The sequence below is a fragment of the Mirounga leonina genome, unplaced genomic scaffold (assembly GCF_011800145.1).
Source record: "Mirounga leonina isolate KUSES-001 unplaced genomic scaffold, KU_Mleo_1.0 Mir_101664, whole genome shotgun sequence".
Classification (NCBI taxonomy): Eukaryota; Metazoa; Chordata; class Mammalia; order Carnivora; family Phocidae; genus Mirounga; species Mirounga leonina.
The window spans coordinates 4,295,580-4,439,758 of record NW_023270175.1 but is presented as its reverse complement, the minus strand read 5'-3'; the positions used below and the strand labels follow the sequence as shown (position 1 = coordinate 4,439,758).

The window sequence follows — 144,179 nt, the reverse complement described above, 5'->3', positions numbered from 1 at the left end:
CTGAACGGAGATCAAGAGTTGTGCCCCCAGTTCATATATCTTTACTTCAGATTGTACAAGAGCCTTGGTCTATATAATCATTCTGCCCAAGACTATTAGAGTGGGAATGATACATGGAGATCACTTAGTCTCATTTTGAAGAGAGCAAAGCACAAATAATGATAAAGTACCTAAATCAGTCACACCAGAGCCAGAATTCAGGCGCTAGACTCCAGATTCAGTGCTCTTTAGTCAGAATGGCAATATAGAAGTAAAAAAAAAATATGGTGTGTTTGACTTAAATGTCCAAACAGACTTTATTATCTTGCCCCAATACTGTTCTTCCTCCTAAAATCATAATCAACATTAGAAGAGTTAATGGTGGGATGCCTGGGTGGCACAGTCAGTTAAGAGTCCGATGCTTGGTTTTGGTTCAGGTCATGATCTCAGGGTTGTGAGATCGAGCCCTGTGTCTGGCTCCGCGCTCAGCGGAGAGTCTGCTTGAGATTCTCTCTCTCCACCTGCCTCTCCCCCATCTCTCTCTCTCGAAATAAATAAATAAATATTTTTAAAAAAATTAAAAGAAGAATAAAAGAGTTATTGGTGGGTGGCATCTACCCAGTCACTCAAGACAGAAACTCAAAGTGAGTTTTAATTCTGACCTCTCCTTTATCCACTACATAAAATATGTCATGTGGTCTCATGGTCTACCTTCTTAGTTTGTCACTCTCTTCTCCATTTGGACTGCCCTCATGTAAGCCTCCGTCTTTTTTAGCCTGTGTTATTTCAATAGCCTCCTAAGTGTTTTAGCAGCCTCTTGCTTTTTGCTTACCCTTTTGCTTACTTTTTGCCCAAAAGCCTTTTGCTTACCCTTCTTTCCTTCATTCACTGGAATAAGTCTTTGTTGAATGCTGACATATCCCAGGCAGTATGCTAGATACAGAGAATTAAAAGAGAAGCAGACATAGTCTATGCATTATAGGACTCAAAATCTAGAAAGAGACGAATTTGTAAACAAATGTGGAATTCTGGTTCTTCCAAAATATCACCAAAGCAACCTGTTGATGAGACAAAGCTGAGTTTATGTTCTCCACAGTAAAAGAGAGAACTAGCTCAGAGACTTAGTAGTATCCATAAGCCGTGAAGGCGAAGTCAGGATATTTATGATCTTTCAATGGAAAAGGGTCTTGGTTATGATTGGATAAGAATCATGATCAAACAGTTTAAGATTAGTGGACCTTGCAGGTGAGGATTTTGAGGAGGGGATTCAAAGAGTCTTTGGGTATAAACTCTTGATTGTTTTCTGTTGAGGAGTATATGGTTCTCTCAGTAAGTTCCTGGAATGTACAATAAGGTTTATTTGCAACTTTCATCTTTCCAGGCAAGAATTTCCTGGAATGGTGATGTTGATGTAGATAACAAACAGTGTGGTGGTAGATAGGTTCATTTCTCACAAGGAAAACATAATAGACACATGTGTGAGGTACTGTGAGAACATGAAGGAGAGAGTGTTCAGTGATCCCTGGAGTCAGAGTAGGCAAGAATTAAATAAGGTTTTACGAACTTGAACTGTCTTTTAAAAGATGAATAATATTCCATTTATGGATGTACCACATTTTGTTACTCATTTACCAGTTGACAGACTTTTAGGTTGTTTCGACTTTTTGGCTATTGCGAGTAATGCTGCTATGAACATTCCTGTACACATATTTTTTGTGAACATAGATTTTCCTTTCTCTTGGGCATATACCCAGGAATGGAATTGTTGGATCATATGGTAATTCTATGTTTAACTTTTTGAGGAACTGCCATACCGTTTTCCAAAGAGGGTACACCATTTTATATTTCTACCAGCAATGTATAAGTGTTCAAATTCCTCCATATTCTTGCCAGCACTTGCTATTTTTCCATGTTTTTTTTAAAATTATAGCCAGTGGTGTAAAGTGGTATCTCATTGTAGCTTTGATTTGCATTTCCCTAATAAACTAGTGATGTTGAGCACTTTTTCATGTTCTTGTTAGCCATTTCTAGATCTTCTTTGGGGAAATGTCTTTTCAAATCCTTTGCTCATTGGGTTTTTAATTGGGTTATTTGTCTTTTAATTGTTAGGTTATAAAGTTAATTACTCAGGATACAAGTCCTTGATCAGGTATATGATTTGCAAATATTTTCTCCAACGTTGTGGGTTGTCTTTTTACTTTTTTGTTGGTATCTTCTGAAGCACAGAAGATTTAAATTTTTTATATTGATATGAAAAGTCACATAACATAAAATTAACCATTTCAGGGGCGTCTGGGTGGCTCAGTTGTTAAGCGTCTGCCTTCGGCCCAGGTCATGATCCCGGGGTCCTGGGATCAAGCCCTGCATTGGGCTCCCTGCTCAGCGGAAAGCCTTCTTCTCCCTCTCCCACTCCCCCTGCTTGTGTTCCCTCTCTCGCTGTGTGTCTCTCTCTGTCAAATAAATAAATAAAATCTTTAAAATAAAATTAAATTAAATTAACCATTTTAAAGTGAACAACTCAGGGACATTTGGTACATTTAATTTCTTTTCTTGACTAATTGACTGGACTTGAACTTCAACATTTTGAATAGCAGTAGTGAAAGCAGTCATCTTGTTCCTGATCTTAGGGGAATATTTTCAGTCTTTCATGATTACACAATTAGCTGTAAGCTTTTTATAAGTGCCCATTATCATGCTAAGAAAGTTCCCTTCTATTCTTATTTAGTTGAGAATTTTTATCGAGATAGGGTAGTTGGATTCCATCAGTTGCTTCTTCTGCCTTAATTAAAATCATCATGTGATTTTAATCCTCCTTTCTGTTAATGTGATGTATTATACTGATTAACTTTCTTATGCTAAACAACCCTTGCTTTGCTGGGATGAATCCTACTTGCTCTGGTCCTTTTAATATGCTGATAGATTCAGTCTGCTAGTATTTCGTTGAGAATGTTTGAATCTATATTCTTATAGGATATTTGTCTGTAGTTTTGTTTTCTTGTGATGCTTTTGTGTGGCTTTTGTATTGGAGTAAAACTGTCCTTGTAGAATGAGTTAGAGTATGTCCCCTCCTATTCTATTTTTGGGAAGAGTTTGAGAAGGATTGGTGTTTATTTTTCTCTAAATGTTTGGTAGAATTCACCAGTGAAGGCATCTGGTCCTAGACTTTTCTTTGTTGATAGATTTTTTTATTACTGATTCAATCTTTCTGTTATAGATCTGTTCAGATTTTCTATTTACTCTTTTAGTCAGTTTTGGTAATTTGTGGATTTCTAGGAATTCACCCATTTGATCTAGGTTATCTAATTCCTTGGCTAAAAAAGTTTTAAATACTTACGAAGTTCAATTTCTCTACTTTTTCTTTTGTTCCTTATGCTTTTATCATATTTTCAGGATTTTTGCCTAATTCAAGGCAATGAAGATTTACTCCTATGTTTTCTTCTAAGATTTTTATAGTTTCAGCTCCTACATTTAAGTCTATGATCAAAGTTAATTTTTGTATATGGTATGAGATAAGCATTAATGCTTATTTATTTCTGCATGTGGCTATCCAGTTGTTACTGCAACCATTTTTGAAACAAATAGGATTTTGTTGCCCATTGGCCTTGTGTCCATTGGTTCCCCAAACTTGATGTAGATGTTAACATCAGGGTAAGGATGTTGCAGGGAGTTTTAGTTTGGTGTCAGGTTGGAGGAGAGGGGAGCACAGTCCTCAGAGAAAGGCCCTACTCACTGGGCAATTGAGAACAAGGAAGGACATGTGGACATCTTCCTCAGGCCTCGGCCCTAAGCCAGTGCTGAAGGCTGGCACTTGGCTAACACTTATCTAACATGCATCAGGCCTGAGGCTGAGGCCTTGAGTGCTTCTGGCCCCAAGCATAGAGCTTTTCCTTCTCTTCTCATTCTCTCAAGATTCCACCCTCTGCCTCCCGAAGTGGCTCCAAGATCCCATTGGTGGTGGTGATGGTGTTGGTAGTAACAGTAGGAGGAGGAGGAGGAGAAGGAGGAGGAGGGTGAGGCAGGGAAGAGAGAGCACTCAGATGCATTAATAGAAAGGAAATAAATTTTTAAAAGCCAACTCTCAGCTCATGGGAAAGGACATTGAAGAAGTCTGAACACAAGTGAGAAACATTGTTCAAACTCTCCTGGGATCTGAGCTCGATTTCTTGGATCTACTAGAAGACCGAAGCTGCCGTGATACTCTTGGTTCTGTGTAAAGGCTGAGAAAGGTGTAATTTGCCCTTGCCCAGATAACATGCAATTAATTAGGCACTGTGACAGGCCTGAGAAAGATAATTGGAGAAGAGGGCCCATGTCCATTGCACTATTGAAATTGCACTCTGGGGGGCAGTGTGGTAGAGTTGAAAGATCCCAAGGGTTGGGGCCAGACAGACAAGGGTCCAAATCTTAGCTCTGCCACTTTACTCCTTATGTGCCTCTGGACAAGTCACCTAACCTCTCTGAGTCTTGATTTTTCTCTCCCCAAAATGCAGTTTTGTCTGTACCTCCGGGAGTTTTTGTGATAATGAAGTGAGAGAATGTTGGCCAAGCACCTAACACAATGTCTGTGTACTACATTGGGGCCCAGTATGTGCGAGTTCCTTGCCCCCAGTCTCTTCTACAAACTGTAGCTGTCTGCTGTTTCCAAAGGTTTCCATCCCATCATCTTACTTCTGATATTCGATCATGAGGAAGGTGGGGTGGGGCAAGGAAGAGAGAGCACCCAGATGCATTAATAGAATATTCTGTAATATTCTATTACACAAAGTGAATTATGGAGCAGTAGGCAATAGGAAATCTGCTGTTTCCAAAGGTTTCCATCCCATCATCCTACTTCTGATATTCGATCATGAGGAAACTCCCCAAGAAACAGAAAACACTTCATGGCCAAGGACGTTCGTTGTGTTTGTAAAAACGAACAAAAGAACAAACAAAACCCTGAAAACTCCAAATGTCTAATAGTAAAGGAATGCTATTATTAAAAATGACATCCACGAAGACTTTCAATAACATAACAAAGTGCTTACATTATAGTCTTAGGGGGGAAAAATCCACATAAACAAGTCTATACACAAGTATATTCAATATGTCGAACCCATGAAACAATACTGAAATGAAATACTCAAAACTATTAATGATGATTGCCTTAGAGTGGAGGGTTATGAGTAACTTTTTCAAAAACTGTTCTACCTTGCCCATGACATTGTTTTCCTCCTGAAAAACACAAAATTGATCTTAATTGCAGAATAATTTTTTTAAAGATTTTATTTATTTATTTGAGAGAGAGAATGAGATAGAGAGCATGAGAGGGGGGAGGGTCAGAGAGAGAGGCAGACTCCCTGCCGAGCAGGGAGCCCGATGTGGGACTCGATCCCGGGACTCCAGGATCATGACCTGAGCCGAAGGCAGTCGCTTAACCAACTGAGCCACCCAGGCGCCTACAGAATAATTTTTAAAAGGCTCTTGAGGAATGCTCCACAGCAACGAGAATGAGCCACAACTACATGTGACAATATGGGTCAATTTCACGAGCATCCTTTTGAGCAAAAGAAGCCAGCTGCCAAAGAGTACACAGTGCGTAATTCACTTTGTGTAAAGTACAAAATGAGCAAAACTAATCTATGCCAGTGGTAATTGGGATAAGGGTAACCCGTGGAGGAAGAGCAGATAGTAACTCGCACATGGCCCCTTTTGCTTGGACATTACATTTGTGAGATCCATTGTCCTTGGGGAGGGAAGTGACTGGAAATGGGGCTTCTGGGATCTGGTAATGTTCTGTTTCATGATCTGGGTGCTAGTTGGCCTCAGTTTGTGAAAATTCATCGCCCTTATGAATGGTGTTATACTTTAATAAAAAATAAAGGATGGATGGATGGATGAACAGATAGGTAGGTAGGTAGGTAGAAATGTACTGAGTGAATGCAAATCATCATTGGTGCCTTATCAAAAGGAAAAAGTCATCTTTAGAACAAAAAGAAAACCCAAATTTGGCCACAAGATGGCGTTATTAGTTGCTTGGAACTCAAATTCCAAGGTGCTCTTCAGCAGTTTCAAAACCAAATATTTGGTGTATTGTCTTAAAAGAAGAAAAGTTAGAAATTTTACAGTCTGGCCCTCTCTAATTTTCCAGATGAAAGAAATAAGGCTGTAGAAGGATGACTTGCCCAAGATCACACTGTCGGTCAGAAGACCTGGGCTGAAAACCCAGGTGTCTGGGCTATCAGCTTGCTCTGCCACGCTCAAAAACCCCTATTTTCAGCTCTGTTTCCCTCCTACCGTGGTCTGGAATAAGACATTTATGGAGAAGAAGTACCCTTCTTTTTATAACTCCAGAAAACAGAAGTTTCAAACGGAATAGAAAATTCCTGACTAGAATTGGCAGTATTGACAGGCTGCAGTGTGAAATTTCCATATATGGACATTTGAAAACATCATATGGCCAATCCTGCCTGAGCTGGCTTAGGTTTCTACTTCCTTAGATGTGAAGGAGAGACCAGATACCCTCTGTCTGATTTTTTCCCCCTCTCTGCCTCTCTTTGTTTCTTTCAGTCCACCTTCCCCTCCCTCCTTCCCCTCCCTTTCTTCCTCCTTCCTTCCTTCCACCCTGGTCTCTTATCTTTATTTAAACCACAGGAGCCACCAATGCCTCTCAGAATCAAGAGGCCAGAACCAAATGCAATGGCTTTATTAAACAGACCAGACCTTGGCTCCCTGTGTTGTGATTCATTTGTCACTGTTGCAGAGGACTTGCAGGAGAAAAGTCCATGTGGCAAATGAAAGTGTCAAGCTGAGACGAAAGATCTCTGTCCTTGTATCCTGGAACTATGAAGAGGCCCCTTAATGGATGAGGACAAGCCCATCCAGCAGAGGCAGAAGACCATCAGCAGGCTCCAAGGTGTGCACTGCCATCTTTTCTGATAACTTCTAATTAAAAGGTGGGCTCTTTATATGGGGACCAAATGGATTGGAACAAGCTGGGGGTGATCCGTCCCCTGGGAACATGTGGCCATGTCTGGAGGTATTTTTGGTTGTTACAACTGGGAGGAAGGTGCTGCTGGAATCTATTGGGTGAAGGCCAGGGATGCTGCTAAACATCCTACAATGCACAGGACAGCCCCCACAACAAAGAATTATCCAGCTCCAAATGTCAGTAATTCTGAGGTTAAGAAACCTTACTCTAGGGGCGCCTGGGTGGCTCAGTCAGTTAAGCACGTGACTCTTGATTTCGGCTCAGGTTGTGATCTCAGGGTTGTGATACTGAGCCCCGTGTCGAGTTCCACGCTGGGTGTGGAGCCTGATTAAGATTCTCTCTCTCCCTCTCTTGCTGCCCTTCCCGCTTTCTCTCTCTCTCTCTCTCAAAAAAAAAAAAAAAGAAAGAAAGAAAGAAAAGAAAAGAAAAGAAAGAAAAAGAAAAAGAAAGAAACTCTGATCTATGGGGTGCCTGGCTGGCTCAGTCAGTATCTTGGAGTCGTGAGTTCAAAGCCCCATGTTGGGTATAAAGCTTACTTTATTTTTTTTAAAGATTTTATTTATTTATTTGTCAGAGAGAGAGAGCACAAGCAGGGAGAGTGGCAGGTAGAGCAGGCAGAGGGGAAGCAGGCTCTCTGCGGAGCAAGGAGCCTAATGCCAGACTCAGTCCCAGGACCCTGGGATCATGACCTGAGCTGAAGGCAGATGCTTAACCGACTGAGCCACCCAGGTGTCCTTAGAGCTTACTTTAAAAAGTAAATAAAATAAATAAAGATTAGCTGGACCTTAAAAAGAGAAGAAACCCTGCTCAGTATAAAATTAGACCCTAGTGAAATAGTGTGGCACCTTAGAAGGGTCTTTCTGTTTTCTCAGGCAAGCCAGATACAAAAGAAGGAGGAGGAGGAGGAAGGAAGAGGAAGAGGGGAAAAAACCCCAAAATAAAAGAGGCAGTATCTAATTCCAGTAGCTGTCTCCTAAAGACAAATGATGCAGCTAGATTAGGGCTAATCCACACTTTATTATATATTTTTCTTTTTAATTTCTTCTTAGACCAGAAACATTCAAGTCAGTTCTTAAAACACTAAGCACCTGTATGAACAAGGAAGGCATAGTACTGGTTTACCAAGGGCACTCCAGAAGGTCTAAGTTATAAAGTGAGGAAGTCAACCTTAGCCTGATATTTCCCCTCCTCGGTTCGCTTTCTAAAATGGTGACAGGGGAATTTGAATCTAAATCTCCTTTGAAAGAGCTGCTAAACGTTTCCTAGCATCACTCCTATCTTATACACTACCTGAGGTTATTCCTGACCCCTAACAGGACAGGATTGTCATCCCACTCTATGGCCCATAGGATACAGACTCCAGCTGTCCCTGGTCCTACCTCTTTCCCCCATGCTTGCTTCTGGTCCCCAGTAAGCGTAAAAGACACAAGCAGAAGAGCTTATCAGAGAGAGAAGCCTCAGGTTACCAGAACTCTTGGTGGTTGAGAGAAGGTTTCCAGTTTATTTACTTTTCTGGGTAAGTAAAGGATAACCAGAAAAGGCATTGCTTCAATCCTCGTGGCTGAAAATCTTTCTCATAGGCGCGTTTCTTTTCTATGTTAGGAAGGGAGAGCACCTGGAGGTCAAGGTTGAGGCAGATATTTTCATGGCCTTAGTCATTGTCTTGCTCACTAGTGACAACGGTCTAGGACTGGAGATAGTACTTGGAATCTAAGAACTTTAGAAGTAGTCCCGCTCTTCATTTCATAAATGAGGGAACTGAGTTCCAGAGAGAAGAGTGGACGATGTAAGGTCACGGGGGTCACAGAGCTGGAAAGGAAGAGAACCAACTTCAGTGTGAGCTTATAGTTTCCAAAATTGGGAAGGAAAATAATCTTGCTTCAATCGAAGTTCCTGGCTAGCATAAACAGAAGGCATGAGTTCCCTGTTCTTCATCCACTTCTCTAAGTACCAGCCAGAACTTGATGGACAAAATAAAGGATTGAAGCAATTCTCTGAATCATTTGGACTGAAACCCTGTTGCATAGCTTTAGCCTTTAAATACATGTGGTGTGGCTGTAAAGCAACGTGACCAGTTTCCACAAACCACACAAGAAAACTGGGCACACTATTATATATTCATACTGCATGCTCTGGATTTTCCATGAATACAGGGGATAGGAAATCCAGAAATAACCCCCAAACTTGTTTTGAAGCCAGTTTCTACCTCCACCTTCAACAAATCTTCTGCAAAAAGCCACCACGGAGAAGCAAAATCGACTTAGCCATGCCATCACCTTTCTTCTTATCTTTTCTCTTTGTGCCATGTTGCATTCATTGTCTCCTGGTGCTGATACCAAGGCATGCAGCCAGAAGGTCAAAAAAGAAGGGGAATCATAAGGAGATGGCAAAGGAAAGTCTACTTGTGGAGCAAAAGCCATGAATGACAGAACACAGGCTGTGACTCTCACATTTCAAGAAGAGGAGGATTTGTTGACCTCTCTCATGAATTATGCCCAATAGCCTTGCTGCTCAAGGGGGGGTCCAAGGACCAGCAAGATTGGCATCACTTGAGAGCATGTTACAAGTAAACTGGAATTCCACTGTGATCATTCCTACTCCCTTGTGTTTGTTCACTCAGTTCTCCTTTCCTCCCACTATGATCTCTAGTGCTTGTACTGGCCAAGCTACCACATAATGGCATCCTTATAACAGGGACCCATTATTTCATGTATCAGCTTTGACTTCTCGACTATACTGTTGTGATCATGTGATTTGTAATGAGAAATCTATATTTGAGTTTTTGTCCCCGTGTCTGGCACAGAGCCCCTAAAACCCTTGGAATGTCCTAAGTGAGGAAAATGATAAAAAGTGTCTTTTGTTATGTTAATGGGCTGCTCTTGGACCCTCACTTCAGGATCAGGCTGGTTGCCAGAAGAATCCAGCTTGTGATTAGTGAGTTGCAACTTTTAGTCCCACCACTCTGACCTCTGGAGAAGGGAGAAGGGCTGAGGGTTGAATCCATCACCAATGGCCAATGTTTTAATCTATCATGCTGATATAATGAAGCTTCCATAAAAACCCAACAGGACAGTGTTCCAAGAGCTTCTGGGTTGGTGAACATGTAGAGATTCAGGAAGAGTGGTGCCCGTAAAGAGTCCATTCTCCTTATCAAAGGGGGCTACGTTTGGCTTTACCTCTTAAATGTCACTGTTCTTTTCCCATCTTTGTATCCATCTTATTCTTCCTTGTGCCTTCTAAAAAAAAATTCATTCTGTGTCCCATCCCCACAAAGCTTGATCAATTTGGGGGCAGTGGTGATGAGAGTGACTACTCTCGGATGGGTTCTGTCTCCAAAATCCACGGCTGCAGATTGATCAAGCTATGTTCCTTTCCCTCCTCGGTCCACAATCAAAGATACTCTCGATTTATGATCTCTTATTTCTTCAATCCTGTGGTTCTCATGTGAAATGTGAAAATTAGTCATGAGAAATCTCACTAAAATGGAGTCAGGAGGTTTGGGCAGGGGGAGCTCTCACGCTCTACCACTCTTAGTCAACTGCAGATCCAACAAGAAGAGATGTCCTTGACCTTACACGGACTTGACCTTGCACGTAGATATACTACTCTACTACTCCAGCCAGAGGAAGAGACGCTTTCCTCATCCCCCTGCTCTGGGCAACAGCTCAGCCAACGAAAACCCACCACACTTCAGACTCCCAGTTTACTCCAGTGGATTTTTAGTTCGTAACAGCCTTTCCAACTTACCCCTTTTCTATTTAAGGAAAGTATACCTCTCCTTCGTTCCCAGGACTTGCCTGCAGATTTGCTGCAGCTTTTTGTCCCAGGTTGCACTTCTTTTTTATTCCTGAAGAAACCCATCTTTTGCTGGTAAAATAACTAGCAGTTTAACCTTTAGGGTTAACAGAAATAACATTGGCTGCCACACTGAAGGACTGAGAGACTGGGGCAATGGAACATAAATCAGGTCCAGGAGGATGGAATAGCTGTACTTTCCCCTCTTCCTCCACTAAAGCCTGGTCAAAACCTCGGAACGTTATATACAAAACAAATGTACAAAAATTCTAAAAGGTAAGGCAAAGAAGGCAAACTGGTCAGGGACCTCAGGACCCAAAGAATGACACACTGGTGAGTTCCCTTAGTTTTCTTTTTATTTCTTAGTTCCCAGATGTGAAGCTGAAGGAAGCCAGCAGCCTGGAAACACCAGTGGCTATGGAAAAAAATAGAAAAGCTCAACACAAGCCTGCTCTCTCTAGGCAAAGGGCCAGGAAAGGGGACAGAGTAACATGATAGAAAACATTCATAAAATAATTGTTCTACTCCAGTCAAACACCACTGAAAAAACCATGACCTCACCTCCACCCACACCAGCAAAAGTTAAGTGGGGAGTATAGACTTTCGCCCTTGTGAACCTGTACAGAACATCCCTTCCAGAAAATGTCAATGTTGAGGGCTGAGACTTTCATCCCCGCCAGGCAGTAATGAGCTCTCCTTCCACTATGATGTCGGGGACACCATCTGGGGGGTGGGGGCTGGATGTCTATGCTCATGCAGCAGTAGCAAGGTCCCTCACGTTCTGTACTGGGGTGGTGTCAAAGATAGCCAGGTCAAGAGTAATGAAACCATGCCTCACGTTATGTCAACTGAAGCTGCGTGGAGAGCTAGAAGTCCCATCCCCGCATAGCAAAAACGAGGAGCTCCTTCCTAACTAGGATATCAACAGAGGCCAAGTGGAGAACTTGGACTTCTATCTCCATTCATGGGGTGGCACTCTCTCCTTCCCCTGCTGGAATGGTGTCAGATAAAGTCAACTAAAACAGAAGGTTTAAATAAGATCCCGAGACTCAGGACATAATGTGAAGAAAATGTACAGGTTTTAATAAAAAAAGTGTTCATCATGGGGCGCCTGGGTGGCTCAGTTGGTTAAGCGACTGCCTTCAGCTCAGGTCATGATCCTGGAGTCGCAGGATTGAGTCCCGCATCGGGCTCCCTGCTCGGCAGGGAGTCTGCTTCTCCCTCTGACCCTCCTCCCTCTCATGCTCTCTATCTCATTCTCTCTCTCTCAAATAAATAAATAAAATCTTTTTTTTTTAAAGATTTTATTTATTCATTTGAGACACAGAGATACAGAGAGAGAGAGAGAGCATGAGCAGTGGGAGAGGCAGAGGGAGAGGGAGAAGCAGACTCCCGGCTGAGCCAGGAGCCCCATGTGGGGCTTGATCCCAGGACCCTGGGATCATGACCTGAGCTGAAGGCAGACGCTTAACCATCTGAGCCACCCAGGCGCCCCAATAAATAAAATCTTTAAAAAAAAAAAAAGTGTTCATCATCGCAAGGACCAGGAAGATGTCGGAGTGAAAAAAGATGGTCAATAGATCTCAATACTGAGATGACAGAGATGTCAGGATTATTTGACAAAGATTTTAAAGCAGCCATTATGAAATTCTCCAAAACATAATTATGACCACTCTTGAGTCAAATAATAAAAAAAAGGAATGCTTCAGTAGTGAAATAGAAAATCTCAGCAAAAAAAGCAAATGGATATTTTGGAATTGAAAAATACTGTGACTGAAATTAACAGCTCCAGCGGATAAGCTCAACAGCCGAATGGTGTGGATAGAAGAAAAACTCAGTGAATTGGGAAGTAACACAATAGCAATTACTGTCTGAACAAGGGAGAGAAGATGGACTGAAAAAAAGAGCCTCAGGGACATGTGGGACTATAACAAATGATCTTAACATTCGTGTCACTGGAGTACCAGAAAGAAGGCAAGGTTGGAAAAGTATTTTAAAAAATAATGGCTGAGAACTTCTCAATTTTAGCAAAAAACGTTGGCCTATTGATTCAAGAAGTGAACCCCAAACAGGATAAACTGAAAGTAATCTATGCCGGGATGCATAATAATTAAACTAAAAATTATAGAAACAGATAGCAGATTAATGATTGTCAGAGGTTAAGTGGGTAGGTATATGAAGGAAGTGGATGAGGCTATAAATGAGCAATGTGAGGAGTTCTTGCAACGGATTCTTGCACTGACCGAACTGTTCTCTATCTTGATTGTATCAATGTCAATATCCCAGTGGTGATAACTGTACTTTAGTTTTGCAGCATGTTACCATGGGGGAAATCTGGGTAATGGTTACATGGAAACTTTCAGTATTGTTTCTTATTGAAACAATCGCATGTGAATTTCCAATTATCTCAAAATAAAAATACAATTTAGAAAATCAGAATGCACATTTAGAAAAAAAGTTATGAATGGAAATATACTATCTCTGGGTGATCAGATCATTGCTGGCTTCCCTCCTCCCCTTTTGGGCTTTAAAAGATTTTTGAGTTTGTCTAATATGAACTGCAGTATTTGTGCATTTATTTGTGTAGTTTTGCAGATGTGTGGGGAATCATCAAAATGGTCTTTCCTTCCTCCCTCTTCTCTTCCCCATCCCTACCAGGCTCCCATCCCTCCCTACCCCACCGCATCCCCATCTGCATTTAAATCTTGTATTTTTGCTGTAGCCTTTCCCGCACCTAGCTGGGATCAAAGCCTTACCTTAAGGCTAGGATCTGTAAGTGGATTTTGGATTTCAGTCTAGGGAAGAGGACAAGAATAGGATTTGAAGGGTTCAGAAAGGGAACAGAAGGGCCTTTGCTATATCCCTGATAATATACGCAGTACATAACTTAGGAAATGAGAGAAGGACTCGTGGGATATTGTTGTGCTTGTTTTTCTGCTCTTTTTTCTTTGCACTCGCCCGCCCATGCAGCTTTACAAATGAATCAGGAAATAGGCACTGGCTCCCTTTCCTTTTCTAGAAATGCTGATTCTTGTCTTCTGAGGAATGAGTGCCCCCCCCAAACAATAAATCAAAGCCCTGAAACTCATTTGAAAGGCACCAAGGTTTACCCTTGATTAATTTCCTATTTCACCTTGCTCTTACCCAATGCTGAAAGCATGTGGTGCATTTCAGTTTTAAAGGAAAGCTGCTGGCTTGGACTCATGAAGGATCTTCTTTGTTTCTCTCTCTCTCTCTGAGGGGAAGATTCCGGTTAAAATTTTTTCAGCATTTGATTATGAAGCTTTCAAAGATACAGAGAAGTTGAAAGAATGTTTCAGTGAACACCTGTATACTCACCACCTATATTCTACAATTTACATTTTATTGAACTCGCATTATAATACACCTTTCCATCTAGCCATCTTATCTATACATTCATCAAAGTAAATTGCAGACTTTGTTACACTTCCCCTAAGCATTTCAGTATGCATGCCATTAGCTAGAGTTCCATAATTGTCTAACGTTCTTTTTTTTTCTTTTGATGTGAAATTTACATATGGCAAAATGTACGCATCTTAAGTGGTACATTTGCTGAGTTTTGACATATACATACAAATGAATAATCCAAGCCCCTGTCAAGATACAGAATGTGATCATCAGAAGTTTCCCTCATGCCCCTTCACAGTCCTTATTCACCCACAACATGCTTTATAGGTAACTAGTGTTCTGGAATCCTACAGAATGTACCCTTTATGGAAGGCTTCTTTCACCCAGAATAATGCATTTGAGAGTCATCCATGTTGGTATGTATCAGTAGTTCACCTATTTTTATTGCTGAGTAGTATTTCATTGTTTGAGTATACCACCATTAATCCATTCTTCTACCTGCCCTGTTTCATTTTTTTGCTATTACCAATAAAGCTTGCTGTCCTTGCTTTTTTTGTGTTAATAAATGTGTTTCATTTGAGGAAATACCCTATGGTATCTCCATTGCAGGAATCAGGGTGAGGAATGTCTCCCATACGGTGGCTTGGTGAACTGTACCATAGCTTAGTGGTTGGTTCCCTGAGATGGCATTGGACTCTGTAGTCTCCCTTCAGCCCAGAACAAAGGGATACCCCTGTCCCTGGCTGGATTTCCTCTCAATTTCTTCTTTTTTTTTTAAAGATTTTGTTTATTTATTTTGAGAGAGAGAGAGAGCGCATGCGAGCGCGCACAAGAAGAGGGCAGGGGCAGAGGCAGAGGGAGAAGCAGCCCCGCCCCCAACCCCGCTGAGCAGGAAGCCGGACATGGGGCTCGATCCCAGGACCCCGGGATCATGATCCGAGTGGAAGGCAGACGCTTCACCGACTGAGCCAACCAGGCGCCCCTCTTCTCAACTCCTAAATTGCTCTGCTAGATTAGGCGGGGCTGCATTCCAAAAAATGGCTTTCAATGTGTGACTTAACTGTCAGAAACACAGCAGTCGGTTTTTCTCATTGTCCACAGGCTCCACCCTAATATTAGCTTCCACCATGTTTAGTAGGCTCTTTTGGGGGCTCCATTTTCATTCTGGTCACCTTTTATCACAAAGTCACCATGGAACAATTCTAATTTTTTAAAAAGCACGAGCTGGAGCAATTCTAATTTAAAAAAAAAATTTTAAATGAGCACAAAGTAAAACTGACTTGGGAAGTGTACAGTTCTGTGAATTTTAACATATTGTAGAAAAAAATGTGAATTTTAATGGAAAACCATGCATTATCTATAGCACACTCTTCCAGGCTATCTGATTCAGGCCTATTCATGGTCTTTGAGCAATTTTGCAAAGAGAGAAATTGTTTTGTAAATTGTAGGTAATTGCTAGATATGCAAACTCTGTCTTATCTAGTTGAGTTTTGATTGGCTTCCCTCCTTTCTGTGGGGAAACCAATTTTGCCTGTATTTGCAATTGGATTCTTTCATACAAATTTGTGCTTTTTTCACTTTTCCTTTACACCAGTTATAACATCAGCCTGTGTCCCTCCTTTGAGTAAAATAAATCTTCTTTTAAAAAAAATTTTTTTTAAAGATTTTATTTCTTTATTTGAGAGAGAGAGAGCACATGAGCACAGGGGAGGGAGGGGTGGAGGGAGAAGCAGACTCCCCACTGAGCAGGGAGCCCGATGCGGGGCTCCATCCCAGGACCCTGAGATCGTGACCTGAGCCAAAGGCAGACACTTAACCGCCTCAGCCACCCAGGTGCCTCTAAATCTTCGTTTTTAATCTGAAGAAGAGTTGACATACAATGTTGTATCAGTTTCAGGTGTACAGCATAGTGACTGGATATTTATATACATCACAAAATGATCACCATGATAAGTCTAGTTACCATCTGTCACTGCATAAGGCGGTTTCAATATTACTGACCATATTCCTATGCTGTAGGTTGTATCCTTGTGCTTTATTTATTTTATAACTGAAATATTATACCTCTTAATCCCCTTCACCTATTTGGTGCATTTCCCTGCCTCTGGCAACCACCAGTTTGTTCTGTTACTGAATGTGTTTCAGTTTTGTTTTGTTCATTTGTTTTGTTTTTCAGATTGCATACGTAAGTGAAATCATATGATATTTGTCTTTCTCTGACTTTTCTGACTCAGCATAATACCCTCTAGGTTTATCCATGTTGTTGCAAATGGCCGGAATTCATTCTTTTTTTTTAAATATATTTTTTAAAGATTTTATTTATCTATTTTTGAGAGAGAAAAAGAGAGAGAGAGCACGCTCACGCTCACGCACGAGCAAGGAGAGGGGCAGAGGGAGAAGCAGACTACCCACTGAGCAGGGACCCCAAGGCAGAACTTGATCCCAGGACCCGGGAATTATGACCTGAGCCGAAGGCAGATGCTTAACCGACTGAGCCACCCAGGTGCCCTCTGAATTCATTCTTTATTATGGCCGGATAATAGTCCACTGTAGATATATGTTGCATCTTCTTTATCCATTCATCTATTGATGGACATTTAGGTTGCTTCCATATCTTGGCTAGTGTCCATAAATATTGCAATGACCATAGGAGTGCATACATCTTTTCAAATTAGCGTTTTCCGTTTCTTCAGATAAATACCTAGAAGTGGAATTGCTGGATCATATAGTAATTCTATGTTTGATTTTTTGCGGAAACTCCATACCGATTTCCAGAGTGGCTGCACCAATTGACAATCCCACCAACAGTACACGAGGGGCTCCCTTTTCTCCACATCCTCACCAATACTCGTTATTTCTTGTCTTTTTGATAAAAGCCATTCTGACAGATGGGAGGTGATAGCTCATTGTGGTTTTGCTTTGCATTTCCCTGATGGTTAGTGATGTTGAGCATCTTTTCAAGTGTCTGTTGGCCATCTGTATATCTTTGGAAAAATGCCTATTGAGATCCTCTGCCCATTTTTAATCGGATTATTTATTTTTGTGATGTGGAGTTGTATGGGTTCTTTATAGATTTTGGATGTTAATCCCTTATCAGATATATCATGTGCACACCTCTCTTCCCGTTCAGTAGGTTGCCTTTTCGTTTTGTTGATGGTTGCCTTTACTATGCAAAAGATTTTCAGTCTGGTGCAGTCCCATTTGTTTATTTTTGCTTTTGTTTCCCTTGCCTGGAGGAAACTGATCCAAAAAATATAGTTAAGACCAATGTCAAAGCGCTTACTGCCTATGTTTTCTTTGAGGAGTTTTAGGGTTTCAGATCTTACATTTAAGTCTTTAATCCGTTTTGAGTTTATATTTGTATATGGTGTAAGGAAGTAATCCAGTTTTATTCTTTCTCACATAGCTGTCCAGTTTTCCCAGCACCACGTATTGAGGAGACTGTCTTTTCCCCATTTTATATTCTTGCCTCCTTTGCTGTAGATTAATTGACCATATAATCATAGGTTTATTTCTGGGCTCTCGGTTCTGTTCTATTGATCTGTGTGTCTGTTTTTGTGCCAGTACCATACTGTTTTGATGACCCTAGCTACGTAGTTTAGTTTGAAATCCGGGAGCATGGCACTTCCAGCTTTGTTCTTCTTTCTCAAGACGGCTTTGGCTATTCAGAGTCTTTTGTGGTTCCAAACAAATTTTCGAATTATTTGTTCTAGTTCTGTGAAAAATGCCATTGGTATTTTGATAGGGATTGCATTGAGTCTGTAGGTTGCTTTGGATAGTATGGACGTGAGTAAAACTAATCTTTAACATATGTTCATTTTTATATCTGTATGAGAACCATGATTTTATTTTTTTCTGAAAATTGTGGCGTTTTTTTCCTCATTCTTAAACTGAAATATAGTTCACATACCATAAGGTTGATCTTCTTAAAGTGTGCAGTTTAGTGACTTTTGTGTATGTTTAGATATTCACAAAGTGCAGCAACCATCCCTAATTCTAGAACATTGACATTTATGTTTTAACATACCACTGAGGTTTATCAAAGTTGTTGTATGTATCCATAGTTCATTCTTTTATACTGCTGAGCAGTCTTCCATTGTATAGATGTACCAGTTAATTTATCCATCACTTGTTGGAGGACATTTGTGTTGTTTCCAGTTTTTGGCATTTATGAATAGCGCTGCCATAAACATTCATGAACAGGATTTTTTTCATGTATTGTTATTTAATATTTTATCTCTGTCTTAGTTTTAACATCCCACATTGTAAGTTTTTTGTGGGATGACTATTTAGATTTATACATCAATTAACTTCTTCATTCCCTGTGGCAGATCACATTTTCCAAAGATAGAGGCAACCATATCTCCAGTTGCACATGTTCTGCAGTGAGAACTTACCACACCCCCTTTAAGAGGTAGGGCCTAATTCTTCTCATCTTGAATCTGAGATGGCCTTAGCGACTCATATTCCTCAACAGAAGGTGGTGGGAGTGACACTGTGTGACTTCTGAGATGAGATGAGAAAAGGCCACACAGCGGCCGCCTGGTTCTCTCGGAACGCTCACTCTCTGCACACTCCAATGGAGTGGCCATTTGTAGGTGCTCTAACTAACTATAGTCTCCTCTAAGCAGTCTTTGACGTATCCCAGCTCACATGCCAGATATATAGGGGAAGAAACGGCTAGATGCTTCCAGTCCTCAGGCATCTGAGTCATACGCAGACTTTCCATTCTTGCTGTGTACACGGGTTTTTGCGTGGACAGAAGTTTTCATTTCTCTAGGGTAAATATCTGTAAGTGGGATTCTTCAGTCACATAGTAAGTGTACGTTTAAATTTATAAGAAGCCACCAAACTGTTTTCGAGGGTGGCTGCACAGTTTTGCATTCCCACTAGTAATATATGAGATTTCCAGTTGCTTGCAATCTTCACCAGCTTTTGGGCTTGTCATCATTTTTTATTTTAGCCATTCTAATAAGGGTGCAGTGATATCTCCTTGTGGCTTTAATTTGCATTTCCCTAATGGAAAATGATGCAGAGCATTTTTTTCACGTTCTTATTTGCCATCTGCATATCCTTTTTAGTAAAATGCTCAAGATTTCTGCTGGTTTTTTTTTTTCTTTAATCAGTTGCTTCAGACTGACATTTAAAAAAAAATCAACTCTGATAATATCCCATGTCTCTTCTTCCCTCCAACATCACCCTTATTTCTCATTTTATTTTCCGATTAGTTTTTCTTCTTGGTGCGCCTTCAGCGAGGTTTGACAAATGCCTTTACCTGTGGAAGCTAAACTCCTACGAAGTGATACAGTATAATCATCACCCCAGAAACTTCCCTCCTGCCCCTTCCAATTATTCCCTGCCCCCCTCCCCACCCAAAGTAATCAGTGCTCTGCTTTTTTGCCCACCACTGATTTTGCATGATATAAATGGAATCATGCAAAATGTATTCTTTTTAACCCTTCTTTATTTAACATGGTTTGGAGATTCATCCATCTTGCATGGATCAGGACTTCCTTCCTGTTTATTGCTGGGTAGTATTCCATTGTCTGAATAGGACCACGGTTTATTAATCTGTTCCTCTATGGATGAACACCTGGGCTCTTTCCAGTTTGGGCTATTATGAATAAAGCTGCTGTGAACCATCATGTACAAGTCTTTTGCTGGATATACATTTGCATTGGTCTCGGATAACCACCCAGTCGTTCCACTGCTGGGTCATAAAGACAGATATATACGTAACTGTATAAGCAACTGCCGTATCTTTTTCCAAATGTAGAGAAATCTTTTTTTTTTATTTTTTTTTAAAGATTTTATTTATTTATTTGAGAGAGAGAGAATGAGAGACAGAGAGCACGAGAGGGAAGAGGGTCAGAGGGAGAAGCAGACCCCCGCTGAGCAGGGAGCCCGATGCGGGACTCGATCCCGGGACTCCGGGATCATGACCTGAGCCGAAGGCAGTCGCTTAACCAACTGAGCCACCCAGGCGCCCCCAAATGTAGAGAAATCTTTCTGTGGAAGATGCCTTGGGCGCCTCCGACTCCTGGGTTTCCCAGGAATAGAAGTGCCCTTTGTTGTGGAAATTGTGGGGGTGGAATATTCCCACCCCCTTCCTGGATCCGAGTTGATTCAAGAATATATGTGCCTCTCGTAGCAGCTCTGCTCTCACAGCTGTCAGCCCTGGTCAGGGGGAGGGGGGGGGAGGTTTAATTATAATGCTTCTGACAGTTTCTGAGCAGAAAGCCCAGTGCCTGCTGCACCAACAGCTGAGCTCAGCCTGAAGCTGCCGGGCTGAAAACTCACCTCCCCGTATCTGGCTCTTCTTCAATAGGGCTGCTTAATGGGCCAAGAATTTCGTGTTTCCACATGCTCTGTGTGCCGGTCAGGTGCAGGTTGCAGGCGCTCTCCAGCCCAAGAGGCTCAGATCACTTTCCTCCTCTTACCATTGGCTTAGCTGCCGTGCAGACTACAGCTCAACACAACTCAAGTTCTCAGAGCTCATCACATATGAACAGGCATCTCCTGGCTGGCTCTGCTCATGTGCCTCTGGGATCCACTTATACGTCCCCGGACATCTTTCTCCCATGGCCGATTGGGAGAGCAGGAGCACCAAGATGCTCGGGGGGGGGGGGGGGGGAGCACTTTTGTTTTTCCCCTTCCAGAAATTCTTTTTACTTCCTCTCAGAGCACTTCAGCGGTGTCTTCTTTATGGCACTGACCTCTTTGGACCCTGTATCATCACATCTTTGAAGTCATTTGTTCACTTAATGCCCCACCGTGTTCCAGAAAGAATCTGAACTGATTTTGTAAGAAGAAATCAAATACAATAGATATAAATTAAAAGTGGAGTAGGAAGAAAAATGAGGGTGGGAACATAAATGGAACCTGGAATGCTATTTTTATATGGTTCTTAACCTTCCTGGCAAATAGTGCCATAAGGAAAGTACTATTTTATTCATCTTTGTATTTCTTTTTTTAAAGATTTATTTATTTATTTGAGAGAGAGAGCATGGGGGGGGGAGTGGCAGAGGGAGAGGGAGAAGTAAACTCCCCGCTGAGCAGAGCCTGACATGGGACTGGATCCCACAACCCTGAGATCATGACTTGAGATGAAACCAAGAGTCAGCTTCCCAACTGACTGAGCCACCCAGGTACCCCTCATCTTTGTATTTCTAACAAGGCCTGGCCCATTCTTTTTTTAAAAAAACAACTTCATTGAGATATAATTTGTGTAATAAAATTTACCCATTTAAATGTAAAATTCGACAGATCTTAGTATATTCACAGAGCTGTGAAATCATCATCCCAATCCATTTTGGAAGATTTTAACCACCCCACAAAGAAACCCCATACCCATTAGCAGTCACTTCCCATTCCCCCTACCCCTGAACCCTGACCATTAATTTGTTTTCTGTCTCTATGGATTTGCCCATTCTGGATTTTTCACGTAAATGGACTCATACAACCTATGGCCTTTTGTGTCCTCCCCCACTTAGCATAATATTTTCTTGGTTCATCCATGTTGTAACACATATCAGTACTTGATTTCTTTTGTGAATATTATGTGTGGCCACATAATATTCCATTGTAGGGATATAACACATGCGGTTTATCCATTCATCTGTTGATAAGAATTTAGGTTTTCTCTACCATTTGGCTATTATGAATAATGCTGCTATGCACATTTGTGTACAAGTGTCTCTGTGTATGTATGTTTTCATTTTTCTTGGGCATAGACCTCACAATGGAATTGCTGGATTAACTAGTAACTCTTAACTGTTTAGTTATTTGAGGAACTGCCAGACTGTTTTCCATGGTGGCTGCACCATTTTACATCACCAGGGCATGAGGGTTCCAATTTCTCTACATTCTGGCCAATACTTGTCATTATCTGTCTTTATGATTCTGCCATCCTAGTAGGTATGAAGCAGTATCTCAATTTGGTTTTGATTTGCATTTCCCTAATGACCAATGATGCTGAACCTCTTTTCATGTGCTTATTGGCCATTACACTATCTTATTTGGAGAAAAGTCTATCATATCCTTTGCTCATTTTTAATTGGGTTATTTGTTGATTTCCTTTGAGTTGCAGGAGTCTTTATATATCCTATCATACAAGTCTCTTGTCAGCTATATGATTTGCCAATGTTTTCTCCTATTCTGCAGGTTGTCTTTTTACTTTCTCTTCAAATGATGCTGTCATTTGAAGCTCAAATGTTTTTAATTTTGATAAAGTCCAAGGTATCTATTTTTTCCTTTGTCATTTCTGCTTTCGATGTTGTTTGTAAGAAGGTTTTGCTTAGGGCGCCTGCGTGGCTCAGTCAGTTAAGCGGCCAACTCTTGATTTCAGGCTCAGGTCATGATCTCGGGGTGCTGAGATGGATGGAGCCCCTCATCAGGCTCCATGCTCAGCGGGGAGTTGGAGGGAGCCTGCCTGAAATTCTCTCCCTCTCCTTCTGCCCTGCCCTCTGCTTGTGTGTGCTCTCTTTCTAAAATAAATAAATAAATAAATCTCTTAAAAAAGATTTTGTTTAACCGAGGTTCACGAATCATCCAGCCCTTTCTTGCACAGGCCAGACGTGCAACTGTTTATTTACAACAACAGCTACCATTTGTTGCGTGCTTGCTTTATGCTCGGCAATATGCCAGGCGCTGTCCGGGGTGATGGCAACAGTAGTAGCTGATTTTATTGAGCTCTTATATGAACCGTGTCATTTATTCCTCGCACCAAATCTTTGAGGTAAATAGAAATATGCCTGTTTTACAGATTGAGAAACTGAGGATCATAGACATTATTTGCATATGATGCCTAGAGTTGCTGTATCCATCTTCTGGCCATGAATCCAGCCATTGACATCAAGCTGTGAGGGACAGAAGGAGAATATGGAAAGGACCAGCTGTTGATGAGATACTGAATTAAAAACCAAATAATAAGATCAACCACCACATTAACAGCTGACATTTACTGAGCACTTAACAAGAGCTATCTTGTTTAGTATCACAGCAGTTCTGGGGCACCTGGGGGGCTCGGTCGGTTAAGCATCTGCCTTCGGCTCAGGTCATGATCCCAGGGTCCTGGGATCAAGTCCCGCATTGGGCTCCCTGCTCGGCGGGAAGCCTGCTTCTCCCTCTGCCCCTCTCCCCTGCTCATGATCGCTTTCTCTCAAATAGATAAATGAAATCTTTTTAAAAAAAAATCATGATCATGATTTTTTCTCCCCTGCTCATGATCGCTTTCTCTCAAATAGATAAATGAAATCTTTTTTAAAAAAAAAATCACAGCATTTCTTTGAGGAAAAAGGTACTATGACCCCACAGTGAGGCTCAGGAATGTTAAGTACTAAAGCAGACTTTATTGGTCCTTTCCACTCTTCCTCAATAATAGAACCTCGATTTTTTCACCTTCTTTAGGGTAGTCATGATTATTTTGGGGGGAGGGGGGTGGAACTCCTTCCAATCCTGAGGAGATGAATCATGATTAATTTTAGCCAACCAGGGATCTCATTCCCCTTGCCAATAATTGATTTCTGCATGGAAATGGAACTAATCCTAGCCAATGGGACTTGAATGGAGGTCTGCTGAGGGATTTCTAGGAGAGATTTTCACTGAGAATAAAAAGACACTCATGGAAAGAAAGGTCTTTCCTGTTACTTAAAATGGATGGTTCTGCGCATGATGCCTAGAACATGTGTAACCTCGTGGCTCAAACAAGCGGACACTGATGACAAACTGGGGAGGGCAGAGGGAATACATGGAAAGCACCAGTTTCCTGATGAGCCACTGAATTGAGAACCCTGTAATTGTCCCCAGATTTGTTGTTTAAGCCACTTTTCATCAATTGTTCTTTCACTGGCAGCTATATTCATCCTGTGTATTTATCCAAATACGTAGGTAGTAAATGGCAACACCAGGAATCAAACCAAGGTCTGTCTGACTCCAAAGTTCATGAGCTTACTCACTATATAACATGTCTCTGTTTGAATTGGTGAACTTGCAATGCAGGATTAACAGCTGGTGATATGATATCATATAAGATCCTGTAGGATAGAAATCATTTTGTATTGGCAAAGAGTATATGTATAAATTTAGAAAAGAATCTTAGAATCTTAGATGTCCTGATCCAAACTCCCACTTGGTGTAGGACTTCCCTCTTTAGCATCTCTAACTGACGATCCTTCCAGTCTACTTAATTATTTCCAGTGGAGAGGCAATAATTGTAACAGAGAAAAGTTAGACTTTGGAATCTGAGCTGGATCCGAATCCTGACGACTACTACCTTGGCCTTTCGGAGTCTAAATTTGTAAAATGGGCACCATAATAGTCCATCAAGGTTGTGGTGATGGTTACTACAATAAATATAAAATTTCTGAATAGATGAAATAGATTGTAGAGAGTCATTATCTCATAAGGAAGTCATTCTTCTGTTGAATGTATAGTGATTTCTTTCTCTCTCTTTTTAAAGATTTTTTATTTATTTGTTTAATTTATTTATTTGACAGAGAGAGACACAGCGAAAGAGGGAACACAAGCAGGGGGAGTGGGAGAGGGAGAAGCAGGCTTCCCGCCGAGCAGGGAGCCCTATCCGGGGCTCGGTCCCAGGACCCTGGGATCATGACCTGAGCCAAAGGCAGACGCTTAACGACTGAGCCACCCAGGCACTCCGAATGTGTAGTCATTTCTAATGAAAAGAAGTTGAGCTCCCACCCAAACACCTGGGAAGACTGGATAACAAAATTCTCCTTTTTGAGGGCTAAAGAATTTTGAAGGGTGCTAGTCGATACTAAGAATAGCAATTATACCATTCTATAGGCAGAGGAAACCTTGGGATCCCATCTGACATTTGCTCTTTTAACTCCCAAATTTGGATTATATGGAAAATTGTATTTTCCCACAAAACCACAACAGTATGTCTCACCTCATGTGTTCTTTTTTTTTTTTTAAAGATTTTTATTTATTTATTTGAGACAGAGAGAATGAGAGACAGAGAGCACATGAGAGGGGGGAGGGTCAGAGGGAGAAGCAGGCTCCCTGCTGAGCAGGGAGCCCGATGCGGGACTCGATCCCGGGACTCCAGGATCATGACCTGAGCCGAAGGCAGTCGCCCAACCAACTGAGCCACCCAGGCGCCCCGCACCTCATGTGTTCTTAAACTATGATCTCGATATTCCTCCCACTGATGGGGTGGGCTTTATGTTTCTTTCCCTCAAGTCTGGGTTATGGCTTATGACTGCTGCAATCACTTACATGCAGTAGAAGTGAGGTTATCTTATTTCTGAAGCTAGTTCGTCATAAAGACACAGCTTCTTTGACGCAGCCACCAGGCTCAACTACCCCACGTAGGGAGACCACATAGACAGGCTCAGTATGGAGGGGACCCGAGGCCCTCAGGTGACAGGCAGCATCAACCACCAGACATGTGATCTAGCCTCGAGGTGGCTCCAGCCGCCAGCCTCTGAGTATTCCAGGCGAGGCCCCAGACATTATGGAGCATCCCTGCTGTGCCCTGTCCAAATTCCTGACCCACAGAATCCATGGCCATAATAAGTGGTTGATTTACGCTTCTAAGTTTTCAGGTAATTAGTTATGTAGCCGTGGCAACTGCACTAGGTGACATACACACAAAAATTCAATAACATACCTGTACGGTAATTTTTAACCGTAGCTCTATAAATCATAGTTAGTATTAATTATCATCACCTACGGGCTCTGAACTTTGTATCCATTATTTCATTTAATTCTTGCACAATTCCTACAGGGTTGGCCCTATTCGTATTTACATTTTGTAGCTGAGTAAACGGAAGCTCAGTGAGATTCAATAACTTGTTTGGAGTCATGCAGCTAATTCCGATATGTCACATGGCTTCTTAAGAGAGAACTATATTTTAAATATGCAACAAAAGATAGAATCTCTAGGGTTTGATTACAGAAACCTTACTCAGATTTCCCATGCTTGTCCCTCCCAGCTTCCATAAAGCCACTTTCACTAAATGCCTGTAATTACTGCATTAGCTTCTAGTTGGTTTCTTTGCTTTCAGATTTCCGGGGTACAGAGTCCTCCTGTACTTTCTACCCCATTGAGCTTCCTAAAATGCCAATGTGGGTCTGTCTCTCGCCCATGTCTTTAACTTACTAGCTTCGTCTGAAAGCCCCCTTCTTTTCCAAACGACTCCATCAGGAATGCCAATTCTTCAAAGACAAGGATCTTCCACTTCCTCTTTTTCTTTTCTTTTTTTAAAAAATATTTTATTTATTTACTTGAGAGAGAGAGAGAGCACACAAGCAGGGGGAGGGGCAGAGGGAGAGGGAACAGCAGACTCCCCACTGAGCAGGGAGCCCGATGCGGGACTCGATCCCAAGACCCTGAGATCATGATCCGAAGGTAGACGCTCAACCAAGTGAGCCACCCAGGCGCCCCACTCTTCCTCTTCTCATCATTGCTCCCTTCAGTGCCTGCCCAGAGCCTGGCAGAGCAGAGGCTCAGGAAATACTCTGTGAAATGAAATCTCTTGAGAACACTATCGTATAGGTCAGTTTTCTGCCTTCTTTCATTTTGTTCCACACAAGGATATTTTAGACCAGGAATGGATCTCTTTCTAGAATTTGTTTCCTGGGATTTAAACTAGGCCAGTGACCAGAGACATCCCTCATGCCCTTCTAAACTTCTGGAAAAATGACCTAAGCATTCACATTCCCTTTGTTGATGTAGAGTGAGAACAGAATGTTTTGCTTGGTTTGAGCAAAAATTTTTTTGTTTAAAAATTTTATTTTATTTATTTGTCAGAGAGAGAGAGAAAGAGAGCACTCACAAGAAGGGCAAGCGGCAGACAGAGGGATTAGCAGGGTCCCCACTGAGCAGGGAACTCGATCCCAGGACCCCGGGATCGTGACCTGAGCCAAAGGCAGGCGCTCAACCAACTGAGTCACCCAGGCATCCCAGTTTGAGCCAAATTTATGGGTAATACCTTTCACTGAACTGACACTTGCAAACCTTCTCCCAGGTTGGAAATAGGTTGCATCTCATATTTTTTACAATTAATTTTTAATTCTGTAAATAGTACACAAATGATTTCTCATTGTTTCTTTGACACCATTACTTTCCACAAATTATGTTTCTTTTTGCCGAAGTATATTCTCTAATAATGATTTCTAAGAGTTTCTGTGGTTGGTAAGGATTCTGGGTTCACCTCTGTCCAAAATGGCTTTATTTCTCTCTCCCACTTCTATAATAGTTTGACTTGGTAATTAAATCCGAGGTTCAACATTATTTTCACTCAACAATTTGAAGAAATGCTCCATTGCTTTCATGTCTGATGTTGCTAATGGCAGGTCTGATGTCAAACTTCTTGTTCCATTGTAGGTGATCTTTACTTATCTTTCAACGTTTTTAGTGTTTTCCCATTATGTTTGATGCACCAAAATTACACTGTGATGTGTCTAGGTTTAAAGTTTTTTTTTTTTAATTACCATTCTTGTTTTTATAAGTCCTCCTCCTTGTCACTTAAAGGGTCCTTTCAATCTGAATATTCATGACTTCAATTCTAGGAAGTGTTTTTGTTTTGGTTTTTTGTTTTGCTATTTATTCTTCAGATATTGATCCCCATCTATTCTCTTAATTTTTATTCAGTAGAACTCCTATTAGACAAATGTGGAAATTTCTTGATTGGTCTGTCCTTCATGCATCTCACCTTTTCTTTACTACTTTCCACCATTCTATCCTTTATCCTATGCTTTGGGAGAATGCATCAGCGCAATTTTCCAGCTCGATTTGATCTCTACTTGTATCCATTACAAATCTTTTTTCAGTCCATTTACTTACATTTTATATTTTTATTTTTTTAAAGATTTTATTTATTTATTTGAGAGAGAGAGAGCATGAGGGGGAGAGGGTCAGAGGGAGAAGCAGACTCCTCGCTGAGCAAGGAGCCCGATGCGGGACTCGATCCCGGGACTCCAGGATCATGACCTGAGCCGAAGGCAGTCGCTTAACCAACTGAGCCACCCAGGCGCCCAAAGATTTTATTTATTTATTCATGAGAGACAGAGAGAGAGACAGAGGCAGAGGGAGAAGCAGGCTCCCCACGGAGCAGGGAGCCCGATGCGGGACTCGATCCCAGGACCCTGGGATCATGACCTGAGCCAAAGTCAGATGCTTAACCGACTGAGCCACCCAGGCGTCCCCCATTTACTTACATTTTAATTTTATCCATGGTATTTATTTTTAAAAATTTCTTATTTTTTTCATATTTACCTGTTACTGTTTCAAAACTACTTGTTCTTTCATAGATGTGATCTCTTATCATTCTAAAATTATTATGATCATTTTATACTTATGTTCTGAGAAATTTTTCTCTCAAGACCATTTGTCTGATGAAAGTCTTTTTATTTGTTGAGTTTTTTGTCCGTATTTCATGTTATTTTCTTTGTTTAAATGTTTGATGATTCTCTTATTATATACTTCTCTCTGTGGTTGAGATTTCTTTTTAGACTATCTGTTCTGTCTGTTTGGGCAACCTGTTTCGGAGAATAGAGGGAATAGGTAGAGCTGCTGTTTCCAATCAGAGCGGGTGAGCTGGAGAACATGCCATGAGAAGGGCACCTTGATAAATCTGTGTGCCTCTCTATTTTTCATAAATGCTGCTTGGCCATTGCCCATCACCCAACATACTAGACTATCTCACTGCCTTAAGCTCCCATACTTATTGCTTTCACTTCAAGAGAGATCCCTCTGTTACTGTATGTAGTGACAAAAGGGATGGGCAAAATTTGAGTCTTCTGGCTTTTCCTCCTGGGATACTGAGTAGTTGCCTCTAAGGCAGCTCCTTCGTCTTAGTTTTTACCTTTTGGCATGGAGAACTCCTGTGGTGCTTTCGTCATCTGTAAGAATACTCTACTGTGCTCTCCCATGTGTGTCCCAAGCTGTGGTTTCCTTCTTTAATCAGAACCCATCTACTCCTTGTCTTTCACATGTCCCTCTCAAGAGCCTGTCAAGAGTGATTTCAAGCATGACTATGTATTGAATCATTTTTGTTGTTGTTGTTGTTGTATCAGGCATAATAGAGAAAGGGAAGAAACTGTAAACAGTGGTGGCTCAAGAAGATATAAGCTTATTTCTCTATTACATAAACAAAGTTTGTAAAGAAGTTTCTCAGGGATGATATGGTTGCCCCATGATCACCAGGCTTCAGTCTATCTTGTCATTCTGCCATTCTCAAAACCTGCCTTCCACTTCCAGGTGCAACAGGCTGCTTGCACACAAATCATATCATTCACGTTTCAGCCAGTAGGGAGAAGGAAAGGCAAAGAAGGGGGCCATCCCTCCCTCTATGGGTACTTCTTATATGTTGTACGTGATACTTCTATATTCTGGGAGTCTGTATTTTTACAGATAATACATATAAAAAAATAAATAAATACATATAAATGTATTTTTATACACACCATGCATACTGCAAGGAAATTTACATATGATGTTTCGTTTATTCCTTAAAACAACCCTTATATTATCCCTATTTTATAGATAAACTCCACTAATTTGCTCAAGGTCATACAAGGAATAACTGGGATCCCCAGTCAGATCTGACTCCAAAGTTTACCTTATTAGATTCTTTCCACTATGCCTTTGGCTATACATTAGAATGACTAGGGTAGCTTTAAAAAGTATTAATGCTTGGGAACTACACCAGATCAATTAAATCACAGTCAAGAATAGTTTGTAAAAGCCTCCCATTTGATTCTATTGTGAAGGCAGAGTTGAGTACTACTGCACTTTCTAGCTAGTTTTTTTCTCTCTTCTTTTCTTTGCCTGTGTATGCTTTATATCAAATATTTTGATTACCTGATTGCTAACTCTGCTTATGTTTTCACATGTCTGTGTAATTTTTCATTATTTTGAAGAAATACTGACAATTCATATTTGATTCAAACTAAATAAGTCATTGAGAAATATATCAGACATGCAAAAGTATACAGATTTTGAAAATCTATGTACTCAATCATATTAACAGATTACAGAAGAAAAAAATCACATGATCAAATCAATACATGCAGAAAAAACATTTGACAAAATTCAACATCCATTCATTATTTTTTTGAAAGCCCTCAGAAAACTCTAGGAAAACTCCATTTGATAAAGAACATCTACCCCCCCCCAAAAAAGAAGAAGAACTTACAGTTAGTATCATACTTAATGATGAGAGGGCTAAATGTTTTCCAGCTAAAGACTGGGAACAAGTTAAGGATGTCCATTCTCACCACTGCTCTTCAATATAGAACAATAAGAAGATTTGGCCTCAGGCAATAAGGCAAAAAATGAAATAAAAGGTATTCTGATTGGAAAGGAATAAAGCCATCTCTTTTTGCAGATGACGTGATCTACATAGAAAATCACAAGACAATTACAAAAAAACTTGTGGAGCTAATAAGTGAATTCAGCACATTTGCAAAGTGTCAGGTCAATATACAAAAATCAATTGCATTTCTATTTACTAACAACGAACATGCAGAAAGCAAAATTTTAAGTATAATACCATATACAATCCTTTAAAAAAATCTTAGGGATATATCTAACAAGACATGTATAGGATGTGTATGCTGAAAATTATAAAACATTGAGGAAAGAAATCAAAGAAGATATAAATAAATGGAGAGACATGTCACGTACATGGATTGGAAGACACAATATAGAAAGACGTCAATTCTCTTCTAACTGGTAGATAGGTTTAACCCAATTCCTATCAAAAATCTTGCTGAGATATTTGATAGATACAGACAAGATTATAAAATTTCTATGGAAAGGCAAAGGACCTAGAATAGCCAAAACAATTTTGAAAAAGAGTAAAATGGGAGAAATCAGTTTACCTGATTTCAAAAGCTTTTTTATAGTTACAGTAATCAGGATGGTTTGATATTGGAGGAGGGATAGACACAGAAATCCATGGGCTAGAATAGAGAACACAGAAATAGACTCACATAAATATATTCAATTGACTTTTGATGAAGGTGAAAAAATAACTCAATGGAGGAAAGATAATCTTTTTAACAAATGGTGCTGGAGCAACTACATAGCCATAGACAAAAAATATGAACTACAACCTAAACTTCACAGCTTAAACAAAAATGAACTCAAAATGGATCTTAGATTTAAATGTAAAGCATACATCTATAAAACTTTTAGAATATAACATAGGAGAAAACTTCAGGACCTAGGCTTTATGAAGAGTTCTAGACACAACACCAAAAGCACAATCCATAAACAACAAAAGACTGCCAATAGCCAAAGCCATCTTGAGAAATTGTTAGAGATAAGAATAAAGCTGGAGATAACATGCTCCTGGGTTTCAAACTATACCACATAGCTAGAGTAATCAAAACAGTATAGTACTGACACAAAAACACACAGACCAATGGAACAAAACAGAGAGCCCAGAAAGAAACCCAAACTTATATGGTCAATTAATCTATGACAAAGGAGGCAAGAATATACAATGGGGAAAAGACAGTTTCTTCAGTAAATGGTGCTGGGAAAACAGACAGCTACATGTAAAGGAATGAAACTGGACCACCTTCTAACACCACACACAAAAGTAAACTCAAAATGGATTGAAGATCTAAATGTGAGATCTGAACCATAAAAGTCCTAGAAGAAAACACAGGTAGTAACTTCTCTGACATTAGCAACGTTTTTCTAGATAGGTCTCCTAAAGGCAAGGGAAACAAAAGCAAAAATAAACAAATGAGACTACATCAAAATAAAAAAGCTTCTGCACAGCAAGGGAAACCATCAGCAAGACAAAAAGGCAATCTAATGAATGGGAGAAGATATTTGCAAACGATCTATCCAGTAAGGGGTTAATATCCAAAATATATAAAGAATTTATGCAACTCAACACCAAAAAAACCCCCAAACAATCCTATTTAAAAAATGGGCAGAGGACGTGAATAGACATTTTTCCAAAGAAGACATCCAGATGGCCAATAGACACATGAAAAGATGCTCAACGTCACTAACTGTCAGGGAAATTCAAAGCAAAACCACAATGAGGTATCACCTTACACCTGTCAGAAGGCTAGAATAATAATAATAAAAAAATAAATGACAAGCTTTGGCGAGGATGTGGAGAAAAAGGAACCCTTGTGCACTCTTGGTGGGAATGTAAGTTAGTGCAGCCCCTGTGGGAAACAGTGTGGAAGGGCACCTGGGTGGCTCAGTGGGTTAAGCGTCTGCCTTCGGCTCAGGTCATGATCCCAGACTCCCGGGATCGAGTCCTGGAATCCAGCCCCAAATCAGGCTCCCTGCTCAGTGGGGAGTCTGCTTCTCCCTCTGCCCCTCACCCTGCTTGTGTTCTCTCTTTCTCACTCTTGCTCTCGTGCTCTCTCTCAAATAAATAAATAAATAGTAAAATCTTTTAAAAAGAAAACAGTATAGAGTTGCCTCAAAAAGTTAAAAATAGATAGACCATATAATCCAATAATTCCACTACTTGGTATTTACACAAAGAAAATGAAAAAATTTATCTGAAAAGACAGAGGCACCCTTAGGTTTATTGCAGCATTATTTATAATAGCCAAGACATGGAAACAGCCCAAGTGTCCATTGATAGGTGAATGGATAAGGAAGATGTGGTACACACACGCACACACACACACACACACCTATAAAAAAAGATGAGATCTTGCCATTTGCAACAACATGGATGGACCTAGAGGGCGTTATGCTAAGTGAAATAAGTCAGACTGAGAAAGACAAATAGCATGTGATTTCACTCATATGTTGACTCTAAAAAACGAAACAAATGAATACACAAACGAAAAGCAGAATCAGATCTATAAACACAGAGAACAAACTGATGGGGAGATGGGCAAAATGGGTAAAGGAGAACGGGAGATACAGGCTTCCAGTTACGGAATGAATTAGTCACGGGAATAAAAGTTACAGCGTAGAGAATATAGTCAATGCCATTGTAATAGTGTTGTATGGTGACAGATGGGAGCTACACTTGTGGTGAGCAGAGTAGAACGTATAGAGGTGTTGGATCACTATATTGTACACCTGAAACTAACGTAACCTTGTGTGTCAACTATACTCAAATAAAAAATCTTTTTAAAAAGCACAATCCTTAAAAAATAAATTAAGACTTGCGCTCTATGGAAGACCATGTCAAGAGGATGAAAAAACAAGCAACAGTCTGAGAGAATATATTTGCAAACCACATATCTGACAAAGGACATATCTAGAATATATAATAAACTCTCAAAACTCAACATTAAAAATGGGGGTGCCTGGCTGGCTCTGTTGGTGGAGCCGGAGACTCTTGATCTCAAAGGTTCTAAGTCTGAGTCCCATGTTGAGTGTAGAGATTACATAAAAATAAAATCTTTAAACAAACAAACCAACCCGGCAATTCAATTAGGAAATGAGCAAAAGGCACAGAGTCATCTCCCTGAAGAAGATACACAGTTGGAAAATAAGCGCATGAAAGATATTCAACACTATGACACATTAGGGAAATGCAAATTAAAACCATAAAGGGATATCGCGACACATCTATTAGAATGGCTAAAATAAAAATCTCAAATGCTGGTGAGGATGCACTGGAACTGGGTCTCTCATACATTGCTGGTGAGAAAGTAAAATTTTAAGTCACTCTGGAAGAAAGTTTAGCAGTTTCTTATAAAATTAAACATGCAAGTATCATATGACTCTGCAATTGCTCTCCTGGGCATTTCATTACCAGAGAAATGAAAACTTATGGCTGCGCAGAAATCTGTGCATCACCACTTACACTTAACGCTCATTTATTCTATTTTACTGTGTATAACATTCCACGTATGAATAACCACTGATCAAATTAGTATGCCGATGATGGGCATTTGGGTTGTTTTCATTTTTCCACATTTCAAATAATACTTTTATAAATGTCCTTGTAATGGTCTCTTTGAACCCGTGTGTGAGCATTCCTCTTGCATGGGTATCTAGGAATGAAATTTCTGGGTCCTAGATTGATACCTACTTTCAAATCTACTAGCTACTGCCCAAAACTGCTCTCCAAAATTGTACCAATTTATGTTTCCTTCAACACTGTATGAGTTCCAGCTGTTTTTTTGTCTTCGCCATATTTATAAAATTTCTACCAATCTCACGGTTGCAAAATACGTAATTTCTGTTTTAACTTGGATTTCCCTAGTTATGTGTGAGGTTGAGCATATTTTCACATGTTTATTGGCCATTCCAGGTTTCCTCTCCTATGAACAACCTGGACTAATCCTTCGCTCATTTATTTTTTCTATTGGAGCTTTGCCTTTGCCTTATTGATACAACTTTATATTATATATTTCAGGACATTAATCCTTGTTTGTTATATAAAATTCAAATATCTTTTCTCAATTTGTTACTTATCTTTTAATGCTTGAATGCTGTCTTTCACCTTCAGATGCTTTAAATTTTCATGTAATCAAATTTACAAATATTTTCCTATGAGATTTCTGCTTTTTCGTCTTGGTTAAAAAAAGTCTTTTTTTTTTAAACCACAAAGATTTAAAGAGAATCTCCCATATTTTAGTCTAATAATTGTAAAGTTCTGTTCTTTATATTCAGGACTTTAAGACATCTGGAGTTTATTTTATGTATGGTGTGAGGTGTGGATCTAATTTAATTTTTTTCCATATGAAAGTTAATTGTCCCAAACCATCTATTGAATATTCCATGCTTCCCTTACTGAATCCAATTTAAAAATCCCCAAACCTACTATGTGTTAGACATTGTTCTTGGCATTTTGAATACAGTATTAAAAACAAACAAGGGTGCCTGTGTGGTTCAGTCAGTTAAGGGTCCGACTCTTGATTTCAGCTTAGGTCATGATCTCAGGGTCATGAGATCAAGCCCCATAGGGTTCTGCACTCAGTGAGGAGTCTGCTTGAGACTCTCTCCCTCTGCCTCTGCCCTTCTTCCCTCTCATACACACACACACACACACACACACACACTCCCTCTCTCTCTCAAATAAATAAATAAACCCTAAAAAATAAAAACAAACAAAAATATTACTATCGGTATGGTGAATTGTATTTTATTAAAGCTGTTAGAATATTCCTGCCCTTGTGGAGCTTATATTCTACTTGGCAAGATATATAATAAACATAATAAATAGGTATATTATGTAGTATGCTGGAAGACGATAATTGTTATGGAAAAAACAGAGCAGGATAAAGTAAATTGGGACTGCTTCCTTGAGCGGGAAAGTTGTAACTTTAAATAGGGTGGTCTATGTTGGCCTTGTCAAGAAGTTGCTATTGGGGCAAAGATTTGAAAGAAGTGAAGCAGATGCCCTGTGAGTATTTGAGGGAAAATAAAAACTAATACTTTTACCATATATACTATGTGCCAGGGTTTGTTCCAAGCACTTTACATATATTTACTCAATTAACCCTTATAATAACAGATATTTCACAGCAACTGATATTTATGAATTTCACAAAAATTTCTGTTGGGGTTTTTATTGGATTTCCTTCATATATATAGATTACTTTGGGGAGGGTTGATACCCTTACAACATTGCCTCTTGCCATCCATAAGCATGGTCTGGTTCTACATTTATTCACAGTTTCTTTTATGTTCCTCAATCATTTTATGATTTTCTCAATAAAGGTTCTGTACACATTTGTTAGATTTATTCCTATGTACTTTATTGTTTTGTGGTCCCCGTAAACAGTTTGTATATATTTTCAACTTCGCTTCCTGTTGCTTACCCTGCTCCACCCCAGATCCTACTCTCTGTGGTTTTTTTTTTAGGTAATGTACTCTAGTGATTGTGTGTGTGTGTGTGTGTGTGTGTGTGTGTGATGAATGGTCTTGCTACCTGAGCCTGCTCTTTAAGCTGAGTTTGATTAACCCAGACAGACCACAACATATCAAGAACGATCTAAGCCCTTCCCCTTCATGATTTTTGCAAGATACATATTCTTGTCCTGTCTCCTCAATGAGTCTTTAAGCTCCCTGGGGGCAGTGAGTGTGAGCACATGGGAATGCCTCAAAAAGGTCTTACTGCTACTTTTCCCACAATGGGGTTGCTGTACTTTTTCTTCAATTTCTTCACTCCATTGAGCCCTCAACCATGACTCTCCCTTGATCTTCGAAGTTGACTTCCATACATAAAGATGCTCCCTGGACTCACGCCTGAGCTCTTCTTTTCTGTCAGTGATTCCTCTCCTTTCAGGAAGTGAAAGAAAAATGTTGATGAGTAGCTGAGAGCTCTTTGAGAGAAAATATGTTTGTGAGATGATCTAGCCCAGTTTTTGCAAAAGGTTGATCCACAAAACATTAGTTTATGAGATGCCCTGGAAAAAGAGGTTCTGAGCTTTTTAAAAATTTTTATTTATTTATTTGAGAGATTGAGAGAGAGAAAGAGAGAGCACAGCAGGGGGAGTGTAGAGGGAGAGAGAAGCAGGCTCCCCGCTGAGCAGGGAGCCGGAAGCTGGGCTCCATCCCAGGACCCTGGATCCTGACCTGAGCCGAAGGCAGACGCTTAACGACTGAGCCATCCAGGTGCCCCTGAGTTGTTGCTGTTGTTGTTTTTAAAGCAGGAAGCCCTTTATACTAAATTGCTTTTTTGGAGACAAATGCCATATTTTATGCATATTAAAGGAGAAGTTTTATGGTAAAGAAAACAAATTTTGTTTATCCCCCCACTTTTAAAAAATTTTTGACCAAAGAACCATTTTTGTTTGTTTGTTTTTAAAGACCACTTGTTAACATCCACATACCTCACACAGGGAAACCTTGATCTTGTTCACCCATCTGCTCTTTGATGGATATAAACAAATGAAATCATCTACCCCAGACATTTTGCGGCTTCCACAGTAGTGTTGCAAAGCCTATATCATGAGGAAATCCTTCTAAAATCTATTCTAAATCCTTTATGTTTTTTTATCATCCCATCTATTCTTCTATCCTCCCCAGAAAATAAAAAAAAAATTGAGTCCCGATACAAAACCGATCACCGTATATTTATGAAATGCTTATGATGTGCAATAAAAATATTAAGACATTCAGGGACGCCTGGGTGGCTCAGTCGGTTAAGCATCTGCCTTCAGCTCAGGTCGTGATCCCGGGGTCCTGGGATCGAGTCCCGCATCGGGCTCCTTGCTCAGCAGGAAGCCTGCTTCTCCCTCTGCCTGTCGCTCCCCCTGCTTGTGATCGCTTGCTCTCTCTCTGACAAATAAATAAAATCATTAAAAAAAAATTAAGAGGGTGCCTGGGTGGCTCAGATGGTTAAGCGTCTGCCTTCGGCTCAGGTCGTGATCCCAGGATCCTGGGATCGAGTCCCGCATCGGGCTTCCCGCTCCTTGGGAGCCTGCTTCTCCCTCTGTTTCTCTCTGTCTCTCATGAATAAATAAATAAAATCTTTAAAAAAATAAAATAAAATAAAAAATAAAAAAAAATTAAGACATTCACCTTGCTGGACAAGGAAGCTACAACCATTGTCCGGAATTTCCATATTTCCCTGCCCTTATTCCTTGATATGTGTCTGCCCTTGACCTGAATAACCCTGATCTTTCCAAAGATGGCCACAGTGTAAGGCAGAAACAAATGGAAGAGAACACACTGGCCACAGGCGACCCTCTGAGGTTGTTATTTAGAAGCCAGAAGAACAGCAGCAAAGTGGGCAGCCTTGACTAGGCAGGTTGCACACGGAGGCTGTCTACCTCACTAACACAGCGATCTTAGACTTGCTTTGCCAACACCTTCCCAAAAAGGAATGTCATTTTTTTAATCCCACTTTGAGGCATCTTACAGTAAAACACATGCACCAAAAAATGCTTCACCTATTCAACAGCTATATCTAAAAAGGAGGGTTAATTGTATTGGGAATCAGATAGAAGATCATTAAGGAGCCTGCTATTAGCTCTGAGCTTTCTGGAAGCCAAGTGACAATGGAGTCATGGTAGGTCAAGACTCTACCTGTTAATACATGTAGTCTCAGTTGTGAAGATGGTAGCCCGCCCCTCCTTTACTCTCTCACCTTTCTCTTCTTTTGTCTTATAGTTTGATCTGATTTAATAAATTTAATGTGGTTGCTTCCTTCCCTTTTCTAACATATTTGATATAAAGAAGACATTTTGTAACCAATAGGAAATTTGAGGAGCCATTAATATTCATCTTGTAGCCATCAGACTCACTTCACATGGAAACGTCTCTGGGTTGGATTCAAACTCACAAACTCTCATAGGTAAACGCCACAGATCCCATTAACCAGATTATTACAGCAAGCTAAAAGGTCTTTGGGGTCCTTTTTCCGACATCATCCCCCATGAAATTCTGGAACTCTTTTCCCTTGTCTTGTCCTTTTTGTTCTTCCTCGTAGTCTACTCCACTGACCTTAATTCAAAAACGACCGGTTGTTGGATGCATGAACTAAGGATGCCTTCAAGAACGTTCAGGTTTGATTGTTTTGTCTCAAGAAGGTGAGAGGAAGAGAGCTACAATTTCTAAGAAGCCTGGTTTGACTACCTGAGTCTGATCCCCAGGCAGATTAGGCCAAGGTTTTGGCCAAGTGAAATTGCCAATTTCCTTTAAAAAGGGGGTGTGGGGGGGCTAGCACATTGCTCATTAGAACATTCTGCACTTGCCTCTGCAATCTTTTTGCTACCCTGCAATTTCCTGTCGGTTATAAATTAAACCTTCCTAGCTGTTAATGCAGCCTGAGAATTGAAAAAAAAAAAGCATGTAATTAATCTTAGGAGTTGGGGGGATTCACTAAGCCTGAGTTATAGGGGAGAAGCTGGACAAGGCACTAGGACCTAGAAGGCATCTATCCACCCTGGCAGGAATTTCTTGCTTGGAGCTCAGACAACAAAGGCATAGAGAGATTGGTTTTCTTTCTCTCAGCATCTCCACCCAACCAGCAGAAAACCGGTGAGTGGGGCTTTCGGTGATTTTCAGGCAGAATGTAACAGATGCCAAGCGGGAAAAGCACAAGGCAACACACTTGCTCTAACCCTCTCTCCCTTTCTCTCCTTCTCCTTTTTTTTTCTTAAATTTTATTTTGCCTTATTCTATCGGATTTTTTCCTAAGCCTCTACCTGGGATTTTCCTTTGGAAAAGTGAGTTTGATGTTCATTTGTTTTCACTGTGTTGTTGATTTAGAATAATACCACCCGTGATCCTAAAGCAAAGCCAAATGTTACTGGCATGCCTGGGGAAATGCTTGCTACTCGTCTTGAGGAAGTGGGGTCTCTCACCCCTGCAGGTTGCCTGACGGAGACAATGCTGAGCTCAGCACAGGTCATGGTGACATTGGAGGAAAAGGGGGATAGAGCCTGGCAAGCCTCCTAGGCACCAGTCTTCCTTTATCTCCTGTCCTCCTGGTCCCTTGCAAATATCTCGATGTGGCAGTGTGTAGCAGCTGAGCCCTGCTGGCTCTGAGTCTTTTTATCCCCATCTGTGAGATGCATGTTAATAGTTGGGTTCCTAGGCTGTGGTCACTACCTTTGCTAATGCTCGAGGCTTCTGTTGTGTTTGGTTTCATGTTTTGATTTCTCTCCTTTTTTCCTCCCTCCCTTCCTTCCTCCCTTCTTCTTTCCTTCCTTCCTCTTCCTTCCTTCCTTCCTTCCTTCCTTCCTTCCTTCCTTCCTTCCTTCCTTCCTTCCTTCCTTTCTTTCTTTCTTTCTTGTTCAGCAGAAGAGGAAAAAACAAATCTGACAAATGACCCATCTTTTGCCTCAGCTAATGCACCTGGGCAATAGACAAGTTTGGGGGTGAATTGCTGTTGTGAGGGGCAAAATGCCCCTTCGGTCAGGGTAGAAATCCAGAACAATGAAAGGTGTGCTTGTTTCGAAAGGTCCCATATGCTTTCCAGGGACTCATTGGGGAATCTTTCAACAATTAAATTATTCCATTAAGGGGTGGGGCTGCCTCGTTGGGGAGGGATAAAGCACATATTAAAAAAAAAAAGAAGAAAGAAAGAAAAGGATTTTGTGACCAAATGGTACCAGGGGGAAAGCAGAGCTAATAACTTGTTAAATAACTGATTTTTCTAATCCTTTTTTTTCCAGCTTATTTCTTATGATTGTCGGATAGCTGCACCAGCTTGGTGGGGAAAGGGTTTGATGAATAGCACAAAGACACTAGCTATTCTCTGGAGGCTGTCCCTTTAAAGGAGAATTCTGGTTTATTGGGGGGGGAGGGGAGGCACACATTAGAGTAGGAAAGGGGGTTTGGAATAAAATGGAAAACCTTCCCCTCCCGTCGTCATTTTACTGAAGCACAAAGATTGCCTCCTAAACTGGAGATGCTAACCTCAGCCAGCGCCTTCTATTCTCTTCAAGGGGATTCTGTCAGGCTAAGGATTCATTTACAACTGTTAGTCATGTGGGCACATGTGTGAGGAAACAGATGCCAGTTTTAATGTATTTAGCCCGAAGTTACAATTTGATAGGAGCCACTGTCAAGAAGTCCCAGGATTTCAAGCGATTTCAAAATCCCTCCCTCTCCCCTGTTTGGAACAGTGCCCAGAGTGCCTCCCTCCCTATCTCTTACCCCACCCCCGCCAACACCAGCACCCCCCCCAGCCCCTCCTTCTTCTCTATTAAGATCAATATTCCTGCAGGTCAGGGGCAAGCAGCAGATGGGTCACGGGCTTTTTTCAACCAGTTCTTTCTACAAGCAGCAGATTGAAGAACTGGATCTGGCTAATATTTGAATTCCTTTCTTTTTTTTTTTCCTTCCTCCCTCCCCCTTTTTCTTTGCCTCTTTCCACCCCCGCCCCTTGTCCCACACTCAGGTCTCTGAGGTTCCACCAAAATATGGAACTTGATTTTGGACATTTTGACGAAAGAGATAAGACATCCAGGAACATGCGAGGCTCACGAATGAATGGGCTGCCCAGCCCCACTCACAGTGCCCATTGTAGCTTCTACCGAACCAGAACCTTGCAGGCACTGAGCAATGAGAAGAAAGCCAAGAAGGTACGTTTCTACCGCAATGGGGACCGCTACTTCAAGGGGATTGTGTACGCTGTGTCCTCTGACCGTTTTCGCAGCTTCGACGCCTTGCTGGCTGACCTGACTCGATCTCTGTCTGACAACATCAACCTGCCTCAGGGAGTGCGTTACATTTACACCATTGATGGATCCAGGAAAATCGGAAGCATGGATGAACTGGAGGAAGGTAATGCAAGGGTGGTGGCTCTTGGTGGGAGGTGGCATCCTTGGCCGTGCTTACATCTCTTGGAGTACCCTGAAAAAAAGATTCGGGAATGGATTTGTCAGAACGCCAGGTTGATGCTGCGACTGCTGAGTCCATAGGCATTGACGGGGCCATTAGCCATTATCCTACTCGGCCTTTAGCCTCTGCTGGCGTTGAAGCGTGGATGGTGGGGACAATGCATTGTGCTTATCTGCCAGGGTATACAAAGGAAAATCTCAATTGTGTCATTTACTCTAGATCTTGTTCATAATTAATTCTAAGTAGCATTATTGAGGCAGACCACGAACTCATTAGGACTGTAAAATGAGGAAGGAACTTCGGTCGGGTTCACAGAAAGATAGCCAAATATCCTTTGGACTGCTTGTGCATTGCAACGCATGGAAATACGCCCCCTAAAAGCAGGACTTCCTGGTCCTATTCACAAAGGATTATACTTTTAGGTAAGTGGTCACTGCTCAGCTGTCGCTTCTAAAAAGCCCACTCCAGGGTGTGTCCCTAAGGCTGAGGTCATTGTGAGAAATACCAAAGAAAGCTGGAGGTATGTCTGGTATTTTAATAAAGACTCTTCCTATTAGAATAGGAACTGACTCACTGTACCTAAATCCCTTTAAAGCCTCTCTAGACTTCGGTTTTACAATTGAATGTTGTGATGAGGTTGCTGAGAACCCAACAACCTGTGTACCCACTAAAAAATAAGGGAAGTCTCAGCTCTTACCAAAGCCTGCTCATCCACGACGCATTTTGTGTGTGTGTGTGTGTGTGGTTATTTAGAAAATAGATCTTGGGACAGGTGCTTAATATTTTACTGTGTCGAGTCACTCATGTTGTGGATGCCTCCCTATGCCCATCTTTAAATGGCTATAACATGTAACCAACTGATAATACAAATGGCCCTCCCCCTGGCCTCTCCCCAACTCTCTAGCCCTCCCTCCTCCCCCCTTCCATTCCCTGAGCACAGGTGAGTTTAGAGCAGGCAAATCTCTCGGGAAACCAAATTATGAAACAGCCAACAGGGAATGGGAATCAGCACATTAAATGACTTGGTGTGGGAGGGCCCCGCCTCCGCTTCGCTGCTTCTAGGTTTCTTGTGCTCTTAGACAAAGGAGCATGAGGGCTTCCCTTGCACGAGACCATGTTCTTGCACATTGCTGCTGTTTCTCAAGTCAGGTCAACTGATTTGGGGCCAGTTCCTTATAAGCGACAGTGTCCCTACGGCTACTGGATCTGGGTCTCAGGGTTCAAGTCTGAGGTTTTTCCACATAGCTGACCTTGAAAAGCAACGCTGAGAAGGCTTAGACTATTGGATCATGTGCTGGATGGCCAGGCAGAGGTTAATCCTAGGCTTTTTCTGCACATTGAAGGATTGACTATCCTAGCCCATGTCTTGAAGGAGAGTAAGGGCAAACTGGAAGGACTTGGAGTGAGGTTGAGGGAGCTGTCCAACAGAGTAATTGATACGGTGTGTGTCTTTTGTCACCGTGCAATCCATATCTCGGGTGAATTTGAGGGGTGTCTCTGGAATAATTGTCACAAACAAAGCACCTTGAATCACCCAGTGTGTCCTCATTTCCCCTAGCTGTGATTTTTTAAAGACCGTGACAGATGCCAGGGCAGAATTCTGAACCCAGGGACATTGTATTCAGAGTAGGAATTAAAATGTTCTTGTGTCTGATATAAGAGAAGTATCATGCACACATTTCCCCCCACAAATCCATTTTTTTAACACACCTTGCTCAAGGACAAGCCCTTGATATTGATTTTTCTTCCTGGATATGTGTGTGTGTGTGTGTGTGTGTGTATGTTTTGTGATAATCTCAGTTCAAAATAGATAATAAATATAATTTTGAAGACTGCACCCTCTCTCCTGACCCTTTTGAGTCCTGCTAGATTGGATTCCTCCCCTGGGTGCATGGTAGTTCTTCCTGGGTATGTAGAATGTAAATAAGGTTCAGTTGCATTTATTCATATATCATCTACAACCACAAGCTGCAGTGGGCCTCAACCCCCTCCCAGTCTTGAGTACTGTCTCTGCAGTCAAGGAAATTCTGGGGTATCTCAGGCTAGTGCTGAGAAATGTGTCCAGTTTTCCCACTGCTGCAGAGTCAGATGGGAAAGGGCACTGGGATAAGGAAGATAAAGAGGAAAAAGTCTTTTCTCTCCTGTTTTGTCCTCTGAAACTACTCTTCTAGGAATGGAGGACAGAAGGCCCTCACTTCGTTCACCATTGGAAGAGGTTGAATGAAAGATTAAAAACATTCATACACATTGCTCCCCAAGAGACTTCACACTGGAAAAGTTTGGAAAGATCCCTGATGAAGAATGAGAGGCAGTGGGTTCTAGTCTTAGAGGCAGAAAGTTATCACAGGAAAAGAAGTCTTTGGAATCAGATTTGTTGCCAATCCAAGATCTGCCACCTGCTAGCTCGTGTGACCTTGGGGAAACCAGTTAGACTCCCCAAGCCTCAGTTTTTCATCTGTAAAGTGGGAATAACTGCTTTGAGGATTAAATAAGACAATGGATATGAGGTGGTTACTATTATGCCTGGCATACAGTAACACTCAGTAAAGGGTATCTACGACGGTTGAGTCGTCCTAGTTTATAGCCGGTTAGCTACATGACCATAGGTCTATCCTTATCATCACTGTGAATTACTTTCTCTTTTTTAAAACAGCATTTTTGAAAAAAACAACCATTTAAAGGTATAATTTGCATAACATAAAAATCACCCACTTAAGTGTACAATTCAATGATTTTTAGAAAATTTACCAAGTGGTACAACCATCATCATAATCTAATTTTAGATCATTTTATTCACCCCAAAAAGGAACCCTGTACCAATTAGCTGTCACTGCCCATTTCCCTCATTGTCTCCAACCCTAGGCAACAACTTACCTACTTTATGTCTATACATATTTGCCTATTATGGACATTTTATATAAACTGAATCATACACTGTGATGTCTTTTGTGACTGGCTTCTTTCCCTTAGAAAAATGTTTTCAAGGGTTATCTGTGTTGTACTTTGTCTCAGCACTTTGTTCCTTTTCATGGAGGGATAACGTTCCATTGCATGTATGGACCACATCTTGTGTCTCTGTTGTAATATTCTTATCTGTAGAAAGAGACTAGTAACACCTGCCTTCTTTATCTATCAGGGTGGTTGAGAGGATATAATGAGATAATAGATAGAAAAACACATTGACAAGGTAAAACTACAGCTACACGGTATTATTGTTAATGATGTAAAAAAAGTAGTAATAATAATGATGATGCTAGTGAGGGGTTGGGATGGCCAGAGGTTCCCAAACCTGGCTGCCTTTCAGAAACTTTCAGAGATTTGGAAAAATATCAATTCCTGGGTCACACTCCAGATCTATTGAATCATAATCTCTAGGGCTAGGGCCCTAGAATCTGTCTTTTTATATATCTTCTCAGGTGATTCTTATGAGCACTTAAACTTGAGAAATACTAGATTAGGTGATCTTGATGGTCCCTTTCAGATAACTACAGTGGTGGGAGTTCCTGGGGGTGTAGAAGGCCTTGTTTTTTGTTTTTGCTTTTTCGCTTTGTAGATCTTAAAGGAATGATGGAGCACAGAACATACTATTTCCAAATGGCCACTTTGTTAAATATTTAGACTAAAATAAAATGAAATAAAAAACAATGGGTTAATAATCACTCTGGCCTGTGATACTCCTTGTCTAATACCTCTAGTCTATGGTCTGCTAGATACTGAAAGTCACAAGAGGAATGTTTTGGGCCCAAATCAGGTTATTTATGTCAGCTTTCCACAGATCCTTGGGTACACAAAGAGTCTTAGTGAAGCCATGAAGGCTGTGGTCATATATGTATTAGTCATATTCCCAATGGGTCAATGAATGAAACCCACCAGTGACTTTTCCTTTTGTCTTGCTTAGTCTTCCATCACTAAGTCATTCTCCTTCCCTTCCTGCCCAGTTCTTTCCCCACTTCCTTGTTTGTGAGTACCCAGATCAATCTTAGGAGTATTGTTTTGAGCATTATTACATGGACCACAGGACAGAATATTTCCAACTGGGACAGTCTTGTTGGAAAATCTGAGTTGAATGGCAGCCCTAGTTATGATCCAGTTCCTTTGCCATAGCTCATTTGAGATGAGATGAGATGAGACCACCTTCTCACTAATTTATCCCCCAGCTACTAAAGCAGGCACATCGCCAAAGAGAAGGATTTAAAGATACCTGGGAGAGAGATGCATCATTAATAGATATGATGATACAATAAAGTATCATTTAATATTTTCCTTCTTGAGTGAGGAAGTCCTGGCAAAGCGGAGAAAGCCCAGACAGAAGTGTTTCTGCGCCGAGGAAACATGAATGCATGTAATGTTTTTGAAAATGGGGCCCTCCTGAAAGTGAAGGGAGGTGGACATTAGATCGTCTTGAACCCACAGCTTGCTCCCTTCCTGCTCTTTCAGCTGTGCTTCCATGACTTCATTTCCTTACCCCCTCATCCTGAAGCAGATTGTCAGCCCCAGCAAATCGTTGCCTTGCTTGGCTCTGAAGCTAGCTTGCCTTCTAGGCTCTCAATGGGTGGGCAATGGCCCCTGGAAGCTGCGACAGGATGGGAACACAGCTGTGTAAAGGTGCAACACACCTCATCCAGCTCCAAGTGCCAGGCAGCTGGGCGTGCAGGAAGCACCGAGCTCTCTGGCAGCAGACGTTGCAGACGTTTGCAAAATCTGAACAAGGAAGCCTTGGTCTAGAGAAGCAGCGCGTTTGATGTCTTTCCAGTAGTACAAGTGGCGAGTCCTCAGTAGTGGGCACCTATTTCTTTAACATTTAATGACCGTAACGACTCTACCTCCTACAGCCTTCTGGGGATGGAAAAGAGAAGAAAATTCCTTCTTATAGACCCTTAGGGCTGGAAGGGGACTGAGATGTTGCCTAGTGTAATACCTTCAATTTATAGATGGAAAAGCTGAGACTCCGAGATTAAGTAATTTGCCTGAGGTCACACCACTCATAAAGGCCTGATTGGGACTGAATTCAGGTCTGTCTGACTCCGCAAGCTGCCGCCCTCAACCGCCATAAATGTCCTGCCCTCCGGTAGGGGATGTTTGTTTACTCGGGAGGCTATGTCCATGTGGAGACAGGGGTCGTGTGGGAAATGTCTGTACCTTCCCCTTAATTTTGCTGTTAGGTGAACCTAAAACTGCTCCCCCCAAAATAAAGCCTTACGAAACATCCTGCCCTCAGTGTGCATCAGCAGTGGCAGCAAGTGGCTTCACGCGTGGCATTTTCAGCAACTGGACACTTCCTCTTAACCAGCAGGAAATCGTTATCTTCGAGGCATGAGACCTGGGCGGTGGTCATGTGATGTAATGATCGTAGCTCAGTTCCCAGATGGCTGCCCTTGCTTCTTTCTTTTTTCTTCCCTTGGGCCTTTGCTCTTCCTCTTTTCATCTCCTTTCTCTCAGCCCTCTCTTCCTCCTTTCCTCTTTGCTCTTTCTTTCTTGTTCTCTCTCTATTCCTTCAGATTAGGGCTTTAATGATAACGAGAGGTAGAATTTATCAAATGCTTACCAAGCATCAGGCTCTGGGCTCAGCACTTTATATCCACCATCTGATTTGTGCCTCGCTCCCACCTTATGAGGTAGGTACTGTTATTATCATTCCCACTTTGCAGACAAGCAACTGAAGCCGGGGGAGGTTAGGTAACTTACCCAAGGACACACAACTAGGTATTGGAGACCCCATTCTGACTGACATCACATCAGCTGTTCTTTTTCCATTACTCCGTATTGGGGCCAAAAGGAGAGAGTGGAGAGACTAAAATGTACTGTTGGAAGGTGCTCAACATAGATTTGGCCAAGAGCTGGGCCCTCTGGAAAGTTCTTGGTGCCATATGATACTATAGCTGTCTGCCATCATGTTCATTTTCATCTGGGGGTGGTTAATCATACTCATAGTTCAGAGGCTTAAGAGGTTTAAGAGATGGGAGCAAAATAAGTCCAGAGTCCTAATAGGGCTACACAGCTGACTCTCCAGAGGAGACTGTAGATGAGTGAAATCATAAATATACAGCCTCACACATTTCTACACCACCAGTTGTCAGAGTTTTAAAGTACTTGACAAGTTATGGAAAACATCTGACTCAAAGGCACTAACCTCTTGGAAGGTACCCGTGAATCTGGTGGAGTGCTAAGGCGAGGGGCCATCTCTAGGGCGTGGGGGATATTGGCTGTAAATAGATGGGGGAATTGAAAGGGCTCCTTCACCCTTTTAAGTCACAAACTAAAGACCCTAGCCTCTAATCACTTGGGTTAGGTTGGATTAGCCAGCAAGGGAGCCAGAGAAATTAGGGTTTCTTTTGGCTGAGTTCTTTGACTACTCCATCCTGGGTGTGTGTGTGTGTGTGTGTGTGTGTGCACCGAGTGGGAGAGAATGCCCATGTTCACCTACAAACCATCCCTTGGTCCCCCTGTCAAGACAGAAGACTAACAGCCTCTGGGACTCAGGGCAGTGTTGGAAGCCCCTCACCCTTCCCCTTCACACATACACATAAATGTCCTCAAAAGTGCCCTAGAGATTTTGACTGAATCTTCTCTCCGCACTAACTGAGAAATTTATTAATTAACACGACTTAAAAGATTTGGTGCTACAGCAAAGCAATCGATATTTGCAAAAGGAGTGAATTATCAACTGGGTGTTTCTGAATGTCCCTGCGTGGTTCGCCTGCTAAGACCAAAGGAAGAGCCATCAGACTATAATTGTGTTTAATGCTTTCTTTGCCCTGGCCAGGGTTGACTTATTCATTGAGAGTTATTACTGATGAGTTAAGCCTGATTAACTCACTAGTTTTCTGCAGCTTGACCTCTGGATGAACTTCTGTATACCTTGAGGCTAATGTGTTTTACGCAACAAATGCAACCTTTTCCAACACTCTCTTCCCAACCGGGCTGAGGCTACCTCTCTTCCTCTTTTCTCCAGCTTCTAATCCCAGGTGTCTAATCTCCACGCCCCCTTGCCTCTGGCCCCTGTGTTTCTTCCGCTGTATTAGTCATTTCCTCTAGCCCAAGGTAAATGTGAAAATTATGCTAGATTCCTCCGATCCATAAATCTGGTTGTATAATGTATTCTCACATCTCCACCTCATTACTTGTGGCAGCCAAGGGTGAGCCCTTGTGAGGATGACCTTGAACACACAGATCGAGTGTGTAGCATTTAGGAAAATGGAAAGATGAGGGGTGGGTGGTGGAAACAGGGGAAAGTATTTCTCAAGCAACGGCTAGATTTGCAAACACGAGCCATGGTATGTGTGCATGTGCATGGGTGTGCATGTAGTTATTTAGACAGTTTTTCCACTTGGGTGTGGGGGTGAGTGGTTGAGGACACAATTATACACATACATATATATATTCACCACACACACACATTCCACATTTCAGTATTCTACTACTTAGCCATATATTCCGTGCAAAGGACGGTCTGGTTTCTTGGTAAGTATGTACTCTATGCCCAATATGCAAGGACACTTGGGTCACTTTAACTTGGAATAAACTGTATTCATTTTGAAAGTTCTCCTTGGTTTATACTATAACCACGGAAGGGGGCTGTGAGTTCAGAAACAGGACAGGAACATTAAGAAATAGACATGTTAAAAACACTCCAGTAATGCCCCCTAGATATTAACAAACATCCAAGAAATTGACGTAAGCATTTCAATTGCAGTAAAATCCTGTGAAGCTTGAGAACCCGGCTTGTTAGATTATATTTAGATGTGTTCGTTGTCCTTGAAACCCTTCGCTTTATAGGATTTGTCAACTTAGCTATGCCATTATAATGAAGAATGCTTAGTTGATGACTTGCTCTTGAATTTGAATGAGCCAAGTTGTTAGAGAGCCCAATTAGAAATTGTGCCTACAGTTGGTTATTATCACCATATTTCCAAAAGTCCAACCCCAAGGTCAGCGTGCATTAGTTTGGTTAGAAGAGTCCATATATCTGCTATTCAACTGATTATCGCTTATTTCTTCCCTTAGGGGAAAGCTATGTTTGTTCCTCAGACAACTTCTTTAAAAAGGTGGAGTACACCAAGAACGTCAATCCCAACTGGTCTGTCAACGTGAAGACATCTGCCAATATGAAAGCCCCCCAGTCCCTGGCTAGCAGCAATAGTGCCCAGGCCAGAGAGAACAAGGACTTTGTGCGTCCCAAGCTGGTGACCATCATCCGCAGCGGAGTGAAGCCTCGGAAGGCCGTACGTGTGCTTCTGAACAAGAAGACAGCCCACTCTTTTGAGCAAGTCCTCACCGATATCACTGAAGCCATCAAGCTGGAGACCGGGGTTGTCAAAAAACTCTACACTCTGGATGGAAAACAGGTAATTACTTTTTTTTTTCAAAGTACTCTTCTTCTCAGTTGTTCCAAATACCTGGCTGCCCACCCTGTGCCTCAGGCATCATTTCGGGTTGGGGGACTCTTCCTCCACCTCTCATCATCCCTACCTGATATTTTAGGTCTCACTGGGAAGAAAGGTCTTTTCGGCAGACCAAGCAATGGACCAGACATCTGAGGCTTTGAAATGTATTCTGCTTCCATCTTATCAAGTTGAATGGTCACTTAGCCTCAGCTTTCTGGTCTGGTAAGCAGAGGACCTAGAACCTAGGTCCTACACATTCTTATGAATATGAATGTAGCTATTACATGATGCAACCTTGATCATTCGATGCATGCGACTTGAAATGAGATTTGCGGGCTCCTTTCTTCTTAGGCAGCCTCATGATGGTGTTCGGCGCCCATTCTGGTGAAAAAAGGTTGAAGTAACCATTCATAGTCTATGAAAGGACCCAGATACAGGGGGAGCACTGAAGTGTCGGGTTCGTTGTCTTTGCCTCACACTAGACCACGTTTTTTCTTTCTTCCTTTTCCATGTGACATAGCTGTCTTAATTTGGTTCCACTGATGGTTTTGTGTGAGAAAGGGACTATTTCAGGATCCTAAAATTAGTCCAAGAAGGATGCTACCATCTGTTCCTCTCCAAATCAGGTTCTTCATGTCATTGGTTATGCTACTAAAGTGCCACCTATATTAATATCTGGGAAAGAATGCAGCCAGGCGTCTCCGTCAGACAGATGCACCATTCTCTTGAGCATAGGGAGCTGTAAATGTTATGAAAAAATACGTTCCAAAGGAACTGGTACAGTGGCTGGTTCTGTTGGCTTTAAAGGGAATCCTGGTCCCCCATCAGAGAAGACAACTGTGGATTATTATCAGTCCCTACTTTCTACCCCTTAACATACCTTTGGTGTTTGAACAACTAGATAGATTCTAAAGAAGCAGACTCACTATACATCAGAGTGACTGATGAGTGTTCAAATGCAGAACTATGGCCCCTCCTACAATTTCTGACATATACTGTATGTTTCAAGATTTTAAATTTCTGGTGAAACTCAAACTCATGTGTGTGGGAACTTTTCTAAATTTGGGACCTCTATCTGTTCCTCATTTTGTGATCTGAGCAACACCTGGAGGTATTGGTGTTACGTGATTTGTGTTTGTTGTACCGAAGCAATGAGTTTACCTGCAGAGGGAAAAGTGCCAACTCCCAATCATCTCTCAAAGAGTATCTCTCTCCTGAGGACCAAGTATATAATAAACAGGAGCTTCCCAGGAACAGGCTTAATCACTGGAAACCTCATCTTGGAGAAATAGAACCTAGGAATTTTAGGATCGTTGGATTTTAGCATTGACAGGGACCTGAGAAGCCATGATATTTAATCTCCCGCCTATGGCAAGGATATACTCTACAACCATTTCGATTTCATTAAGACAGCTTATTCCACTGTTGAAAAGCTGTGAGTTTTAGAAAGATTCTCCTCAAACTGGGCATAAGAGTCCACTTCTCTATACGGTCAGCCTCTTGAAGTAATGCATCACAAACACAAATCGAGGACATAAGACTGGGAATCAGAAGACTTGCTTTCTAGTCTTAATATTGCAACTTACTATGTGACCTTGGGCTAATCACTTAACTATCCTTTTCTGTACAAAGGGGCTGATCACACCTGCCCTACTCATGCTCACAGGATTCTCCTGAAGATCAAAAGACATAATGGATATGAAAGCACTTCGTAAATTAAAACACAAGATGTAAATATGTATGCATACATCATTAAATGAGACAAAATACGTAAATTGCCAGACAATTTACATATATATCAATAAATGATAGCTCTTTCCCCTCTGCTTTACCTCCATCATTCTTAGCATGAATTTCCAACATTTTGTGGAGATACACCACACCTTGGCATTCTGGGATTGCTCTTAATGCTAAATGAAGCAACACCCCTACCTCCCAGGTGAGCGAGCTCCAGTCCAGTGATGGGTGGATTTTCATCCTACAGCAGGCCACGAAGAACAGCACGTTTTTTCCAACTCCTTCAAGCATTGGCTCCCATTTCTTTGGGGGAACACAGTATAAAATGCCAGCGTATGACATAGTGCGTATACAGAAACTTCGCAGAACAGTGCCTCAGGGGAGCAGAACAATGCCTTGGCAGGCATCCGAGCCTCTCTATACAGTTCATTCTCTCTAAAATGTCTCCCTCTGGGGGCCCCTGGGTGGCTCAGTCGGTTAAGAGTCTGACTCCTGATTTTGGCTTGGGTCATGATCTCAGATGGAGCCCTATGTCAGGCTGTGCGCTGGGCATGGAGCCTGCTTAAGATTCTCCCTCTTCCTCTCCCTCTGCCCCCAAGCCCCCCTAAAAAAATAAAATGTCTCCCCTCTGCCTACTTGGACCCCTGGGGGTTATCTTTTAAGGCCTGTTTCAAATATCATATTATCTCTGGAAACTTCTCTGTCTTCACCGTGCAAAGCTAAAGCAATCTTAACCTTTTTTTTTTTTTAAATGTTCAGTTCCTGATATGTTGTGGAATCTCTATAAATGATTGTTGATTGAATGGACTGACATAAAGAGATTCTCACATGGTTCAGGTAGATGTTCTGAGATGTCCTGAGAAGCCCTCTGCTCTCGGTGCCCCAAACACTATCTTTAGTCTATCAGAAAAAGATAGGAGGCTTCCAAAGGAGTGTGTATTCCACCTGGGGAGCTCCTTCCTATTTGTTATTTACTTGGAGGTCCTGGAGGGCAGACTTTTAAGACAACATTTCCCAAAGTATATTCTAAAAATTGTCCCCATCTCCTGCTCCCCAGCAGCTTTTCATAAAAGGGTTCTGTAGTCAAATAATGTGGTGAAGTGCTGCAAATTATATGCCTTTCTTAGAGATTCACAGTGCTCGTTGGCACATTAAATGTTCTGAGAAGTCCTGCAGGAAGGAAACCCATTTAATTTAGACCCAGGATTTCCCAATTTTATTTAACCACAAACATTTTTTATGGAATATACATATATATATTCTGCAGAGCGCATGAGAAAATGCTGTTTACAGAAGATGCTGAATGATTAGGCACTAACTACCCTAACCTCACTGGTAAGGTTGGTATGCATGGGGTAACCCACAAATCAAACATTGTTGTGCGGTTACAGCAAGGACATTAAATAACAAAATTTGGGGGTACAGGGACAAATCTACTAATTACAAAATAGGTGCTGAGTATACTGAAAGTCAGCCAAACTCAAAATTTTGGAGCCCAGCCCATTCCCCAATTCTGGTGATGATAGCTCTGATGTTAACACCTGTCAGTCACTTTGATTACTGGTGGGTGTTCTTACTGCTTGGGAATATGATCTTCCTCCATGAAGGCTGAAGGCACATGTGTTGCGATGGCTTGGACCTGCTTGGATATTCCATGTCTGTCTTTGGCTAAATGTGGCACCAGGCAGAAAGGACAATGCATGGTCAAGGCTCTTTGTTATGGAACATTTTAATCATGAAATCAAGACCATCACTTGGTTTTGGCCTTGCTCTGACTGGATCTCCAATAGATAAAAACCACGTGGTTTTCTCCCACATTGTTTGAATAATGATCAGTTAAAACAGCCCAGTTGATGATTCCAGATTTACTGTTGCTTCTGTCCTTGTGTGTACCATTTGATTGACTGGCTTACTCGGATTGACAGGAAATCTGCAGACAAGGCTGTCATCTCTCTCTGGTTTTATTTTGTTTGGATGGCTTTTGGAGTGCTTGATCTTTTTAGGGCTTAAGTTTTGCCAGTATGGAAGAAAGATTTCCTCACCCATTGCCTCTGAGAGACTTGTGGTCTGTGTAGACAGGGAAACTAACCATCATTAGTACAAAGGGGTCCCAATTTATTCCTCACCTCAGTAAGAAGTTGCTAATGAAATAAGGAGTGGCTGGCAGGGCCCTTGCTACTCTGGTGGGCTGTAATGAATTTGTAGGAGATCAGGGAAGATATGAAGGGTTAGATGATGATGCATATTAGTTAACTCTCCAGTGAGATTGTTCTCTTGATTCTTTAGCACCTGGAGTGGTTGTTGCAGTGTGTTGACAAAATCATCCAAATATTAATTTCTATAAGCAAGCCACACATTTATGCTTAAAGATCATTGGGTGCCTAAAAACTAGAACCCAAATTTCTGGTTCACTTGGTAGGAGTAGCTCCATAGTCTAAACTTAAATTCATTTCTATAAAGCACAGAGCATGGTGCTTGCATTAGAGATGCAGAGCCTTAATAATAGACTCGGAGCTTTTTGGCATCTTAAACAGGGGTGCAGCTGGTCCACACACCATCCATATTCATGCCACACTTATTGGCATCTCTGGTCTCAGTTTTGTCCACATCCAAGGTCTGTGCAGTCAAAGATTTATCATTGCCTCAAGACACATGCCTAAGGGATAAGTATGGCTATTAGTATGTGTGTTAGCTTTGTTAGGCCAGTTTTCAATTGGTTGAATTTATTTCATTTCTCTGTCTCTGTCTTTGTAGTACCAACTACTTGGGCTGGGAATTGTAGGTCTCAGAATAGCATGAAAGGGTTTTAAGCTGATTCCAAGATTACCCATAGCCTTGGAAGCTAGAACAGGAGTTTTAAGAAATGCTTGAACCACAAGTTGATGAAATAGGAAAAATGAGAGCACAGAGGATGTTTGAGCGGCTGTTAAGTATTCCAGAAAAAACTTGCTCCATCTTGCTCTACTAAATAACTGGGTGCTGCAAGCACAAAGGCAATCACAGGAAATACAGGAAGACAAGTTGGATTTAACCTTGAAAATGTTGAGTGCATTTACCAAGGTGAATGTGTCTTTACTTTGCCTGTGTAGGCAGTTTTTCTCTCCCCTGCCCCCCCCCGCCCCCGCCAGTCATCTCTGCCCCCTCCAGCCACATCTGGTCTTACTTATATTCCCTGGCCTCCAGCTCTCCCACAGCCAACCTCTCCCTCCCTCCTAGTGTTATGCCCTATTCAGCCAACATTGGGCTCAATAGAAAAGGCCACGTGGCCATAAATTATGCCCCATGAGGGAGGTCATTTACCATTGATCTTCTCTTGAGCCAATCAAGGCTGGAAAGGTGATGTTTGTCTTACCAAAAGATCCCCCCTTCCCCAATCTTCCAGAGATTCAATTCCTGGAGACAGGCTTTGAGAAGATTGGCTTGAGCATGAAGTGGAAAAGAGCAAAGATGGGAAGCCAGGCCCGGGCTCTTTGAAAGGAGACAGTTTGCAAACTACCTTGCCATATGTAGTGCATACTTCAAGTTGCCTCACACTGAAGTAGATTCCGTACTTTAAAAGAGGGCCTGTGATGGAAGTAGCCAAACATCAAATATGCCATCCTTCGGGAAAGAAAGGACTAAGCGTAGCCTGGCAATTGGTTATTTCTTCAGTAATTTATCCTCTTAGAGTTTTATTGATGAGATGCTCTTGGCTCTGAGCAGTGAAGAGGTGGAGCTTGGCCATTTCCTTCAAAAGCTTTGGCATAAAATTCCAGTCTCCCACACTGACTAGTCTGTTGATATCCAACATTCGGCCTATGGAAAGAGCCCTAAACTGAGATTCAGAGACCTGAGTTCTAGCAGTCACTCAGTTTCCCACTATGTGATATGGGGCCAATCACATCTCTTCTCCGGGCCTTAGGTTTTGAGATAATACACGACCTTTAAGAGTACTTCTAGCTCCATTAGAACAGAGTATTTAACTCACGGTGTTGTTTCCATCTAGATATTTTTCACCAAGCCACTAGGCTTCTCAATGCCCTCCAATTCTTTGTGCTCCCAGGATCTCCAATGTGATGTGGTACTCACCTGGGTGGGTATGTTGTTTCCTAGGATGTTCCCTATAGAATTTGCCCTGTTCTTATGTTCCAATCTTTCTTGCGATTTCTGTGATGGCATGACCAAGGAATATTTTCAAACTTATAATTTTGCTTTGACCTCTTTTTCTTTCCAGTGGATGACATGAGGAGTAGAGTGTGGAGGAATCATAAAACAAAACAAGCTAAAAGCCAGCCTGCCAAAATTGTGACAGGCATTTGACAGTCCCATTATTAAGGTGTCTCCACCACCGTGGTGCCATTTTCAATGCTGGGAAGGATCTCTGCCAATAGGGAAAGTTAGCGTCAGAGCTATTTCTTGAATAAACTGAAGAGGATCATCAAGTGGGGATTGATCCAGGGATGCAGACTGTTCTATGACCAGCCATTGAAGTAACTAGCCTCTTGTCCTTCACTCTTTTCATCCTTCTCATTGTTGTCATTCCCTCAAAGTGGCAAGAAAAGCATTGTCACAAAATATAGCATTGAAAATAGGCTTACTGAGATATAATTCCAATATCGTATAATTTATGCATTTTAAGTGTATAATCCAGTGGCTTTTTAGCATATTCACAGAGTTAAGCATCCATCATCACAGTCAATTTTAGAACAGTTTCATCTCATCACCACACACACACACACACACACACACACTGTGGACATCATGCTCCAATCCCCAATTGTCCCATCCCTAGTCAATCTCTTATCTACTTTCTATCTCTGCAGATTGCTCATTCTGGACATTTAATATAAATGGAATCATACAATTAAGTGATTTATTGTGGTTTACTTCTCAGCATTTTTTCAAGTTTCATTATGTCATATCATAGCAGTACTCCATTCCTTGTTATGGCTGAATAATATTCCATTGTATGAATATATCCCATGGTATTTATTAATTCATTAGTTGATGGCCATTTGGGTTGTTTCCACTTCTGGTTATTATGAATAATGCTGCTGTGAACATTCATGTTCAGCTTTTTATGTGGCCTTCATTTATCTTTGGTAAATACCTAGGAGTGTTATTACTGGGTTGTATGTTTAAAATTTTAAGAAACTGCCAAAATGTTTTCTAAAGTAGCATCACCATTTTACATCCCTATCAGCAATGAATGAGAATTCCAGTTTCTCCACATCCTTGCCAACAACACTGGTTATTGTCTGCCTCTTTACTAGGGTCATCCTAGTGGGTGTGAAGGGGTATCTCATTGTGGTTTTCATTTGAATTTCCCTAATAACTAATGATATCAAATATGTTTTCACATGCTTATTGGACATTTGTATGTCTTCTTTGGAAAAATGTCTATTTAGATCTTTTGCCCATTTTTAAGTTGAGTTATCTGTTTCCTTATTATTGAGTTATAAGAATTCTTCATATATTCTGGATACAAGTCCTTTATCACATATGCAATTTGTAAATGTGTTCTCCCAGTCTGTAGTATGTCTTTTTATCTTTTGAATGACTCTCTTAACTTATCAAGAGCATTTGTTTCATTTTGATGAAGTCTAATTTATTAATTTTTCTTTTGTGTAGTATGCATTGGTATCATAGCTAATAACTCATTATCTAACACAGGGCCCTCAAAATTTTCTCCCAGGTTTTCTTCTAGAAGTTTTATGGTTTTATCTCTTATATTTAAGTATCTGATCCATTTTGAGTTCAGTTTTGTGTATGGTGTGAGGTAAGGGTCAAGGTTCATTTTTGGTGTGTATGTTAGGAGCAAATGTATATCTAATTTTTCCAGCACCATTTGTTGAAAAGAGAAGACAGTTTTTTTAAATTTGAATTTAATATGATGCCTAGAAATAGCAGTGGCCCATATTCTCATATCAGGGGGGTACCCTGCATCAAAAGTTAGCAGCCAAATACTCTGAAGTTTTCTAGAACTTCCAAGAACTGTGGATGTAAACTAACGGCATGGAAGTTTCTCCTATATAGATGCTCTGAAATACTAACTCACTTCAAGGCCACTGCTGTAGCAATGAGGCTGGCTAAGCCTCACTAAGTAGAAAAAAACCCAAGAAGTTAAAAGGAACCATTGTTCCTTGGCAGTGCCTCCCGCCATGCTCTAGACTACTGATGTTATCATCCCAGACCCAACCAGACTTGCTTGTCCCATGTCCTATTTCTTTAGGATGGTGCTAAGCACAACTGGGGCAGCGGATGTAGGGAAAGGCCCTGAATTGCTTGGGTTACTAGCTTAATTGAGATATAATTTACATACCATAGACTTCACCCATTCAAAGTGTACAATTCATGATTTTTAATATATTCATAGATATGTACAACCAACACCAGTTAATTTTAAAACATTTTTATCATCTAAAAAAAATCCTGTACCTTATAGCTACCACCGCCTATCCCATATCCCCCCCTAGCCCTAAGCAACCTCTAATCTATTTTCTATATCTCTAGATTTTCCTCTTCTGGACATTTAATATAAATAAGTCATGCAATATGTAGTTTTTTTGTGACTGGCTTCTTTCACTCAGCATATGTTTTCAGGGCCCAGCCATGTTGTAGCATGTATCCGGACTTCATTCCTTTTTATGAATGAATAATATTCCATTGTATGGATTTACTGCATTTTATTTATCCGTTCACTTGTTGATGGATATTTGAGGTGTTTCCATCTTTGGGCTATTATTAATAATGCTGCTATGAACATTTGTGTATAACTTTTTGTGTGGACATATATGTTCATTTCTCTCAAATATATACCTAGTAATGGAATTATTAGGTGTTGGGGTTTCTCCTGTCCCCTAACCACCAAGCCCATGTTCCTAAAACATGTTCCTCAAGGGATGCTTCAAACAAATTCACTCTTCTTTCTGTGTAATGATTTGGCCCACACTTCTTGCCTAAACAATATAGAAGGAACCATGAACGTCTCTTTCATAAGTTTTCTTAAAGTTAGAGTAAATACAAAGAAGTCATTTCCTTTTACTTTTTATCTTAGTCCCTTCCTGGCCGTTCTAATTCTCCAGAATCAAAGATGTCTTCTAAACAGAAGGGACTCCTAGTACCAAGAGTCACAGACTACCCCCAAACCACCAAAGTTACTTAACTTTAAAAAGGTATATCACATGGGATTCCAGAATGCCAGTCTATCTATTTTTCCTAGATTTAGAATACTTTTATTCTTGATACCATAAACCTTACCCTTGCCAGATATTGTGATATTAGCTCCTGAAAAAAGCCCGCTTGAGTGTAGGGAACCACAGCAGGTCCCTCATGGTCTTCAACCAGGGCAGTTTTCTCCACAGGGGGCATTTGGCAATGTCTAGAGACATTTTTGGATGTCATGAATTGGGGTGGGGTGTTAGCGACAACTAGTTCGTAGGGGCCAGGGATGTTGCTAAGTATCTTACAGTGTACAGAACAGCTCTCCATAACAAAGAATGATCTGACCCAAAAGGTCAGTAGTGCTATGGTTGAGAAACCCTGTGTTACAGAATAAAGAGCAAGGCATATGTGGCAGAAGATACAGCTGAGAGGAAAGCAAGGGTAAGATCCAGGAACAACCTTGGAAACTATGTTATGGAGCTTGGATGTTATCCTGTAGGGCTAGAAGCCACTGAAGGATTTTATTTATTTATTTATTTATTCATTCATTTATTCATTCATTCATTCATTCATTCATTTTATTGATTTATTTGAGAGAGAGAGAGAACACGAGTGGGGGGAAAGGGCAGAGGGAGAGGGAGAAGCAGACTCCCTGCTGAGTGGGAACCAGACCCTGGGCTCAATCCCAGGGCCCTGAGATCATGACCTGAGCCAGAAGTCAGACACTTAACTAGCTGAGCCACCCAGGCACCCCGCCACTGAAGGATTTTAAGCAGAAGAATAACATAATCAGATTTGCAGTTTGGGTAAGTCACTCTGTTGTTTTGGATTTGAGGAAGACAAGGCCAGTAGGGAGGCCAAGTAGGAGGCTGTGTGGTATAGTACAGGAAGGAGAATGGAAGGATCCAAACTCAGGCAGTAGTAATGGACATAGAAAGAGAGAGAACAGATTCAAGAAATATTTGGGAGGTAGAAACTGGAGAGCTTTGTGATTAATTGAATTTGGGTACATATTAGTTTTCTACTGCTATGTAATAAATTATCACAAACATAGTAGCTTAGAACAGCATCCATTTATTATCTCACAGTTCTGTAGGTCAGAGTTAAAGCAGACTTGACTGGGTTCTCTGATTAGGGTCTCACAAAACTGAAATCAAGGTATCAGACAGGCTAAGCTTTTATCTGGAGGTTCTGGGGTGAATCCAGTTCCAGGTTCATTCAGGTTTTTGTCAGAATTAAGCTCCTTAGATCTGTTGGTCTGAGGTCCCCATTTCCTTGCTGGTTGTCAGCTGGGAGCCATTTCCAGCCTCTAGAAGCTACTCACATCCTTCTCACATAGTTCTCTCCATCTTCAAGCCAACAAGGGTATAGCAAATCCTTCTCATGCTTAGAATCTAACTTCCCCTTTTGCACCAGAGCAAACTTTCTGCTTTTAAAGGGCTCATGTGATTAAATTGCTCTCACCCGGATGATTTTTCTTTTGATTGACCCAAAGTCGACTGATTACTAACCTTAATTACATCTGAAAAGTCCCTTTTGCCATGTAACATAACATAATTATAGGAATGATATACTCACAGGTTCCTACCACAGTCAAGGGGAGGAGATTATACAAAGGCAAGGATTGTTCTTAGAATTCTGCTTACCACAAGCAAGGGAGGGGGAGGATTTACGCGACACTGAGGTTTATGACTGACATGTATGGGTGAATGATAGGGCCATTCACTGAGGTGGGGAAATCCAGGGTAAGAAGCAGAGTTTAGATATATTGAAGTTGGAATGCCTTGCTACATCTAAGTGGAGTCTCCAGAAGGTAGTGGTATACATGAGTCTAAAACTCAGGAGACAGGTCTGGGATGGAGATACTAGATTTGAGAGTAATTTGCAAACAATGGAAGTAAAATTCACGCAAGTAGATGAGCTCACCAAGGGTTCATATGTGAAGTTGCTACAGGAGAAGACGAGGGGGGATATTTGCTTTAAAGGGATGGGTAGGAGGAGAAGCCCAGGAACTGTTAGAGCCATGGAGAGCTAGATAAAGATAGGTCCAGAGAGGTTAGGAGAACAGTTTGAGGCAGGAATGTGCAGCTGTTTCAAATGTGGCAGACAAGGTCTATTTCAGGTGAATATTTAGGCTATGAAGCCAATCAAATCCAGGTTATTTGATTGCCTGTCATTATTTCCAGAAATAGATCAGAAGGCAGGGGCTGGCTCAGGAGGACCCTCAGAGGCAACCAAACAGATAGTCATGACTGGGTCAGGCTGTGGGATTTGATGTCTCTTGGCCACTCCCCATGCTCCAGATCTATCATAACTTGCCTGTCCAGTGTCCCATCTTCCTAGGGCCTTACTCTCCACTAGCTCTTGTGTTAGACATGGTTGCTAAAATGCCTTTCTGAAATAGCTTATGTCATATATGCATTTTACTATGCAGAGCTAGTCATTTGTCCAATTGTGCTCCATCCTACATTACAACTTAAAGCTTCATACCCAGATAAATCAGTTCTTTTTTGGGGTCTGATTTTCTCAGAGCCTTGATCTCAGCTTACGGATTCAATTGGTAAGGCTCTAACAAATCAATCCTCACTATCATGTTAGATCCTATCAGTTTAGAGCACATTTCCCAAACTGTGTTATATGTAATACTAGTCCAATCAAATGTTCTTTGATCAAATAAGTTTAGTAATATTGCATAGTATATTCCCCGCTTAGGAAAAAAACCTCCCATAAGCCCTCTGTAAAGAAACCCGATTGATTTTTTGTAGTCCAGTGTTCCCCAAACTTGTTTGAACACTAAACCTTTTAAAAAAACAAAAACAAAAACAAAACTGACCATATGGTAGAATGCACTTTGGGAATCATTGCCCTCTGCCTCAGGTTTTTATTTGCATTTTAATTAGAAAATCCTGAAAAGAAAAAAACCCTTCAAGGCCCAAAGGAATAATTAAATGGAAAGAAAACAGGCACCATTACATTTTGACAGGGGTGATAAACTGGGGCAAAAGGGGCTTTGTTGCTAGAGTATCGACAATCACCACCAAGGTAACATCTATTCATCTGTGGTCAGGGTAGGGCTTGAGAGTGTCTATCCTTATACAGACTCTAGAGAGAAAAGGGGAAACTGATCAGGAGGGGAGATTTCTCTAGCAGATGTTTTAAGAGTCCCCCCCCCCAAAAGTTGTAAGAGATTAAGAGAATCCTTTTGCTTACGGGCATTAAAGTTGGGCTTCTCCAACCACAGTGGTAAGGAGGCAGGAACGCGAGATGCATTGCCGGGTTTAGAACCTTCGCAATAGATTTGGTCCTAGAGAAACCAGCACTCCTCCCACTACCCCATGCTGTGCTGTCTCACTGGAGGAATCAGAGACGGGTTTACTAATTAGATTTAACTGCCATAAGTAGTGTTTGCCATAGATGTAGACTGCGTACTTTCTTTTGCACCAAGTCCATGCTTCTCCAGCTGGCAACAATTTGGCAGACCCTAGGGGTCTGAATGGCTCCCCCAGCATGATAATATCCCTTGCAAGAGGTTTTGGGCCAGAGACCAGTACCTACTGAAGTCTCTTTGTGTCCACATATGCACGCCTGTGCCCCTGTTTCTTTTAAGTATTGGCTGTCTCATCTGATGAAGTCGTATATAAATATTTATGTCAGGACATTTCTGGTCTTACTCACCAGAGACATTACAGCCTTGATAAAAAGCTTCCCTCTGGCAGTCTCTGACTCTACAGTTTATTTAATACGGCAGTTGATAGGTGAACTTCCTCTTGCTGTTTGCAAAGAGGATGGAGCCTTGCCTTGCTTGCAGTTCCCAAGTGTTTGGCTTGACGCCTGCTGGGAATTGATATTTGTGCTTTCCCAGGGGCTCCCCTGATTAAAAGAAGTTTGGGTTCACAAATGGGCCATCCTACCCTTTAGATTTTGGATCTTCAGGAATAGTTGATACACTTACAGATGCATCATGACTTTTGTAGGCCCTAGGTACTTTTGCCTTTGTGGACCCTTTCCTCCACTAAAATAATAATATTAATAATAATAATAATAATTTCCAGTGTGTTGGTATAAAGAGGAATATATTAACGTTATACATTTAAACATTTTCTTCAACCTAAAGTGTTTTTTTTCTGATTTTAAAAGAAATGAAGTCATGGGCACCTGGGTGGCTCAGTTGGTTAAGCGACTGCCTTCGGCTCAGGTCATGATTCTGGAGTCCCGGGATCGAGTCCCGCATCGGGCTCCTTGTTCAGCGAGGAGTCTGCTTCTCCCTCGGACCCTCCCCCCCCCTCATGCTCTCTCATTCTCTCTCTCTCAAATAAATAAATAAAATCTTTAAAAAAAAAAAAAAGAAATGAAGTCATTTTCATGGGTCCATAAAGGTACGGTGGGCCCCAGGTCCTCTGCCTCTGTACCTAATGGATAATCTGCAGTGGATATACTGGGCTGTTTCCTGGGCTGGTTGTGAGCTCATGTGAGCCAAGCTGTGAATAAGAATGCTGTGACACAGGATTCAGATCAAGAGAGCAGTAGTTACTTAGACCTCCCAATGACTAGTTGAGAAGTAGCAAGTAGGACCCTGAGTTTGGTTCCAACATATTTCACCCCCGGTAAAAGGCATGATAAAACGCCATCAGTAGTCAGGATTTCCTCTGGCTTGGTGGACTCAGAGTTGGCAAGAGGGACCCGCTTCCTCATCATCTTTGAGGAGAGACTTCTGGGATTGATGAATGGTATCATTCATTTCCAGGCTGAAATTGCAGCTGAGGGAAAGGGGGTGTGGAAGCTGATTAGCAATGAGATAGATTACTGCAGCTCATCCAGAGGAATCAGGGTGGGGGCTGGTTTTAATCCATGTCTATTTTTAGTGACAGGTAATATAGACACCTCTATCTCAACCCCAACCATAATCTTCTTCAGCAAAAGCCACCCACCCCGGAATGGGGTTCAGAATTCACCTGCTGCTGTTATGTTGGCTGCTAAAGAGTCTGTTGACTAAAGGTCTACCACTAAGCCTCACTTGGAAGTTGGTGGTGGCTGGAATTGGGTATGATCTGATGTAGAAAGTAAGAATTTAAAAACTAATGATGTATTGTATGGTGACTAACATAACATAATAAAATTTAAAAAAATAAAAATAAAAATAAAAAAGAATTTAGAGGGTCCCTCTCCTGGGGTTTACTACCCCCGCTTTTGGATTGTCCTCCAACTGGGTCTAAGGGCTAGGACTCTGACTCCAGGGGAAATAGCTGTCAGTCACTGGGCAGGCTAAAACATTCCCAGCCTCCCCCGCCCCACCACTTGGCTTAACAGTCCTGGCTTTGGCTCAGTTCACTGAGTGGTATGGGGTTTGGTTACTCCTCAGGGACCTGGCCGAGACCTTGAGGTCAGATTGAGCAATCTCTGTCCCTCCCTTCTTGTAAAGCAAAAAATCTGTTTAAATCAATATGTTTCCTTCCCCCCAGCTGAATGTGGCTTTCAAGGATGACAACATCTTCTCCATACTGCCCTTGCCCTTGTCAAGTCCTAGCCTGAAGTAGAACAGAACGGTGTGGGGTAGCTGGGTTTGTGTATGTAACACATACACCATAAATGCAAAGATACAGACCCTGGAAATCTTCACACAAAGGCAGAACTAGTGGGGATACAAAGCAAGAGTGAAATATAATTAGAAAGAATTAAGGTTGATCAGAGTTTGCAGTCTCTAAGAAACTTTCCTTTGGAATACAAAGGAGAATTTGATTTTCCATTACTCATAATACAATAGATCAAGGGTCAGAAAACTATGTATAGGTCTAAAAAAGAAGAAGAAAAATATGCAACAGAGACCATTTGGGATCACAAAGCCCTATATATTTATCATATGGCCTGTGTTAGCCAGTGTTCTTCAGAGAAACAGGCAAAAGGACAGATATCTATCATCTCTCTCTCTCTCTCTCTCTCTCTCCCCCCTCTTGGCCCAGGTGATTGTGGGGCCTTGCAAATCTGAACTATGCAGGCAGGTTGGTGGTCAAGAGACCCAGAGAAGAGTTAATGTTTCAGTCTGGAGTCTGAAGGCATGGTCCTTTACAGAAAATGTTTGCTAACCTCTGAGATAGAGGCAGGAATAATGGAGAAGACCCTTGGGCAAGGGACCTAGAGACTCTTGCTCTGCCACTGAGTAGCTGGGTAATGTAGAGTAAACCACTGCCCCTCATTGGATATTGGTTTCTACTTTCATAGAGTAGATTAAGAGTTCCTTTCCACAAAGCAAACATTGTATGCACTTTAGTGCTGTGTATATGTAAAGTTCTATGATTCCATAACTCAAATCTGGAAGATCCCAAATAGGCTAGCTTAAACTGCTTCCTGTTGATGTCTAGAAATGACTCCCCACTGGCAAGAATCCCAGATATCAGTAAGTTTTCATTATAACATACAGAATAAACAAAATGCCCAATCTTTATAATTTATCAGTGTTTTTCTTAATAGTAGTTTCTGTTAAGGATAACTGATTGTGAGAGTTCTCTATAATCACTAGAGACATCTGTTATTGGTATTATACAAGGCACTTTGGGGTACTTTAAATAAGTACCAGGAAAAAGAGTATCTAGTCTTGAGGTGCTTATAATCTAGTTAGGAAGACATATGCCATACCTAGAATAAATTCTTTAATCTTGTAGAGTAACATGCAAACATCTGTTGGGGGCAGAGGCATTGCTTGTTCATGGACGTGTCCTCAGGACCTAGAACAGTGCCTAGAATATGGTATGCATCCAATACATAGGTTGGATGAATGAATGAGTGGAGGATGGCTTAGTGAGTAGTAAGTACTAAAGGAAGGCATGCATACTTAGATCAGGGCTATGTGGATGCTAATTTGGGAAAGTCTTCTAATGGAGGAGAGGGTATAGTGAACTCAACAGAAGAAGCTCAAGAATGATATTTCTGAAATGCTGGATTTCTGTACATAAAAGATACACAGGGCAAAGTCAGGGTTAAGGACCATACAGGTTTTGGACATTAAGCAGACTCAAAGTTGTCTGAAACAGAGGTCTGAGCTTTGGAGTAGAAAGACATAGGCTCTATCTACTACCTTACAACTGACTTGTACATTTCCTTTGGAATACAAAGGAAATTAAGTCATTAAGCTCTCTGTGCCTCAGTTCCCTCATCCATAAAGTGCAAATGACATCTAGATTCAGAATCTAAGAGATGGGAGAGACCTTACACCTCATTTGGTCTGCTGGGTTTCAGTCCTGGATACCCATTAGAAACACTTGGAGAACTTTCAGAGGCCCAGTGTTCAGGCCTATTCCCATACCGATTACGTGAAAAATCTTTGGAACTGGGCCCAGGCATCTGTTTCAGTATTTTCAAAATCTCCCTAGGCAAGTCAGTGTTCAGCCAAAGTTGAAAACCATTGTTTTAGCACAGCCCTTTCATTTTATAGACAGATAAACTGAGGCCCAGAGCAGGTTGAGGAACTTTGTTCAACCTACCTCACGGGACCATTAGAAGGATAATATAAGACTATAGCATTTTAGAGCTAAAGGGACCTTAGGTATCAAAATATCTGTGAAAGTGCTCTGTATAATATAAAACATCATTCATTTGTAAGAGATTATCATATCAACAGAAAAAGAAAGTATTAATTGGCAACCAGGCAAAACAGTCTCTTCATTATGAAATTACACTAGAAGGACAATGGATGAAACTTGCATCCTTTTTTATTTTCCAAGTCTCCCTGAGTTAGCAAATGAGTAAATGTCCCATTCCGAAAGCTAAGATATGGATTATTGGTTTGCCTTCTTGGTAAATAAAGGTGGCCTACATTGCCCTAAAAATTCACATTTTCTCAAGAAGAAACATAAGCATTTTGTAAATGTAGGAGCACATGGAGCCTTAGCAGGAAGTGTTGTTTAGCATAGTTCTAGCATATTTCTAGCCCATGTCATCTGTTTGGGGTGTGGTCATGCCTGGAGGCAGAGGGATTAGGTTTGGTAATTTTAGCGTGCTATCAGGCATTTTTGCTTAGAAGAGCCTTCTTGCTCTTTGCTTGAGGGACTTTGGCTTGCATTGAACTTGAAGATGCTTCGCTTTGTAGAGGATGAAAAGCCAGGGTGATTTCCATTCAAGATCCATTTCCCCATTCCTGCCCTTTCCTTATTTATCAGATCCACTCTTTGTCATTGGTCCTTCCAAACAAGACTGTGAAGTTGGGTGTAAAGAGCATGTTCTAGTTCCCCCATTTAGCCCCTGTTTTTGACATATGTTTATTCTTTATCTAAGAGACTATTGTATTATTTCCTGAGAAAAAAGTGATAAAAATGCAAGATCATTTGTTATGCAGGCCCACTGCCCTCCTGTTTAGGGAAGCTTTCTGGACTACTCCAATTCACTTACCTTGTTTCAATATCTATTATACTGAGAATGCCAGAGAGTTTATCCATCACTGTTTTGTAATTATTTTAATGTGTTAGGTCTATCTCCCCAGTAGATCCTGTCTTACACTCCTTTGATCTTTCGGCTTACCCCAGGATCTAGAATATTATTTTTTTCAAAAGCAATGCTTAAGCCATGTATCTGAGCAACTACCCATTGCTAAAGGCCTTTTGGAAGCTAGTAAAATGCTTCTCTGCTGGAGTCATTTACCCCTTGGGGAAATCGCTGGGAGAATAAGATGTGGGGGTGAGGGTAGAGAAGGTGGGGCAGTTGAAATAAAAATATGTTGGGATGGGGCGCCTGGATGGTCAGTCGGTTTAGCATCTGAGTCTTGATTTCGGCTCAGGTTGTGATCTGGGGGTTGTGAAATCGAGCCCCATGTTGGGCCCGTGCTGGGTGTGAAGCCTGCATGGGATTCTCTCTCTCTCTCTATCCCTCTCTCTCTGCCCCACCCCCCGCCCCTCTCTAAAAAAAAATATGTTGGGATATGACTAGTCCAGAGCAATGTTTTGTTTCCCAAAATGGGCCATGCATCAGACTCACCTGGGAACTGGAATTTCCCGGGGAGAAACCTGAGACTATATATATTTTGAAGCTCCCCCAAATGATTCTGATGAACAGCCAGGTCACGAAAACTCCAGACTCATTGTTCTGTGGTGCTCCTCAAACTTTAATTTATACAAGATTTTGCATTTCTAACAAGTTCCCAAGTGGTGCTGATGCTGCTGGTCAGAAGACCAAACCAAGCTACAAGGTAGTGGTTCTCAGCATGTGGTCCCTGGGCCAGCAATATCAGTGTCACCTGGGGACTTGATAGAAATACAGATTCTTGGTTCACACTCTGTCTACTGAATCCAAAGCAATCTGGGTCCCAACAATCCTTGTGGGTGATGTTTGTCAGAGTCTGAGAACCACAGCTATACATAACACTAGTAATAAGGTTCAGGAGAGCGGTGCAGTGGATTTGAAAAAGTTCAAATCTCAGCTCTGTCTCTGGACCTTAGTTTTTTCAACTATAAAATGGGAATAGAAATCATATACAACAATTCAACAAACATTTGTTTTGCCGGGCATTTCATTAGGTGTTGGGAATATATTAAGATGAGTAAGATACATTCTGTGTCCTTGAGGAATTCACTGTTGCTTTGCCTAATGAACAAGGCTGTTACAGATCTTAAATGAGGTAGTGTGTGTGAAAGTGCTCTGTGAACTATGAGGTACATTGCAAATATGAGTTACGGTTCTGATCAAATCTGCCCCCCCCCCTTTTTTAACATCTTGCATTCATAAAAGTTCTCAATGGTCCTTGAGCTTTAGCAGACATTCCACTGGTGAAAGCTGAAAGAAGTGAGTGGAGTAGTAATAAAAATATTTGATTAGAAGAAAAGATTTGTTTTCTAATATTTAATTTTTAATATTTCAATTTATTTAAATAAAATATTTTACATATGCACTTCATGCTTTTAGAAATTCTTTCACTTCTTTTTTTTAAAGATTTTATTTGAGAGAGAGAGAATGAGCAGGGGAGGGACAGAGGGAGAGGGAGAAGCAGACTCCATGCTCAGCATGGAGCTCGATGCGGGGCTCAATCCCAGCACTCCAGGATCATGAACTGAGCTGGAGGCAGACACCTAACCGACTGAGCCACCCAGGCACCCTGAGAAGTTCTTTCACTTCTATTACCCGTTTTGATTGTCACCACAACCCTGTAAGATAACCTAGGTGGATGTGATTATCTCCATATGACAGATGCAGAATCTGGTGTCCAGGGAAGTGAAGGGACTCACCCAACGTCACAGGACTGATCAGTGGCAGGGGCATAAATAGAATACAGATCTTTTAACTCCCAGGTCAATGCTCTCTCTCCCATTCCATGCTGACTGATCAAGTAAAGGTCCTTTCAGATATTCCTTACGTGCTAATAAGGTTACTGCAAGCACAGATGTGAAACCAACTGAAGCCCTCTTTCAAAATCTTAAAACCTGTCTGGCTTTGACTCATCTGCTTGAGTTAAAACATACAGCCCATCAGAGAGACATAGCTAAATTCTGTTTTGAATTTCTATCTATCAGGAGCCTTATCAACTGCTGGCAGGCAGTTGGATTACATGTACATTTCAAGAATCAAAGGCTTGCATTAGATAGTTACATTAGGAAACCAGAATAATATTCTTGCATTGCCAAAAGTCCTTTAGAATGGATTATAAATAAGAACTTATATCTTTTAGTGCAAGCTGAAACTGGAGGCCTCTTCTCTGCTGTTGAATTTTGTTTTTTTTGACACATAGCCTAATTTTTAGAGTTAAGTAGATGTTGGGGAGTTTCACCTTTGGACTACCACAGTTACTAGGACTTACCTCTAAACATAGACATTTCCTATTTGCAAATCAATAGCTAGAGCATGAAATATTTTCCTTGAGCAGACAAAACTGAAGGATCAAATATGCTTGTTTTCTTTTTTTTATTATGTTCAGTTAGTTCATTATGTTCATCATTAGTTTTTGATGTAGTATTCAATGACTCATTAGTTGCGTATAACACCCAGTGTTCATCACAACACATGCCCTCCTTAATACCCACCACCTTGTTACCCCAACTCCCCCCACCCCCTCTCTTCTGTAACCCTCAGTTTGTTTCCTGGAATCCAGAGGGGAAAACTGAGTGGTAAGAAATCAGAGAGGGAGATGAACATGAGAGACTCTGGACTCTGGGAAATAAGCTTGTTTTCTAAAGGAGATGTTTTTGAGATATGTTCTGGACAGAGTTGTCTTCTTTTTTTTTTTTTTTTAAGATTTTATTTATTTATTTGAGAGAGAGAGAATGAGAGACAGAGAGCATGAGAAGGAGGAAGGTCAGAGGGAGAAGCAGACTCCCTGCTGAGCAGGGAGCCCGATGCGGGACTCGATCCCGGGACTCCAGGATCATGACCTGAGCCGAAGGCAGTCGCTTAACCAACTGAGCCACCCAGGCGCCCCTGGACAGAGTTGTCTTCTTCATATAAGAGACAGAACGAATGGCTGCCTGCTGGTGTCTCGAGGGCATTTCTGCATTCTTCCCTAACACCCCTGTAAAAACCTTACTAAAAGGATGGGGTTTCTTTTGGGGGTGATGAGAATGTCCTAAAATTGCTGTGGTGAAAGTTGCACACTTCTGTGAATATACTAAAAACCCAATGAATTGGACACTTTAAATGGATGAATTATATGATATGTGAATTATAGCTATGCAAAGCTCTTATCTTTTTTAAGTTTCTATTTTTAAATTTTTTAAAATGTTTTTTAGAGGGAGAGAGAGGGTGGGGGGGGCAGAGGGAGAGGGAGCGAAAGAATCCCAAGCAGGCTCCAAGCCCAGCATGGAGCCCGACATGGGGCTTGATCTCCCGACCCCAAAATCATGACCTGAGCCGAGATCAAGAGTCAGATGCTTAACTGACTGAACCACCCAGGCGCCCCTAACGTTTCTATTTTAAAGATATTCAAATTTAGCAATATAGTTCATGTATAAATTACAATGTACACCTATCAACCAAAAAATTGTGTATCACAGCTTGCGATGCTTCCTTGTTTTAAATTTTAAAACAAAATCTCTAAATATAGAATAACAGAATTGAAGTAAAACTATTACATAAGGACTGGAGATCAGAGATAGGAAAAATCGGAAAGTTTTCTCCTGTTTGTGAGGTTGGGTGTAGAGTGCCATGTGAATGTGCCTGTTAGCGGGTGGCTTCTAGGAGCTGAGAGTGGCCCCCGGCTGACAGTCGGCAAGAAAATGAGGACCTCAGTCTTACAAGGAACTGAATTCTGATGGCAACCTGAATGAGCTTGGAAGAGAACCTGGAGCCCAGGTGAGAACTGCGTTATAGCTGATACCTTGATTGCGGCCACATACAACTCTGAGCAGAGGACCCAGGGAAACTGCAGGGACTCCACATCCCTGGAAACCATGAGATGATGATGGCTGTTGTTTTAAGCTGCTAAATTGGTTATATCACAATAGAAAACTACTACACAAACTTGCTGTGAGAATGGGATTGGGCAGCCAAGATGGAGTTAGGGGGTGACCTCTTTGTTTTGCATCTGAATTTGTGCATTTGCTGTAGCTTAAAGGCCTGTGGGCTGAATAACCCAAGTGTAACCAACATGAAGTCTCTAAATGGGCAGTACAGTCAATTCCAACCTCATTTCAAGTCAGTGGACTTGGAGATGGAGACAAAATGGATGCTTACTAGACAGACAACTGTGGATATAGTAGAGCAAGCTAGTAATGCCCCCTGAAGAGGCTCTTCCTGCCCAGAGAAGAAACTGGGCCACTACTTAATTGGGCATATGAAGTTGGAAGACAGTTATCTGTTAGGAGAAACTGGTGGTGTGGTATGAAGAATATTATTTGATTACATAAAAAATTTTAAGAACACTTTATGACAAAAGATACTATCAACCAATATTTTGCAGTGTTGCACATAGACCCCATGCTTATGGGGAGGTTGTTAGAAATGCAGATTTCCTGGACCCCACCCCAAACTTACTAAAACAGATTTGCTAGTGGGTGGGGCTCAGGACTCTGTTAGATGATTCACGTAAGTGCTACTGTTTGAAATCCACTGAGCTAATCTTTCACCTTTTGAAACATTGGGAAGTGCTTAACACCTGGGGCATCAAAAAATACAGATGGTAGGACCCTCCATCTGTATTTTTTAAAAGTGAGAGAAAGAGAAAGAGGGACAGAGATAGATATCTATAGATAGAGAGAGAGAGAGAGAGAGAGAGAAAAGAAGCAGAAGAAGAACCAGGGAGGAAGGAGAAGAGGTAGAGGAGGAGGGGGAGGAGAGAGAGGGAAGGAGGAGCAAAGAAATACCCAATTATTGAAGATGTGTATTGAAGATTAAAGACGAGCTACATTATCAAAGAATAAAAGCCATGTGCATCGCACAGAATATTTGACATCTCTGGGAAGCATCTTCAGTCCCACTCCTCCCTCAACCCTACCATTTTCACACCCAGGGGTGATTGCTAGAGCAGGTGGAGGTGACAGGAAGCTGAGCCCAACCAGCCTGATTTGGCAATTGAATCAAAACAGGCAGGGGGCTTCAATTCCTGCTTATCGTCTCTTACTGGAATATAGTATTAGACCCCAAGACAAAGCTCAGATTGATGCAGTCCCCACCCCACCCTTCTTCTCCTGGCTTCTTTTCTGTAAGTCATGCTTTCAGTGTTTGGAGTCTGGCAGCTGCAAGGCTTGGTTGCTAGGTAACAATTTCCCAGCACAAAGAACTCTCAGCTGGGTAGGTCAGGTCTGTCAGTGTGAAACAGCTGTACAGAATTTTTATTTGTCTTCCTCTTGTTTTGGTTAATCACAGGACATGGAACCAGAATCAAACTTTTCATAGAAATGAGAAATGCTGGAGGATACTAGCTCAGCTGCTGCTGCTTTTTTGCTGCTCTTCAAATCACAGCCTTTCTACTCTGGCTCAATAGAGCCACAACAACAACAAGGCTGGCAGGCTGCAGGTGGAGGAGGGTGGTAAAGGGGTCAGGTGTTTGTTAGCCTCTTTAGCATCTGGGCAGGGGAGGGCATAGTTGAACCATGAGCTAAGAAGTTAACTCCCTTTCTTCACATTGACCAGCAAATTCCTAGGATTAGAATCACCGGATTTAAGTAAAGGACACCCAGTTAAATCTGAGTTGCAGATAAATGATGAGAAATTGAAATGGAACTGGGCATCTGGAATTTGTGTTTGCTAAGTCTGGCAGCCCTACTTAGTTTACAATCAATTTGCTGTGAATTTTGTGTGGGATGGATATGAACAGAGTAGTAGAGATGGGGATGGACCCAATTCTGGCACTGTCATGGAGGATTAAACCTCAGCCCTGGCTTGGTATGCTAGAAGCTCAAGTTGGAGGCAGTTTTGTATAGAGTCACACAAAGAAAAGGCTGACCCCATTTCTGTTGTTGTCACCTTTCCTTATAGTTATCCATCAGATGCTAGTCTAGTGACTAAACCTGGGTGTGGTGCTCTGGGATAGAAACACATGACTGGAAATCAGGAGGCCTGGGATGTAGGACTGGATGGATAGATGGATGGATGGAGTATGGAGTAGGGAGTACTGGACAAGTCATTGCTAGTTTTGGCCCTAGTTGCCTTTTCTATACCCTCAACAGGGTGTATTAGAGCATAATTTTCAAAGTGTGCCCCCTCCTCCATCAGCAGCATCAGCATCACCTGAGATTATGTTAGAGATGCAGATTACCAGGCCCACACACCACACACACCTTCTGAAGCAGAAACTCTGGGGTTAGGGCCTTGCAATCAGTTTTAGCAAGCCCTCCAGGTGAATTTTTTCTTAAAACCCTGTTTCCCAAAGCCCCTCCCCTGCCCCATTCCTGGTTCTTCCTATAGAACAGTATAGAACCCCACCCCACTGTCTTCATAAATATCTGATTACAAAGGGAGGGAAGCAGAATCAAGAGGAGAAACTCAGGGAGCTAATGTGCCCTGTAGCCGGTTTCTCACAATAAGTGGCATCCTGTGGTGTTGTCCATGGTGCTGAATGTGGTTGTTGAGCCTAACCTTGGAAGTCTTTGTGGGAAATGTCCGCAAAAGGAGAGGAAGTTGGATTGTTGTAGTAGTCTGACCTCTGTTTCATCTCCCACTGATAACCTAATGACTATGGTAATCACATTATGCAACTTAGTTAAGGTGACCAGGGCGATTATGTTGTTTTATAGGCTAGTGCCTTTCCTCTGGTGTTTTCCTAGTGGACTAGCAAAGAAAGGTGCTCCTAGCTTGGGTAATTATATTTTATTCTGACGCAGAGGGCAGTATGTAAAGTGTGTGTTTACTTAAAAGCAATGAATCATTCTCCACATGCGACCCTGTAATTATGAATGAGTGGGGAGAATACTAAGATATGATGGATGTCAGTCAAGGGCCTACAGTAGGACTCACAAATCATCTTAAGTGTCAAGCAACCATAGGGGCAAGAAAACCCAAGAGTGCTGCCTAGGCTACTCACAGAAAGCTTTTTAAATCTACTCTGGGCTATGCTCAAGTAGGTGGATAGCAGGACCCAGATAATTAGAACGGATTAGCTTAACTCTGACACTCCTTCCCGCCTTGTATACTGAGCCTCGGTTTTCTTGATCTCCTTTGGGGTTCTCATTATGGCATGAGCTCTACTTTAATAACTTTTGGAGCAAACTTTTATGTGTTCATCTGCATGGGTGCCTACTCTCAAATTTCAGTTACAGATGGCCTCAAATTACAATGGTTTGATTTATGATTTTTTGACTTTACAACTGTAAGTGATATGTGTTCAGTAGAAACTGTACTTCTTGTTTTAAATTTTGATCTTTTCCCAGGCTAGCAATATGTGGTACAATACTCTCTTGTGATGCTCCTAGTCAGCCATATGAAGCATGAGGGTACTACCTATATATTTGCAACTGTTCTGTTTTTCAGTTTTGGTACAGATTCAATCAATTACATGAGATATTCAACACTTTATTATAAAATAATCCTTGTATTAGATGGTTTTGCCTAACTGTAGGCTGATTTAAGAGTTCTGAGCGCAATTAAGGTAGGCTAGGCTAAATTATGATGTTCAGTAGGTTAGATGTATTAACTGCATTTTTTACTTACAATAGATATTTTCAACTTACAATAGGCTTATCAAGACATACATAACACCATTGTACGTCAAGGAAGGTCTGTAATTTTAGGGACTCAACAATCACTTAGAGGATCCAAGTAGGAAAAGGGTAGATGCAGGGAGCCCATAGCTATCGCTCTAAGGAGCCTGGGTTTGCTAGAAGAGAACAAGGGAGGAATATATCCAATTCCAGATCACTTTAAACTGTCACATGTAATTATAAATTGTGACTCATGTAGGTTAATCATCCTCTTTGAGCCTCAGTTTTGTCATCTGTAACAGGGATATAGTGATAGGCACTATTTATCGAGTAGTTACTATATGCCAGACACTCCCTACTTCACAAAGTTCTTGTGATAATTAGATATAGCTGTTATAAAGTGCCTGGTGCAGAGTAGGCATTCAAAAAGGGCATCTAGTAAAATTATTAGTCATTTTTTAAAAAGATTTTACTCCACTTCTGAGGGGACCTGGATTCATTTGGGCCATGCATGGTGGATCAGACTCTTGTTGGCCAGGAGTTGATGCTATGTAATGTTAGGTCTTAGCATATCTGACAGATGTGTCCCAGGAACTGCAATTATTCCTAGAAACAGGAATAAATACAACCAATTCTTCCCATTTCTTGGCTCAGCAAACACCATTTTTTGTGTGTGTGTACCAATAACCCTAAATGAGGACCAGAGCAATCCCTAAGATATTTGACTCCTTAGGTTGAGAGTCAAAGTATCCACACAGGCAAAATCTCCTAAAGGACTGGGCAGGTCATTGCTGGTTAATATTCACACAATTATCTTGTCTCTTCTATGGACTCAGGAACCAGGGAAGGGATTTCACGTGGCTTGAACTTGTTTCCTCTGTTCCTACAGCTCTATACCAAATGGGATGCTCAGACCCTCTGGGGCTAGAAGGATAATGATAGAAAGGCCGGCTTTGCTTTGTTTTGCCCACAAGTCCAGTAGCTGATAGCATTAAATAATAGTAGTGATTACTCTGGGGACATTAACTCCATGGGTGTTGTGATAATGGAACATTGACCTTCCTAACAGAGAAACTCATTTCATCGCATTGTGTTATCAGCTTTCCTCTATTGGAAAGAATCCCTTGATTACTGACTCCATCATAACCCCAGGCCCTTGTTTAGCTGAATTGCCAGCTCGTTCCCTTCCCTGGTGGAAGGGTCCCTAATAGCCTTCACAGGATTTTAAAAAAGCCTGGCAATCTGAGATTCCAAAGGAGTCACTGAGCTTGAAGGCTCAGCAGCCCTCCCCAACTCGTTCCCCCTCTCCTTGCTGCCTGCCTGCTGAACTGAGCTTCCAAAACTTTGAAATTGATTTACCAGTCATTCATAGGTTTCCTCATGGTGATAAAAGAAATACTGTTCTGTTTTCAGCTGTCACCAACACTTCCTCTTAAGGCTCAGCGACAGAGTTTACTTCTAGACACCCATCTGCTGCCCTGCCTAGAGCTTGCCACTCTTTTTCCTTTGCCAACCAACTAGTGTCATCTCTCCTTTGAGGGAAGGCTGTTCGAAATGAGTGGCCCAATAGGGGAGACTGAAGGGTAAGATGGCTCTGTGTGATTCTGCCTTACTTAGGAAGAAAATGAACTCTGATGGGCATAAGCAGCCCCCTCGAATGGGGCGGGGATAATTGTCCAATTTAATGGGATTTTCGTTAGGGGGAAGAGTAACATAATGTAGCTTGAGTGAGCCCTGCCCATTCTCTGGTTCTGTGGAGATGTTAATCATGCTGCTCCCGGCAAATCTGTCAGAGCTGAAGCCGATGATGTAACTGATTTTCCAGCAGGCCCTTTGTCTGAGTGACTGCCACACAGCCGCAGAACGGAGCGCCAGGGAGCTGGATGTGTTAATGGGAAAAACGCGCTTCCCATAGTTCTTTCTTCCAAAGGGATGTTGTCACTGGGAGCTTTGTGTGTTGGTCAGCACGGTGGCTGGTCTTATTTCTGGTGTTTCTCAGTCAGGGCGGAAGAGGCATTGTTAGGAACGCAATAGATATATATGCTCATGCCAAGGTGTAGACCAGCAATGTTGGACGGCTGTGATCTCAGAGCTTTGTGTCAGAGGTCCCATGCCTTCATTCGGACTTTTTAACTGAATAAGTTATAAAAAAAATAGGTATACTAATATATATTACTATATATGTACATATATAATACAACATGCATGTAATAAATTTATGGCATTTTTTAAAGAAACAACAAGTTTTATTTTATTTTTTAGAAAGAGAGGGTGAGGGGAGGGGCAGAGGGAGAGAGAGAATCTTTTTTTTTTTAAAGATTTTATTTATTCATTTGAGACACAGAGATACAGAGAGAGAGAGCATGAGCAGTGGGAGAGGCAGAGGGAGAGGGAGAAGCAGGCTCCCCACTGAGCCAGGAGCTGGTTGTGGGACTCAATCCCAGGACCCTGGGATCATGACCTGAGCCGAAGGCAGACGCTTAACCATCTGAGCCACCCAGGCACCCCAAGAGAGAGAATCTTAAGCAGGCTCCACGCCCAGCTCATGAGCCCGATGTGGGGCTCAATACAACCCCGAGATCATGACTTGAGCTGAAATCAAGAGCCTGACGCTTAACCGACTGAGCCAGGCGCCCCAATATATGACATTTTTGAGCTCTTACTATGTGTGTCAGGCATAGAAAAGGAAGTGTGGTATTTAGCAGTGTGGAAGTGTGATCCTTAGACTCAAACCACTTTGGGATTATATTCTAGTTCTTCCAATTATTAGCTGTGTGATTTGGGGCAAGGTACTTACCCTTTTTAAGCCTCTTTCCCTATCTGTCATGGGGATCATTTTGGTAGGGCAGATTAGATGAGATAACCCATGTGATTAACTTAGTGCCTAGCAAATTGTTAAGCCCTTAATAAATGTTAACTTTATGACTAAGTTATTTATGTCCTCTCATTTAAGTCTCCCAATCAACCTGGTGTGACAGGTACTATTATGATCCCTCTTTTATTGGTGAGGAACCTGGAGTTCATAGACGTTTTAACTTTCCCCAAATTGCTGAATAGCAATTGTTTCAGCTGGACTTGGCCTCAAGGTAGCTGACTCCAGAGCCGTTAGCCAACAAGCTCTACTGTCTCAGTTACAAAGGGCTGGCAAGTTGAAATTCATCTATCTCTCTTTAAGGGGTTCTTCACCCCGGCTGCAAATTGGAATCATCTGGAAAAAATCAGAACAGAACACTGATTGCCTCTCAGGGGGTGGAGGTTGGTGTTTACTGGGAAGATGCATGAAGGGATTTTTTAATATCTTGGTAAGGGTTTGTATTATACAGGTGTATGCACTTGTCAAAACTCATCAAATGATACACTTACAATTTATGCATTTCATTATATGTGTTATCTAAAAAAAGAAACCTTAAACAAGTATTGAACTCTAATTAATGATATGCCTGCAGAAGTGTTTAAAGGTGAAATGTGCAGATGTCTACAACCTATTTTGAAATGTCAAAAAAGAACGTGGGTGGATAGAGGGATAGATAGGTCATAAAGCGATATAGCAAATGTTAATTGTAGAATTTGGGTGATACAGACTTTACTGCATGTTTGAAAATGTTCAGAATAAAATGTTGGGGAAAGAAATTAGAATCAGTTGGGGAGCTTTTTAAAAATACTGAAGCTTGGCATCCCCTCAGAGTTTCAGAAACAAATTAGTCTGGAATAGGGTCCAGGTATGGGTTTTTAAAAAAATCTTTTCAGGTGATTCCAAAGGGTCTTTAAAACAACATAATGTATTCTGGGCTCTCAATGCCAGTTCACAATAAGCATGCCTGGGTCCCAAACTGAAAGTGTCCTGATGACATGTCAGATAATGGTAGGCCATCCCTCCTTCTCAAGCACACGTCTCTACTTCCTACACTCCACCCCTAGCCTCAAACATCTCCTCTAGCTGAAAGCAGCACCGGGAAGAATTGCAATAAACAATGTCAGCTAAATTATAAGTGGAAGCCACCTCCCTCTCCTACCCACTCCCAGCCAACAGTTTATTGCCCCCAGTTCTGCCCCATTCAGGCCTCCACTTTGCAGCTCCTGGTGAGGCACGCACTCATCTTTTGGCTGAGTGGTTGACCAGACAGCTAGAGCTACATACACGGTATGGGATCGTGGAAGAGAGAGCTCAAGGTTGCCTGGATTTTAGTTTTGGTCTTGTTGCCTCTTGTTTATTGGGAGCGGGTTGGGATTGTGTTATCAAACAAGCATTATTTAGGTTTCTCCAAGGGGAGCAGAAGCCCCAGGATCTGAATTTCAGCATATGGGATCTCCTAGGGGCACTTACCATGTATTTTCTGCCAACCCTACTTAGGATTTCATTCTCTCTCTCTCTTTCTCTCTCTCTCTCTCTCTCTCCATTTCTCTCCTTCTCTCCCTCTCTCTCCTCTCTTTCTCTCTCCCTCTCTCTCTCCTGCCCTCCCTCCCTCTCTCTCATCCCTACCAGAGTGCCATAGATCTATAATGGCTCACATGCAGGAAGGAACTCATGCTGTAAATGACCCATAAGTTAAAGTCACATAGAAATGGTTCCTTCTTCAATCAATGCGCCAGGGGTCACAGGCTACTGATTCAGCTGATTCATCATCTTTTTATCATTGATGTAACTCACACAAAGGATTGTTTCTCCCCTGCATTTGGAAGGCAGCTCTGCCAGGAGAAGCAGGGACTCCTTAATTAGACTGACATATGGCCAAAAGAAGGGTTATGTGAAATTTGTGTCAGACTGTAGTGGAATCATTTCGGGAATCAGTGCAGTCACCAGTAGTTCAGACTGAGGGGAATGAAATCAGAGCCATACGCTAGATTAAGTTAAAATGGCTCTTCCTGGAGTCTCCCAAATGCAGGTAGGTGCATTGTCCCAATACCCAAACCTACTAACTTGGCCTGGCCAGAAATGAAGTTGGGTAGAAAAATAAAATTGCTTTTAATGGCTCTATTCTTTTTTTTTAAGATTATTTATTTATTTGAGAGAGAAAGAGAGAGTATGAGTGGGGAGAGGGGCAGAGGAAGAGGGAGAAGCAGACTTCCTGCTGAGGAGGGAGCGCGACACAGGGCTGGATCCCTGGGATGACCTGAGCCTCAGGCAGATGCTTAACCAGCTGAGCCACCCAGGTGCCCCTTAATGGCTCTCTTCTATCTCCAAGCATCACATATTCTGTTAACATTCCTGGCAACCCAGATTCTCTCTGTGGCTTGGGCCTGTCCTGCTCCAGAACTATACTCTGGACCAGGGTTCTCTAAAATGTGGTAGACATTCCACCTGTGGCACGTGATTTTTTAAATGAGCTTCCTAGATAAGTGTTTTAAAGGTTTGTTTCTTTGTGAGAAAGAGAGCAAGGGAGAGGGACAGAGGGAGAGAGAATCCCAAGCAACCTCACGCGGGGCTCGATCTCACAACCCCAAGATCACGACCTGAGTGGAAACCAGGAGTCGGACACTTAAGGGACTGTGCCACTCAGGTGCCCCAAGTGTTTCAAGTTCTAATAGTTATGTTTGCTTTGATGTATTAGGAAAAACTGGCACATCAGTCCTATTATTTCATCAACATTATTGCCTAGGATGAGGCTAATTTCTGTAGGCAAAAAGAAAAAAAGCAGTCATTTTTAAACAAGTGTATGTGGAGATGGCAAAAAATCACGAAGGCGATACTCAAATGACTAAAAATTAGTAAAGACTGGTCTAGACCGGTAGTTTTCAATCCGGAGTGATTCCCCCATGCCAGGGGACATGTGGCAGAGTCTGGAGACATTTTGGTTGTGACAACTTGTGGAGAGGGGTGCTACTGGCATCCAGTAGAGGCCAGGATACTAATAAACGTGCTACGTTGCACAGGAGAGTTCCCCCAGCCCCTGTGAAGAAAGAATGCTCCATCCCCAAATGTCAGTAGTCCAAAGTCAAGAAAGCCTGCTATAGACCAGTGCTTCTCTGAAGCACATATGAGTCACGTGGGTATCTCGTGAAAGCACAGCTTCTGATGCAGGATGTCTGAGGTGAGGTCTGAGATCCTGCATTTCTGACAAGCCTTTAGGTGATGCCCCTGCTGCTGGTCCTTGTACCACACATTGAGTAACAAGGACCTATAACTTCCTTCTTTATCCCTCCACCAGATCCTGCCTATCGAGAGTTCCAACCTCTCGTGGCTTTGCTTAAGGTTTGGGTATTCTGAGAAACTACCAAGCAGTAACGACCGAAAAGAGATTAATGTGTTTCTTGCAATTATCAGGGCCACCGAAGCTTTAAAACAAAGATTAACTTGGGGAATAGGCAAAGTTCTCAGTAAAAGCCAGGTGGGGTTTGGAGAAGTCGTCTTGCGTATTTCCCTATGCCTGGTACCCAGCACAGTGCCTAGCTCAAAGCAGATGCCTAAAACATGTTTGTTGAGCCAATAGAGCAGTTATCTGTATGGGCGCCTGGGTGGCTCAGTCAGTTGACCATCTGCCTTCGGCTCAGGTCATGATCCCAGGGTCCTGGGATTGAGTCCCACATCAGGCTCCTTGCTCAGCAGGGAGCCTGTTTCTCCCTTCTCTCTCTGCCCCTCCACCCCACTCATGCTTTCTCTCTCACAAATAAATAAATAAAATCTGTAAAAAAAAGAAGTTATCTAGGGGCGCCTGGGTGGCTCAGTTGTTGGGCGTCTGCCTTCGGCTCAGGTCATGATCTCAGGATCCTGGGATCGAGCCCCGCATCAGGCTCCTGCTCAGCAGGAAGCCTGCTTCTCCCTCTCCCACTGCCCCTGCTTGTGTTCCCTCTCTCGCTGTCTCTCTCTGTATTAAATAAATAAAATCTTTAAAAAAAAAAAAAGGTTATCTATAGCTCTTTAGATAACTGCTAGAGCAGCAAAGCAAGGTATCTCTGAGGGCTGAACACTGTTGTCAACCCCTTCGAGACTAGAAAAACAAATGCCCTTCAGCAGCTTCCCATTTGAAACGGTAACACTAAAATGCACCCTCCCAGAATGTTCTGCTGACCCCCGGAGTGACAGCAAGGTCACTGAATAGTTGTGTGTTTTCACTCTTCTTTGTTCAAAGTGAGAAATCACTGAACTCTACCTCTGAAAGTAATAATACACTCTAAGTTATTTAATTGAATTTAAATTAAAAAAGAAGGAAGTCTACAGAGCAGGGTGAGGGTGGTGCATCTGGGGGCAGGGGGTGATATTTTACTTGTTCCTTTCTCAGAAAGGAAGCTTTGTGGTCAGGACTGAAGACTTCAGCCCTAGGAGAAGGAACTGGGCCAAAGAGGGGAATCATCCAGTAGTACTGGCTGAATACACTTGGCAGTGTACCTCTTCCCACTACCTCTCACTCTTGGAAACGTGTGCTAATAGATTATGTGATTTGAGGTCTGCCAGTCCTGCCAGTGCTCCACATGTTCCCTTTCATGGGCCTGCCACAGAACCTGAAAGCACCCCTTTGAGGACTATCACCTTGGATGATGCACCTTTTCTAAAGATTCCTGTTAAATATATGGATTATTGGGGCACCTGGGTGGCTCAGTCGGTTGGGCATCTGCCTCAGATCATGATCTCAGGGTTGAGAGACTGAATCCCGCATCAGGCTCCACACTCAGTGCGGAGTCTGCTTGAGATTCTCTCCCTTTCCCTCCCCCTCAGCCCCTCCCCGTTCTTGTACACACTCTTGCTTGGTCTCTTTCTCTCTCAAATAAATAAATAAAATCTTTAAAATATATGGATTTCTGTGTATAGAGAGAGTAGATTGGTTGGTTGTCTAGGGCTGGGGAGGTTGGAGGGAAATGGGGAGTGACTGCTAATAGGTATGAGGCTTATTTTTGGAGTGATAAAAGTGTCCTAAAATGGATTGTGGTGATGGTTGCACAACTCCAGGAATATACTAAAACCCATTGAATTGTATACTTTATTTTTTTAAAAGATTTTATTTATTTATTTGACAGAGAGAGACAATGAGAGATGGATCATGACCTGAGCTGAAGGCAGACACTTAACGACTGAGCCACCCAGGAACCCCTGAATTGTATACTTTAAATGAGTGAATTAGAGAGCATGTGAGTTATATTTCCATAGGGCTATTATAAAAATATATAGGGGCGGGGCGCCTGGGTGGCTCAGTCGGTTGGGCGGCTGCCTTCGGCTCAGGTCACGATCCCAGGGTCCTGGGATCGAGTCCCACGTCGGGCTCCCTCTCCCTCTGCCTGCCTCTCTGCCTGCTTGTGCTCTCTATCTCTCTGGCAAATAAATGAATAAAATCTTTAAAAATATATATATATAGGGGCACCTGGGTGGCTCAGTCGGTTAAGTGTCCAACTCTTGGTTTCAGCTCAGGTCATGATCTCAGGGTCATGAGATCGAGCCCCACATTGGGCTCTCTGCTTAGTGGGAGTCGGCTTGAGATTCTCTCCTTCTCTCTCTGCCCCCTCCCCCCCACTCGTGCTCTCTCTCTCTAAAATAAAATAAATAAATAAAATCTTTAAAACCATAAAAATAAAGGTAAAAAGAAGTATATGGATTAAATTAGGAGATACAGGTTAATTTAAGAGCTAACTAGGGAGTACCACATGGGAGGGGAAAAGAGATGGTCCCACCAGCAGAGAAGGAAACATTGAAACAAGAAATACAGGGCAGGAATTGGGAATTTTCCTTAATTTTTCAATTCTTCATAAATGCATTTCTGCTCTTTTGGAATCCAACTGCCAATGATGTTATCAAGTTGTTCAACATTAGATTCATTGCTTGGAAAAACAGCCAGGAAATATTTGGATGCTGTGAACAAAGAGAGCCAGGTCCCCTAAGATAAAATGTCCATGGCATCATTAATAAAACATAGGGTTTGGCACTATCCCCATGGTTCTGGAAGCTCTTTAAATTAGATCAAGCCGCTGGACCATTGTTGCTGCCTACAAAGAGCTATAAGACCTGAGGCCTGAGAAAAATGGCTTTCTTTTTCATTGAAATGGAGACTCTGGTTTTGGAAGAGGTGATGTGAAAACCACAATTATCTCATATAGCCTTGTGGCCAAAGGTTCGAAAGCCACAGAGGGGAACCCTTGTCTTTCCACATGTGGCTTTCCATGAACCCACTGTAATTTCAGTAGTTTGGTATGGCTCACTTGGAGTATAAATGGCAGGGCTACTTCAATAAATCTGTTTAAAAAACAGAAGTGGCAGGGCCTAGGATCTGGAACCCCTGTTCCCAGGGCTGAGCTCATGCTCACTGAACATCCAAGTGGTACAGTTTCAAACATAGTAAAGACATCTTCGCCCGCCCTCCAACTTGTGGCTTGAAATGCCTTTTGGGAGGAAAAATGGCATATTTAGCTATTGTCCATGTTTATATATTGCTGTGACTGAAGGCTCTAAGGAGTGGGGCATGATGGTTTGGCCAACTTGGGAAAAAATGGCCCACCATTGGGGGATGGGGGCGCCAGCTAGGAGGTTGGGGCTAACGAAACAAACTGGTCTTTTTTTTTTTTTTTTAAAGATTTTATTTATTTATTTGAGAGAGAGAGAAAGAAAGAGCACGAGTGGCAGAGGGGTGTTGGGAGGAGAGGGAGAAGCAGGCTCCTCACTGAGCAGGAAGCCTGATGCAGGACTTGATCCCAGAACTCTGGGATCGTGACCTGACTGGAAGGCAGATGCTTAACCGACTGAGCCACTCAGGTGCCCCAAACTGGTCTTTTTTTTTTTTTTTTTCCAGTTTTGCTCTAGGCTTCTTTTGTCTGCAACTATACCAGTATGTCCCGGGCTTGCAAATATAAATTGAGATGGGGCTGTCACTGGCACCCAGAATTGTGAATCTGCCCCAAAGGGCCACTGACTACCCTACTGCTCAGCATACCATTTGTGATTTATCACTCCCTTGGGCACTATTAGTGCCAGAGAAACCCAGGACAAAGGAAATTCTGCAGGAAGACAAAGAGAATAGGTATTCGGTAGAGTACCGAATACATATGTATTTCAGAGTGAGGAATTATCTCTATTGGATGCCAATTGGAGCTAGTCCAGCATTTGGCCAGTGACTGACCCTGGTTGCAAAAAACCCCCCAATTTTCAGGAAAGCATTGTGGAAACTCCTCTGATTGAACTCATCTCATTCTTTAGAGAACAGTGGGTTATTTATAAGGCATAATGATATCCTGCAATGCTCCCTTTCCTGCTAAGAAGAGATTTCATCATCTCCCCAGATTTCACACCAGGGTTCGTCTCACTTGGCTCCATTTTCCTTGTGTCTGCAGATCTCAAATTGTCATGGAACATCTTGTCAGGAAAAGGCCAGATGGGCAGGCAGGGAAGTGATCCAGGCCCCCTCACCACACCCCCCACCCGGCCCTCTGCCCCCCCAGGGAAATAAAGTGCTCAACCTATCTCCATTCCCTCAGGGCACTGGGGAGTGAGGGGCCAGGCAGTGACGCACAAGAGGGTACCTCCAACTTAGCTTAGAGCTGCAAAAACTGGGGCCAGATGAGCATTTTTGGAGATTAGGAGCAGGAAATTCAGATTTCCATGTTGTAAGTTCACATGATGAAATCTGATACCACCCCCTCCCCTGCTCTGGAAATGAACTCAGTCCTCTCCTTGAATCTGGGGTCTCCGAGCCACAGAAGCTCACAATACCCTTTTGGTTCATGATAGGTGGTCTAAGTGCTCACAATGCACAGACATGGATCATGATACATGGTCTATGTGCTCAAAATGAGGGACATTCTCATTGCTTTTACGTTTTGATTCCCGAGAAATGTTCTTCTCTGGCAATTCTGTGGTAAAGAGATTTTAGACGAAGTCATTCCAGAATCATCTTGGCATCCTCAGCACCTAGCATAGTGTTCCATAGGTGGTGCTCAGTAAATGTTTCCTTAAAGAGTAAGCCTGACATTCAGCATTAACCCGTCCTTGTCACTTTGGAATTTGAGCATTAGGGTCTCTGGTCTCTTGACCTCATCAGGCAGATGCTATCCCTTCTGTGGCCTATGTCTGCCCTCTGGATTGACTATGCCCTGGGAGCCTAGACAATGTCTACATAAAGCAGTCAGGGAAGAGGGAAGCATTGTTAGCCAAGCAACCATGCTTTGGATTCTTCTGCAAGCTGATCTAGGGTAAGATCTAGTTGGCTTCCTCTTCTTGGCCTTGGCCTTTAGCTTTGTGGCTTTGACCCACAGCTGGACTGATAACTTTCTATAGCCTTATTAGCTTTCCTGATTATTATCCCTCTTCCCTGACCCATGATGTGAACATTAGTCCACAGATGTCAGGGCAAGAGGCTTGGCTCTTATTGTATAGTCGCTTTACTGGTGATAAGTCAGAGTATAGTTCTGGGTTGAGGAATTCCAAACCAACTAACCTAGAAAAGGAGCAATGAGAAAGCAAGGTCAGGTTATCAAGTCTGGGGTTGAGATCCACAGGCCAGGATCTGAAAGTAAAATAAAGACAACACGCTGTCTTACATTTGGAAGCATGGGATAGGTTATGAAGATTCCTATCATGAGATTATGCTAATGATGTATTCAACCAGTTGTTCTCAACCAGGAGCAATTGTGCAAGAGGACATTTAACAACATCCACAAATATTTTTAATTGTCATAACTATGGGGATGCTGCTGTCATCTAGTGGGTAGTGACCAGGGATGCTGATAAACATCCTACAAGGCACAGGACAGCACCCCCCCCCCCCAACAAAGAATTATCCAACTCAAAATGTCAGTAGCGCCAATGTTGAATAACCTTGTATTAAAGACAGATACAAATTATAGATCACAACTATATAAAATATACAGATGAAAAAAGACTGGAAGGATACACATCACAGTTATAATGAAGAGTGCCTGGGTGGCAGGATTATGCATCTTTTTTTTTTCTTTTTCTCTGGTTTTCAAATTTTCTAATATAACCATGTTGCCTTCAATTTAAAGTAATTTTCACCTAAATATATGAACATATTCTGCTGGTAAAGTATTATAGTACTGCAGACTAAAGACCTCTTTGACCACCTGGCTTCTCCCTTTCCTTCCCTCAGTCCCTTTCCCAGAGGTAACCAGTTTGTGGATGTGACATTTCAGAGCTCTATCTGCACATTTACCCATAGATAATGTGCAGCTAAAGAAAACATATATTATCTCATTATTTACAGCTTCATAATATTTTGCAGTTTATCTGTTTCTCTGCCGATGGACATGAGGTTGCTTCTGATCCGGGGCTGTCACGGCAAATGCTGCATTGTACTTGCCTCCTTGAACATACTTGCCAGAGTTATAGCCAAAAGTAGGTATAGGAATGAAAATTTCTAGGTTATGGAAAACACACATTTAAAATTTTATCACCGGGGCACCTGGGTGGCTCAGTTGGTTAAGTGTCTGCCTTTGGTTTAGATCATGATCTCAGTGTCCTGAGATCAAGCCCCGCGTAGGGCTCCCTGCTCAGTGTGGAGTCTGCTTCTCCCTCTCCCTCAGCTGCTCCCCCTGCTTGTGCTCTCTTGCATGTGTGTGCTTTCTCTCTCTCAAGTAAATAAATAAAATCTTCTTAACAATTTTTTTAAAATTTCAAAAAAATTTTATCACCTACTATCAATTGCCCTCCAAAGAGCCCACATACTTAATTTTCTGACACCTTCACTAACACTTGATAACTTACGTTGTTTTTCACATTTGCCAATCAGATGGTTGCAAAACAGTATCCTGCTTTTGTTTTAATCTGCATTTCCCTTGTTACGGATGAGGCTGAGCACCTCTCCGTATATTTGTCGAGCCTGTCGCATATTCTTTTCTCTGAACAGTGGTGTCCACATCCCTTGCTGACTTTTGTATTACAAGACCTTTCCAATAGTTTTTAAGAACAAAAAAGAGCAGGGTTTGGTTGTGTAAAAACACAGAAGTCAGCCTACCCAGCATCTTGCCTGCGCTTTCTACCTAAGATAGAGCCTGAATCTCACCCAGGCCCAAATAACCCTTTCTTGCCATTCCTGAGAACCCAAGAAAGCAGCTCTATTAGGAAACACATTACCCAGGCCCATTCTCACCACTGCTCCCCATTGCTCTGCACTGTAAGCCTTTGCTATGCCAGCATCTTAACACTGAGTAGCCAGCAGGTACTGCCAGTCAGATTCACTCTGGTCAAATACAAATCTGATATGTGATGAGGCATAAAGGACCATGAAAGGCAGCGTGTGAACTGAATGGTATCTGCTGTCCGTGCAAATGGCAATTAGGACCATTAAATTTCAGTTAATCTTCATTAAGAACATCTGTTGTCTAGCCCACATGAGGAAACCAAAGATGGGGCTGGGTAATTGTGACTACTCCAAATAAGTAGTTGTATCAACTGGTTTCCCACCCTGCAGGCATAAACTGAAAGAGATGTGGCAAGGAAAATGTATAACATGTGATATGTAGTAGCTAAGGAATAAAACTAGAGAGATGGCTTCTTCAAGACTCTTGGGCATTATTCAAAACTGGGGTACCTGGAAGCCATGCCCCTTTGTGGTGAAGAACATGATGGATTTCATCCTGATGAATTTCAGGATCAGAAGCAGGGGCCCCAAAGACCCAACCAGAACTGGCCCTTGGCCAGATTAGGTAAGGTCAAGTTGGGCCTTACCCAATCTGGCCTTTCTGGTCCCCTTTATTTTGGTTGCCCCATCCCACATACCCTCCTACTCTGTCCCCTTGGGGCCTCACTCTCTGCTGAGGGACTGTTGATATTAAGCACTTCAAATCCCTGCTACCAACATGTTGCTTGCTTGCCATCCTTCTGCCCCACAAGTGGAGGACATCTTCTACTTCATGACTCTCCCAGTTGGCTTGTGTCTGTGTTGGAGCGGACTGTTCTCACCAGTTCCAGAAAACGTATTAGGGGAAGGGCAGGAACTTCTGGACCTTTGTCTGAGTTTAGGTAGGTTAAAATCTTCTTGACCATCCACTGCCATGGTGATGGTCTTCTTTTTGAAGTGAGTGGGGGGTCAGGTATCTCACCTTGGTAGCCTGACCACAGTTGTAATTTTACATTTTTGGGGGTGATTATTTTGCCAATATCAGTCTCCCCTGCCAGTCTGTAAGTAACACGGGAGCAGGAACCAGGTCTATTTTTGTTCATCACTGTATCCCCAGCACCTAACACAGTGTCTGCTATGTAAGTGCGAAATAGAATTTGTTGACTAAAAACACAAATAGTTGCGGCTTGGATGTTCTTAGAATGAAAGACAGCCAGGTGTTCTGGCAAGCGGGTGGGGAGCAGCATTTGTAAGGGGTAGGGCATGTCGCTATCTCTCTGCTCTCACCCTGGGAGTCCACAATTGACCTTTGTAAAAGGTTGTCCCCAGCCACAGCCATCCTCTGAATCTGCCAACAGTGCTCTCGTCGAGGAAGGTTGGGAATGATTGAGGATGAAGCTTGCCTTTGACAGTTAACTATTTCCTCTGCTCTCAAAGCCACTGTCTTCTCCCTGACAGATGCTCATTAGCAGGCACAGGCCCATTTTGCTTCTTGGGGTCTCAGGGTAAAACTGTGCCAGCAAGCTGTGGAGCTGGGATGATGGTGGGCAACCGAAGAGCTCAGGGACTGTATTTCCACTGAATTTGAAACAAGGACATACTGGCGCATTTCTTGAATCCTCACTGCTGCAGGAATCTGCCACTATATCACTCTCTTGTCTCTCAAAGAGAATTGACATGGAAGGAGGAGAGGATGGAGGGTGTTGCAGAGATGCTGGAAATGGAGCAAAGATAGTGTTGTGAACAAACTTTGACTCAAGCCTTGATTCAAGAGAATTCTTATGAACAGAACTAGTGATTCTTTCTCCACCTCTTCTCAACCATTCCATTTAACCTCTTTTCAAATGCTGCTCTTTTCCCACATCCTTCTCTTGACCTCTTATCTATTGCCCAGAATTCTTGCACAGTCTTAATACCTCTGTTCCTGAACAGCAAAAATCAGAGATTAACTGAATCCCTAGCCTCTCCCTTATGGATTCAGGATCTTGATGCAGAAATGAGGGGCAAGCTGGATCTATGAGTACTTTCTCTGCATCAGCTCCTCAGTTGCTAACTGGAATAGCTCTTGTTCATAAAACCCAGAGTTTTCCAGGGAGACCATTGCTAATCCCATAAACTCAAGACATAGATAGAGCAGTTGGCTTGAGTATCACTAATTTCATTTTCATGCTTATGCTTCCCATCATTCATTCAGGGACAAGAACAAGTCAGCTATGATAAGGGTAAACTGTGGATTAGCATTGCGTATCATAGCTGTAAATTTTACTGCAAATGAAATGCACAGATGATTTACAACCCGTTATAGAAGAAACAAGAAGGGACAGATGAGCCTTTGATGGAAAATAACTTCGTTATTTGCTTAGTTGGGTATTTGGGATTCGTTTATTTTTCCCATTTTATAAGGAGATAGTTCCCAATAGGCCTGAGGATTGGATTTATGGTAACAGTTTAGGAGCTTAGGTGAAATTAATAAAACCAAACTTCAAAATATGCTGAAATGAAAGTTAAGAGTTTGAAGTCTAGCTATTTTTTAAAAGATTTACTTATTTATTATTAGAGAGAGAGATAGCATGAGCTGGGGGGCAGAGGAAGGGGGAGAATCTCAAGATGACTCCCTGCTGAGCCACGGAGCCTGATACAGGGCCCCATCTCACAACCCTGAGATCATGACGTGAACGTCTGACAAGAGTCAGACACTTAACCGACTAAGCCACCCAGGCGCCCTTGAAGTCTAGCTCTTTTAAAGATACTGACAATTTCCCTTTAGAAAGTGATCCTTTCAACTCTGGACATCTGAGAGACACGAAGTTCATTGCTTTTTAGTGTTTTTTGAAAATGCATACACATAACATATTCATCCATCATCATTTTTATGTGAGTCAAGCAATCCAAAAGTATAAAGAGAATATGTGAATGTCCTTTCTCCTCCTCTCCAGTTACTCTTTCTCCTTCCAGAGGTGACCACTGTTAAGTGTTCAATGTGTATCCTTCTAGCCCTTTCTAAATACATTTATATCAGTGGCTCTCAACCAAAGCAATTTTGTCTTTCAGGGGAACATTTGGCAATGTCTGGAAGCATTTTTCGTTGTCATAGCTGGGGGTGGGATGTTACTGTCACCTAGTGGATAGAAGCCAGGAATGTTGCTAAACTTCCCACAGTGCACAGGATAGCTCCTCCAAGAAGAACAAAACAAAACAAAAACCCCACAATCATCTGGGACCCCTGGGCAGCTAGTTCGTTGAGCATTAGACTCTTGGTTTCAGCTCAGGTCATGATCTCATGGTTGTGGGATTGAGCCCTACACTGGGTTCGGCACTCAGTGTGGAGTTTGCTGCAGATTCTCTCTCTCTCACCCTTTGCCCCTCCCCACTCACGCACTCACATGCTCTCGCTCTCTCTCTCTCTAAAATGAATAAATAAAATCTAAAAAACCCACAAAAAACAATCATCTGACCCCAAATGTCAACAGTACCAAGGTTGAGAAACCTTGATTTACACATAGAGATGGAGGTAGAGATAAATATATCTATTCTTAAATAAGATCACATAATCTCCATTTGTCCACAATCTGCTTTTGCACCATTTGGAGCTCTTTCTGTATGGGTATATACGTTCCCATTGCATTCCTTTTTAATAGCTGCATGGTATTCTCTAGTATGGATATATTGTAGTTTATGAAATAGTTCTCTATTGGTGGAGAGTTAGGTTGCCTCCAATTTTTGCAGTTACATACAATACTATAATAAGCATCTTTGTACGTATATCATTAGATTCCTAGAGGTATATTACTGGGTCATTGATTACATATATTTTCTGTTTTGATACATTCTGCCAATTGTTCCATCCCTAAAAGCCTTTATAAATGTTTACTCCCATCCACAGTGTTTAGGAGTGCAGTTTTCTTATATTTTCTGCAACACTTTCATCAGTCTTTTAGATTTTTACTAGTCTGATGGATAAAAATAATATATAATTGCTGCTTTAATTTGCATTGCCCTGAGACTATAGAGATTGAGTGAGTGAGAATTTTGGCCATTTTAAATTAGTTAATTAGCTGCCTGTTTATTTACTTTGCCCATTTTCCTATTGGATTCTTTGTTCTTTTTAAAGAACACTGATATGGGGGTGACTGGGTGTCTCAGTCGGTTAAGCATCTGCCTTCAGCTCAAGTCATGATTCCAGGGTGCTGGGATCGAACCCCGCATCGGACTCCGTGCTCAGCAGGGAGCCTGCTTCTCCCTCTCCCTTGCCTGCCTGTCTGCCTATTTGTGATCTCTCGCTCTCTCTCTCTGTCAAATAAATAAAAAAATCTTTTAAAAAATAAAACAATAAAATAAAAAACATTGATATGATATATTTTAGAAGGTAATCCTTTGTTGAATATGTGGCCAGTATTCTCTGTCTTATAACTTGTATTTATTTATTTGATTTATTTACCTCTTCTTTTTTTGTAAAATGTTAAATTAAAAGCCTTTAATTTTGGCATAATCAAATTTATTACTCTTTTACTTCGTGGCTTCTGTGTTTTAGATCTTGTTGAAGAAGGCCTTCCTTACCTGAAGATGATCAAAGCATTCTTCTCTATTTCTTCATTCTTATTGTTTTTTCCTTTTATGCTCATCTCTATTTTTTGTGTTTTTTGTGAGCTACAGGGAAGTGTCTACCGTTTTTCAAAAGAGATAGGCAAGGTCTCATCCCAATTTATAAAATAATTAAATTCTTTCTCCACTGATTAGAAGTGTCGTTCTGACTCTCAATTCATCTATGATCTCTGTTCCATGGATTTATTTCTGCCTGTTCCTGGCATAATACTACCCTGTTTTAAATACTATAGTTTATTTTGATGTCTGATATTGTAAATCTCCACTTAAGAACTTAAGAAACAAGAACTTAAGAGTTTCTCTTGTTGAAATGAAAGGAGGGTGGGAGGTTACAGAACCTTCATGTCAGCTTCCTTCTTGTTCCCCAAGGTAGCCCAAGAAGCATCCCAAGGATCTGAAGAGCGTAGTTTGAAAACCATGAATTGAGTCCAATTTCTTCAGAGAACAATGTGGCCCAAAGAGGCAAAGTGACTTACTGAGGTCACATGGTGACTTAGCGAGACAGATAGAACTAAACTTGGGTCTCTTAACTCCCATTCCAGAGATCTTTTCATTGTGTCATTCTATTCCTCACTATTAACTCTCACACATTAATGACTCATATTAGCCTTGGGATCAACTAAAATCCTAAGGCTGCTGTTAATATCCATCTTGCTCCATCATATACAGTTGATTTTTGGAAATCTAAATGTGGAACTTTACATTTATTAAGTGCATTAAATATAATCTCTCCTGGAACTCAAAGGAACATTAGAAATCTTTGCTTTTGGCCCATAAGTCCTGCCCTTTAAAAAACTTTTTAAAACTTTTTTTTTCTTTTAAGATTTTGTTTTCAAGTAATCTCTATACCCAACATGGCACTTGAGCTCACAACTCCAGATCAAGAGTCGCATACTCCACTGACTGAGCCAGCCAGGTGCCCCAGAAAACTTTCTGAAATCTTGATTCTATCATTTAACATCAATCGCTTTCTTTTGGCAGGGCTATTCAAGTAAAGCTACAATTCATTACACTGACATTAAACCCCCAGTTCTTCAATTTGCCAACAAATGTATAATCAAGACCTAACTTCAAAAACTTCAGACTGATATTTTATGGCATTTCTGTTCCTTTACCTGAAGAACTCCTACTCATCTATTGAGACCCATTTCTTTCTTTTTTTTTTTAAGATTTTATTTATTTGACAGAGAGAGACACAGTGAGAGAGGGAACACAAGCAGGGGGAGCGGGAGAGGGAGAAGTAGGCTCCCCGCTGAGCAGAGACCCCGACGTGGGGCTCGGTCCCAGGACCCTGAGATCATGATCTGAGCCAAAGGCAGAAGCTTAACGACTGAGCCACCCAGGTGCCCCTTGAGACCCATTTCTAATGTCACCTCCTCTGTGAAGTGTTGCTATGCCCTCATTCTTCCTCCTTGAAGCAGAATTGATGGGTCCCATGTCTATAATATACTAGAATTTTAATGACTAACATACTTTACTATTTTATGAATTCCTAAAAGGGTCTTATGTATTTTCTGCATCTCCAGACTGTGAGCCTGGGATGGCAGGTGTACTAAGGTGACTGCCTACTGAGAAGGAGTGCACATCGGGGAGGAACTCAGCGCTAGCGTGTTGTGAGGGGTTATGATTTCTGCCATGGGCTCAAGAAGGAAGTATTTTGCCAACCCTGGCCCAGGGCATAGTCAGTACACAAACCATGTTTTTTAAACTATATTTTTATATCCCCCACAGATGTCTAGAAGTTTTATCAAAAGAAAAGGTAGCTGGGCATGGCTTGTGCTGACCCTTATTTGTGTCTAGTGATCCTAATTTTGCTTGAGTGCTCACAAACAGTATTCTAATAGCCCTTTTGCAGTATTTTTCTGGGTATCAGCATCAAGTTAATTATTGGTTTATATTTTCTGAGATATACTTCTTTCCCTTTTCAAAAAGTAGGACAACATTTCCTTGTCTTTAGCCTTCTGGCGCCTCTTCCATTTTCCAAGAACTTTCCAGGTGGTGGTGACTCATTTAGAGAAAATGGTCCCATTCACTCGGACCTTTCAACAGCATTGTTTGTCATGGTCAGGGGCCATGACTCGGAGAGCTGTTTCTTGGAAAAAGTATATTTGAATTGGGCAAATCAGAGGCTGAAGTCAGGATGGCCAATAAATGTGTTATTGACAGAGGCCTGGCCTAGAAAGACAGCCAAGTCTAGGGAGGCAGTTTTCTCTGAACCATGGCCCAGCAAGCATTTCAGATGGCTCTCCCTGTCTCTCTTCCCTTCCCCTTCTCTTGGCTCCATGTTCTCCGCTTGCTGTAGTTTGTCCACTCTGAGCTGAATTTGGATGGCTAAAGCATAACCTCAGCACAAAAATGACCAGAAGAATGCACATCTGCCCTTGAGTTCCGGATGAGGGCCTAGGTCAGTAACTGTTAATGACAGAGATAATAAGCAAAACAGGAAACTATTTCAAGAAATTGAAGATATTAGGTTAATAACAGATGTACTTCAGACTGTATGTATCTGAAAAAGAGAGGAGATCAGCTATGGAGACACACACAAATACAGTAAATGGCGATTCGTTGGAATGCTAAAAGAAATAAATGTTCTGTGAACCTACTAGATGCCCAATCCTGTGCTAGCCTGGGAGGGTGCAAAGACACCTAAAGATGTTGCAATAATTAATTAAACTGATTTTTAATTTAACCGATTAATAAATAATTAAACCCCGATTTTTCTACCTTGATAGGGGAATAACAAATAGCCAGGGTCTGATGTTTAGTTGTTGTTTTTTTTTTTCTTCAAACTTTTGCTTGAACAAAATTTGGAACCAAAGTATAAGTGAATTTTTGAAAAGGCTAACCTTCAGTGACCGGAAAATGAAATTCATCCATACGCTCTGTTTCAACCATGTATTAAATGACCCTTGATCTACTGTAAATGTGGAGAAAATGAGATTCAAGTGATCATAGCTTGTCTCCCGCACTCCATGCGGAGCTTGCTTTGTGGAAGCTGCAACAAGCCTGGTCTTCACTGGGACTGGGAAATGTCACCATGCAGGTTCAGTCCAGCGAAGGTTCTTGTCTCCTCGATGTGGATCTTACCACTCATTTGGGTAAGAGGCACAGTGAGAGTGGGTCCTCAGCCCTCCAAGGGGTTGTCCTGTTGCTGTAAACCATTGAAAGCCTGACTCCTGATCCCAGCAGCCCATGCAGGGGACGAATGTAAACAGGGGCTGCTTTGCTCTCAGTGGAAAGGTTTGAGTTGAGCTTCTTCCAGGCGATCACACTGGCTGCCATTTTATACAGTCTATTTCTGTCTTCCTGTACACATCCCTCAATTTGCATTCCTGCTTAAACTTGCCACTAGTCCTGCCTCTCTGTGTGGGAGGCGGAATGGATTTGAAGAGGGGAAAAAAGAAAGGCCTTTTTGTGAGGAGGGGGAGAATACAGAACTTTCACTAGCCGTTCCTCCTGGGTGTCTTCAGAGAAGCATTTTGTCTCCCGGCCTCCTTGAGGGTTGTCGCAGAAGCTCTCTTTCTCACAGGAATCATCCTACCTTCTTTGTGTATTTGACTTTTAGCTGTGTTTGAACGAATTTGGCTCATTAAACATGGTGATGGGCATAATGGGAATGTGAACTAAAAGAAAGTGGAAATGGAACTTTAGAGATGGTTTGCATGAAGAGAGTGATTTGAAGGGGCCATCAAAGGCTCTCAGATATCCTTTACCAAATGTTAAGGGATAAGAGATGTCTACTATTAGAGCTTTATTCCTTAGGGTTCAGTTATAGTCCTCTCTAGGCATTACCTACAACCCTGGGCAGGATGCAGATTAAGCTATGAATACTCTAGCATCTAGAAATTAGTCTTCAGAAATGTGCAATCAACTCATCCTTTCCCAGCAACCAGTTGGACTGGTTGCCAATATATTGGACTTGGATTATTTCCCCCATTCTTAAGGGAAACTAATTTAATTGTGTAAGTTTTCAGTCTTAACAGGCTCAAAACACAATTGCTATGAGTCAAAACTTGGAACCATGAGGCAGTTGAGATGATTGTATAAACAAGGTCCCAAAGTCAACGTTTCAGACCATTACATGTAGGTCAGAGGCAAGAAGAGATTTAAATTGTGACAGAAGGAACTCAACCAAGGAATTTCCACCAGACTGACAGCTCCTCGAGGACAAGAGCTGTGTCGTATTCTTTGTTACCTAAACGGTTACCATGGTGGCTAAATTCTCATAAGCACTCAGTGACTGCTATTCAACAAGCGATTGAATTCAGAAGAACTTTTTGGCCTAAAAGATCAATTCCGGAGTGCATTACTAAATCATGTTAGGGAGTCCTTTGTTGCAAAGATTTTATAAAAGGAGATAGGTACAGCTATGCCCAGAATGTGGAAATAAAGTGCTCTGTAGGGGCAGAGAAAGTGGATTTTCCTTCTAGTCCTTGGGTGCTGTAAAACAGGACGAAGATAGTTCACAGAAGATTCTCTGTCTCTCTCTCTTTATCTCTCTCTCTGCTTCTGTCTGTCTCTCTCCTGCCCCTGTGTGTCTCTACCTCTTTGTCTCTGTCTCTCCTTTGTCAAAACCTGATATCCCCTACCAGCTTTGTTTGGTCCCTCCTTATCCACATTCATTTCCCCTTAGGTCACACATCTTCTGCAAAATAATTATAATAACTTGCATTCATAGAACATTAATGCTTTTCAAGGCTTTCATATGCACTATCTTTTTGTTCCAAATTGGAAAAAAAAAAAACAACTACAGTTATAGTATATCAGTTCCATTTTTTTAGATGAGGAATAAAGTGTGAGTGACTTGCCCATGATCACATAGCAACATGTGACTGAACCAGGACTAGGAGCCAGTCCTTCACACAAATATCACCCTGAGTCTCAAAAATCAGGAAAAAAAAGTTTGTTAGGAATACAGCAGTTACTCCTACTTGCCTTCATGGTTATAATCCTCATACTTTGTGTTGTCATTTCAAATTCCTTTTTTGTACTCCTTCCTAAACGTATGAGGCTAACACTTGAGAAAGGGCCAAATCAGACATTATTTCAACCGTGGGGTCTCAGTTTATCCTCAGCGGTTTTTTTTTTTTTTCCTTCTTCAAACATGAAGTACATGCTTGATGAGATTTAAACAACATTGTGGAACGCCTGGGTGTCTCAGTCATTAAGCGTCTGTCTTCGGCTCAGGTCATGATCCCGGGGTCCTGGGATCGAGCCCCGAGTCGGGTTCCCTGCTCAGCAGGGAGTCTGCTTCTCCCTCTCCCTCTGCCCCTGCTTGTGTTCCCTCTCTCTCTGTGTCTCCCTCTGTGAAATAAATAAATAAAATCTTAAAAAAAAAGACAACATCGTGTAGGACATCTTTCTGTCTCTCCTTAAGCCAGCTGACACAGAAGTCTTCTGAAATGTGTTGCATCAAAAAGCATCTTCTCGGTCTTCCTCTTACAACTTTGACAGTCACAGAGTCAAAGGAGTACAAGGAGTACCTCTTGTACTAGTTGATATTTCATTGAGTCTTTTCCTTCCTGGGGCAGGCAACTTTCTCACACAGATTCAAGAGGCAACAGGTCTAGGGTAATTACCAGCCCAAACCCCATTTGGTGTCCCAGAATGGAATGAGTAAAACAGTGTTGTACTGAGTACTGAAACCATGGATGAAGTTGGACCTCAGAGCCTGGGAAAGATGCCAGGACTAGAAGAGCCAAGGGCTTTGCAAAAACCAGAGGTCTAGGAAGGCTGTGAGTCATTAACCAGACAAGCAGTTAGGAACTAGGAAATAAGCTTCTTAGCGGGGTTAAAGTAAGGCCAAGGGTCAAAAACTCAATAGCGATGGACAATAGTAACAACAAACTACCCTGGGAAATGAGATGAATTCTGCTTTAGCCCAATAGCCTGCTGACATTGAACTGGCTCTGGAGAGTTGCTAGCCTACCGTCCATAGGTGGAAGCAAGGAGGCCATCTTTACAGCTGGGGAGTGGAGAGGGTTGTGGTCGTAGCATGGGTAACATCTTGACCATTGAGAGATGCCCTAGAGTAGGGTTTCTCCAGCCTGGCCCTATTGATGTTTTGGGTCCAGATTGTTCTTTAGTTCTTTGTTGTGTGGCTCTGTTCTGTGCATTGTAGGTCATTTAGCAGCATCTCTGGCCTCTACCCACTAGATGTCAGTAGCACCCCCACCCCCAGGTTGTGACAACCCAAAATGTCTCCAGATATTGCCCAATGTCTTTGGGGGAGTTAGATGGAGGCAAAATGACCCTGGGCTGAGAACTGCTCTAGAATCTATGGATCGTGAAAGCTCATTGGCTTTGAACCTTCTAGGATTCACTGGCTTCTAATTATCTTTAGAACAAGGAATTTAAGGTTGCAGGCAGAGACATCTGCAATCCCATCCTTCCCAAATGTCCTTTCACATCTAGTGCCTGACTCATCTCTTCCATTAAGCACTATGCAGTTCCTAAGAACACTGAACCCTCAGAATTTTCCTCTAGTCCTACTTAATTGCAAACTCAAGGGTAGACCAGCTCCTGGTTTTCCTTCTTGGTTTACATGCAAATTGGGACAAGTTTGAAAACACGTTTTTATTTTTTGCAATGGAGTTTGAAAAGACATGGTAAGTTTCTGTTTTCTTATTTGCCTTGGGCTTTTACTTCTTCATTTCCATTTCTTTCCTACTTTCAAGCTATGACAGCCTCTACAGTGGAAGTCTGTAGCTGATGAGGTAGGATACCCAGAGGCCAGAAACGAAGGAGAGAGGATGTGGGAAGAACTGGGTCTAGGAGTCTCTGCTCTGGAAAACAGTTGCAAAGAATATTGTACCCACTTATTTATCTTCCAACTCAGCCTGTTTTCTTACCACCGCATCATACTGACCCTTTCTTCAAAATGTGAGGAAGCAGTCCCTGCAGTTTTGTTCCTCATTGTTGCCCTTGTGGTGGATTTTCACATCTGTCAGTAGTAGGACTCCTATAAAGTCCTGTCAGAGCAACATTGTGGACTGAAACATGACACAGAAAAGACCACAAGGTATAGTGCAAATGGCCCTAGACTAGGAGTCCAAACCCATGTTCTAGTCTCCATCTTCCTCTTTATCGACGTTTGAGCTTGCAAATTCCCTTACCTTAGCTGAAGTTCAGGTTCCTCATGTGTAGACTAAAACTACCCATTTGCCTACATGGTAAGTCCACGGCTCAGAGGAGCCAATAAGGTGAAAGCAGCATGAAACATGTAAAGGCTTTTACACATGCAAAATGGTATCATTATCGCTTAATTGCAGTTCACACCTTTTCAGTTATTCTTGCCCAGATGTCACAGGGCCTGCTGGGTGGATGTCACATTCAAGGCCATGGTAACAGTTCCTTTCTCTTGCCTGCAATGACAGACCTGCTCTCCAGGCCTTCCTCTTCAGATTTACTCTCTACTTTCTACCCTACGCCGCCCTGCTCCCTGTCAACAGGCTCCCTCGTCTTCTGGATTCTGGTTGTGTTTAGCCCATGGGGAACCCTGGCAGAGAGGAGAAAAGTAAGGTTAGGCTGTTTATTCCCTGGCCCCCTGCCTGGAAAGTTGCTGGGCGTCTTTTGACTGAAGGTCACAGCTCCGATCAGGGAGCTCTTTTCATATCATTTTCGTGCTCTCTCCTTCCTCTAGGTTCTGGTAACTGCTCCCTCCCCTCTCTCTTTCAGGAATAAGGGTGATAGGGGACCCCACTATTACTAGTCCTGGGACACTGCAGTATCCCCTGTGCCTTATTTGTACCCTGCCCATACTTTTGTAAGCAATCCCCTTTGTTAAACTACTCAGTTTATCCAATCCGAGTGTGTCGTGGGTTTCTTACTGGGACCCCGACTGGTACACCCAACCAAATCTCTTTCTTTTCTTCTCTCCTGATCTTTTTTTAGTACTAAAATCTAGTCTCATAAATGGGGAATGCAGTAGGTTTATGGCCGTTAGCATTCTGTGCAGCCATGTTGAGAATCACCTCCTAAGTCATTAGCTCAGAACATCTGAAATTGAGCTGTATGTTCCTCACCAATGCTCTTTGTCCTTTCCCCAACCAACCATTGAGGCACATTTAGAGGCCATGACTCTTGCGCCTACTCTCTCCCACAAAGGTCATATCCTTGCTAAATTCCAGCATCCTGGGAGACAACCATCAGATGCACACTCCAGTCTCTGGTTTGCTGTAAATCAGTTTGCACCCCTTTGCTTCCCTTGGACTCAGTTTGCAGAGAATGAGCTTACATCCTTTTGCTTCCCTTGGACTGGAGTCTCAGGAAGCCTGGGAAGGGGGGTACAGTTAAGCCTCTGGGATTCCACCACAGCTGCCAGCATTCTGGCCCTGGTGTCTCTGCTCATTAACTGTGTCCAACTTGGAATGTTTCAGAGACTGTCAGGGCTAGAAGAGACCTCGGAAATCAACTACTCCAGAGGTTCTTAACTTAGGATCTATAGATGGGCTTCAGGGAAATATTTAAGCCCTGAAATGATACGAAAAATAAGCTATCTATCTACACATATGCATTTTTTCTGAGAAGCTCCATAGCTTTCATCAAATTCTCAAAAGGGCTTGTGACACAAAAAAGTCACAGACCTCAAAAGGCTCCAGACCAGCACCCTCACCTTACAGCAGGGGAAACTGAGACCCAGAGAGAAAGCAACTTATCTGATTCCACAGTGAGTCAAAGGCAAGAATTAACCCAGAATCTAGAAAGACATTAACTTCCTTTTTGAAACAAACCTTTCCTTCCTCTACTGAATTCGAAAGCCATATTCCCACTATACTTTGTGCATAGCAGACACCAGATAACTCGTTAAATGCAACTGATAACAGCAATGGGCCCTACAAGTACACTCTCTTATTTTAATTGACCCTGCTGAACAGAATCTGGAGTTGTGTGGGGCTCAGAGCCAACCTTAGAGCTTAGTGGTGCCAAGGGATCAAGCAGGGTTTTTCCACCCCAGTTCTCGCTGATGAATGGAGTTCTGTCTCGTCCCTGTTTCTCTGAGCCAACTTGTCCCCAGGGCCCTGTGGAAGGGCAGGTGTCGGTCCTGGGCATGGACTCAGCAGCCCAACTCCAGCGCCTCTGCAGCTGTTCTCATCCCTGCGAGGCCCCCAGTGGGACCTGACACAGAGACTCTTGGAAAATGGCAAAGAAAAGCTAAGGAAAAAACACCCTTGAGCATTGAGGGGTTGCCAGGCTTCCAGGGGAGCTGGCACTGCCTAGCTCAGGTTATTAAATCACAACCAGCTTCTGGTAAAATAGGGTAGAAAGCCTTGCTCCTTCCCATCTCCCCTTCTCTGCTCTTCTTTCCCAGGGCATAGATATTTTCATACTACCCAGAGTGCCCTACTGGATTTCCTTACCCAGGTCTTCCCACCTAGGAAATAAGTGCCTTTGCTCTGTAACTTAGGTATCCGGTGTGTCTGAGTGAAAGAAGAAGTCTTGAGTTCTAGTATCAGCTCTGTAACTTAACTAGCACTGTGGTCTTGCACAAGTCACTTAACTTTGATGGGCTTTCACTCTTCGTTCATTAAAAAAAAAAAAAAGAAGAAGAAGGGCTAATGAACCAAATGAGGTAATGGAGGTGAGATCACTTGACAAATGCAAAGCAATGAAAGGTCGTTATGACCTTTGGCCATTCAGAGATAAATCGTTTTAAAGGCAGAAAGAATAATCTGGAGGGCTGATATAGCCCAGCTGAGATGTAGATTTCAGTTTTGTGGGGGAAATTCTAGAATGAAGGTGGAAGGAGAGTCACTGTTGGCTATGCAAAATCCATTGACAGAAACTCCATCTATTCCTGAAGTTTCGCGTGCTACTTTACATCCCAGAGACCTATGAGAAGAGCTTCTAAGGACCAGTCACTCTTCACCAGGCAAGGAAAAAGAAAAGCCCAGTCAGGTCTAGTGCTGGAGGATCAGAGGGAGCTAGCCTCACTGTGACTTGCCATAGAAATAGGTAGACCAGCTTGCAGAGGGGCATAGAATTCCCTGAGGGTGGCACAAGATAGTGGGAACAGAATACCCATCTCTCCCACTGCAAGCAGCCAGTCAATACTGTTTCCTAAGGCCCTAAGGATGGGTCACACACTAAAGCTAAGCACCCTGAGGCAAGACGAAGGGAATCAGAGACATGGTCAAGTGCCTTCAAGAAGTGGATGCTCTGATGGACAAAAGTGAGACAGGACAAAACCCATAGGGCAACTAAGGTGCTTAAGAAATGGTCTTTAGTGGGCGAGCAGCTTGACACTGCATTGTTTTATACGAATAACTGGAAAGCCGATAGATCCAGAACTTAGTAAAGAGGTCAATCTTCATCTCTTATGATTTTGTCTAACATGCGGTGTAGAGGACAGGGATCACTAGCGGTCTAGAATAACCTTGTCATACTGGAATAGCCTTAATTAGGAAACTAAAATTTAATTATTAGGATCCTTAGACTCTTGCTATTATTGATGATAATATTTTTTAAATGTTTGACTTTTTACACTGGAATTTAGTGGAGATGCAGTGGTGAACAAGACAGAAGCGGGCTCTATTGTTTTGGAGCTTCTGTGGTGGCGGTGGTTCTAGTTTAGATCAGGAGATAAGGACACCCTCTCCAAATAGATGAAGGTTGACTTCTGCCTCTGCAATATGGCAGACCAAGTATTCTAAAAAGCCTCCCTGTTACAGTGCAACTAAGTCCTGGATAAATTATAACAAACTGTAACTATAAACGGCTCTGGGGCACCTGGGTGGCTCAGTCGTTAAGCGTCGGCCTTCGGCTCAGGTCCTGATCCCGGGGTCCTGGGATCAAGCCCCACATCGGGCTCCCTGCTCAGCGGGAAGCCTGCTTCTCCCTCTGCCCACTCCCCCTACTTGTGGTCCCTCTCTCGCTGTGTCTCTCTGTCAAATAAATAAATAAAATCTAAAAAAAAAAAAAAAAGTTATAAACGGCTCTGTTGATATATAATTCACATACTACAAAATTCATCCATTTAAAGTGTATAATTCAATGATTTTTTGGTATATTACTAAGGGTTTTAATTGTAGTAAAATATGTACTATATGTACTATAAAGATTCGTCATTTTAACCATTGCGCGTGTGCAATTCAGTGGCATGAATTACACTCACTGTGTTGTTCAACAATCACTACTATCTAGTTCAAGGACTTTTTCATCACCCTAGACAGAAATTATGTAAGTATGAAGCAATAACTGCTCAATCCCCCTCTCCCCTAGCCTCTGGGAACCTCTAATCTACTTTGCATCTCAATGATTTTGTCTATTCTAGATTATTTCATATAAATAGAAGCATATAGTGTTTGTCCTTTGGTGTCTGGTTTATTTCATTTGGCATAATGTTTGCAAGGTCCAGGCTGCATGTATCAGAGCCACATTCCTTTTGTGGTTGGATTGTATGAGTACAGTGTGATTCCTTTGTATGTGTTTTGTTTACCCATCCTTCCATTGATGGACACTTGGATTGTTTCTACCTTTGGGCTATTGTAAATAATGCTCTAATGAACACGGCATACAAGGACCTATTAGAGTCACTGCTTTCAATGCTTTTCTTTTCTGTATATACCTAGAAGTGGAAGTGCTGGGTCTGATGTTGTGATAATGTTTTTTGTAAGAAATATATATATTTGGTCTTTATCCTTTTTCTGTCAAAGAGCTCCTAAAACTTATCTTGGAATATCCTAAGGGATGAGTGATGAAGGTGTTCTTTGTTATGTTAATGAGGAGACTTTGGAAACCGCCTAAGGATGTGGGCTGGTTGCCAAGAGAATCAACCAGGTGATTAGTAGTGGAACTTTCAGTCCCACCCCCAGACCTCTGGAGAGGGGAGAGGGGCTGGATATTGAATGGATCATGAATAGCCAATGATATAATCGATCATGCCTATGTAAAGATGCCTCCATAAAAAAACAAAAAAGAGAGTGTTGGGAGAGCTTCTCGGTTGGTGAACACATGGAGATGCAGGGAGAGACGCACACTCAAAAGGCTTGGAAGCTCTGTGTCCTTTACCCATACCTTGCCCTAGGCGTCTCTAAAGAAGTGCAAGCTAATAAGAGAAAGACAAAATATTCAGTCCTTTGGCTATCGTTATCTATAATAGATAAACTAAAAGTAAAAGACAATAGTGTGTCAGACCTTGATGCTAGGCCAAATGCAGATTTCAGTGAGTCTGAGCTTGGGCCACTAGCCTCAAAGCTGCTCCTGCCCGTGCAAGGTAAAAATTGTGAAGGGGTGACAGAAAGTCCCTTTAAGACCTCTGGTCACCCGAACCATGAGAGACTATGGACGCTGAAAAACAAACTGAGGGTTCTAGAGGGGAGGGGGGTGGGAGGATGGGTTAGCCTGGCGATGGGTATTAAAGAGGGCACGTTCTGCATGGAGCACTGGGTGTTATATGCAAACAATGAATCCTGGAACACTACATCAAAAACTAATGAAGTCATGTATGGTGATTAACATAACATAAAAAAAAAAAGACCTCTGGTCACCAAGAAGGTAGTCAACATGGGGGAAGGGCAAAACCAAGAAACTACTGGAACCAAGGAGTGTAGTGTGAAGGAATTGTTTCCTTTTGTGGATCAGTATCATCAACTTCCTGAGGAGCTTTTATTGAAATTGATTATGAGAGTGACTAATTTAGGGGCTGTGCCTTTGAGTGTGAATGCTGCAGAGTGGAAGAGCCTTCCCTTGAGTTTGCAACTCAAAGCTTGTTCTAACACAGGCCTGGAGTTCAAATCTACGGTCCTCATGTCACATGTTCAAAGTTCACATGTCACAGTTCAAAGCACTGCCGAGAAAAGATGGCCCCATGTTGTTAGTGCCTCTTGGCACCTGGCAGAAGCAAATTCACATCTTTTTGGAGGAGAGCATCCCCAACCTAGACCCCTCGGGATTCCCCAAGACCTAGTTCAACCAAATAGGAGCTCACAATGAAAAAATATGTATCTATCAAACATACAAGAAAACAAGCCACCACAAGGGAGAGTTAGCACAAACAAGAGATTTGGATTCCCAAAGACTTCAGATACTAGAATTAATCGGATACAAGACATAAAACAACTCCAGATGGATTGTTTCAAGAAACAAAACATGTAATCAGAATGGGATAAGAAAAAGAGATTATCAGCTATGACCAGGCAAATTTGGGGGAAAAATGAAATAGAATGCAGTGGGTGGGCCAAACAGCAAATTAAACACATCTGAAGAGAGAAAGAGTGAACTGGCAGATCTGAAGATCTTTTTTTTCCAGAATGGAGCACTGAGAAATAAGAAGGTGGAAAACATAAAGGTGAGGTTGAGGCATGAAAGATAGAGTAGGAAGGCCTAACACGTGCCTCATTCAAACGTGACCCCTGGAGAAAGATCTAAGGTGTAACAAGGAATAGTGAGCAAATAAACTGGTAAATATGTAGGTAAATCTGAACAATATTAACTGTGAAGTAAAAGAGTAATGACTAATTTGTGGGGTAAAATAAAAGAACTAAGAGTCTAAGCAGCAATAGCACGTAGGTTGAGGGTCGCAAGGGCTTAAATATGTGATTCTTTAGATTTGATTGTCAAGAGGCAGCTTGCCCTGTGACCATCCCAGAAGATACTCGACCCTCCAGGTAGGGGGAGCTTCCAAAGTGAAGGCCCAGAGGCAGGAAAGGTCTTGATGTGTTTGAGTGGCAGAAAGTAGGCAGTCAGACTGGAGCCGGCTAGCATGTGTAGTATAAAAGTAGCGCTAAGGTCAAAAGGTTGGAGTTTATTCTCTCTATCATGGGCAGGCTGAAGGATTTTAAACAGAGGAGTGATATGTCTGATTAAAATTGTGAAGTACTGTCGTGGTCACAATATGGAGGGCCATGTGAGTATATGTGTAGGGGGTGGGGGGGGGGTGTGCTGCCAAGATACCGGGTATGAGGCTACTGTACTAGATCTTGAACTAGGCCAGTGACAACAGGAAGGGGGAAATATAACCACTAGTAACAGATGACTTCTAAGTTTTTGGTTTGGGCAACTGGAGGAATTGTGGTACCATTTAGAGGAGGGGGAGAAATGAGTTTAGTCTTGGACAGATTTAAATTTGGGATGCCCATTCCTCCATCTTGGTTAAGTGGAGCTATCAAGCAGGCAGCTGAACATGAATCTTGAGTTCAGTGATAAGAAGGGCCTAGAGATATTAATGTGTGAGTCATTGGTATATCGATAGTATGTAGAGCCTTGGGGGCTGGACATGATCACCCAGTAAATAAATGGAAATGAAGAAGAGAGGGGAGAAAAAGGGGGAAAAAAAGATGAGACGAGATCTGAGAACTGAGCACTGGGGCTTTCAAAAATGGAGTAGTCTAGGTGATAGACATTGGAGAGGGTATGTGCTATGATGAGCGCTGTGAATTGTGTAAGACTGATGAATCACAGACCTGTAATAAATAATACATTATATGTTAAAAAACAAAGAAGATAGTAGGAAGGGAAAAATGAAGGGGGGGAAATCAGAGGGGGAGACAAACCATGAGAGACTATGGACTCTGAGGGTTCTAGAGGGGAGGGGATTAGGGGGATGGGTCAGCCTGGTGATGGGTATTAAAGAGGGCACGTATTAAATGGAGCACTGGGTGTTATATGCAAACAATGAATCATGGAACACTACATCAAAAACTAATGATGTAATGTATGGTGATTAACATAACATAATAAAATAAAATTTAAAAAAAAATGGAGCACTCTGGAAGAAAAAGAGAATCTAGCAAAGGAGGTTGAGGTGGGAGAAAACCCAGATGGCTGTGGGATCCCAGAATCGAAGAGGGGCAAGTATTTAAGGATGAGGACTTGCTCAGCTTACGCCCAGTGTTGCTAGGAGTTTGAATAAGATGAATCCAGAGACGAGACCATGGGATTTGACAACACGGAAGTCATTGTTGACCTTGACAAGAGCAACCTACCTTGTGGAGTGAGGGGGATGGAAGCCTGGTTGGATTGGGTCGAGGGGAGAACTGGAATTGTGGAAGAGTACATAAAATACTATAAATGTAGAGGTACTTTGAAAAAAGTAAAAATATTTTACAAATGCAAGCGGCATTGTTATTTTGTCACCAGAGATTTTATGGAAGTTCAAAACATTGAATAAACATACCTATGCCCATAGAGGTCCTGCAGAACCAAGGAGCTGTTTACCCAGGCAAAAATGTTGTCATGAGAAACCACAAGTAAGACTTCAAGATAACTACAGGAAAACAGCGTTGATAAGAAAGCCAGGGTGATCTCAGAAATGTTGTCTCAGCTCACCAAGCCAACCCTGTGCCAACCTCTGGAGCCCAACCAGAATAAGAATGGCGGTAACTTTTAGAAAAAGCTGTATCCGTAATGTTTACTGACTCTTTCATTAATTCATCTTGCAAAGGTTGCCAGCCACTCTCTCCATGCACTGGGCATACTGTTGGCAAGACTGGGAAATCAGTGTGGTTTGTCTTCCTCGCCACAAGATTCCCTCTTCTTCACCACCCGGGCCACGCCTCTTCCCATAAATGCTCCCTGCCCTTCTCTTCACCCTGCGTCTCACCAGTAGACAACTGTATGTTTTGTTTGCAAGGCTGGTAGATGGGTCTAAGCACTGGTGCTCTGGAGAGTTAGAATCTCTGGGACCGTAGTTGATGAGATGCAGGTCTTTTTCTCTAGGGCTACCGAGAAAAGACACATTCCTGCCTTTATGCAGTTACCTGGAATATCCTTTACTCCATCTCCATCAACTGTACCCCACACATCCCTCAAGACTCAGATTCTTTGGCATCTTCTCCTCTGTCACCTTCTCTCCCGCTTCTCATGATTAGAATTGTTCTCTTTGTCTTCTGTGCTCCCCCCCTTTTTTTAAGGAAGAACACTGAGTCAATGGTTCAATGTTAATATGAGTTGATTTTATTGATTTTGTCCTGGCAGTCAATTAATTACAAAGACAGGCATCGTGCTTTTGTGTTCTTGTCCCTGACTTAAAGACTCAGGTGTGACTCATGCAAAAGCTGATGTCAGCAAGACCCTCGATCTCTGAGGATGCTGTAAGTGATATCATAATGATTATTAGATTTACCACTGCTGTTGCCACCTCATGAAGGAAATTTTATCTCAAAAAACTCAGTTGCAAAATTATGCATTTGCCATGTAAGCTAAGGTGGACTTCCTGTTGTGCTACCTCCATGGAATTTTACAAAGCAGCTGTGAGTGTGAGTTTCATTTGGAAATTATTTCTTACACTCCATTCTTCTCCTTCTCTTCTCCTTTCTTCTTTTTTTCCTCCTCCCCTCCTTCTCCTTGTCCTCCTTCTCTACCACATACTCAGTTGCCAGTTATAGTAGTGAATAGGAATCTTCTTGTTCAGGGACGCCTGGGTGGCTCAGTCAGTTGAGTGTCTGCTTTTGGCTCAGGTCATGATCCCAGGGTCCTGGGATCAAGTTCCGCATTGGGCTCCTTGCTCAGTGGGGGGCCTGCTTCTCCTTCTGCCTGCCCTTCTCTCTCTCTCTCTCACTGACAAATAAATAAATTGAATTTTAAAAAAAGAATCTTCTTGTCCCTAGATTCAAAATATGATCCATAAAGATGCTTTCTTTTTTTTCAATCTAGTAGTATGTTCTAATGAATATCAAGTATTGGTTAGGACAAAGGGGGACTCTCCTGTTTTAGGCTCTATGCAAGCCTTTGAATCAGGACTTTAGGAAAAGCATGTTCTCTCAGACAGTTGAATTGCTTTGTCCTGAATTGACTCAGGAAAACCTGAACACTAGTCTCGACTCTGCCATGAGCCATCTGTGTATCCTTGGGCCACTTTGACTCTCTGTGTTTTGGGTTCCTCATATTTAAGATGGAGAGCCTTCTATTTCCCCAACTTTGTAACAAAGGCAGGGAGAGCTGTTGTGTCTCAGTATCCAAGGCCTTTGGGAAAGCTGGGTATTCACATGCACAATGTGAACTTGTCTACATTTGGGAGCCAGTAAAATGTAGGGAGGGATCACACAAGAAACCTGATGCTGAACAGCTGGATTGCAAAATGAATGTTTTCGAAGCCAGCCACACCATTGTAAGTTTGTCAGAAGCGTCGAGGGCTTTGCCTTTCTTAGAAGCTCCCCAAAGGAGGGGTTATCCAAAGGCTTTTCCCAAAGCCTGGGTGGGGGCAAAAAGGCTTGGGGTTGGAGGAGGGTGGGTCATTGTAACAGCAACCCCCAGAGCAATCTGTGAGGGCTTTGTTGTCCTACAATAGGATATCATGGCGTGTCACTGCAATGACTGCTTTTGAGCTTTTGGTTTTTGTTTTTGGGAAGCAATTTCCACAAGCACCTCCAAAATGAATGTTCTGGTGCCTTTTGGGGGCAGGGTTGATGTTTGAAGTGTTTGCTCAATTCTTTTCATGGCTAGTAGTTGGTTGAGATTTTCTAGTTCTTTTTGAGCCAATCTCCTTATTTACATTTTCCTTTAAAATCATTCATTTCATCTAAATTTTCGAACAAATTAGTATATTTATGCAGAGAAGGACTTCTGAATGCATAATCATTATTCTTTTCTTATTCCTAAATTTGTGTATTTGTGTTACCTTTCAAAACCTTTCAGTGCTAGTTTCTGTTGTCTGCCAAGATTAATTTCTTTTTTGTTCCTACTTTTCTGCCTTTGCATATCCTTACAAAAAGCCTCCTTCTTATTTCCTTTACATTTGGTTGAGGAAAAAACAGCCCTCGCTAAATTCTCACTATGTGATAAGTGCTCTACCAGGAACCATGGGGAGATACAGAGAGAGATAAACTTGGTTGTTACATTCAGGAAACCTGGGAAGGACGAGGGGAATACTCATGAGAATACAGGCAGGGCTTGAGACAAAGTGCTACATCCTAGAGGCCACTACCGGAGGGACACCCAAGGATGAGGCTTCCCTAAACCCATGACCAAAATGAAAGTCAGGGCCAGGGCCAACCTCGAACATGGGGACTTGGCAGGGATCTTCAGGGTCAAGGAGGCACCAGGGGGCAAACAATTCAGAGACACACAATGTATCAGAGTTAGGGGCTCCAGATTTTCTTGAGCCAAGGTCCAAGATATCTGTGGGAGTCCGCAGCAGGGTGCAGAGCCGTGTAGCCTCTGTCATTGGATTTGCCACCAGGACAATATGGAGGATGCTGATTGAACTAACAGTGCCAGTCAGTGACTGCATGATTTGGATGTGGTACTAAGAAGTTCCCACAGCACCTACAGATACTCCTATCCTAGCATTCATGACACGACATTGAGATGCTACATCCTAGCATTCAAGACACTCTATTGAGTATCTCACACCATCAGATTGTGAGGCCCCTGAAGTCACGGACTGAGTCTTACACATCTGCGTCTTCCCAGTGCCTGAACTATGCATGAGTGCTTTGTATTACTGCATGGCCCAAAGCACAGGCTTTGGAGTCAGATTGATCTGCTTTTGTTTGGCTTCATTACTCTCCACCTGAGTCATTCACGTATTGTCTCTGGGCCTCAGTTTTCTCATCTGTGAAACAGTGATGACAATAATATCAACCTCTAGAATTTGGGGTGAGAGTAAAATGAGATGAAAGATTTGGAAGTACTTAGCAGAGTGCCTGTGATAGAATAAGCATTCAATTAGTGGTGTAGCTCTCATTGCCATGACGTGATCGTGGGATGAATGGGTGAGGGACAAGTGGGCTGAAGAGAGATGTTGGCCTGTTTGATGAGGTCAGGACACAGGGCTGGGAAGAGGTTTAATAGGAGCAACACTGGCAGTCCCCCAAGTCCCCCTCCCTTATCTTGGCATCTCCTGGATGATTGGGAGGCCGAGACAATGGGGATAATCTTTAAGCATCTCTCACTTTGTGTTAATCTTGTAATCATCTTGGCTGGGTGGGCGAGGATTGAATAGACCCTGGGTGGGGGGTGATGTTATTAATATAAACATTTTTTCAAATGTGAAATATTGCTCTTTGCACCCAGAAAGCTGTTATTAGTTTGTGAGCAGTGTGCCTTTGGAAAGCCATTGCTGGCAGCTTGAATGGGTAGCTTAGAACAATTAGAAGCTTTGAACACTTTCAAGCAAAGGATTGGGATAAGAATGTTCTGACTCTATGGTTTCTCCTGGGATTTCCCTGGTGTGCTGGACTAATTATCAGATGTAATTAGGAAGCTGAGAAGTGGGGAGACTGCAGGGAGCAACATACTTTCCCAGGGACCCTCATTTCTTTGTGCAGAAAATGGGTTAGGGAGACTATCTCTCTGTTGTGGAGGAGCAGCAATGCATAGGGCACTAGAGGGCAGGAAGGATCCTGGGAACATGGCTTTACCAGCAGAGCCCCAAGCCTATGGGGACTCATTGCTCTTGATTAAGTTTTAAGTGGTCAGGACAGTTCCCCCCCTTGTTCTTGAGGGAAGAATGGCATTCTGGGCTACTTCCACGTTCTTGGTCCATTTTTAGCAAAAGTCCAATTTCCTGGGTCCAAATCAATAAGGAACTGGTGCCCTTCTTTCAAAACTCATGAAAATGAAGAGAGGAACTTCCACATCTTGGTCAGCCACAGAGTCTATCTATTGTGGCTGCAGAAGATCTTTCTCATCTGTCTTGGCTTGCACTTTTGGCCCCAGAGTTGGGCTAGGAGCACTATGTCTTTAAAGCTCTGAGAAAAGGTAACATTTGCAGGGCCATCTGCTTGTGAACTTTTTTGTTTTTGTTTTTTTTAAGATTTTATTTATTTTTTTTGACAGAGAGAGAGCACAATTAGGCAGAGAGACAGGCAGAGGGAGAGGGAGAAGCAGGCTCCCCGCTGAGCAGGGAGCCTGACATGGGGCTCGATCCCAGGACCCTGGGATCATGACCCAAGCTGAAGGCAGCCACTTAACCAACTGAGCCACCCAGGCACCCCTGCTTGTGAACTTTTATTCCAAGCAGAGACATTCCCTTTGGACATGGTCTTGAAGTTCTTCTTCTTCTTCTTTTTTTTTTTTAAATGGAGAGAGCATGAGTGGGGAAGGACAGAGGGAGAGGGAGAGAGAATCTTAAGCAGGCTCCACGCCCAGCACAGAGCCCGACACAAGGCTCAGTCTCATGACCCTGAGATCATGACCTGAGCCAAAACCAAGAATCGGACGCTTAACCGACTGAGCCACGGAGGTGCCCTGGTCTTGAAGTTATTCTTAATGCAATGGAAACAAGATTACCACACATGAAACATGGAAAGACAGTGGTATTCCTTTGTATCTTTACTCACTGGGGGCTGTGATGCAGACCATAAACCTGGTAATTTGAAAAATGGAGATCCCTGGGGGCTAAGGATGATGGCCCAGATGTGAAGCTTTTCCCGCCTGTCAACATGATATTAAGTTTATTGTCACAAGATAATCACATGTCAATCCAATGTCTCTGCTCTCTCCACAGGTAACCTGTCTCCATGATTTCTTTGGTGATGATGATGTGTTTATTGCCTGTGGTCCTGAAAAATTTCGCTATGCTCAGGATGACTTTTCTCTGGATGAAAATGGTAAGTGCAACCACTGGACTTTATTGCTCCATTGTTCACCCTCCTTCTATCCCTTAGGATTTTCATGGGTTCATATGGCCTAGAGAACATCCATGCATGGACCCTCAAGGGCAAATATTGTTAGTCTTTCTCCTGTATGTTTGGATATGTGAGTCACGAAGTGAAAGGTTGACTGAATGTCCCAGATTCCCAGCCTCCAAACTCAATAAAACTCACTCTCTGCCCCAATAGTGACCATATTTCTCGAACTACATAATGTGTTACATGGGCTGACAGGTGCAATCAAACTATAGGAAGGAACATTTGGAGTCAGAACTTGGATATTATATGTATACTTTTTTTCTAGTCAACATCCTCCAGCGACTTGGCTCATGTTGATGGTTCCATTTTAGAAAGATTTTCCACTGTGTTCTTAGTGTCAAATCTTTCCCCTCTTCCCACTTTCTGGCCTGCTTCCCCATTCCTCCTGCTTTGTGACTCAAGATTCCAGAGGCTGTTAATCTCAGGAAGGAGGTAAACATCTGCCCACTTCCCTTTGCTTGAATCCAAGTTCCATGTAGAAGTTAATGGTGAATTAGCTCATACAGTGACAAGGTTAGGATATGATCTTGATGCGAAGACACATTCAAAACATCTTTCCCGATTATGAGGGGTAACGTGTGAGAAAAACAAACCAAGTTGTATTAATATAGACTTTATGAACCGCTCGAGTGACAAGAACCCTGACAGAGGTGGCATTTCTGCTGTGTTCACTTTGAGAAGAGACAAATGGCCATAGAATAGCTAAGCAAATCCCAGGCTATCTCCAATTTCCTATACCTTCTACATCTCCAGCTCTGGACAGTGATCACTGAAGTTCATCAGTCAAAACAAGAAGTTAAATAAACAAAAATGAGCTTTCTGCTTAACTCAGTTTCCCCAAAAAACTCAGTTTACCAGAAAGGATCCCCTAATCTTTCTGGGTAATTGATATTTCAATATATCTTTAAGTAGGAGGTGACAAGGAAGTGTCCAAAGAAAAGACTGCCCTCTACCTAGCCATGTGGTTCCACGTTGAGCATCACGGCACAAGGTTGGAAAACCTACAGTGGAAAGAGCACTAGATTTGGACTTCAGAGACTTGGTTGCTAGTCCTAGCTCTGCTATTTTCTTGCTTTGTGGCCCTAAGCAAGAGGCTTACACTCTTTGTAGCCTCACCAGCAAAGTGAGTATGATAATTCTCCTAATGCGTTAGCGCAATCAGTGCCCCCAAATTACCACAGTAGGGATGCTGAGTGACCTGCATAGAAAGGTGCCCCGAGCGTGGCAGACTGAGGTTGAGGCAAGTAGCAGAAACATTTGGCGGACGCCTCTACACACCCAAGAGCTTTCTATAAGCTCTGAGCGACAGAGTCACTGCTGGCTCATTTATTCATTAAACCAGCATTGGGATTTATGATCATGCATTTTGAAAATAAAAAAGAGCTCTACAAATGCGTGATGGCAGCGGCGGCGGTCGTGGTGATAGTGCCTATTTATAAAGTGACATGACTTACAATACATGGCATGTAATGAACAGTAAATGGTAACTCCCTCTTCTTCCTTTAAATTACTCATGAATGTTTCATCTGTGTGGCTGCAGCCTCTGAGCTGTCAATCTCTTCTCCAAGGAAATTAATTAATTATGTCAACAGGTGCTATTCTGAGATGTGGCTGGGGCGCCCACAAATGATCAAGTTGACTATTTAATAACCCACCCAACCTGCTTTTCAACTCCTTCCCTTGTTTCCATAATCCAGGGATTTAAACACCTGGCTTGGCCCAGATGACTTTTTGAAAGTTTCTCCCATGCCTCCCCCCCTTCAGAGCCGTCATTCCTACAAACAATGAGGACCACCTTGTAGTCCTGAGCCATTGGGTACTTTGGCCTGTGGTGGTTATTCCAGTTTCCAGAAGTTGGTAACATGCCAAAGGCTCGTTTCTCCCGTGGCTTTACTGAGCTGTCTGTTCTCTTCTACCAGAATGCCGAGTCATGAAGGGAAACCCATCGGCCACAGCTGGCCCAAAGGCATCTCCAACTCCTCAGAAGAGTTCAGCTAAGAGCCCCGGCCCTATGCGCCGGAGCAAGTCTCCAGCTGACTCAGGTAACGACCAAGATGGTGAGTGCTCTTCTCCTAACTGTGCACGCTGACTTCACTGACAGAGGCCCACACCCTCTGCATGCAGGGGAATGAGTTCCTCGTGACCACCGCTGTGTCTCCATGACACCAGTTCTCTCAGTTCAGGGACTGAACAGCCAAACTTGTTTGGAGTCATGGAGACACGGCTGCAACCCCTGGTTCTACTCAGACGGACGCAGACCAGAACTCTGGCCTCTTTGCCATGCTTGCCGTAATGCTTATTGTCATGTTTGTTCTCATAGTCTTCATCTTCCATGTCATCCAGCAAAAGCGTAGTCAAGGACATAATCAAGTCAAGCATAAATGTGAAATAGAAATCAAAATCGGAAACAAAAATGTAAAAAAAAACCTGCCACCCCAAAGTGTCAACAGAGTTGATGTGCTTGAGCTTCAGATTTGACTTTGAACTTTTTAGAAGTCAAAACAAAAAGAGAAACGAGATAATTTGCATCATTCCCACAACGAGAAATATATATATATAGGCCAGGTTCTGAAAGGAAACACAGAGATTTGTCACACAGGATTTTAATTAGTGGATAGTGAGTGATCAAAAAAAAAAAAAAATGTGGTCTGTGGATCCCTGCCAATGCATGAACTATTTATCAGTCTGTGACAAGATTAGAAACTTGTGCCAAATGCAAATTATGCCACTAAGCAAACATTTACTTCAGCTGACTCTTTTTTCCTAGCACGATTTTTTTGATAAAGGCAGCAGTGTGTTCTTTTAAGTTCTGGTGCAAAAGCTTGCACCCGCAGTTTGAGTGACACTGATCTGAAAGGCAGAAGGCCACAGAAGTTCAAGTTTAGAAGCTTACTAGAGTCAGGCACAGACAGTGTGAGTTCTTCATGGGAAGGAAATTGTGTGGTCCGGGAGACTCCCATTCGTCGTCCCGAGGCTCAGGGCTCACCCTGAGAATTCTTCTAGCCTGGGAGTCTGGGAGCTTTGGGGCAGAGAGCACAAACGCTCTTTATCTCTTCTTCGGTTTGAGGCAGCTCGAGCAGCCTGCTGGCTTTGAAATGCTCGTGGCCTAGAAAAACAGCCTGTCCTCCCGGCCTCACACTGCCAGGAGCATGCACATCACCAGCCATGTTTTTTTTTCTTGGGCAGAAGGAACTAAAATGGTGAAGAGGCAGCTCGAGCTTTTCATACTTCCATGTCTTTGCTCACCCCATTTCCCTGCACCTGGAATGCCATCCCTTGAGCCTACCACTCCTCTCTGCTTGAAAATGTCTGTTCATCCTTCAACACCTCAAATAGAAATACGTTCATTTTCTGCAATATCATAGCATGTTCTTCCTGTATCTGGGGTAATATTCACCACAGTGTGTTGTAAAGTCTGTATTTACCTGTCTACTTCCCCCACTAAATACTGGGCCCCTCAAGGGCAAGACATCATGTTCGTTTTGTATCCTCAGTGCTGAGCACAGTGCCTGGGTCCTAGTCGATGCTCAAATAATGTTTGTGAGTGAACAGATGCGTAAGAGCGCCTATTTCACCCAGCATGGTGCTAGAGACTTAGTTAGCACTTAGGGAATATTTGCTAAAGGAACAAAAGTGCATGTGTTTGGTGATATTTTGGTGAAATGTACAAAACAGCACATGCCTCTATCTAAGCAAATTTATATTGCTCACACTATAAAGACCTAGGTTTTAACACCTGGGTTAAAAACGAAATTATTTGTACGAATTCCAGGCAGGGCCTTGCAAAAAAAATAATGGACTTTAAACACTTGATCAAGATTCATAAAATCTGGCAATAATTAGCCAGTCATTTTTTTTTTTTTTTCAGAAATATCACTGACCATTTCTGGGATTTCTAATCTACATTACTTATCTCTTGCTATGAAGCAAATTACCCCCAAACTTAGTGGCTTAAAACAACAAATATTTATTATTTTATCATTTCTGTGGGTTAGGAATTTTGGATTGCTTAGCTCTGTGGTTCTTTCTGGTTCAGGATCTCTCATACAGTTGAGGTCAAAGTGTCGGTAGGGGCCACAGTCATCTGAAGGTTCAGCTGGGACTGTAGGGTCCACTTCCAAGACGGCTGTCAGCAGGATCTTCTTCCAGAGAGTGATTCAGGAGAGTGAACAAGGAAGAAGATGTAGTGTGTTTTTTGATCTAGTTTCCTAAGCCACATACTGTCACTTGGGTTTTAGTCTATTCATCAGAAGCAGTCATTAAGTCCAGTCCACATTCAAGGAAAGAGGAATCAGTCTTCACCTCTTGAGGGGAGGTGGACCTGTTTTTAGACTGCCAAGAATTTGTGGACCTGTTTTTAAACCAGCACATAACCTATTAGTTAAAAATGCTGAGGTGGCAGCAGCTTGAAGTCAATAGATTCTCTGCGGACTGTATCCAGGTGGGTTATCCAGCACATGTGAACACAACCACCTGTAATTAAACACGGCTTAAACATATGTCAAATTATTGATCACCAGCATGCTAACCACAGAATTTCCCTTCTAGAAACTCTGCACCTCACTAACTCTAAGATATTAGAGACAAAGAAGGAATACATTAGGACTAGATGAATACTTGTCAAATTAAAAGGAGTTATAATAGATCCCAACCCAGGCAAAGGCAGGCAAGAGCTGCTTTTGCTCCTTCAGAACTCCCTTGCTAAAAAGAAGGAATGAGGATAGATTCACACACACAAGATAAAAAGAGTAACCAATTTGAGACGGGGAAAGGGGACTTGACTTGGCAGATATCAGAACCACAAACAGCCCTTGCTCCCTACCAGAAACAAATCTAAAGTGGTGTTCTCATGAGGGAGATTGTAAATCTTTATTTCAGATAGTGCATGAACATAAATGAAGCCAAACTCTAGTCTGGCCAGCCTTAATGGCAATTTCCAGAATATTTGAGCTCATCGCAGATGATGTGTCTGTATCTTCCGCATGATTTCAGCCCCAAAGCGTAAAAGGATCTATGTGACATGACCTTGTCATTCCATGGCAGTTTAGAGCCATGTCTAGGCCATCCACTTAGTGAACATTTCACAGGGGCAAAGCTGATCTCAGGCAAAACAGTACTTTAGGTAAGGTTTGGATTTGACATACCCATTTTCCCCTTCCTACCTCCATGTCACTCAGGACCATTCCAAGCTGGGAAGGGGAGGGGGCTAGGATATGGACAAGGAGAGGGAGTCATCTGTGTGGGAAGGCCCAGTAACACCATTTCCCAGCTTTTGACTTGGGACAAGTTTCTTACCATGTCTAAGACATGGTTTCCATTTTGGTTAAGACCGAATTCGCATGTCTACGAGGTAAAAACCATTTTCCAATATTATCAGTTTTTTCAATTTACAGAGTTGTACAATAGCTTCCACGGAATAAGAATTGGATAGCCAGAAGGATGAGCTATAGACAATACATAATTTTGCATCAGCAAGTGTAAGGTTTTTCTGAGCTCTCAGCAAGGGACGCAGGTTAATACACATTTAACCGAAGAATAATGGTGTGGAGTGGGGCTGAAATTCTTTGTTCTTTTCTAGAACATGGCAGTGCCGCCCTGTTTCCATCCTGGGTTAGTCTGTCTTGGATCTGGGACTTGTGGGATGGATTCACATTTTTTTCATTCAACCTGAGTAACTCAAGGTTGAGGAAGATAGGCCATTTCCAGGGAATTTTAACTACCTTCCTTTGAAGGCAAACGACAGCCAAAAATGTTCCTCTGCAGCAGGGATTCAAACCAAACGAAACATTGGCTCAGTTCAGGTTCAGCTAAAGGAATGTTTTGATGTTCTAGTTCACTAGAAAATATATAAGTTTGATTCTGGTTTGAACAAGTTTGCTAGATTTTCAAATATTTTTTAAAAAGAACAGAGCAATGGAGTTGGGAAAAAGCAAATATTTATTTAAAGCTATAAAATAAAACAAATCTTTCAGAGGAGGGTACTAGTGAATGAATAAGAGAAATGAGCCAATTAGACATCCATCCATATATATATGTGTACATTTGATCCAATTCATGGTTCAGTTAATATCTGGGTTCAGTTTGCCTTGAGGTTTAGTAAATTGATGCGATCTGGTCTGTAATTTGCGTCATAATTTGATTCCTTGGTCCTTAAGTTGCCTTTTTTTCTGTTCTTCCCATGAATAAATCAAACTCTGTATACTTTATTCCCTTTGAGTTCAATCCCCACTCCTGCCAATACTGAGGGCGCCCCAAATGGAATGTCTGTTGTTAAGCCCTACACGTAAGTTAAGGAAGGATTCGGTTGTCTATATAATATTGCTAGAAGGAGTTCTCATTCTCGCTGGGCAGAGCTGATGGACTCTTAGAATCCAAGTCCCATTAGCCATGTCTGCCTTTAAAGTAGGACAGGGAACTGTGGTAAGTAGATCAAATCTGAGCCCAGAGGTCTCCTATGGGGGGTTTGAAGAAAGCTTGTATAGTGCCCCCATTTTGATTAACCCAGGACTTGCCATTTTGATGGGCAAAAAGGCAAGCCTGGCCTGAGAGCTGCAGGAAGACCTTTCTGACGCTGTCTCTTGCTGTTTCCATTTCATCCATGAATGTGTTAACTTTCCCTTTTCTGCAACTACCCCCAATTGAATTGAATTGAATTAAAAGGACAAAGTAGCTAGTTGCTGGGAAGGAATCTTTTCTTTTTCTTTCTTTCTTTCTTTCTTTTTTTCTTTCTTCCTTCCTTCCTTCCTTTTTTTTTTTTTTTTTCCCTAAAGGAACCTCCAAGGAAGCTAATTACCCACCCTGGTAGGCTGAGAGAATTGTAATGTGATAATTAGTCCACTGTTGTTCAGCAGTAAGTCATTGTTGTAGCAACTCAATATTCCCCACCCTCCTTCCCCCAACCTATGCATACCTAGTCCTGAAAGTCAAATCTTCCCTGTTCCCAAAGCCCTGAGGAAGAATGGATTCGCTACCAAAATATACAGCTTTTGTAAGGGGAGGTCAAGGAACACAAAACAGCGGTGTGGGGTGGTGTCCAGGGGAGAATTGTATCCAGGAGTATTTCTTTTCTGAACCCAGCAGGCAGCTTTAAGTTGCCTAAGGAGGGACCTAGCCATTCTGCCCTTCCTGAACGTGGCTGTCTGGACCAGCTCTGTCCAGTAGAAATATAATGTGAGCCTTGTAGATCATTTTCAATTTTCTAATAGCCACAGTTAAAAAAGGCCAAAGAAACAGGTGAAATCCGTTTTGATAATATGTTTTACTCAACTCAATATATCCAAAATATTATCATTTTGACATGCAATCGAAGTAAAAAAATTCTAAGGAGGTATTTTCCATTCTTTGAAATCGGGTTGTATCTCTCACTGAGAGCACGTCTCAATTCTGGCTAGCCCTGCTTCAGATGCTCAAAGGCAACATGTGACTAGTGGCTAGTGCTCTAGACAGCACAATAACTTTCCTCTCTGTCTAAGAGAGGTTCAAGATAACCATCTTTAACGTAGATGAGATGCTGTGCACTTTGCAAAATACTTCCAAATCCGTCACCTCAGCTGTCACACGCATAATAGCACCATGAACGAGGCTGGGAAAGGAAAATCATCCAATTTTTGTTCTTTTAGACTGGAGCACTAAGAGGGAAAGAGGTTCAGTATCTTGCAGTCTTCTCAATGCCGTGCAACTATTTGGTACCCAGGAGCTAGAGCCCAGCTGTCTTGACTTCCAGGCAGGCAAGGCTTGTGCTGTCCTTAAGGCAAGGTGTGGAAGCTCCAGAGTGGTAAATCGAAAGTTCTCTGTTGGCTGGTCTTTGCTTCTCTGCTTCTTTCCACCTTCCCTCACCTCCAGGCAAGGGATGTGGGGAGGCTGGGGAGTGGAGTGGCCTCGGAGTCATTCTCTTTGTGCTGCAGTGAGTACAGCTGTGAGGAATTAGGCCCCTCTGTTTCCAGTGCCCAGTCCTACACGTGCCATCGGCTCTCCTACTGTCACTCCAAGGGTAAGTGGTGCCCTTGGCAAAGCTGTGGGAAGAGAAAAGCATCCATTGCCCCTCGCCCATTCTGATTCTTTCTAAAGCCACAGCTCATGTCTAGTTTCAGTGGAAGAACTGCCCTACATCTAAGGCAACATTTCCGTCATCATTGGAGAACCACTTAGGAAATTGTTGAAGCAAGCAATGTAATGGTGGCCACTGAGCACGCTGTGGGGCATGGGATGTGGTGGTGTTGACCCATCTCCCTGTAATAGGGGTCCTGTCAACCTGCTGCAGTCTGAGACTTGTGTTTAAATATAATTGAATCTCTAGGGTTTTGGTGGGACACCTAGTAGTGCTAGGTGCTACGGGGAAAAGGAATAAGATGAATTCCCTGTCACTAAGAATTGGAGAACCAGCAGACATATAAATATGATAAAAAATTTATTTACAAATACTTATATAGTTCTTATTATGTGCCAAGCAACTGTTCTCTCCACCTTATACATATTAACCGATTTAATCTTTACAACAACCTTACGAGGTAGGCACAATTACCCCCATTTTGCAGCTGAAAAAGCTGGAGCATATGAAAGCTAAGTGACCTGCCCAAGACCACACAGCTAATCGGTGGGAGAGCTGGGGTTTGAACCCAAGCTATCTGGCTCCCCAGTCCACAATTCAACCATTGCACCGTGGTGCTAAATAGGAGTTAACAGTAATGGTGTGTTTGAGTGCCCAGTGAATGGGAGATGCGGGCAGTAAGTGCTTAAAGGAAGTCTTCCTGGAAAAACTGGGGCTTGTAGGAGGGTTATATTTCAATTGATAAGGAAATGGATTATTTCTGGCAGGGAGGGAAAGCATGAACAAAAGATCAGGGGTGGTGATAAATATAGCATATGAGAGTACAGGGAGGTGGCTGTTAAATCTACATCTCCAGCCCCAGCCTTCCTTCCGGATGTTAATCTCATGAATGCCTACCAGACAATCCTACTTAAATGTACCAAATACAATGTGTCTAAAAACCAAAAACATTTCCTCCTCCAACTCCCTGTCTGATGATAGAATAAATTCTATTCTGTTCCCCGGGTCCAGTGTCTTCGCGTCATCTTTGATTCTTCCTGTGCTTTAATCCTTCAAGCCCACCATATGCCGCTGTTGAAGAACCTTTGAAACATCTCCACATCACTCACACGGGAATCCTTACCTTGCCCTCATCACCTGATGCCGGGGTTACTCCGCAGACTCCAAAGTAGCATCTCTGTTTCAAATCTCAGTCCCTTTATGCATTTGGTGTGGTGCCACCATATTTCTCATCCTAAAACACATTTCCACCATGTGACACCACCCCCCTCTGCTGCTGCAGAACCTTCAGTGGCTCCACACTGCATTCGTGGACCACCTCCATGGTAATGGCTGAGAGAGTAAAAAGAGAAATGCAGAGGGCCAAGCACAAGGGCTATGTTTTCAGAAGCACAGCAATAAAATGCAAAAACCAAAAAGCAATGGGCTTCATTCGGAAAAATTTCAATCCTCTAATGCCTGACGTGCTAGCCAAAGAAAGTCCTCAGCCCATAGAGATTGATAAATCATCCCTTGTAGAAGGGGGTTTCCAAACTCGGTGCCTATAGGTTGCGTAGTTACTCATGTCCTTCCATTTCTAGTAGTGGCAATATTAAGAGAAGAAGATGTCATTATGAAGCCCTTTCTGTGCGCTAAGGCACTTAGCTAAGGATATCATGTAGAGTCTGCCATGTAATCCTTAGAACAACAACGACTGAGTTAAACAGTCTTTTCATTCAAATGTTACAGATGGGGCAACTGAGACCTACAGAGGTTGGGGGACACCCGAGGTTACACATCCAGGCTGAGCCAGGATTTAGAACCTTGACTGGTTCCAAAGTATGTGTTCTTTCTACAGATTAAGAGCAGTGCAGTGTTTTCTAGCTTCTACCCCAGGAAAACAGTAGTGAGCATAGGCAACAGGCTCGCTCCGCCACAAACATGTTCTCGGCAAAACCACCTTCAACAAGAAACAAATGTTGTCAGCATTATCAAGTCAGAGAAAACAATCCTGGCACTCCAGCAGCCTCCTTACAGATGTCCTCTTCTTGCGGGACATTGATCTGTGTCAAAATATTGCAAGAATGGGTGTACATGTTTGTTTTGCAAATTCTTCTCTCCTGATTTAGAAGATTCAAAGCTACATGCTGCCCAAGACTCTGTAGGAAATAGATTTAAAATTCCACTTCCGACTCCCGAAGTGATGGTATCTCACAACCTATGATTGAATTTGGCCTGGGAACCAGCCCTCTGATGGGATCCGTGAAGAACTATTCCTGTGCCCTCAGTTCAGGCTTCCCTCTGGTGTGGATGGCTCTGGGGAGAGGGGCACAAGGTTTTCCCCTGAGCAAAAACAATTAGCCAAACCAGTCCAGACACCCATCCCAAGGGTGTCTTTGGAATGAATGTGTAAAAACCACAGGCTCTGTCTCTTGGCCTTGTTCTGAAGTAAGTTAAACCACCTTGGTTCTACTTGGATGGCCTTCCAGAAAAACTCCCTGTATATGTAGGGAGAAAACAGGGTGTGTTTGAACTGGAATGAAGGAACATTTAGAGCATCTCAATATGAGGAAAAATGAGGAAGTGGCTGAATTATATATTGACATCTCCCTCTGCAAGGCATTAGGGAATGAGAGAAGACAAGACAGAGAACCAATCACTGTAAGGTCACGGTGGGAGGCATGTGATGTGCAAATCCCAGAGGTCACCATCCATTGAAGAGAAGCAATTTTTACCCTTTCAGCAAGTCCTACTCTCTCTGAACCTCTATATTCTTGTGATTAAAAGGAGACCACTAATTGCTGGCCATCATTTCTTGGGGTTATCAGGAGAACTCATATATGGTAAAATGGTTTGAAAACAATTGTAGAAATACAACTGCAATTGTTAAGACGGCTCTCAAATTATTGCCATGGCTTTTTTTTTTTTTTTTTAGACTGGGGTTATTTTTAGTGAGCAATATTTCAAAACAGACATCCAACCAAAACCAATAGGCTTGGGATTAGAATGGGAGGAAAAGCCGGAGCTAAGTGAATGAGCATTATCAATTTGGTCTCCTGGCAAAGGTTGGGTAAAAACGAGATGCCAAACCCTCCCCTTCCCTTTCTGTGCCATTCTGGCCATCCAAACTTGAACCCATAAAGTATAATGACTTGTCTAACTTGCTGCCCAGACAGTTCTATGATTTCCACACCTGGGACTACTTACACCCACCTTACGTGCCACTGCATCCCAATTTCCAGGGATCAGTCCAGCCTCCAGACAAGGGAATCCATAGTCTAGGAGCTCAGCATCAACTCTGTTTGGCTGGTGACCATACTCTGTCCTTGGTTGCCCATGCCAGAAATTGGACTCTCTCCTTGTTCTTCGGGAACTGACTCAACCTGTCTTATTCCTCACTCCTGGGAACCCATTTCCCCCCATGCATGTAAATCCCTGTGAATAGGTATGTCAGCCTAGTTACCTTACCAGCCATTTTTTTGTTTGGGTTGGTCTTGCTCCATTCTGACAGAGCCAAGGATTTGAAGATGAGCACTGGGGCAAGGGCAGGCATAATGATTCAGAGAAGCTAGGGAGCCAAGACTGTGTGCCGAGCCAAGCTTGGCCATTGTGCTGCATAGCTGAAAGGAGTAATGGATACCATCTTCCCAGAAAGCTCTGTGGTGTGTGATGGAAGTTACATGCCATGCTGGCTGCTCTGTCTGCTACTGTTTCATGACACTGTCTATGATCCCCAGTTTGGTGAATAAAAGAAGGTTCTTGCTAAATACTTTCTAATCTAAACTAGGTAAGTGGAATACAAGTCCAGTAGATGTGTGTAAGTTCTGACGTCTACTTCTACCTTGTCCTAGTCCTCTCTCTTTTCTCCACCACAACTTTTCTGCCCGCCTTCCTTCCTCCATCAGAAAGTTGTCCTAGGAAGGAGTCCCAGAAGCAATTCATTAATAAAAGCAAGAATGTTGTAGCAAAAACTGAAAACTAAATGGAACACACATAGGCTTTGGAATCAGACGTGTGTTCAAATCCTGACTTTGCTATCCCCAACTGGAGCAGCCTCTCTTTCCTCATTGGAAATGAAAATACAACTAAAAGAGGCTGTGTTTTGGTTTTTTTTTGGGGGGGGGGGTGCATGCAGAATGAGTGCCTGATCTATCAGACACTGAAGAAGCACTAATTATTACCTTGGGTTTTATTGATAAGATTGATAAGATGGCCAAGGAGACTGAGAAGTCCTTGATGTACCTTGTTGTGGAGGGAAAAAACTGCCCGTACAACGAGAAAAAAAGGAATGAAAGGATTTGGACTCTGAGGAAATAAAAGTGGCCACAGTGAGACAGGGCTGTGGTTCTGAGCAGGGAAAGGAGAAAGACAAGTCAAAGGGGGCAAAGTCTCCTTTGGTGCATCCCCAAATGGCAGCTGAGAATTAGAAGCTCAAAGACAGGAGCTGAGGATATTTAGTAAAGAAAAATGAAAGACAATGACGGATGTCAAGCAGTGGTGTTATTTCCAGCCACTCTCACGATGAACTGTCATGGCTGTCCGTGTGGATTGACCAATGTGAGACCACGCATAGTTCATCAGACCCTATTTGCAATTTTTTCCTGCTCCTTCTCTTACTTGACATTTATATGAATTGGCTTCAGAATCCATATCAAATGGCACACTCCCAGGTATTTTTTCCCATGTGTGAATGTATTTTTATCTAGTCTGTAAACGTAGGGGCTCCTTCAGCTTGGGAGGACTTGACATCTGCTTGTGCATGTCTACATTCTCTCATGTCTCCATGTCCATCTTTGGGTTTTAGTCCATCAGGAAGTCTGGGCAGGTGTTTGCATTTTCCAACACTGAAATGAGTGGCAGTTAAGGTATTAAAAAACTGATTTTCAAAATGCTTGGTGAATGTGGATGACAAAATAAAGCCTTTTATTACAGATAGCTTAAGATTGACTAGCCGGGGAGTAGCAGAGAGTCAACATAGACACACACAGAGACTAGAGAGAGAGGTAAAATATGATTTAGGTATTACCCCTAAAGTTTTTGAGTTAGAGAGTTTCCGAGGATATTGAGAAAATTACTGGAAGTTGCCCAAGAACCTGTCTGTGCAGGTCTGTGGCCAATCAATAGGTGGAAACTGCCTCACCCACAGACTTGCTTGTGGTTCACATTTTCTCCATTTTGGCAAGACCAGTGCACTCACCCTCAGCTAGGTGAGAGTGTAGGTGAAAAAGATTGTTTTTCACATTGGGAGTATAGTAAGTATAGTAACCACCGCTGTGTAGTATGGCTGACAAATGCTGGGGAACTCCAATCCATTGTCAAAGAATGCATTGATCCCGTGGAACAAAATGCCAGAACTTACCTGGGGATGCCTACATCTGTTCGACTTCATGGCTGAGGTCAGGGTTCTTTGGGAAGACTTGCATTATGTCAGCTCAGACTGATCTCCAAGACTGTTCTCTAGCTTGAATACTACATGTCAGGTCCTGCTAGGAAGGCCTTCAGGCACTGTAGATGACCCAGCAACTCCTTCCTTTTCCTGTAATGGACTACTTTGCTCCACTGTGGCTCCACACACTCTTGCCTTTTCCACAGTGCCTCCTTCATTTACCAGAAAGCCTAGTGCCCTGGCCAAGCCTAGCACCCACAGTCTCCACATTGGTCGGCACAGATCACATTCTTCTTGGCGTGGCTTGCCGGTGCATGCATATAACCCTCTAAGCTTATCTGTCCTCTAGGTCTCTATCTTCTGCCTTGTCTCTTCTCTCCCTCTCCATTGCTTTAAGTCATCATCACCTCTCACCTGGATTCATGCATTGTCTTCTTTTTTAAAAAAAATTATTTTAAATAAGAATTTAAAGAGAGTGGGGAAAGGGGCAGGGGGAGAGACAGAGAGGATCCCAAGCACGCTCCACACCCAGCGCGGAGCCCCATGCAGGGCTCGATCTTACGACCGAGATCCCGACCTGAGCCAAAATCAAGAGGAGGACGCTTAACTGACTGAGCCACCCAGGCGCCCTCGGACTGGTGCATTGTCTTCTAACCGATCTCTTTGTTTCTACCTTTACCTCAGCCCACCCCACCCACCCCACCCCAGCTTTATCACAGCAACTGGAGTAATAGTTTTAAAATGCAAAATTGAGAGTATCACTCTCAGATTTCTTTCACAAATGAAACCCTCCAAAAAAAGGCCCCACAAAAGGCCCCCACGGCCCATGTCATCTCCCATCTCATCTCCTGGAACTCACTGCTGGCACCCTGTTTTTGAGCCATTTTGGGCTATCTGTACTCTATAAATATACAGTATTCTGTTACACTCCCTTGTCCTTGCCCCTACTGGTACAATCCTAAAGTCTAGAATACCCTTTCTGCCCTCTGCCTAAGCAGGTCCAATTCATCTTTTTGTAATGGCTTTATTGAGATACAATTCACATAAGAATTGACTCCTTTAGAATGTACAGTTCAATGGATTTTAGTTTAGCCATAGAGCCGTGTAATGGTCACCACAATTGCCAGAACATCTTTATCCCTCTAAAAGAAACTCTGCACCTATTAGCAGACACTTCTCATTTCTCTGCAGCTACCCACTTCAACCCTGGCCAGACCCTGGCACTGGTTAATCTACTTTCTGTCTCCATAGATTTGTCTCCAATTATTCCAGAGTCATCTTTCAAGATTTTTTTTTTTTTCAGGCATTGCCTCCTCCTGTGTGCCTCCCAGTCCCCTGATTTCAAAGCCTTTCCTCTGGGCTGTAATAATTACCCCTGCATGGTTCTGCCATAGTACTTAGCCCACTGTATTCTTGCCTGGCTCACCACAGGAAGTGACTTACTCATCTCTGAAACCCCAATGTCCAATACTTGGCTTGGTTTAGAGAAAGCACCCTGTAACTACTGGTTAAATGAATAAATGATTTTCAGGAAGCCCTGACAGGGAGAAGGATCTCTCAGTAAGTGGGTGAGAGATGCATTCACTAATACACAGCTCAAGCCAGATGGTGGATACCTATGTGCCCAGTTTTCAGCTTACTTGTACTTGGATAAACTCAGCAAACACCCCACTGGTGTCTCTTCCATCTCTACAGTTGATACACAGGTTCCAAAACCTAAGGGAAACATTATCTTATGTGGAGGAGAGGAACTATATCCTCAGGAAATATTCATGATACAATAGTTGAAGCTTTATGTGTGGGACTAACTCAAGTCATTCTCCTGCTTAATTTTCAGAATTTTCTATTCTCTCTCTCTCTCTCTCTCTTCCTCTTGCCTTCCCTTCCTTTTTGTTTCTCTCTTCCTCCCCCCTCTCTGCCCCCACATACCTTTGGGATATTTTTAAAATATCCCTTTATTTTTAAAGCACATTTCAGAATATCTCTGATTAACAATGTTGGTCCTTAGATAAAAAAAAACTAACTTTAGCATGAGATGTCTAAACACGAATCTACTCAAAAGCTGTTTAATTGTTCCATTTCATGCACCACATTTTTTTTTCACATGATTGGATCTTGAAAAAGCTCATTAGCAAAAGAAATATAAAACAATTTGCCAACACAATGGAATAACAAGATGTTACATACTAAACCATCTCCTTTTCAGCATTTTGTTGACCTAGAGAGAAATGAGGGTGCACCCTGACTCTGGCCATGGCTGTCTGCCTTCCTCTGTCTCTGTGCCTTTCTCCCGGTTTCAAACTTCCTCATTCTTTTCTTCTCCTAATCTCTTATCCCCATCTTCCTTGTCTCCCCTCTCCACTCCTGATCTCTTTCTCTCCCTTGTTTTTGATCCCCTCTTCTGCCCATCTTGCTCTGCAAGCCTTTATGTCTCACACTGTTTCTCCTCCACTTTCTTTTCTATTCTTCTTCCTGAGTGGTTCCCTTTTTTTTTCCTTTCCTTCTGTTCTTTTCAGCCAGGATGAGGCAGGGAAGAGAGAGTGGGGCGTGGGGGGGGGGGAGAGGGAGGTGAGCAGGAAAAGAGAGAGTGGGGAGGGATTGACCATGGGACTGTCCTGTACCTGCCACGTCATCTGCCACCAGAGGGGATGTGCCCCTGGTCCCAGTCACCCATATTCCCTTCCCCTTTAAGGTAAGGCACAGAACCTCTTTGTGCCTCACTTTTTTTTTTTTTTTCTGCCTTGTAACATTGAAACAAAATCGTATGTTCCCAGACTACCTCCCGGAGATGGTGTTAGGGTCAAACTTGGGAATGAATATGAGAAAGGTTTGAAAAGAACCAGAGCCCTGTAATTGGAAGCACTCAGGGGAGAGGGTGGGCGGATTATGGCCCTGCACTGCTCCAGGATCTAATTAACTGAGGGTTGCAGTTCCGGCTTTTCTGAGGAATGTGTTTCTTCTCACCTTTGTTCCGCTCATCAAATCACTTGGTTGTCTGTGTACCTTGCCTGAATGTTCTTAGTGTCTTCGGAGGGGAAGGATAACTGTTCCTTTGTATGCTGTTGATTCTTATCCCTTCCTTTTCTCTTGCCTCGGGCTAGCAAACGGGACCTCCAGCAGCCAGCTCTCTACCCCCAAGTCTAAACAGTCACCCATCTCCACGCCCACCAGTCCTGGCAGCCTCCGGAAGCACAAGGTATTATGTCTCTTATACCTTACTAAATCCCTTTGCACTCCGATTTCTTTGAATGGCTGGGTGAGGGTCTGCTCTGCCATCTACTTCAGCAATGCAGCAAGGCCAGAATCTCCCTTCTCTGGTCCTTGAGCTCACAGCCCTGGGAATGCCAGCAGGGACCAAGCTTCCAGTCACTTTCATTTATTCCTCCCACCGCCTGCCTCCCCCACGCCCCTCACGTTTACCTACTCCCAGTTCCACTTACCCAAAAGGAAGAGGTAACAAAGGTCCCAAATACACATTCTGAGCTCACGGTGTCAGTGTCGCCAAATGATGGCTCAGAGGGTGAGCTAAGTGCTTTTCACTCCCAACTGAGAGTCGTAGCAAAGAGGGTGTTGAGGGCAACTTATGTCCCCAGGCACCAGTCGGTGGAAGGGACAAAGACAGCAGTTAAAGTTAGCACCGAGTGACTGACTCCCTTTAGATTTGCGGGACATCAAGATATGAACAGACGCTAGTTTCGCTAGATATGCTTCACTCCCAGGCAGATTCTGGTTCAGTGTAGGAGAAAAGGACACATATGTGCCGCATTGGCCCTGCCTGGGCACCGTTTACCCCTCCCAAGTCATTCCAAACAAATACCCCGCTAAAATAAGAGAAGTTTGTAAACTTGCTAGCCCCACTTTCCAAGCAGATTCCCACCCAGAAATCTCTTCTGGATAGAACATCTGGAGCGGGAGCAGTCATGGCCTTGAACCTCATCTCCGAGGCGCTGTGAACGTGGTTTCTGCTCTGACAATCTGCCACACTCAGGAGCAGCTCCTCCCTGCTCACAAGACTTGGTGTGAGATGGAAAAAAGCAAAAGGCCACTAGTGTGGCCAGCTCCATCATGGAACCACAGATGTTCGGAGCTGGAAGAGATTTTAGATGGAGATAGATTACTTTCACTTGATTCTCTCCATCATCTTGTGAGGCCGACCTTTTGCAAGGGAGGAAATTAGGACCCAGAAAGGTTAAGTTACTAGGGTGACATAGCTAGGTGGTGGCAGACATAGGCCAGCGACGCCATGTTGGTACCTAGAACTCAGCCGTGGGGGGAATATTTGCACCATGGAAATCAGCACACACTACACATCAAGGCTGTTTTTTCCCCCCAGAAAGTCGGTTGTTACACATGTAACAAAAGTACACCACTGCCCAACATCCATTTTCTTTTTTTTTTTTTTAAAGATTTTATTTATTCATTTGAGAGAGAATGAGATAGAGAGAGCATGAGAGGGGGGAGGGTCAGAGGGAGAAGCAGGCTCCTCGCTGAGCAGGGAGCCCGATGCGGGACTCGATCCAGGGACTCCAGGATCATGACCTGAGCCGAAGGCAGTCGCTTAACCAACTGAGCCACCCAGGCGCCCCCAACATCCATTTTCATTTCTCTACATTAGGATTTTAATTTCCTGGTTAATCTGACCGTTACCCGTTCCATCGTTCCTACTTCCTGTTCCATTCCTGTAAGGGCCCCTTTAAGTTTCTGGTACTGACCCTGACCAGAACCTTCTAATTGTCCTGCTCAGCTATTTGGTTTCCCCCAAAGGACGATCTCCCGCACTGTCTGTATGGCCAGTGTTACCTAGAGGTTGTAGCAGGGATGAAAACTACTCTCGCAGTCAGCTTTCAGTTATTCTTCTAAGCAAAGCTTGTTAAGATGGGCACTCCAAGATGGAAAGTAGCCTCCTTCTGTTGTTCCACTCTCCAACAGAAGCTCCTACGCTACATTGCTTCTTGCTGTGTCTTTGCCTTATGCATTTCTGCCCTTACCGCCCTTCAGAGAAGATTGACCTGCCCCCAGCACCTTCCATCAGTACCTTCCCAAAGGGATGGGGCAGCTTGGGCATTTATTTGGCCTGCTCACTTGAGTCGTTCAGCTTTTCAATTGACATGTTCAGTTCATTTAGGCTGAGGACCCATCGTCCATAAGCCTGTTGAGGTGAGTGCTGACATTGTTGGTTTTTTTTTTTAAGATTTTATTTATTTATTTGAGAGAGAGAATGAGAGACAGAGAGCACGAGAGGGAAGTGGGTCAGAGGGAGAAGCAGACCCCCCGCTGAGCAGGGAGTCCGATGCGGGACTCAATCCAGGGACTCCAGGATCATGACCTGAGCCGAAAGCAGTCGCTTAACCAACTGAGCCACCCAGGCGCCCCAAGTGCTGACATTGTTAAATCATTTCTCCTGGTTGGGTTTGCAGGCTTTTTGTGTGGGTGTTTTGTTTTGTTTTGACTCAATTCTACAAACTAACCACTGAAGGACTAGAACAAGCTCTAGGGGGCGGCACTGTCAGAGCCTCACTGGGGGATTTCCAGTGAGTCCTTTTATTTTTAAAATGACTCTTTTTTTATGACAGTGAAGCAAACAAACATTATGTAATACATGATATGATTTTCAAGAGCCGACTTTTAAAAGTCTTCCTTTTTGACTGTGTATTGTAGAAATGGAGAGTACGGGCCAGTTCTTTGGTAGAATGTCCTTTGATTTAGGTGTGTCTGATGTTTCCTTGTGATTAAGTCCCTATTATGCATTTGGGGCAGAATTGTCATAGAAGTAATGTCGTGTCTCTCTTAGTGCATCCAATCAGGAGGCAACAGCTTCATGCTTAACACCACCAAAGATGCAGGGTGAACTGGTTTTTCTGAATAAGCTAAAAAGTTCTGTGACCTTGGCTCAGTCCCCCTGGGTCTCAGGACTCGGCTTCTTGCTCCTCCTCTTAAACAGCTACCTGAGCCTTAGTTAGCACCATCAAGGTCCTTGGGCAGTGGGCCTAAGCAGTTCTCAGCTGAACTTCCATCCATGTGGACCTGAAAGGTGTGAGTCATGGTGGAGACAGGAAGCAGGTGGCTGAGGCCATGACTTTCCTCCTGCGCAACTGGAAACAAACTTGAAGTCCCAGCGTCCCTTTGGTAACTTTTGATGGCTGTGGCTCAGTCAATTAAGCGTCCGCCTTCGGCTCAGGTTATGATCCCGGGGTCCTGGGATCGAGTCCTCTTTAATGCAGCTGTGAGGGGGTTAGCCAAAGTCCGCATACTCAAGTGCTACAATATGGACACAAAGGAAGTCCTTGGATAGTTAATGAGAACAACATTTTGCATTTCCATACTGCCTTATCCTTTTGCACAGTCATTTTCCTATTTACCCTTGCGATAACACTGCAAAAGAGCTAGGTCAGGTAGCGTTTCCAGCTTACAAATGTAAAAGGGGGGTGCCAAGGGCAAGGACAACCCCAGTATGATTCAACAATGTGGAGAAGGTAGCACATTAAAGATGTCCCAAAAGCCTAGAAATATAGGGAAACTCTTTTGTTTATTTAAAAATGTTTTCCAGATTAGTGATTGCACTCATGCCTTTAAAGGCATTTGGCTTGCAAAGCTGTCTAGAGATCAGAAGGGAATATATTTGACATATTATTTGAAAATATAACTCACATTATTTAAATACACATTCTCCTCTGTGTTTCTAGACCTTTTTTCTGTTGTCTTATAAGCGCGTGGAGATATCGATAGTTTGATGAATAAAGCAGGGTCCTGATCCTTAAATCACAGACACCACTCTAAGTGGATTTTGGTAGTGTAATCAAGAGCGGACTAAAGGACTATAGGAACACAAAGAGGGGTGGGAAAGGCCTCTGCCTGGGGGAGGGTGGGAGATGGGGAAAGTTTTGCAGACTAGGTGACATTGAAATGGGGCCTTGGAGCCTGGGTAGGCTTTTGATGGCTGAAGAGAATGGGACTCCAGCATTAAGCCACACCATCAGGAAAGTGCAGGGCACATTTGGGAAAAAGCACACCCAAACTAGAAGCCAGGTTTCTCAAAACTCCTCTCTGACTTCCTTTGGACTATAAGCTCCTTGGACCAGAGACCAAGAGTTTGTTTTCTCTAACAATAGTATCGCCAGCACAGCTGTATTTGTTACAAACATTTTGTTCTGTAGGGCTCCAGGGGACTAAGCAAATGAATTTCAGGTGCAAATTATTTGTATTGTTAAGTAATATGTGTGTTTCTGTATTGCTACATATCGATCAACAAAAACACAGAGTTGAGATAATTCCTTTTCCTGAACATTGTTCTACCCACACAAGAAAATACCTTTTGAATACGAAATAAGTGGATGGAGGACAGAAGTACAGAAGTTCACTCCCAAGACTAGTCCTATGGATTCCCTCCACAGCCTGCCTCTCCCCTTACCCATCCCAAGTCATAGCAACTCCAAGTGCAGTCTCCTCCCTATTCTACCCCTAGGCCTGTCCCCCTGCCTTCCTCTGAAATATAAGTCTGAAATAATCCCTTCCTATAATTATTTCCACCAGCCAACCAACTACACTGAAGGGTCTGTTACATGAATGATCAAGAGCAAGGGTGAATGCTAAAGCCCAGGGTTCAGTGTGATGGGACTCAAAGGGGCCTCCATAATGAAAAGGCCCTTCTGTATTGCCCCCAAAATGCCCAGGGAGTTCATGAACTTGGCAGTGTCTGTCTCGTTTCTCCTGCTTTGGTCTAACTAATAAAACACAAAATGCAGTGATCTGACTTAGAGAATTTTAGAACCAGAAGGAAACAGAAAGATCTTCTAGTCTGCATCTCCCTCAACTTTCAGATATAGAAGCAAAGGCCCCGTAAGGGGAAGTTAAATAGCCAGGATAGGGCTAGAACCTAGGGCTCCTGACTCTTAATCCTGTGCTCTTTCTCTACAGTGGACATGCATTGTGTGTAAGTTTGACTAATGGAATTCATCAAAAGTCACAGTAGAGTCATAGAACAAAACTACTACAAAACCGTCTCTTACATTTCTACACATCATTACATGCTGGATAGTACTAAGTCCATTATACATCGATGCATGCATTTTGCTCTGTAGGGTAGCATGCTCAGGAATCACATAATCAGTATTCAGTTGTCAGCGTAAGGGATTTTCAAAGGTACTATTTTTTTAATAACAGCTTATTGAGATACAATTCACATACTGTAAAATTCACCTCTGAAAAGTGTACACTTTAGTAGTCTTTAGTATAATTACAAAGTTGTACAAGAATATATTCATCACCCTCAAAAGTAGTCACAGCCCCTTGCCCCTCTACCCAACCCCTGGCAACCACTGATCTACACTCAGTTTCTATGAGTTGGCACATTCTGAACATTTCCTATAAATTTCCCTCTGAGCACTGCTTTAGCTGCATCTCATAACTTTTGGTGTATTGTTATTTCATTTTCCGTTATTTCAAAAGTCCTTTCTAATTTCCCTTGTGATTCCCCCTTTGACCCATTGGCTATTTAGCAGTATGTTGTTTAATTTCCACATATTTGTAAATTCCCCAAATATCTCTCTGTCTTTGCTTTCTAATTTAATTCCACTGCAGTCAAAGAACATACTTTGTATGATTTCACCCAGGTGTAGACTTGTTTTGTGACCTAGCATATGATCTGTTCTGCACAATGTTCCATGCGCCCTTGAGAAGAATGTGTATTCTGCTGTCGTTGCATGGACTAGTCTATACATGTGCAATTGTTTGTAGTGCTGTTTAAGTCTTCTCTTTCCTTGTTGGTCTTCTGCTTAGTTATTCTGTACATTACTGAAGGTGGAGTATTGAAGTCTTCAGCTATTCTAGATGAGTTGTTTATCCCTTCCTTCAATTAAGTAATTTTTTGCTTTATGTAGTTCGGTGCTCTGTTGTTAAGGCACATGTATGTTTATGTTTTCAGATGTATTGACCCCTTTTGTGATTAGGAAATGTCTTGATTTTTGTCTAGTAACAATTTTTGTCTTAAAGTCTATTTTTTTCTGTTATTAGTATAGCCTCTCCAGCTCTCTTTTGATTACTAACTGCATGGTAAGTCTTTTTCCATCCTTTTGCTTTCAACCTACATGTGTCTTTAAATTGTGACTCTTTCAGGCAGCAGAGAGGTGGATCATGTTGTTTTTTTGTAAAATCCATTTTGCCAATCTCTGCCTTTTCATTTGAGTGCTTAATCTACTTTTGTTTAATGTAATTTCTGGTAAGGTAGAAATTACATTTGCCATTTTGTTATTTTCTATATGTCTTATGTCTTTTTTGTTCCCTTATTCCTCAATTTCTGCTCTTTTTTGTGTTAAGTGTTTTTTCTAATGTACCATTTTAATCTCCTTGTTGTATTTTTACTAATTTTATTTTGAGTTATTTTCTTAGTGGCTGCCCTGGAGAGTACAATTAACATCTTAGTGCAATCTACTTTGGAATAATATCAACTTAATTTCAATTGAATATAAAAAAATTTACTATAGTATGGCTTTGTCCCTCCCCCCCCCCTTTTGGGCTCCTATCGACATACAAATTACCTCTTTATGCATAATAAGTCCATCAGCACACTTATATAATTACTATTCCACGCAGTTGTCTTTTGAACTGGATAATAGAAGAAAAGAGTTACAAAAATAAATTTGTACTGTCTTTTGTGTTTACCTATGTATTTACTTTTATCAAATGTTCTTTCTTTCTTATGTGGATTTGAATTACTGTCTATTGTCCTTTCATTTCCCCCCTGAAAGCTTCTCTTTAGTATTTCTTGGAGGATATGTCTGCTAGCAATGAATGCTCTTTGTTTATCTGAGAATGTCTTGTTTTCTCCTGCATTCTTGAAGGATAATTTTGCTAGATTTTCTTAAATGCCTTGATCCAATAAGGCTCCCTGCCTTGGCTGAGATGCTGTGTGTGTGTGTGTGTGTGTGTTGGGGCATGATTTCAATGCTCTGTCAGGCAGTTTATAAATTTCCTTAGCCTTCATTTGCTGCTTGTGCAGGGCCTCAAGGCCAACCAGAGGTGAGAGTCTAGGACCTTCTTAGGTCTTTTCTCAGAATACACCCAGTCCTGAACATATGCCATGTCATTGAGATTCCTGGGAATATGTGAATATGTTATAGCTTTTCAGAGTCTCCTAAGGACACTAATTCTCTAGCTTTTCCTTTTAAGATTTTGAGCAGCTTCATTTGCCCCAACAGTTTCCTCTACTTTAGGCAGCTGTGATTTCAAAAAATTACAGCTGATTAATGCTCCTTGAAAAGGCGGTTCACAGTGAGTGTGCTCTGCATCAGGTCAAATAAAGAGCCCTACAAGTGGGAGTTTCCAAGGAACTACCAAACAGGTCAAATAGTGACAATTCTCTGGGTATGGGGCATTTTGGGGAGCTCCCAACTCATTCTGCACCGTCTGGTCACTACTAAGTTGCTGTTGTTCAGATACTGGAACTGGGAGGCTGTTGGTTTTCAAAGCTACCCTGGAGCTGGGGAGAGAGAGAAGGGAAATAGAATAAGCTAAAGCACTACAAGTTTTGGTATTCTTACTGAGATTCTGCCATTTTTCTTGAACAAACACTTTTTGGATTGCTGAAAGCTTTTGGTTAATTTCCAGGGTTCTGAAAAAGTTGGTATTGACAATTTTTCCAGTGTCACTGTTGGAGCAGATTTTCAAAGAGTCTTTCTTTGCCATTCTGGAAGTTTAGAGCTTAAAGATACTTTTTACTATGTTCAATTTTCACTTTACTCAAGTACAAGAGAAGTAAAATCCCTTCAGAGATGTGACCCGATTGTGTACCACTTTGCCTGAGTTCAATTTTACAAGTTTTTATTGAGCTCCCTATTTTTTCCTCAGCCTTGCACTTCCTGTTTATCAGTTTTATAAGAGATTGTGTTTGGTAGTTTAGAACAAGGGTGCCAAATACTGCTTATGGCCTGGTTGTTTGGGGATAGCCCCCCGATGTAAAAAAAAGAAATGTTTCTTATATCTTTAAAGAGTTGTAAAACAAGCAAAACCCAAACAAACAAGACTGCATGACAGAGACCATATGTGGCCAGCAAAGAAAGCACAAAATATTTACTATCTAGCCTTTTACAAAAAAGTTTGTCAGCCCCTGATTTACCATGAAGGGATGGCGGGTTGGTGAGAAATGAGTCTATTTGCTATAGTTTCCTTTCTTGTGTTTTTTAATGATCAAATAGTCCCTTGAGGGTCCAAAATAACAGTCTGAGAGGTGGAAGAGACATTACATATTGTCCTTTCCAATACTGAATTTTCTTGATGAAGACACCAAGATTCCAAGACTTGTTCAATATCACAGTACTAATTATCCGGGACTAAAAGTTCAGGTTTCTGATATACTTTGCTCCTCTTTCCATTGAAGCTGCCTAAAAATTTTCTTACCCCTTCCTTCTCAGCAACAAACAGTCTTTTTTAAAAAAGATTTTATTTTCAAGTAATCTCTACACCCAACATGGGGCTTGAACTTACAACCCCAAGATCAAGAGTCGCATGCTCTACCGACTGAGCCAGCCAGGTGCCCCATAGCAAAAAGCATTCTTAATGTTAGATAAATAAGTCCCTCTCCTCCTTCCTCATCTTTGTTTTTTCCTTTGACTCACAGAGAAGCTGTATGCTCCAATTTTTTGGACAGTTCTCTACCTAAGCTCTTTCTTTGTATTATACCAAGGAAGGTCTCTTAAATATCCACAGAGTTGACCCTAAATTTTTTGGTTCCCTTTAGTATCTTGTTGATAATGTGAATGGTAACCGTGGTTTTCAAACTGCTTCATTTGGAGATGGGTGAGATTCTGCCTCCCCCATGTCCGATTCAACCACAACAGCTACACTTTCATTTATTTTATGTATTGGGCTTCCAAACAAAATTTCATTTGAATAGAGGATTTAGAAGGAGAAGAGAGAGAGAGATTAAGAGAGAGAGAGAGAGATTTGAAAATCGCTGATTTAGATTCTGAGTGAAGTAAGTCCAAGAAGAATCACAAGTACCTCCAAATACAGCTCTGGGGACAGTGGGAAAAACCAGTATCATGTCCTCTTCCCATCTCCTCAAGACGTAGACAAGCCTTGGGCAGAATTGGAGCCATAGATCCTAATTCCTGGTGCAAAATGGAAGAGCATCAGGAAATAAGTTGCAAGTAGGCAGATGGATTACATTTTCTGGGTTAGGCATTTGTTCAGGACCTGGCAGTTCTCTGGGAGCCTGAAATGAACTGACACATATATTCACAACTGATTTTTGACAAAGGCGCAGATTCAATCAAAGGAGGAAAGATAGCCTTTTCAATAAGTGGTGCTGGAGCAACTGAATATCTATAGGCCAAAAGATGACCCCTAACCTAAACCTCACATCTTATGCAGAAATTAACTCAAAAAATGGACAACAGATGTAAGTGTAAAAGAGGTGTAAAAGGAAACATAGGAGAAGATCTTGTGATCTTTGGCTAGGCAAGGAGTTCTTAGGTTTGACAACAAAAGTACCATCCATAAAATAAAAAGAATAATGAACTGGACTTCACCAAAATGAGAAACTTTTGCTTTGTTAAAGACCATGCAAAAGATATGGGAAGACAAGCTACAGAGTGGGAGAAAATATTTGCAAGCCACATATCTAACCAAAGACATATATAGAAGATAAAAACAGCTGTTAAAACTCAACAGTAAGAAAGAAAAAAAACCCAAGTAGAATATGAACAAAAGACCCGAAGAGGGGCACCTGGGTGACTCAGTTCGTTAAGCATCCAACTCTTGATTTCAGCTCAGGTCATGATCTCAGGGTGGTGAGATCGAGCCCCGTGTTGGGCTCCGTGCTCAGCGTGGAGTCTGCTTGAGATTCTCTCCTTCTCCCTGCCCCTCCCCCTGCTCACGCTCTGTCTCTAAAAAAAAAGACCCGAAGAAACGTTTCACTGAGGAGGAATTACAGATGTCAACTCTGTATACGAAAAGAAGTTTAACACCAGTAGCCATCGGGGAAAAAGCAAATTAAAACCATAATGAGATACCACTACAAACCCCCAAGAATAGCTAAAATAGAAAGTAGCGAAAACACCAAATACTGGTGAGGACATAGATAAACTGGATCACTAATACTTTTCTAGCAAGAATGTAAAGAGTAGCCCCACTCTGGAAAACAGTACTGCTGTCGTTACAGACTAAACGTGCAATTGCTGTACAACTCAGCAGTGGTACTCCTGAGCATTTATCCCAGAGAAATGTAAACTTCTGTTCACGCGAAAACCTGTATAGGAATGTTTATAGCAAGCTTAATTTGTAATAGTCCGCAATGCCCTTCGATAGGTGAATAGTTAACCAAACTGTGGCATAACCGCACTATGGAATGTGGCTCAGCAATATAAAGGGGTGAACCTGCTGATGGGTGCGACAACTTGTACGAATCCCCAGGGAATTATGCTAAATGGGAAAGGCCAGTCCCAAAAGGTTACATACCGTACGATTCCATTTATATAACAGTCTTCAAATGATGAAATTGTAGAGATGGGAAACAGATCATTGGTTGCTATGGGGGGTTTAGAGGTGGGAGACGAGGGGCTGTAGCTCTAAATGGGGTAGCACGAGGGAGCCCTTTGATGGGGGTACATGTCTGTATCTCAGCTGTGGTGATGGGCACACAAATATACCCAAGTGGTGAAATCGCATTGGACTACGTGCACGCACACGCAACACGAGTGCATGGAAAATGGCAAGATGTTACCATTGGGGGAAATTGAGTGAAGGGTACATCAGCACAAGTATTCCTCCCGATACTTCAGCTTCCTCTGAATCTGTAATTAGTTCAAAATAAAAATTAGAGAAAATACTAATTAAAAAAACCCAGTCATCTGATGTTGCCCATTTCAGAGCCCAAGATGGCAAGAAAAGGAGTTAACTTTATCTCTTATCTTCTTACAGGATCTGTACCTGCCTCTGTCCTTGGATGACTCAGACTCACTTGGTGATTCCATGTGAAGGAGCAGAGAATGTTCAGAGTCCAGAGTACAAATCCAAGCTTACCGTTACAATAGGGTACTTCTGCTCAAGTGTCCAACAGGGCTATTGGTGCTTTCAGGTTTTTATTTGTTGTTGTTGTTATTTTTAAAAACACACTGTAATATGTTGGGTTTATGTTCCTGTGATTTCTCCTCTGGGCCACTGATCCACAGTTACCAATAATAAGAGATAGATTGATAACCATCCTTCGGGGTAACTTTCCGGGGATGCAAAATGTCCTAGTCCATGACCTTTCTATTGAAAACTTAGGCGCCTGCGTTATTTCTCTCCCGTCTCACTTTGCTCATACACGACAGTCTTCCTTCTGTAGAGGGTTGTTTACATACATAGCACTTAAAGTGCGTATGTGGGAAAGAAACTCATTGGCAAATCCAAGAGTGACAAACACAAGTGCCCCTTGTCTCCCGATCTCAAGAATGCTGGAGGATCCTGGGAGGGCAGCAAGGCAGCTCCCCAGCCTCGCTCTTCACTCCCAACTGAGCCTTCAGTTTGTCGTCTAGCACCAATTCTGGCTGTCAAGGGGGAGAAACACCAGCAACTTGTAATTCTGACACCAGATGCTTAGGACCCCGGTGCAGGGCTAGCAAGAGAGAAACCAGGCAGAACTGAAAAATACTGTAGGCGTTTTCGGCAGAGTTTCTAAAGCACAGCAAATTTCTTGTCGATCTCTCCAGTGGGGCAATTTGGAATCAATAAGCAATTAAGAGTTGGCGGTGAGGGACTTCATATGCCTGATTCCTCTAGGAGACTGTCTAACATAGCGAGTTATTACACAAACGGTATGGTATCCATCTGTCTCTGGTCTATTGAATGCCTTGTAAACAGCCAACACTGAAAACACTGTGAGAATTTGTTTTCAGGTCTGACACCTTTCGGTCGCTTTTTATAGCAAGAAAACCAATATCCTTTTTATAAAACTTCATGTCTGTACTGCAGGAGCAAACTCTTCAGGCTCCTTTTTTATAAACTGGTGATTTTTCTTTTGTCTAAAAAACACATGCAGAAAATTTACCAAAAAAAAAAAAAAATGCTGAAGAATAACGTAGTTTAGAAATCATGCTGTCACTGCCAAACAGAAACCTCCAGGAGGACACAAAATGAATAGCAGAGGCCAATTCAATAGAATCAGTCTTTTGATAACTTTTTAACAGTTATGCTTACATTAATAATTTCAACGTGGACCAGACATTCTAATTATATTTTAAAGGAAATGTTACGGCATATTTTAAGCAACTCTTTTTTACCTGTGATCCTGATATTTCATACTGAAGACATAGAAACCTTTCGCTTGTCTTTAATGCTCGAGAGGATTTCTCTTTGCTAAGGACCGATCATTCGCAATAGTTCTCAGTCTTTGAGGTACCGGTTCATAACACTGCTTTTTGTCTGTAATCATAGCCCATTACGGCAAAGACGACTAAATTGAAGAGAAAGCCATGCATGCCAATTCTGTGTTTGCTTTTAGCAGATATGAAGATTTTTTCCTTATTTCTTTGTAATTGTTCGGATAGTTTGCGAGGTGCAGCATTCAAAGCCAGGCTGCTGTTTGGCTCCTGAGTGACTTGCAATTGTTCCTCCGCTTGAACTGGAATGAGCGTGGGGTGTGTGTGCGTATGTGTGTGTGTTCCCGCAGTTGCTTCAGAATTAGGAGATACTACACGATACCCCCACGTGGATCCGTGGCAACTTGGTGGCGTTGCTGATGTGGAAGGGAACTCGGTGGTGGAAGGGGTAGCTCAGATGCCCCTAGACAAGCTTCAGATGACCTTAGCTACAGGAAATATGTTTGGTTCAAGGAAAGTCCTGATGATGGTAGTACTGATTCCTGGTTAAATTGGTCCCCGAAGAACCCCAAATCATGAGAATCTCTCTTTGCCCCTCTCCTTTACGTGTAGGCCTGTTGGAAACCATGACGAAGCCCATTTTTCTTACCCCCTACTTCCTTCTGGAAGCTCAAGGTTTTCCTTAGTGCCTCCCAGAACAATTTGTAGTTAATTGGGGAAAACTGGTACTTGGGATCGTAGGGGAGGGGGGCAGAGGCAGTGTAGAGAGAGTGGTAGAATGTCTCTTTTTAATCTTCAGGCCAGACCCCCAAAGATTCCACTCTCTCCAGATCTCATTTAACCCAGTTCCTTCCATTTAAGATGAGACGGAGGCTGAGGCAGCTAACTAACATGCTGGTGAGGAGCAAGACCAGAGGAGGAGCTCAGATTTTCTCCCGTCCAGGCCCTGTGCTACCTCCCTGAGCAGTTCCTCACTGGTGGCAGGTGTACCAAATGGACACATTTTCTTTGATCCAACAGTCTTCAGTCATAAAAGTAGATTTTCCATCTTTCTTTGAATCAATTATAAGAGAACGTTTCTGTACTGCCACTTCAGGGGGCTTGGTCTTGTTCCAAAATGCCAGGCTTTAATGATTGCATTTTAAATTAGACCATTTTCAAGGCAGAAGACAAAATTGTAACTGCACGCCTTCACCCCTGTCATTCATGCTGGACTTTGCCCAATCCAGTTTTACCACTAAAGTCCCATTGTGTTACCTTCTGCACACTCAGCAAGTATCAAGTCATTCGGCAAGCATCTGCCACCACTCTCCTCATCCTCCCTCCCTGTTTTACGCACGTGCGTGCCCACACGTGCATGAGTACTCACACACGCGCACGCACGTGCACACACACACACGCACACACACACACAGAGTCCATCTGTTGCTTGTTCCTACCTCCTGATTTTTCTCCCTTACAGAAATAGAAATAGGGACAAAGAAGGGGAAAATGTATATATGGGGGCTGGGCTGAACAACTTCATAAGTAGTGTTAACTAGAGGTAAATTGAGAGAAAATTTCTTTTTCTCTTCACTGTTTTGGAAAGGATAGCCATTAGCATGACTGCTTTGTGTCCTTAAGGACTTTAGTATTAGCCTAGATTGAATCATAGAGATTTCTAGCTGGAAGGAACCTTAGGATCACATCATCTACTCCAAATTCCACATTTTCAGGCCAGGAACGGAGATGCAGAGGTAAAGTAATTTCCCCAAGGTCACACAGCTGGCTAGGGGCAGGGCTGGGATTAGAACTCACATCTCTTGGCTCTTATTCCAGGGCCTTTTCCCACTGAACTGCATTGCCTTCCATTAGGCTCCTGAGAATTCTTTCCCAGGGTCATGTTGCATCTTGGATCCATATGCTGCTGCCCTGAGCTCAGTGGGAAATCCACCCAGCAACCTAATACGGCTCTTTCTCCCTGTGTTCACATGGTTCCCATCCACATGGACTGCAGATGTCCCCAAAGAGAAGGAGGTACTGAGGACCCACAGGAACAATGAGGTCCCTGACCTTGTCCACCCAACAAAGAGGATCACTGCCCCACCTCGAGGAGCCCTCAGCCCTCTGAGCTCCTGCCCTGCCCAACTGAAATGGGGGGAAGACTGATTTTTCCCTGTCAGCTCACGTCATCTCATCTCCTACTGGTTGGGTCTTCATAGGCTGAGGGAAATGTTTCTTGTTCCTAGAGCAGGGAAAGGAAGGAAGAACAGAACCATAGCTTTGTTCATCCTGACATTCCGAGACGGCTTTTCAGTATGTTTTAAATGACTGTGACTGCCATTCACTGGTAATGATTTCTTTTAAAATAGGGGAGAGAGGCTAGCTAGAGAAAAGAACCTGGTCTCGCGGTGGTGGTTCTCATCCACGATGTTCCCATAGCCATCCTGCCCCAATGGGGACAATTTCCAGGTATAAGCAAGGGGTTTTGTAACTAAAATGCAGCCTGGCTGATGGTAAACATTGGCTCCTTGTGTTTGCACTAAAATAGCAAGCTATGTGCTCTACACACCATACTCCTCTTCTTGTGTACATTGCTTGTTCCTGTGGCCTCCATGGCAGAAACCAGGGCAACTAGGTCTGAACACGTGGTTTGCCTCACAGCAAGGTTCCTCCTGGGAACTAAGG

The 144,179-nt window shown here is 42.3% G+C and overlaps 1 protein-coding gene across 1 annotated transcript; it reads left to right on the top strand.

Annotated features, from left to right (window-relative positions):
- Positions 1-38,999: 38,999 nt before the first annotated feature.
- DCX (doublecortin) lies at positions 39,000-140,354 on the top strand. Its single transcript, XM_035006035.1, has 7 exons — positions 39,000-39,017; positions 40,885-41,270; positions 49,332-49,672; positions 112,621-112,723; positions 114,724-114,846; positions 129,318-129,412; positions 140,131-140,354. Exons 2-7 carry the CDS (start codon positions 40,907-40,909, stop codon positions 140,185-140,187), a joined length of 1,083 nt encoding a protein of 360 aa, XP_034861926.1. The 5' UTR covers positions 39,000-39,017; positions 40,885-40,906; the 3' UTR covers positions 140,188-140,354.
- Positions 140,355-144,179: the final 3,825 nt, after the last annotated feature.

Bases quoted from the DNA above. Each gene is read 5' to 3' on its own strand.
- DCX (XM_035006035.1), top strand. From the start codon at position 40,907: ATGGAACTTGATTTTGGACATTTTGACGAAAGAGATAAGACATCCAGG. The intron at 49,673-112,620 runs GTAATTACTTTT...CTCTCTCCACAG, and splicing joins ACACTCTGGATGGAAAACAG to GTAACCTGTCTCCATGATTT. The intron at 112,724-114,723 runs GTAAGTGCAACC...CTCTTCTACCAG, and splicing joins CTTTTCTCTGGATGAAAATG to AATGCCGAGTCATGAAGGGA.